Source organism: Cricetulus griseus, chromosome 6 (genome assembly GCF_003668045.3).
Source record: "Cricetulus griseus strain 17A/GY chromosome 6, alternate assembly CriGri-PICRH-1.0, whole genome shotgun sequence".
NCBI lineage: Eukaryota > Metazoa > Chordata > Mammalia > Rodentia > Cricetidae > Cricetulus > Cricetulus griseus.
This window is the reverse complement of record NC_048599.1, coordinates 139,813,662-139,956,311: the sequence shown is the minus strand read 5'-3', so window position 1 is coordinate 139,956,311 and position 142,650 is coordinate 139,813,662. Positions and strand designations below refer to the sequence as shown.

At 49.3% G+C, this 142,650-nt stretch overlaps 2 protein-coding genes across 4 annotated transcripts; both read right to left on the bottom strand.

The window, feature by feature from the left end:
* Positions 1–27,591: 27,591 nt before the first annotated feature.
* Positions 27,592–52,750, bottom strand: Olfm1 (olfactomedin 1). 3 transcript variants are annotated; one of them, XM_027423042.2, is made up of 6 exons: positions 52,286–52,750; positions 50,216–50,365; positions 45,761–45,916; positions 43,599–43,818; positions 35,768–35,874; positions 27,592–29,283 (listed from the first exon to the last, which is right to left on the bottom strand). In XM_027423042.2, exons 1-6 carry the CDS (start codon positions 52,601–52,603, stop codon positions 28,609–28,611), a joined length of 1,626 nt encoding a protein of 541 aa, XP_027278843.1. In that variant the 5' UTR covers positions 52,604–52,750; the 3' UTR covers positions 27,592–28,608. The 3 variants fall into 3 exon arrangements, with proteins under 3 accessions (XP_027278843.1, XP_027278845.1, XP_027278846.1); XM_027423044.2 differs by lacking the exon at positions 27,592–29,283 and adding an exon at positions 29,835–29,858 and having other exon boundaries at positions 52,286–52,747; XM_027423045.2 differs by lacking the exons at positions 27,592–29,283; positions 35,768–35,874; positions 43,599–43,818 and adding an exon at positions 43,997–44,327 and having other exon boundaries at positions 52,286–52,749.
* A 14,386-nt stretch (positions 52,751–67,136) lies between these two features.
* Positions 67,137–131,472, bottom strand: LOC118239113 (translation initiation factor IF-2-like). The gene is made up of 3 exons (XM_035447094.1): positions 130,648–131,472; positions 130,078–130,344; positions 67,137–67,469 (listed from the first exon to the last, which is right to left on the bottom strand). The coding sequence occupies exons 1-3, from the start codon at positions 131,047–131,049 to the stop codon at positions 67,137–67,139; spliced, it is 1,002 nt and encodes a 333-aa protein (XP_035302985.1). The 5' UTR covers positions 131,050–131,472.
* Between the last annotated feature and the right edge of the window lie 11,178 nt (positions 131,473–142,650).

Here is a 142,650-nt window from a genome sequence, read left to right as displayed (position 1 = left end):
AACCCCTGCCAGCCTCTGCCAGTTCCTGCTCATCCCTGTCTGCCCATGCCTGCCCCACATCAGAAGCCATGCCAGCAGGGCCTCGAGCAGTGAGCTGCAGTGGGAAGTGTTGCTTCGCATGATGGAACTCTTCCTGGTGACTCTCAGAACTGGTGTGTAGACCACGTCCACATGGAGGAAAGAAAGGGATGTGACCACGTTTGTGCAGGCACACCTCAGGTGGCCAACCGGGCAACACAAATATGCTTGGCCAGTTGTGAAGGGAAAGGATAGAGAGTCTCTGGGACCATCCTTGTGAGACTAGTCTAGCTTTACAGACGGGGTAGGGTACACTTGATCCAGGCCCATGTCTCTTGGGAGTCCAAATCTGACTTGTTTTCCTGCCCACTTAGGGCCAGGGGCTGAATTCAAGCCAGCCTGGAACCATATGGACCTGAGTTCCCATGCACAGGGCACCTCGGGGACCAGCATCAAATCTCCTGATGCCTGGTCACATGCTCACATGCAACCACCTGCTGTGCCTCCAGAGGTTCCTCCCACTAAATAGCCTCAGCTTTCTTGTCAGCTTGGAGATCACTGGATAAAGAGGTCACCACAGACCCAGACACCGAACCTCCCTCACAGAGCTCAGGGAGCTCCCACCATTATGTTTTGTGTTTGCTGAAACTCTTGAGATGGCACACATGTTCTACATACATTGAGTTTGAGAGCTGCATGTCCCCTCAGCAGATAGTTTCTGTTACCACAGACTCCTCCCTCTTTTTGTCATCTAGCTAATGTGGGACTTCTAGCTGGCTCTGTGTAAGCTAGCTAACTCATCTTAAAACTAGACCAAGGGGGCTGGAGAGATGGCTCAGAGGTTAAGAGCACTGACTACTCTTCCAGAGGTCCTGAGTTCAATTCCCAGCAACCACATGGGGTCTCACAACCATCCATTATGAGATCTGTTGTCCTCTTCGGATCTGCAGATATACATGGAAGCAGAATGTTGTATACATAATAAATAAAATCTTATAATAAAAACTAGACCAAGGGCTGGGGAGATGGCTCAGTTAGTAAAATGCTTGCTGTGCAAGTATGAGGACCTGAGTTTGATCCCCCAGAACCTATGGGAAAATCCGAGCATGATGGTAATGAAGGGCTGGTAATAGGGTCCCATGTCTTGCTGCTGAGCTGGATAGCTGCAAGATGCTCAGAATCCATGTATATAAACTGGTCTGCCATGGATTTTCTCCATGCATGAGGGAAAGGTGCCTGCTTTTCTGCAGAAGCTCTTGGCTTAAGAAGGAAAGCAAAAACAAAGGATAGGGCTAGGGAGGAAGGTGGCTATGGCTTCCCACCCACTGCCCTCCTGGAACCTCCACCACTGTATGCTGCTGGGAACCTCAGAAGGGCCTCAGCAGGAGATGGGTAAGACTGGTAGAGGTTCCTTGGTTTCTCTTTAGTTGTCTAAACACCACCTGCTTCTTCCAAGATCCACTCAGCTGTGACAGAGACAATATCTCCACACCCCATGCCAACATGGAAATCAGCTCTGCTCCCCATATGAAAAATCCCTGCTCATTCTGTGCAGATAATGAAGACAGGCAGCTTTTAGCTGGGCCAACCTACTCATTACCTCCGTAGCCATGGAACTCATCCCCCTACACACACATTGCTGATCCCTGTCAGCAGCTGTCCACCAAGCACTCAGGGGACAGACCATGTTTAGCCAGCATTGCCAGATTGATGTCCACATAAAGTCTCCTTCCTCTGTGGCCCTTCCCAGAAGTTCAGAGAACTTTTTAGCTTCCTTCTCTGCTGCCCCCCACCTCCCCAAGACTGTTTTGGCTCTCACACACAGGAAAGAGTGCCTGGATGAGAGAACCTGCACACACTTGCAGCTCTGCCTTGGCCCCACTGCGTGCATGGCTATGGTCTGGCTGTGTGGTCATGGACCCAGCTTCGCATGTATAGCCTGCGTGAAAGAGGAATCGACTTCTACTCATAGCGAGATGAATGAATCAGGTCGGCTCATCTTGCTGAGATGAGCCCTGGGATGCACACTGGAGTCAGCATAGAGGACCCAAGACTAAGGAGGCTTGGTCTGCGTGAAACACACGACTGAACAAAACAAGTGCAGAAAGGGCCTGCTTCTGTTCTCAGAGGCTCCAGAGGCCACCTGGTCTCAGGCCAGGCACGGTGTGACCTAGTGCTAGCTCCACTTCTCTGAAATTCCCTTGGTTCTGCCTTTGTCACCGAGCTAGCTGTGCTCAGCACTGCAGCATGGCAGCTGGAAAACACCCTTTGGCCTCATGTCCCTTCCTTCTCAGATAGGAAAAACAAGTATACCACCATATTACTTCCTACCCCAGACAATCTGTGGCTTTAAGGCTCACTGTGTTGACAGGGTCGGGTCATGCTGGCCCTTGTCTCTGCCTTTCTCTGTAGTCCTGGCTGTACAGTGGTAAGGGGGAACAGATTCAGCAGCCTCTGCTTATGAAGGCCTTGGCTCTCAACATCTCCTTCTGTTTTTCTTCATGGGAATGTAGGGCACAGGCTGTTCCCTCTGTGGTACCAACCAACCAACCAACCAAACAAACAAACAAACAAACAAACAGACCATTGTGTTTCTAAATACCAGAAGCATAGCTCTTGCCCCCTTCTTTGTCCATCAGAATCAGCAAGATGCTCAAACTAAGGTGGCCTCGTCCCTTCCCTCCATCCCCAGGTAAAGTTTGCTCATTTTTATCCACAGGAGGGCAAGTCCTTGCTGAAATGAGCCCTGTATGTCTTTCAGACTGGCACTGATCAATACATACATCCACTGGACCTACTACCATATGGGATGGGGGCACAGAGCATCCTGGTCCCTTGCTATACTCTGCTCAGTCTGTGGTGCCTGAAGGAGGCTTCGCATCCTTGGGCATTGTCTGCTGATCTCTGGGTGGCTTTATTTGTGTTGGAGAGTGGCAGAGAGAGGCCACTGGTTGGTCCAAGTCATGATCCCAAGAACCACATTCTTCTATTTGCCTGAGTGTTGTTAGCAGATACTTCCCTAGAGCCAGAAAAAAACGTTTCCACTGGTTGTGGGTGCTGCAGTGGAGGGGGGGGCACAGACTCCCCAGGACTTGTCATGATAGCCAGTGTGACTTCTGTGATACAATTAGCTAAAAAAAATCCTGCCCTACTGTCTCTCTGCTAATAAAGAGGCCCAGTCACCACCCATCACAGGACTAATAGAATTCTGCACTGATGCCCTGGGCTAGGGACTTGATTTTGTCCAATGATGGGAATTTGGGGGTTCTGTACCTACCACGGGTCACACAGCATTGAGCTCTTGTGAGGTGATATCCTTGTTACCCGTGATGATCACATCACTGTAGCTCTGTCCCCTTTATCAGCATCCTGTGCCAGTCTCAGTTTGAATGGCTGAAGTTCTAGGTTAGTTGGGACCCTGCTTCTTTCTGGTGATCATCTTTTCTCCAGGACTTAGCCCTCAACAGGCAGTTGCTCACACCAGATCCTGGCAGCAAGGGGATGGAGGGCAGAAGGAGCCCATTTTTACTCTGTACACAGCCCAGCAGAACCTTGTACCACAACCATGGCTACCTGGTGACAGTCAGAGACCCCACAATGTAGTCCTCCCTTCCCAGGCCCTGGCCACCTTACCCCACCCCCATTTCCAAGGCATCTAGGGACAGTGCCTTTATTTGAAGGATATTTCTTGGAACCCCAAAGGCTTCATGATAGAATGTAAGTTGCTGGTTGCTATCCTGCTGGTTTGCTTGGCTGCTATCAAAGGGGTGGGATATTTGCCCCACACCCCAACAGATGTTTTGGAGCCTCTAAGCAAAGCCATGTCAAGCCCAACCTGCCCAGCAACACATGGAGTTCCAGAAGCGCTGAGCTAGCCTCCTCCCTCCTTTGCATCACCAGCAGCCAGGGGTGTATTGTGACATTGCTAACACCCTACAGACAGCCACATGAAAACACTCATTAGCATGTTAGAGAGGTTTCATCTTGTCATGCTGTTAATCTGCTCTCTGTATCCCTACCCAGCAAGTGGGGACTGGCTCAGGGATGTGCTGCAGATTAGCCAGGGAACCAAGACTCAGGGGTCACCTCTTACCCTTGCTCACACGACAGGGGCCAGAGTTTGGTGGGTCTGTCTGTCCAGAGCCACAAGAGTGCTAAGGGGCCCTTTGGAAGATGCCCTGCTCAGCCACGAGTTGTCAGAAGGTACAGAGGCACAGGAGGAGAGAATATCACCAGACAGTCCTGCCACCAGCTCCAGCATGCATACTGTCCCAGAGATGTGTGAGATATGACATTTCCAGGTCACAGGCCATGCACTGAGAAGCAAGGACTCAGAAGCCATCCTACTCAGGGACTGGGTCACGGGGAAAGGCACAAAAATATTTAGCAGGAATGAGCAGGTCCATGTGTCTCCTGGCTGGGTCAGTGGGTTCTGGAGATTCTTGACTTTCCTACCCCAAGGTGTAGACCATCTACACTAAGTGTCTAGAGAGCCTCCCAGGAAAGGGATGAAGGGCTAACTCTGGAGGAGCGTCAAAAGTCCTCCGGGCTCAATTTTCTCTCTCCTTAGAATTGAACACAGATCCTTCTGCCTCTGTTTCCATCAGACTCTGCTGTGGGACCAACCAGCATGCCATATCCAACCATCAGCAATGGCCCAGTTCCCCAATGTCAGTCAGGGTTTAGGTCTTCCTGGAGGGGTGAGGGGAACAGGGCTATCCTTGGTATGAGATAGGTCATCCCCTGAAAGATGGGCAGATACATGGGAGGCCTGGGTTCTGTGTGTGCCCCCTAACTAAAGGGGGAGATAAAAGGAAGTCTGAGGTGGGAAGGGATGCCTGCTGGTCAGAGTCCACACCCTAAGAACTTTGCTGGCTGGGGATTGCTGATTTCTTAATTCTAGTTGTGTGACCAGGCAGGGGTCAAGGACCTGAACCCACACCTGGGATCCTTATCACAGGTTCCTTGCTGGCCAATCCCTCCCTCCTCATTTCCTCACAGTCCCCCACAGGTGTTGAGCCAGGCAGGAGCATCTGAAAGTCTGAAGCACTGGCTCAGTATCTGCCCTGCTCCCCTCACCCCAGACAAATGGGCTGCCTCCTGGCAGGAACAACAGATCTGTCTCCTGCTGAGCGCCACACACAAGCCCATTTTCATCCAGGTTCTGAGATCCATCTCCTCTATCTCCTAAATTTATAGATGGCTGATATGCCTGCCCTCCAGAGAAGATGCGTTAGAGACGATAAAGACGGCGCCATCTCCAGACAAATGCTGGCTTATGATTTAAAGCAGAAATGTGGGCATGTAGGCAGCTGTGCCTGGAGGCAGCAGAGCCACAGTGAAAGATGCTTTGGCCTATTGGACCCTCAGGCTCCCCAGTTCACTGCCTAGCTTCCTGGCTCCAGATGTTGGCCTCTTGTTACAGGTAGCTCAAGACACAAAGGGTAGCTTGTGAAAGACAATGAAAAGCTGGGCTGTCTGGGGAGGCTCTAGGCCCCTGGATTCTGTACCCACCTTACAGGAACCTCCGTGTCTCAGTTTCCCTCGATCATGACTAAGGAAGTTCCAGCTGCCCGGAACTTGACACAGTCCTTCGAAGGGCCTGGCATCCGAACGACCACTGCATTTTGGAGCTATCCTCTCTGGAAGGGAAGCACCCACCTCCTCCTTAGGATGCCCACAGAAAACACTGTTTCCAACAGAATCTGGGACTTACCCTCTCTTCTTCCTGTCCAGGCCACTCAGAACTATGGAACACACCAGAGTCTCTGGAGGTGCTCTCTCTCTCTCTGCTTACTTCCTTCTGTGAAGCTTTGGATTCATAGGACATTCTGTGGACCACCTTGATTACCCTACCCTGGCTCTCCGGAGGAGATCCACCATAGAGAGCAGGTACAGCAGCTCCTACTGACATGCCTTGAATAGAGATGATAGGGCATGAGCAGTGCCTCCTCTGCCCTGGACCACCTCATTTCTAGTCCGTCCCCTTTAGCCCTGGATCCCTCAGTCCTTTCCCAGAGATGATGTCTCTTCAGTGCTTCACTGAGTTAAGGGAAAGTTGTTCTGAGTACTGGGGAGGGTTCAGCTGAAGCCAGGATAGTGCAGTGTGACAGAATTTGAGGACAAAGGGTCTCCCTTTTTACTGTGGGACACACAGAAGTTGTTCTGTACAGCACTGAGGGGCAAGCCTACAAGCCATTTCCCTAAGAGGACTGAAGTGGCTTGTCTTTCCCTACTCAGAACTAACTGCTCACTGGCCTGCTTAAAATCCTCCCCAGGCTTGGTCAGAGAGAGCACATCACAGGGTGGCTCGTCAGCTTCTCCAAATCTGCATCCCATTCACATGATATGGAAGTATGTGCTCCTGTTGGTATGAGTTAGAGTGCAGGTACTTGCAGTGTGTGTACATGTGTAGGCCAGAAAATAACATCCAGTGTCTTCCTCAATCACTCTTCACCCTATTTTTTGAGAGTGAACCTAGAGCTTATTGATTTGGCTAGACTTCCTGATCAATAAACCCAGGGTGCTCCCATCTCTCTGTTCCTACCTGGGAACAGGGGTTACAGATATACACAGCTGTTGGGCGGAACCCTATGTCCTCTAGGAGGAAGGTCAGTCTAGAGATGGAGGAAGGGACCCTAAAGTCAGAACTCCCCCTTTAAAAAAATACCTGGGCTGGAAATGTGACTCAGTTGGTAGAGTGCTCACCTAGCACTCAGGAAGCCCTGGGCTCCATCCCAGCACCCTGTGTATTCTATGGCTGGAATGGGAAGGTCAAAGGACAACCAAGGGAGTTGAATTCATGTTGTCAGGCTTGGCAGCAAGCACCTGTACCCATTGAGCCATCTCACTAGCTGCTGTCATGGAGTTTGTAAAAAGTACTTTTACCTGCTAGTAGGTGGTGGCACAGCCTTTGATTCCAGCACTTGGGAGGCAGAGGCAGGTAGGATCTCTGTGAGTTTGTAAGCCAGCTTGGTTTACAAAGCATGCTCAAGGATAGTCAGGGCTGTTACACAGAGAAACCTTGTCTCAGAAAAAAAGTATTTTTACCTTACCACACAGTCGTCTTAAGTAACATGTAGTTGCTCTTTGGCTTATGAGCACATTTAGTAGGTGGACACACCACGCTTTCTGGATGGGCTACTATACACTATAGTCTTTGTAGATTCCCTGAACAGAGGGCTGCTGGGAGCTACTGTTGCCCAGCAGTGCAAGTGGGGATCACACTGCAAGGCACTGACCACAAGAAGAGTCAAATGCCAACTTGGGAGTGTGTTTTCTGAGTGTATATGGCTTTTTATACCATGATGTTGAGCTTATGTGACATGGAGGTCAGTACAGTTCCACAGTCAGTGTCAGACTCTCATGGCCATGTGTCCCATTCCTCCTTTCTGGTCCCCACACTGACACATTCCCACCTTCCATGTGTTGTAAACCTCAGGAGGCACTATGAGGAAATTTGCTTTGAACAGACAGTTGAAGTTTAAAGAGATCAAAGATGTAGATGAAAGGGTAAGTGGCTGTGTAGTCTCAGCTTTGGTCAGAAACCTTTAGCCCAGGCCCGAATCTCCTCTTTGCACCATTTTCCTTCTACCTATAGGATTTTCCTCAGCACACCTGCCATCATTCTTCCAATTACAAGTGTCTACTGAGTTTGGCGAGCTCCGTTCTTTACAGAAAATATGTCCTCTGCCGGGGCTCTCAGTTGCCAGCAGGGTCTTTCTCACGCTGCCGGGTTGGGAGCCGTCCTTCCATGCTCTTCCAGCTTGCCTATTTCTAGCTCAAAGTTGGACGTCCTCATTTTTGTTCTTGTGTGTGCCCCAGCAGCTTGCAGCTTTTACTGTGGGCTGGTAGCAGCATGTGCAAACTGTGTTTTGGTGTCATTTTCTCTGTTAATCCATCTGAGACCTTGGTGAGATTTAAAAACCTGTGGGATTAAAATTTTTATCTGATACAGAGATTTTTCAGCCATTTCTTCAAATAGTTTTTTTTCTTCATTCCCTTCGTCCCGAGACCCAAGGTCTGAGTGTTAGATGCTGGTGAATTAGCTCACAGACCTTGGTGCTGGCTTTCCTGGGCCTTCCTCTCGGTGCTGTGTTTTGAATGACGCCCCCCTCCCCCATCATTCAAAACACTGATACTGATCTTTGCTTCTGTCCCATGTGACCAGCCTTCTGTTGCTGTTTTTTTTTTTTTTTTTCCCGACAGATGCTGTGTTTCATATTTGGTCTTCTTTGCCTCTTACGAACTATTTTTTTTCCTCTTGCGGTGCTGGGAATTGAATCCAGGGCCTTGTGAATGCTAGACAATTGCTCTATCGCTGAGCTACATACCCATCACCTCTTCACCTTGCATTTTTCCTGTTCTATTCTTCTCAGATCTTGGAACACCTGGTTACATATTAACAGTCATGTCTCCTGTTTCTCAATCAAGTCACATGAGCTCACTGGACCTTTGAAGTCTTAATTAATTATTTTTTGCATTTACTTGTCTATTATGTTATGTGTGTGGGGTGTACATGTTCCACAGCATACAAGTGTGGTGGTCAAACAACAACTTTCAGAAGTCACTTCTCTCCTTGTACCATTTGGGTCCTGGGTATTGAACTCGGATTGCTAGAGTCTTTCTTGAAGCATTTAACAGTGGGTATAGGGTGAATGCATTCTTCACTCTAGGCCTGGGGTGCCACCTTTTGCCTGATGCCTGAACCATGGAAACCTCTATTGTTCTCCACTGTGGAAACTGGATACTGTGTAGCCCTTGATTTCTGGTGTTCTGCCCTTGTTCTGATGCTGTTTGTACCACATGTGCCCATGTGTGGACAGCCAAGCACTGGGGTACCTGCCAGTCTGGCCAGCACTTTGGAAAGTGTTCTTTATGTTCATTGTCTATCCTTACCATCCACCCATTCTCATTTATTCATAGATTGCCTCTGGGGATCTCTTCTGCTCCCCGACACTCACCACAGCACTAGCTGGAGTGCAGCTGATAGTGTCCTGTCCTGTCACACCCAGCGTGTAAGCCATGGAAATCAGAATTATCTCATCCAACCCCCACTCTAGATTAGTGGTTCTTGACCTGTGGTTATCAGATATCCTGTATATCAGCTATTTACTTTATGATTTGTAACAGTAGCAAAATTACAGCTATGAAGGAACAATGGAATAATTTTATGGTTGTGGTCACCACAACATGAGGAACACATTAAAGAGTCACAGCATTAGGAAGGTTGAGAACCATTGCTGTAGATTGACAGGGGCACTGAAGCCCAGCAAGGTGAAGCAATATACCTGAGGCCCCATCATGAATCTGCAGCAGACTCAGACTTGGTCCACACCTTCCTTCTTGGGAACTGCTCACTGACTGAGGTAGACTCTGAGCTGGCCCCTCTTCCTGGCTCTGCAGAATTCCCGAGGTTGGGCAGTTTGTGAACAGCAGAGATTTGTCCTCTGCCAGCTCCGAAGATTGGAGGACCATGGTTAAAGCAGCGGCTGGTCTGTGTCTTGGAGGGGGTGCTCTCTGCCTCCAGGATGGGTCTCACGGTCCATCCTTCTGGTGGGGTGAATGTTGCATCTTTACAGGGCAGAATGGGAAAGGTGGCAAGGGATGAGGCCAGCAAGTCCTTCGCAGTGGTTCATCCTGTCACAATGACAGAGACCTTGTGACACTTCCTAGACACACTTCCAAGTCAAGTACTACGTGACCTCAGGGGTGTCTCTACTAAGTAGGGGAACCGGCACAGACTGCCTGCATATCCTGCTGCTCAGGAATATGGCCCTTATCTCTGTGAGACTTAGGGCCATTTGTGGGCAGGGACGTCAGGCCTGTCCCTTAACCAAAGCTGGCTCTCATGGTTCCTGGGTTCCAGGGGCCATCTGCTGAGTTCTGTGGGATGGGAGACCAGCCTCTAAATCTTGGAGTTGGATCAAGCTTCCACATAAATCTTAAGTCCTGGATGTTGACCACATTGAATGCATCCCAGAATAGCTTCCTCACTCAAGGAGGCTAGTGACCTGGGATGCTTCTCCAAGAGCTTCACGAAGACCACCTTGTGGTTCTTACAGGAGTCAGGTAATGGTCTCTGTTCAAACAGAGGTCAGGCTTGGGGACCAAGGGCTGGTGTCCTGTGTTGAATGAACAGGGGACACATATGTCCAGGTCCTGAAGGTCTCCTCTCAGCTACTAATCGTTGTACTCTCCGAGTACCTGCCACTTCTGGAAAGAACTCAGGAAAGACCCATTGTTGCTGTGATGTCCTTGTTCCTCATGGTCATCTCAGGTCCTCTCTGATCAGAATCCTTCTGCCAGGTCTGTTCCCCTGGAGGAATGAGACCAGTTACTCTGCACACATCCATTTTGGGTCTGAGCCCACAAGGCAGAGTGGCCAACCTACTCACACCTTCACTGGACAACAGTGCCCCAAGGTGCTGGCCTCTGGCTCCCAGTAACCTGCTCTTCATCTCTAGGTGGCCTCTAAGCTGCATTCCAGACCCTCCAGCAAACTAATGCCCGTGCAAACCTCATTCCTAATTAATTCCTCTTTTCTGTTAAAAGACTTGAGTTGATTTCCTTTTGTTTCTGTTGCTTATTTTTTTAGTGCTCACATTTTTCCAAGGACTACTTGTTGAAAATGAACTGAAACTAGACCAATGTGCACAAGCTTCCACTGAGAGCACCCGGTGGGAATCCTGTCCTGCAAGCTCCTGTGTTCCCTCCAATCCCCAAGCCTCATGTCCTTATCCATGCAGTGGGAAGTGATGGTGGTGGCTCTCAGTGTTGCTAAGTTTGGGAGGCACTGGACATAGATTCTCTGTGAGAATGCACCTGGGCCAGTGAGATGGAACAGCGTCTGGTTGCCATGGCAATCCTGCCAGCATTCCCATCTTTTGCAGAAGTGGGTCACACACTTGCCTCTTCCACAGTTTTGAACTTCTGTAAAATAATGATGATGATATCCAAGTGCATGCTGGCCTGCTGCTGTGAACTCTTCCTCTTGGCCACTTTCTGAACAGTGTGTCGCCGTAATGAGCCACTGGTCAGAGGAAGGGGGGCCTGAGGAAGGACAGTTTGTCAACTCAGGGTGCCAATTTATCTCTGTATTCCAAAGTCAGCCACAATCTGTGATGAAAGATGAAATGGCTGCATACATAGTCACGGGAAGTCCTCCTATAAGCCTGACTTTTTGCCTCATTATGACATGTGATGAATAAGACCCACGGGCCTTGCCATGGTGAAACTCAGTCCAGGTCACCAATGTCTCCATGTATGCCTAGGGTCCAGACTAGTGAGGACACTGCTATTCACTCACAACCTAAGATGGAACAACGAAGCATTTATGAGGCTAGAGATGCAGAGATGCAGCAGTCTTCGTAAGAGAGGAAGGTGGGCCACTTTCTGGTCTTGGAGATGCCAGAAAACCAGAAGAGACACTGTAGTTTACTGAAGCCTGGTGTGGGGTGGAATGGGGAACACACATAGGACTTATCTCAGCCTCCAGTGCAGGGAAGCCCAGCTGGTTGGCTCAGGGTGGAATACCCGAGGAGGGAAGGACAGACGTGGCACAGAACCCCTGAGTTCTGGTAGGTCGGAAACTAGCATATAGACGCCATTTCCCAGCCTCCCTTGCAGTAATGGGTAGGCAGATAACTGGTATTGACCAGTGGGATAAACATGAATGTCATACTTGCCCTTGGGAACCACACCCAAAACCCAGCCAGTTGGGAGCCTATACCTCCTTTTTGTTCTATCCTGTGTTCTGCTGCTTAGAACTGGCATGTGATGGCTGGAGCTCCTGGCCACAGGATGATAGCATGGGTGCTGCAAGCTCTGAGCCTGGAAGCTGAGATTTCAGACCACACCTGGGCTGCACACAGCGCACTCTGCCATGGAAAGTCTCTGAGGATATGTTGCTGAGAGCTGAGGAGAGATGTTGGATGTCTGGAAAGGAGGCCTGAGTAAAGGCTTGGTGCTCAGGGCTGGGTATGGCAGGGATGGGGAGAAGAGCTGAGTGAGAGGGAAGCAGAGTGGTGGGCAGATAGGGGTGGCTTTGTCACCCATGTGCTCTGACTCCTCTCTCCGTTGAACTGTCCATCCTCAGGCCAGAGCCTCATGCTGGGCTTTGCTTCTGCCTGCTGTGTTCACACAAGTCCAAGGATGACCCTCCCAGAAAGGAGTGCAAAGCGTCCCGTCAAGAATGGTTTGATGGTTCACATCTGTAGCCTAGCCCACAGGAGACCCAGCATTCCAGCTAGCCTGACCCTGTCTGTGATGTGGGGTATTATGAGAGGTGGCCATCTTCCTGCCAGACCCCAGGTCCAGCTCATAGCTTCACATTAAAAATTAGTGTGTCCATGTAGGCCCTCGGAGGTGATGAGAAGAATCCTCAGCAAAGACCATACTGTGTGAGACTGGCTGTGGTGGGGCAGTATCTAGGCACAGAGTCTGGTACCTTGGCCCCCTCTTCTCAAGCTTCTGAATGAGATGCCTTATCCTCAGGAGTTGGGAGAGCCCAGGCCTGGCAAAGGAAGTGGTAAATAGAGAACCATGAGGAAGGGGAGAGATGAGGGAAGGGCATAGGAGTCAGGTCCCCTATATACTTGTGCTGAGAAGGATCTGGGAGGATTCATCCTCCTCTGAGACCCCAGGGGTCCTGTGCTGTCAGGAGGACAGAGGACCCTGCTTGGCATGTAAGCTGAGGAGAGAAGCCTGTGGCACCACCTTCAACTGTGTTTCTTATCTGAATGTGACCTATATGTCTCAGATTTGGGCTCCTTGGAGGCTGGGCTGGGTCTGGGCCACCCTTAAGTCCACCCTGTAAAGCTTGGTCCCAGAACAGTTATTATTAGGCAGTGTGTTCAAATTCAAATGCTATAGCCTGCTCAGATGGGGCTTAGACCTTAGTTTTCCTTGCCTGTCTGCCCAGATTCTTGAAATCACTTCATTCATTGGCAGGGCCACTTGGCAGCTTCCAGATTCTAAGGAAGGAGTCTGGAATGATTGCAGGAGCCCTGGAGAAGGAAGGCTATCAAACTGGGCCACAGATGGCAGGGCAAAGCACCTCTTGGGTTCTACCACTTTCTTGGTGGCTGCAGGGGTCCTCCTGGTCCTCTGCAATGTGAGCATTGCCCTGTGGTCCCTAGACTCTCCAACATATCTCTGTGGAGCAGGTTCTGTCCATGTGCTCCTCTGACTCACGGTCTCTGAGCCCTGGGAGCATCACAGAGTTTTTTTCCACTGCCACCTTCTGCAGAGGCCTCTCCCTCTTGGTAACTTAATTAGCTCTCTGTTTCCCAAACAGAGGAAGCGTGACTCAGCATTATTGCACCATCTATATTTGTCACTTGCCCACACCCCAGGTGTCTTGTAGCCCAATCCTTGGGGAAATTAGATCATGAGGTTAGGAAGGGTTTTGAAGGTGGCTATAGCCTTGTCCAGGCCACATCCAGGATGCTCATGTGGCTCTCCATTGGGCCTGGCACAGATAGCCTGAGGTTCCCCCTCACCTGTCCCTCCTCCTGCCTCCAAGGGGAACCTCCATCTACATAGTTGGTGGAAGTTTAAGAAACAACAACAAGAAAACAAGGTCACCAGCATCCTATCCATTTCCCTAGGGCATCAGGGCTGAGTGGTCCCATGGAGCTGAGTGTCAAGGGCAACTATCCTCTCCTCCCTGGAGCATTAGCAAAGAGCAGCTGAGCCCTGTGGTCCTACCCTACACCTCAGAAGGCCTGGATCTGAGCATTGGCTCCTGTACACTTCCCTCATCTCTTCCTTTCCTCTGTGGTTCTCTGTTTACCACTTCCTTTGCCAGGCCTGGGCTGTCCCCCACCCTTGAGGATGTGGTAGGCACACTGAGTGGTGCACAGGAGGGCCCTGGGAACCCTGCTCACACCCCAGCTGTGTCTTGCTGAGCCCCTGGATTCACAGGGAAGCAGAATGCAGCAGAAGAGCAAGTGGTTCCAGGGTGACCAGGCAGCAGGTTGTCAAAGAAATCCTTGGCAGTAAGTGCACATGCTCTCCCTTCATCTGGAGGGGAACGCGGCTCTGCTGAGACCAAGCTACTCTTCAGGAGGAGCCCAATGCAAGTGTCTGAGCTTCTGTGTGTGTGTGTGCCCGCGCACACACATGCATGTGTGTTGGGGGGATTCCTTGTCTATGAACACAGCCTACTTTTCTTCCTCTGCTTTGCTCTCCCAGGGTGGCATGGGGGTGGGGGTGCAGGTGCTGCACCTAGGCAGGGACCTCTCCTCTGCTGCAGGTGACAGGGCCCCTATAGCCCTGTGGTTCATGTGGGACACTTCATGCTGACTTTGAGTCAGAAGACATCCCGCCTCAGGGCCATCCTACCTCTCTCTAAATCCCTCCAACTTAAAGGTCAGCGAGGGTCCATTCTTTTCCCTCACTTCTTTCTCTACTTCTGTCCACCTGTCAGTCTAATCCTCTACTATTAGCACAACCATTTCACTGCAGGAGGTGGCCCAGACAACCCCTCGGTCATCACCGTTCCAAAGTTGTAAGTGAATCACACCAACCAGGGCCCCCTGACACAGAAGGCCCCCTGCTCGTAGCATGGTGCTGCTCTGACCTGGCCTCTCACTATGCTTCCTGCCTTATCCTTGAATTAATTTCCCCCACGCATGATGACACTGCAAACTTCACATGCAACCATCACAATGAGCCAGCTCTCAGATGTCCTCTTGGCTGGACATGTGAACTCTGAAGATCACAGGGACCGTGTGTGTCTCGCTGGTGCATCACCCCAGCCATACTCTGGCCAAAGAACAGCCAAGGGCCTTTGAATGTTGCTCACCTGGCTGAAGCTCTGGGGTGGTTTATTTCTGTGCACCTGCACCAGGAGGCTGGCATGCGGCACTATCATTGCCAGCCGTGATGCGTAATTATAGATGTAGAATAAATGACATGCTAACATGGACGATTGCCTGCTGCCTCTCCTGCTGGCATTAGCAACCAAATGACATGGCCAGGTGCTCCTAATGGGCTGCTGAGGCAGTGATGGAGGACATACTAGCCTGGGCCCCATAAGAGGTCAGGGCTGCTCAACCTTGCTTGCCTCTCACCAGATGCGGCACCCCGCCCTCCCTTCTGGTGGCTTCTGTGAGAAGGGCAGGCTTGATTCAGAGCTGAGGCAGCCCCTGGTCCTCTCTCTCGCACAGCAGCCTGTGGAGGTTCAGTAGCTGCCAACGACCCTCGATCTGCTTGGGGTCTCCCACCCCTAGCTGAAAGAGTGTTTGTTCCCTGGAAATCTGTGAGCTGGATGGAAGGCCACGTGGCAGCCAGCAGCAGGTGAGGATGTAGCCACCCCACTATGGCCCCCACACTGGCTCATGTTGTGAACTCTCTGGACAGACAGTAGGCGACTGCTGTTGCAGTGGTTGAAGGAGACAGACCAGTTTGTCCATTCATGAAGGGATTGAGAGAGGGCCTGCTGAAGATCTCATGCTTTGGACATACTATGTGAGCTCTGCTGGGCCAGGTATCACATACATTCACTACCTAGAAGCCCTGGAAACCATAAGAGAGACTCTCCATTTGGGTACTAGAGACTGTAGCTCAGAGAGGGTGGGTCACCTGCCTGTCTTGGAGGTTCAACAGCTCCCTATAAAAGCTCCAAGAGGTGAGTATTTTTGCTTTTTGTTTTTAAACCAAGGGTGGCAGGGGTGGGTCCTCATCATCTCCTGCTTCCAGGAAATCATGACTGTCAGCTTCCCTTGAGCTCAGGCTGGGGTCACATAATCTGCTGTGGTCAATGTGACAGGTGAGGAGTCACCCTTTACTAGGAAGATTCAGGAGGAACAGCCTGGCTCCCTGCATATCATATGGAGCAGAGTGGAGGTACCAAGAACAGAAGACCTGGATCATTAAGCTCTGACTTTTACTATCAAGAATCAGAAAAATGCAGCTTGCCAGTCCATTGGAGAGGGGGTGGGGGGTCTCTTTCTCAAACAGAAAGTGTTTCTCAGCACAGGTAGTCCCTGGGGATAGCAGAATCCAGAGGCTGGGGAGCTTTTTTGCAGCTAGAGGGAGCCCATGTCAGGCCCTGATGCCACCCTGGAGGTGAATGTGTCCCCCAAACCCATAGGGCTGGGGTGACATGGTACTGTCCTCTCTGTCCATTGCTTCTTAGGAAACCCCATCACTTCTCCTGGGCATCTTGTGTTTGTCCCCATTGCCTGGCAACCTGGGGACATTTAGGCAATTTCCCTCTCGAATTTGAAGTCAAACGTCTCCTATCCAGAAAGGGAGAAGGCGGCTTCTCTGAACTCATCGCTCTGATTTATAAAGTCAGCGATTCCACGAAGCTCACAGTGGCCAGTGTTTTATGTTGCCCTTTTATATGCACAATCCATTTTACGACTTGTTTAAGAAAGAGACAGGAAAATGCATGCCTTTCCTGTGTAGAAAATCGACAGGCCCAGCGTCTCCAATCAATAAAATCACATTCTGCTGACTTTGAGCAGGAAGCTGAAATGTCGTCGCAGGGGGCATGCTCCAGCTGTGGGCGTGGTCGACTGAGGTTTCTCCGAGTTGATGCCGATTTATTGGAAAAACAAAAAAGCAAACAAAAAACTGAACTGGCTCAGTGCACAGATGGTATAGGGTGGGCTCACACTCCTGGCGTGACGCTGGGAAAATGACCAACTCTGCCAGTGCCACTCCCCAGGGTGGGTTGCAGCCTCACAGGTCACTTAGTAATGAAACTTAATGGGCAGAGGCTGTGAGCCACTCAGAGTTACATACTATAGGGATTGCGGTTTGTAGGGTAGTGGGGGGACATCCAATCCTGTCCTTGTTGAAGCTTGCAAAATTTTTCAACATCCTACTGAAAGGCCTGACCTTTGAATACCAGCAGTGATGGGAAGCTCACTCCTGCTGCAATTCCACCCTTTGAGCTGGAAGATATCCCCCTGCCCTTCCTGTCCTTGGCGGATTCATGTCTCAAAGTTGAGCAACCAATGTACGATTGACCTCATTTGGAACTAGGGGTTGACACTGACACAGATCAAGAGGTAGACAGTACTCACTCCAGGAAGCTCTCCAAGCTCCTGCTGTCTGTCCAGGATGCTCTTGTCTCCAGCTCTCACAGGTTTCTGCAGTCTATACTTCTCTTAACTTCTGGTCACTCTATGTCCCAATGATAGTTTCGTGTGAGCACACTTGGAGGTGTCAGGTGTGCATGCATATGTGTGGAAATGTCAAATTCCTTCTTCACAAGGTCTGTTGCCTTGGGTATGTGGCTTTGGGCACACAGCATGGCATGGCCAGATTGAGTCCTGAGGGAGCTAGGGCGAATAGGTATATTGAAGATGCAGCTCTGATTTGGACTCTGAGGCACTGAGCTAATCCTAGCCATTCCAGCACAGTGGGAAAGAGGGTCCAGGCCTAGCTGGGTCTGCTTCTGCCTCTCCACCCTTCCTGGCAGATCATATATCTCAATAAGAGGAGTACCTGCAATCTACAACTTGGCCCTGGAACTGGGGTCACCACTGGCCATCAGTGATGTGATTTAGGCTTTGTCTCCCTGTTTCTGGCCAACTCAGTTCCTTCTGTACTTTACTTTCAGGACTATGGAACATAGGATTAGAGCTGCTGCATCCCCACCCAACACAGAGAGCCAACTGTCTGTGACTTGGCCTACAGCATTGAAGCCAACCAAGGGTCACGGCAGCTTTACCCCCTGAAATTGCTCCTGTCCCTGAACTCGTGTCCTTCTGTGTCCTGTTGTGGAGATCCTCAAGTCAGCACTGTCATCCTTCCCAGTGTCCTGTCCCTTCTTGCCCCCAGACCAGACCTCCCCATTTCCCTGGCTTTCTATGGCTCCTTCTCTCTCTGTGTTGTCAGACCCTCCTCACTGTAGAGCCCAGCTTCTCTGAGGTTGCTTCCCTCAATCTGCATCTCCTTCACTTGTCAGTGCTAAGATCCCACTATGGCCCCAAGCCTCTCAAGGGTCCACCGAGTCCGCCTCAGGCCCCTTTCTTGTCCTGCTTCAAAGTCTTTGGCTTTCTTTAGTTTTGGGGTTCTCTCTTGTGTGATCTTGGATATTCAGGTTGTTGTATTCATTCAGACCTCCAGCCTGTGTTTGGGCCACATTCTCATCTTAACCCTGCCCACCTCCCACTTTCTGCCTTCCTATTTATCTCCATGGCTTACCCTGGTCCCACTAGCTTAGTTCCAACTCTGGCCTCTCTGATGACTGCCTGCCCTTGGTGACCTGCTGCCCGAGAAGAGCCCAGTGCTCCTGGACATGTCCCCTTCTCCCTGCCCCTCGTCTGGGATTGAGCCTCATTCATGTTCCACCTGTGGCTTGGAGCACCCACCTCTGCGTGTACCGTCCCTCCATTCCTGCACAGGTATAGCATCCTTAGGCAGGCTGAGGCCACCTTTCCTCTCCATATATTTGTCTGTCTTTGATTCTTTCCCTTTCCTGATCACCATGTTCTTTGCCACTTCTTTGGACTCAGCCTCTGTACTATCCACTGTGTGAGTATTTTGGTGATCCCAGTTCTCCTGGAGCCTTGGGACCCCACAGGTTTTGGGGAGGCAGATAGCAGCAGCCTTGCTAGGAAAGCCCACAGAGCAGCGGTGTACAGTAATGCTGCATGGAGAACCCTGGCTTATGAGTATTGTTTTTGAAACAACCAGTTGCATCTAATCAAATAACGTTTCCTGTAACTCACAGCTAATTTGTTTTCAGGATCAACCTTACGAGCTTGCTCCAGTTGGGATCTGTTTGCTGTCTCTCGGTGTCTGCACACGTCTCCTCAGTTCCTCATTCCATTTTGCCTGCTCTGAATAATTCACACATACCAAATTGCTTCTAGCTCCTGCTGCTGAAGCCTGGCGAGAGAGCTGAGTGTGGTGGCTTGTGGCTGGGAGCTGGCTTTCTTCTGCCTTCTTTGACCAGGGATTTTGGGCCATTTGAAGCTAGAGCAAAAGGCAAGAGGCTTGGGGGTTGTGGCTAGGTTTCTGTGCTTTCTTTGCCTTGACCCCAATGATCTGCTCCCAAAGTCAGAGAGAGTGCATACAAGAAATCCATCGTCTGGTGGCATGTGCATGCCATCTTGGCTCCTCAGGAGGTTAAGGCCAGAGGATTTGCAGGTTTGAGGTCAGCCTGGGTGACACATGAGTTACCAGCCTGAACAACTTAGGGAGGCCCAGTCTCAAGCTAAATAGAAATAAGCTCGGGTTAAGATTTGCGGTACAGCATGCAGAGGCCACCCTAGCAGCTCCTAGTACATGTGGCAGACCTTCTAGGAGATGGCAAGAGCCAGAACCTCAATATCTTGTGCCATTACTCCTGGCTCCCCTTAAACTCAGCACACAAAGGGTGTGTCTTACAGCTCTAGAAATGTCTACTAAACTCTAATGAATAATGGAAGGTTTTGGAAACCAAGCATGAACTCCCACTGGATTTCAGTCTTCCCAGTGGGAAGCTGCATTCCTCTTCTACTTTTGTGGGACCCAGTGGCCATCCATCCTCCATTTGTCCACATAAAGTCTTCCTCTTTATCAGAGGTTTTACTTTTTGTGGTTTCAGTTTCTTGTGGTCAGCTTGGGTCCCACAATATTAAATGAATTATTGCAGAGCTAATCCATTCCTCAGTTTTCTATTAGTCATTCTGATATGAGTAGGGGAAATCTCACAGCATCCCAGTGTGTCCTGCTAAGTGTGAACAGTCCTGTGTCCAGGACACCCTGGGCACTCACAATCCCAGAGTGCCAATGTATGGTGGTGTTTGTATTCAGGTAGTGCTGAACTCACTTGGTTACAGCCCAAAAGCAAGCAGGTGGTGCCAGGCAGCCACCCAGAAAGGACAGGTGGGGAAATTCAGACCCAGTGGGACATGTGGGAAAAAACACAGTCCTCATGGGTGTCCATCTCACCTGAAGCTTCAATCCTCACTGTGGAGGAATGTGTACTCTATTAAAGGGTTGACTGTACTGAGCCCCTCCTTCAGGCCAGATATATAATGGGCCCTTGGGTGAGCTGAGGACCAGGAGGGAATTGCTGATTCCTGTGGGGTCAACATCAACATCTATAGGAGTGACAGACACATCCACCCACCAACAGGAGGCTGGGTGGGGAATTGACGGACTGTGAATTCTGCTCCTGGAGACTGGGCATTATCGTGAAGCCTGGAAGCGAGGGATCTGGTAGCTGGGTTTTTCCTTCCCATTCCTTGCCTTATGACTCCACAGTAGTGCCATTGCTTTGTCAGAGAGGCAGACTCATTAATACAGCATGTAAGTCTCTGTCCACAGGTAGACTTAGTTTACTAATATGAGGACATGGGGAAGGGCTATTGATGGGCAAGATGTTGATGGCCTGAGACTCATTCTAGTGCAGGGCATTGGAATTAGCAGAGAGGAAAGGGCCAGCAGCTGGCCAGGCCATCCTGTCCTAACCCTCTGCATTGGACATTAGAATCTGCCTGTGAGTTGGACCCCTGCCATCTCCACCCTGTTCCTGGAGACGCCACAAGGCATCCTGGGACAGCTCCTGAGTTATCGTTTGCCAAAGGTCTGGTCCAAGTACTCCTTAGGAGGGTCTCTGAGTGAATCCTTGCAAATCTCATTGAACAGATTGAAGCCCGGGGATTAGCAGGTCAGCTTGCTGCTGGGGGCTCTGTCTGGTTCCTGCATGCACCCAACACCCAAGCTGGTGCCCCTGAGCCACTTCCATACTGTGTTCCTTTTTGCTTCCTTCATGGAAAGTGGTTCTCTGAGACGCCTACAGTGGTGAGGGGCCGGGAGTGGGAGTGTGAGGAGGGGAGGATAAGGCCTCAGAATACCACCATTAGGCAACTGAGTTTGGGTTTAGAGGACTGATAAGGACCCGAAGAGGCTGCGGCCTAGGTCTCTCATTACATGGCAGTTTTATAGCTCGAAGCAGACTGGGAGTCAGACGCTGGCTTCATGGCCAAGACCTGGAGACCTGGACAGGAGGGGGGCAGGGAATGACCTGGAACTGCTTCTCTCTGTCTCCCCAGGGAAGTCGGGGACAGTGGATCTGGTGGTGGCCCCAGCCTCCCAGAGCTGGTGCAGATGGGCATCTTCCCAGAGGGAAGGGGCACCGAGGATGGATGTCTGCATAACAGCCCAGCTCCAGGAAAAGGAAGGTCAGGCTGAGCTGCGGTAGCCTTTAATTGAATCTCTCCTCTCTCGGTCCTTCCTCAGGTAGCTCCACTGGGTGACCTGATACAGCCGCTGTTTGTCTTCTTTATTATGGCTTTGCCACAGCCAATTTAACAGGGACAGTGCCAGACTGGGCGAGACAAACAGCCTGAAGCTGATAGCAGACCCACCCAGCTAATTACAGGGGTGGCCTCAGGGCAGAAGGAGGTGAGAGAGGGCACACCAGTGCCTGGGCTGCACTGGACTGTGCATGTAAGGGGTCTTGCTGGTCTGAATGGGCCTCAGATTTGCAGGTGTCCTGAGGGCTGCAAGCTAAGGCCTTTGGCAGGGCTGAGGGCAGGGGTCCTCCAGGAACCACACAAAATTCAGTCAGCAGAAATGAAGACAACCTGAACTCATGCCCAAGGTATCATTCCTGGTAACCTCATTTCTCAGGCCTTGGTGGGAAGAAAGAGATCAATAAGGAAGCTCATTCACTTCTCCAGTCTGCTGGGCTCTTCTGGTCCCTGTTGGCCTCACTCAGAGGAGGAAAACAGGCCTAGGGTGGGGCTGGGCAAGCACCCTTAGTCCTTCAGGACTCCCAGAGCCAGCCAATTAGAAGACAGTTGCTGTGTGACAATGCAGCTGGTGTCTCCTGCTTGAGCCCAAGGCTGGTGTCAGGGGACTTGGGTCCCTCTTTGAGTTTGCTCCAAACTATCTGTTCTAACTGGAACAGGCATTAACTGGTCTCTCTGGGCTTCTGGGTCTCTACCTGCAGAGTGGGGAAACAATGCCTCAGCAACAGAGCCAAGCACCTGCTTGTTAGGGGGAGGGCACCTTCCCCAGGCTGAAAAGTTACAGCTTCCCAGGACACTGCTCCTGCTGGCCATGGCAGGGTGACCATGAAGTATCTCCTAGGGGGATGAGCAAGCTCTCTGAGTAGTCTGCCATGATGCTTGGTGCTTCTGCCAGCCTGGTGGAGACACTGCAGCTCTGTGGCTGACCCTGCTAAAGAAGATGGCAACTGGCGGGGGTCTTGAGCTCCCTCAGGCCCCCTCCCATGAGGCCAATGTTGGTGTTCCAGGTGTTGGATGGTGTAGGGCCAGCAGGCTGGACAACACCTGGGCCAAGATTTGGGTGACTTTCCCCAGATAGGGTGTCACTTTCTCTAGCCATAGCCACACAGGATCAGGTTAGACAGGAAGTCCCTGAAGCCCTGAGCAAGTGGAGGATCTCAGAGGGATGCCATGGAAGGAGCTGTGCACCTGGAGGCAGGAGGGTATACTCTGCTGCTGGGAGAGTACCGGCCTGGAGGGATCAAGGTCAAGTTTAATGGCTCACTGGTTAAGATGGATGGGGCTGCACTGGCTTTGCATGACAGGGGGCAATGGGATAAAAAGGAGTGAAGAAAGGCCTCCCTCCCTGCTTGCCTGCCCCTCCCTGCCAAGACAGAGGAGATAGGTGATGCCCAACTCACTGCTCCATGTTCTTTGGCCAGGACCACAGTGACTCATAGACTCTGGGGGCTAGAGAACAAACCCGGATCCTTTTTGCATGAAGGCTCTGGCACGAGCGTTCTACTGCCTGCAGTGTGATGAGTAAGCAGCCGTGACTCACCTGCAGAGTGATCCCGTGTCTGGGGCCCAAAGGCTGGTTGGTGGCTGTCTCTGACACCTGCCAGCCTGGGTCTGGCTTCTGCTTTACTGCCTCGTGCTTCTTTTTCAAAGAGGAGGTGATGTAGCTACACAGTTGAAGGACCCCCCCCCCCCGAAAGGTCACATAGAAGAGAATTCTGCTTGTCTTTGAAGCCCTGTGAAGTCTCAGGATTTGGCACCAGGTTTAAGACAAAGATCTATCTCAGAGAGATCTGGTATCTCAAAATCACCAGGTTTTCCCAGACTCAACAAGATTAATGAAGGGAAAATTCCTGTTCATATTTGTAAATAAGGTAGCAGAATCAAGCTGCTCATGGTGGTACATGCCTTTAATCCCAGCACTCAGGAGTTAGAGGCAGATATATTTTTATAAGTTCAAGGCCAACCTAGTCTCCATACTGAGTTCTAGGACAGCCAGTACTATATAGAGAGACTCTGTCTCAAACAAACAAACAAACAAACAAACAAACAAACAAACAGAAAGATATCAGAATCATAGGGACCATGGCTAGGGCATCTTAAAGATGTCACGTCCAACTTGAATAAATGGACCCTTGAACCTCAGGATAAGGTTTCCAAGAACAGCATCAGACTGAGTAAGATTTCTGGTCCAGAAATAGACTGAAGAATGTAGATACATGAAGAAAATAACTCAAGGGAGAAAAGTTTACTGTGACTCATGCTTTTAGAGGGTTCAGCCCATGACTTGTTGGCTCCATTGCTTTTCAGTCTGGGTCAAGGCAGGGATGTCAGGGTTTCAGGGTATGACTAGGGAAAGCTACTCACCTTTTAGCAGCCAGGAAGGAGAGAGAAAGAGAGAGACAAAGACAGAGACAGAGAGAGGGAGAGAGAGACAGAGACACACAGAGAGAGCACAAAGACAAGATATGTCCTTTAAAGGCACATCACAGAGATTTTTCTTTCTCCATTGAGGTCCTGGCTCCCAGGCACCTGCTCAATATGGAGACCCCTGGAGAAATGAATACTTTCATGACCTAGTCCCCTCCTAATAGCACAACCAACTGGGGACCAGACCTTCAACATATGAGTCTTTGGGGGGGCACTTCATATTTAAGCAATAACAGGTCCAGTGGAGAAAATCCAGTCCGTTTATTAGTAATATAATAGTAACTGGAACAAATGGGCAGCCTTTGGATGATAAGGATGGTGCCCACTTCATTGTGGAATCCCTAAAGCACCGATGGTTTCAACAGCATAGAAGCATACCCCAGCGGATTCCTGGGTCCAGGCCTTATAACCATGGAGTAGGAAAAACAGGACATGCTATCTGTAACTCAGATGCTAAGAGTGTTAAAATAATGACTGATAATTCTGACTTCAGTAGACACACCTGCAAGCAGAGCTGGGAGGATGGGCTGCTAAGGTGATTCAAGAGCTGAATTCAGATCCTCCCGGCACCAACATGAAAGCCACGCAAGGTGGTATGTACCTGTCACCTCAGCACTGGGGACAGAGATAGGTTCTGGGGTTTGAAGCCCAGCCAAACTGAATTGGTGAGATCCTGTGTGGGGCTGGTGAGGCGGCTCAGATGGCTGCTAAGCCTGATGACATAAGTTTGATCCCATATAGTGGAAGGAAAGAATTGATTTCAGAAAGCTGTCTTGCTTCGCCCTGTATGCTAAGGCACCTGTGTGTGCATGCATACACACACACACACTCACAACACACACACACACACACACACACACACACACACACACACACACACTGAATAAAAATTCAAGTTAAAAAGTTGAAGAGTGACTTAGACACTTGGTCTTGGCCTCTGGCCTCACATGTGCACACAGGTGCATATCCATACACAAATATGTATACACATGGAACACATACATATAGTGTATATACACACACACAGGTAAATAGTTTCACATACTTAAAAAATCTTAAGAATAAGGACTGAGTGGGAACAAAACAAACAAGTATAAGACATGGAAGTTTGCAGTGAGCAGAACCTACTACCCGAGGGCCTATTTAATCCTCCCACTGCCCTAGAGGAGCGCCTAGTTTGTCCCCATCCATGGCAGGCACCAGCACCAAGCTTCCCAGGGCTCAAGCAGTTCAGGGCTTGAGCACAGATGGGGAGAAGAGTTTGGGCACATCAGACTTTTGTGACTTCTGCAGGAGCCAGACCTGGGGACTCAACAGGGTGTGAGGAGAGCCACAGGGTGCCTGAGGTAGGTGGCCAGATACAGGCTTGCCACAGACAGAAGCCCTGTGGAAACTGGGGAAAGAAACCCCATGCCTAGCTGTGAAGAGAACCCTGAGCTTCATGCTCTGATCTCTGAGCATCTCAAAGAACTGCACGATTTTGATTCTAGGCTAAACTTTTAATAAAGAAGATTCATCCACAGATGCTCTGCTATTGGCTGATATATCCAGTTATTGGAATCTGGGAGATTTAGTGGCAGGGGGTTGTTTTATTTGCTCTCTGGATGGAGCCATTTTTCTTACGTATTTAATCTCCTAGCAGAATATTTTCCCTAGCAAATACATTGAGACAGCAAATCCATGTGGCCCTGTCACATCCTTATTTTGTCTTCTAGTGACTCACAGAATGGGCATTTGTTCACTTACATTTTTTCCCACTGTGTCATTAAGGAGAAATTATACAGAAATCAGCCCACAGTTACCACCCGTAATCACAGAGCAGTAGTCTGATGGTGTGTGTACAAGGCTCCATCAAAACAGAGACGGGGCAGAGGCCTCACAGCTTGAATGATGGCTTTATTGAAACTTGGGTCTTTTAGATGAATAAGCAGCCACTCTGTCTCATGAGGGTGGGGTTCTGCATGCTGTCGCACCCGAGATAATTGTAAACATGAAAGTATGAAAAATGCCTCCCACCTCTGAAAGTTTTAATTGGAAGCTCCTCCCGTGGCTTCGTGGCTGTGAGAGCTGACTTGCTCAGGGAGCCTGGCAGTTAATGAGGCTGTAATTAAGGATTAGCTTTCCCCACACCACCCTCCTCTCCCTTCTTTCTCCTCCCTCCTCTCCCCTCCTTCTTCCCTGTTACCTCTTGGTGGATCCTGTGAACTCCCAGGAAGGCAGAAGAAAAAGCCTGAGAACTCTTCTTCTTCTTCTTCTTCTTCTTCTTCTTCTTCTTCTTCTTCTTCTTCTTCTTCTTCTTCTTCTTCTTCTTCTTCTTCTTCTTCTTCTTCTTCTTGGTTTGCATTTGGAGGCTTACCTATTTTGAATACTTGAACCACTTTTCCCAGATCCCAGAATATGTTGGATGAGATTAGTTACAGGAGAACTGAGAAGCTGTGGGAGGAAGATGCTCCAGTAGGTGGGGAGGAGGGGAGGCCTCTAAGGTGTGTGTGTTGGGGAGAGGGCTCTACATTCAGAAAGGGAAAGCAGATGGCCAGGGAGCATGCTAGGGCCCCATGTTTGGGGTCTGGTGAACACAGTGAGAGAGGGCCAAAGTAGGCCCTGTCTCTTACAGGAAACTGTATGTCCAACCTTCAGGTTGAGCTTGGTTACATTTGGCTGAGGATAGCTATGAATGTGGCCAAAACAAAATCATAAATTTACTTAAAACGTTAAGAGATAGTTTTGCATTTTTTTTTTGTAACTTGAACTTTGTAGATAAAATCGTGTCAGAATGTGAAAAGATGGGATACACAAGTAGGCCATCTGTATAAGCAGTCCACTTAATCACTGAGGAAGGAGCCTGGGTCCAGCTTATGGTCCCTGGAGTAGCAATGGCTAGGAAGACCATATCAGGCCTGGCTGATCAGTGCTCAGCACCCCTCTAGAGGCCTCCCAGATCCCTCTCCACCATCATCCCATTGCTCTAACTTCTGTCAAGGACCAGGTAATGAGTGCCTAGTAAGACCAAGCTGGACACAGTCCCCAAAATGTCCATAGCTACTTCCTTCCTAGTTGCTCACCATGGCAGTGATGCCAGCTTTCAGTGGGCACCAGGACCATTCTCTGTCCTTACGTATTCCCAGACTCTAAATTTCACAGCACAGCTGAACATCACAGTTTTCGGTGCCATCAATGCCTTGCTTGGGGACCAACCAGCTGCATGGACATGCATGGGAGTGTGGGAGACTAGTTTGCTCACTGATTGGTGAACACACACCCTGAACCATGTCATCACTGTCCACCCTTAGTGGGGTGACAGGTACCCAACTGTGGAGGCGAGGCGAGGTAAGAGGAGGTAGCCATCACATCCCAACCCACAACAGAACACAGACAGCAGCCACTGTGTCAAATCTAAGGCCAGTACAATACCATGTGCAGGGAGAGTTCCTCTCATGCCATCACTTCTCTGGCTCTCATTACATTCCAGGGCGTTCTAGAAAGGCTGTTGGCCTGGGGCTGTGATTTGTCCTGCAAGAACCTTAGGACTTTCTGAGACGCAGGGTTCTACCTGGGTGTCCTAGGACATTATCTGCATGTTGAGCTCTTTGGAATTGCTAAAATATGCACATCTAAGGGTCCCATGGAGGACTAGGCACCTTCTACCTAGACCTGTGGCAACCCTTGGTGAAAGGCTGGGCCGGAAGTGGGGTAGGTTTACCTTCCCTGACTTAGCATCATTGGGGTCTCAGCTGGTGACTACCAATGGCACTGGGGCTGTCTGAGGAGAGGAAAGTAGGTGAGGGGTGAGAGCCCCTGGACAGCTAAGGTGGGGGAAACTTCAAGCCTTGTCGGGCTTTGGGGAGTAGGAGGTTGGGGCCACCATCTAGAAGGCAGTTGTGCAGACCCTGCATGTCTATCATGTCTCTCTTGTCACAGACAATAAGCAAGCAAGGAAGTCTCCTAATATCTTTATTGTTTCTCAGATAGCTGAACAGTACAAAGTCGCCCTCTTTTACTTATTGTTTCTTAAAAAACGACCTTTTCACACATGGCTGCCCTTGGGGAGTTCCTTCCTGTTGGAAACTGAAGTTTCCCAAGATGCATCCTTTCCTTCCATGGTTACACAATTCAGATAACTTGACAAGAAGAGAATTCCACTGGGTTACTATCAACATGAACTTGACTATGTCTCCTATAAGAGCAAACACTGATTTTTTTTTTCTTTTTAGAAACAGAAACCATCCACTTATCAATCCAAACTACGGCATCGCATGACAACATTCATTGCATAAATTGAACACACGGAGTTACCACCTTGGGGGATAACAGACGGACACCTCACGACCTAGCTACAGGGTACGCAAGTTCAACAACGTGGGTATGGCAACTTCACTCTACGTACACCCACCATCGCTTTGGGAAAGTACTAGACACAGGTCCATGAGCTACCAGGAGTCTCAGCACAGTTAATCTAAGAGACAACAACACAGTCAAGAAAAAGGCAGCTGCGATACGTGTGGGCTAAAGCAGCCTACACCGAGCGCCGCGGGGACTGGGGGGCTCCAGGTTGGGGGAATGGCCATCACGTCATCGAGCTGATCACGACCTAAGGAAATGTCCATGCAATCCTAACAGTGGGTTGTTCTTGGGTGAGAGGGGCCAACAGTCATCGCCTTTGCTTCTTTGAGTTATTTGACCAGAGAGGGATGGGGGTGGGATGGGGACAGCCAGGGAGCCTCGGGCTGCAGTTCCATCCACAAACATGGCGGTTTCTTCGGCAATCTGTGGCCCACCTGCATGAGTAGGAGGTGGTGGGCCACAGAGGTGAGGTGACGCCATCCCTCGGCATCAGAATCACGCTGATTTCTCAAAATCAGGACTGTTAGTATTCTTGGAATCATTTTGGCAGCTGTTTCAATGGAAATGTCCTCTGGGCGAGGATTTGGACCCTGGGCTTCTGGGAAAGCAGGAGCTACAACTCATCAGAGCGGATGACGTGGAAGAGGGTGACATTGTAGAGGGTCTGATGGCCGTTGTTCCAGGCATACAGCGCGCGGTCCTTAGGGTTGTAGTCCAGCATGGAGATGTGGGAATATTTGTTCTGGAAGGGGATGTCAATGTACTCGTAGGTCGAGGCGTTGGTCTGGTAAGCATAGTGAACCTTGGTTCCCCCCGAGTAGCCGTTGGTGACATAGAGGGTCCCGCAGATGATGAAGGCCTCACCGGCGCTGCGCTTGGGGTAGCTGGTGTTCCATGTCTGCAGGATCTGCAGTGAGACAGGATCCAGCTTGCTGATGACAATGTTGCCGGCGTTCTGGTTTGTGGCATAGACAGCCCAGAGCCCATTCTCGTCCACCATGAGGTCGATGTCTGAGTGGCCACCCCAGGCGTAGTGGTACATGTTGTTGTAGCCAGCGTAGTCCAGGCTGCGTGTCTTCAGGATTGTCTCTGTCTTCAGGTCAAACCTGATGATAATGTGACTCTGGAATTTGTTGAAATAGATGGAGCCATTGTAGACTACCTGGCCCGTGCCAGACCAGGGGTGTGGGAGACGGTGCGAGGTAAAATTGTCTGTGTTCATGAAGTCCACCATGGACTTGTACTCACGGACAAAGCGGTTGTTGTGATAACCATCCATGTACCAAACCTGTGGGGAAAGCAGACCTCGTTAGTGTCCCACAGAGGGAGCGTGTGGGATCTGGAAGAGCCATCAAGACTGTAGAGTATCCTGTCCTACCTCCAAGAACACTGGACTCCTGCCTGGCCGCCACTCAGATCTATTTCCTGAACCCCTGGGAAGGGTAGGACAGTGGGATATAGGGACAGGCAGTCAGGCTCTCCAGAGTCTCTCTCACATACAGTCCATAGCCAGTCTATGCATTATACAGCGATGGTTGGTGTGGGAAACCCCACCAGGTCCCCAGATGGAGCCCTCTCTGGCACCATGTTCTAGGACAGTGGTCACATCTGTTTGCTCACTGTTGGATCCTGGCCAAAGGCTTGGGAGTGTCATCAAAGCAGGAGCTGAATACTGGAGTCAGCCGTGTAAAGGGTACAGCTGCTAAGTGGATGCTCACACACTGGGGAGTGTCTGTCTGCAAAGACAACTGGTTCTCAAGGTCACTGGGAAGGGCCATCTTCCAGTGTGACGATGGGATACTGAATGAATCCTCTTCACTCCACCAGGCTGTCACTGAAGTGCAGACTGAGTCATCATCTATGCTAGGGGAGAGGTGTGCAGGGAAAGGTAATTAACTGGGGCTTTGCTTTGCTATGGGGAGGCCGGTAGCTCATTGCCTAATCTGGGGAAAACACTTTTCAGACTAGAATGTGGGCCTCACAGCCGTGGAAAGCAACCAAGTAATAAACGGCTGAGGCCTAAGTTTAAAGGGTTACAAAGGAAGTGATTTCCGATGACTCTGCGTGCCAATTGACCTGAGAACCATCTATACTTGGAACAAAAACCTTTAGTCATTTTGAAGCAATTTTGTAGCAAATGAGAAGGGGGCGGGGCTGGGAGAGGAGACCTGGCAGCAGTATCTGCCTGGCATTAAGATAGCTGCTTTATCCACAGATAGCTGGGAAAGCTGAGCAAGGATTAGGGCTGCGGCAGCTCTCAGGCTTGGCATGACGTTTTTGAAAAAAAGAAAAGAAAAAGAAAATGTGTTCCTGAGACGTCCGTTCAGATGCTGGGAAGCAGATGTGCCTTTTTTGTTTTTAATGAGATTTAAAACAACAATAGCAACAACAGGGTCTTGTTTGTGGTTATTATTATCCCCAGTCTTTCTCAGACCATCCCTCAATGATATGGATCACAGATTAGAATGGAGGGGAGTATTGGAGGATCAGAACATGCACAGATAACCTCTAGGTCTCTGGGGAAAGCTGCCCACAGACTGTGCACTCACTGGGCTTCCTCCTGGGCCAGGGAGTTCTCCATCTCTTTGCAGCTTCTGCTTGAACCATCTTCTGCTAGGCCTCACTGTCCACCTCTGAAGAAAGACCTTCCTTAGCACTTTGGAGTGGACCCTCCATGGTGGGAAGCTAGTGATTGGTTTCTGTGATTTTTGGGTCTAGTGTGTAACAAGATGACACCAATTTCTAAGGATTTTCAAACGGTCTATTCTCTCATGCAATGGCAAATCAGACACAGAGCACAGCACTCTCTGACAACACAGATTAGGATGCATCAGGAGAGTGGGCTCCAGAGGCTGAATATTCAGTCACATGCTAGGGAGGCTGCTCGGGACATGGCACCATTCTGTGGAGGAGAGCTACATGACTCAAAGCCCAGAGAGCCTTGTGGGAAGGAACTCCATTTCCACAGGGGCTGCTCCTTCCCTCAGCACAGTGACCTTCCCATCTGAAATGCCCTTGTCTTTTGTCCCTTCCAAGGCCTGCTGGTTTAGACTAAATTCAGCCAACTTGGGCTGGTGCTGCTGTCCCTGGGAAGTGACCCTGGTGACAGTTGCTGGTTCTCATGTCCTCTGGAAGGATCAATGGTTCTTTCCAACTAGACTCAAGGATGACCAGCTGAGGTGGAGGGCAACATAGAAGGTGACAGGATGCCTACACAATTGCACGGCTTTATTTGGAGTGGCATCATGCACTATTAACCCTCATATGAGCCCATGTACCAGCATAGCTGCCTTGGAGGAGGACGGTCAGTTAGTAAACAGAGGGGACCAGCCAAAGAAAAGCCACCCCCACCTTCACTTTTCTGGCCTTGATTACTGTCTCTCAATAGCTGACCCTGAGAATTTTGACATAACTGACCAGAACACCTGCAAAAGAGAAACACACACTCCTTTTTCTAAGTAACTTCACAAGCCAGACTGTTAAAACAGCTCGTGAACCATGCCTCAAGTTCAATCCCACCGTGCCCTATGTGTGAGCAAGGATTCCTTTGATCCATGTTTTATCTCTCATCGCCCTCCTCCAGCTGCACAGTGGACCTCTAAAGTCTGCCCTTTGGGGAATGAACTCTGGGTAAGAAAGAGGAATATGTCTATATCATAACATCCAAACTTAGTTACAGATTCAGTAGTTTCAAAGTCCCCAAATCACATCTGTAGCTGCTGCCCAGGCATACTGGGGTGTCCTTCTAACATCTGTGCTTGATTCTGAATGCATCTTATCTTTCGGCTTCATCGATTGGCTTGCTAACTTTGCAACTGTCTCACTCACTCTGTCACTCTCCTGGGGTGGATGTCAATGGCTTGGGTGTCCTGTGTAGAGGTCTCCAAGACTTGCAGGGCTCCTTCAGCTGTCCTGCACATCACTGTTGCTAGTTTCTGCATTTTCAGACAAGAAATCTGAGGCTAGGGAGGTCTACTCAACTGTACTAAGTTCAGTTGCTTTTCAGTGAGAAGGGAGGCCAGGGTAGGGCTGTCAGGGCCTCTGTCCAGCATCTTACAATGCAGCCAAGGTGTTGGGTGTTGCTATTTAAGGGCCTTTCTCAGTAACGGGACTTTAGTTAGCTCTTCTCTCTGACTTGGCAAGCATTTGACAAATGTCCTCCTGAAACTGCTAACATCAAGGAATTCAGCCTTGGAAAAGATGTTCTAAAGGGAGCTGTTAGTGAAGGGGTGGAGAGAGCCTCAGTGGGAGGCTAGGAGGAAGTGGCAGGATGCCAGTGGCCCCAGGAATGTCCCACTAAGTACGCCCACTGAGAAAGGATTAGAAGGGATATCTAAGCTGCCAGCAGACAGTGCTGCAGGCACCAGCATATCTGCATAATCTAAAGCGTTCTGGATAATCCCACCCTCTGTTCTAAGGATCATCTGCTGGCTTTGGTGCTGTTTAGATGAAGAGAAAGGGTCTTGAAGCACAGAGCTAAGTGAGGGTTTGAGTAATACACCAGCCCCCTGAACATGAACTTCCTGGGGGTGGTAGGAGCATGGTGCAAGCCCCCTCTCTGACCTCTTGTGTAAGCTAGACTGGACTTCTGAGGTAGGGACCAGTAAGGGAGCAGAAAGAGGGGTGGGTGGGACATGGCTCTGTCAGGGTGTTCCAGTCCAAGGAGAATCCAGAATGGAATCTTTGGAACTCGGGGTGGGGGTGGGGATCTGGAGGTGTGGGAGGGTGGTAGGGACTTAAGTATTCTATGCACAAGATGGGAGATACAGCCGGCTCCAACCAAGTTTCCTGCTTCTAATGCTGGTGAAAGGGTGTGGCCTCTATTGGGGGCTGAGGGTCTGTAAATACACAGATGGCTCACTGCTGAGGGAGGCTTCTCAGCACTGCACCTGTGCATAGTCGGTGCTCGATAGACAGTGAGGAAGGCCCATGCAAAGGCACCCCAATCTAATTGTGTTCTGATAGCTTACACAGAAGCAATGGGGACAGAGCTGGCTCAGCACGGCCCCTCAGCACACACTAACAAGGGGCTCTGCTGCTTCCTGGGGCCTCCTCATGGGTCCCATGCCATTCTCCCCTCAGCGTCACCCATTCCTTTCACAGAATCCTCCACAGGGACCTGCTCTAAAGCCAACATCAATTTCTCTCTCTCTCTCTCTCTCTCTCTCTCTCTCTCTCTCTCTCTGTGTGTGTGTGTGTGTGTGTGTGTGTGTGTGTGTGTGTGTGTGTGGAGTTATTGGTCTACCGTGTGTGTGTGATCAAAAGTGAATGGGAGACTGGAAGAAAGCAAAACAAAACAAACACTGCTGGTGTTGATCAATGGTAGGGCGAGGCGACATGTCACTTAGCTGGCTGGATACATGGGCCACTGTGGGGAGCACGTGGTTCTGAATGGCTGGAGCTCAAAGTGCCCAGAGCAGCACCCAATACTGTGTGTCTGCTCCCAGCCAGCGTCCTGCCCCTTCCCTGCTGTCAACCCTCATGAAGGCCCCTCCCTCCTCCTTTTAGCCACGATGTCTGCTACCACAGTCTCCTCTCCTGGAAGGCAGTCATGAAGCAGAAAATAATTGTTACAAGCACCCATGGGTATCCTGAGAGCTTTGCGAATCTACATCCTTGCTATCTATGCCTTGCATCCTAGAGCCCAAGGCACACATATATGTAATGTCAGAAGGCTCCAGACTTGGGCTCCTCTCTTGAGCTTGACTAGCCTGTGTGGGGTTGATGGTTGTTTTCCTGCTCTGTGCTGTGGGGAGAGGTCCTTTGTGGGTGGCATCAGGAGTCTCAGTCCAGAATCTCACAGGTTCAGTGACACCAGGGACCAGTCTCTGAGGACCATAGACAGGACATGGCCACTTGCGTGAGTGGTATTAACATTTCCCCAGAAGCCTGGAAGGAGGCTCTGGTGCTGGATACTATATGGAGAGCATGGTATGTGGGGGTGGGGGTGAGGGTGGGACAGGTGTATCATCCTTTGCATCCAGAGCCGGTAACTAGACATGACATGGTTGGGACAGAGCCTAGCATGCTGAACTGGGCTTCCTAAGCACCTCCTGTCTTGGCCCTGTCTTTCTTCCCATAATGCCATTGTCATCCATGTCTGTAGTGAGGGGGTGTTCCTAACCAAACCTCATGCAGAGGTAGGCTTTACTGATGGGATGTGGGTACTTACACAAACTAAGTATCCTAGTTAGTGTTAACTGTCTACCTTAATTGTCAACTAGACCCAACCTAGAATCACCTGAATAAAGAGTCTCAGTTGAATAATTGTCTTTATTAGGTTGATCTGTGTGCATGCCTGGAAGGGACTGTCTTGATTGCCTTAACTGATAGGAGGGCTTTTCCCATTATGGGCAGCACTATCTCCTGTGAAAGTGGTCCTGAACTTGTTAGAAGGCTGGCTGAGCATAAGCCATCAATTAGCATCCTCCATGGGTCCTGATATAATGTCTTGGATATGCGTGAGTTCCTTAGTCAGAGGTAAGGCTTCGAGGACTAGCAAACAGGTCTACCTCCAGATTCTTGCTTGAGCTCCTGCCCTGACTTCCCCTAATGATGAATGTAACCTGAAAGTGGAACATAAAATCAACCCTAAGTTGCTTTTTGTCAAAGCGTTTTATCACAGCAACAGAGCACAAACTAGAATGTTGAGAAACTATGTTACCATCATGGTACAAAAAACAGTGTGAAAACAACCAATGCCCATATATCCCTGACCCTATAGTATCTTGGAGGCAGCCCAGCCAGTCCTCCAAAGCTGGCTGAGGCCTTAGATCACTTGTCTCTAAAGCTGACACATCTAGAGGGTTTTTGGCCACCCCAGATGCCTCTTGTTTCTAGTACTACACAGTCTTGCTCTTGAGAGATGTGAGTCTCTCTTGATCTGCCTGTCATGGAGAGGAGAACCGCGGTAACACTTCAGGATCTCAGATTTCAGGCTCCTTTCTCTGGGCCCAGGGAGGAGCTTCCAGCTCTCTGCTTCTATCCACCATCCTGCAAACCTCTGAAAAGAAGAGCCTTGGGGAGAAGAGCCTGGACCCCAGGAGGCTCATCCTGGCTGCAGTGATTAGCGCTGTTAGCATCAAAGGACCTGATTCACAGAAGCACAGCTTCCCTTCTAGCTCTTCCCTTAGAGCTTCCTGAAGACGCCAGAAGACTGTTCCTTACAGGCCTCCTCTATCAAGGGGGGCTCCCAGCCTCTGACTCCCAATACCCAGCTCCTAAAGGGGCCGAGACCAGTCCCCAGGAAGGAGAAGTAGGCAAAAATGGGTGGCTGGCTCATATTTCTTTTCTGAGGTTTGCCCAGGGGGGAAACACCCAGGAAAAAGGAACTCAGCCTCTTCTCAAAATCAAAAAGGAACACAGAGCCTTTATCATCCATGAAAGGAATGGCAAATGAGTACAAATCAGCTGTCATTAAAACAAGAAAGGCCTAATAGATTCTATCCCCGAAGCAGAGGCAGTGATGGGAATCGCCCGGAGTGGCCAGCACAGGAGAGGCCTGAGAACCTACTCAGCCCCTGGGCAGAGCCACTGTTGCTTCCATGACTGCCACCACCATCCTCAAATGGACAGCCTTCTCATCCCACTGTCTGTCTCTTGTGTTCATATAGGGGCCTCTACTTGCCTTCCTGGGAAGAAGCCCTTGGGGAATTCCCACTCTACCCAATCCATAGCTGCTGACACTCTGCTGGGAAGTAGACATGCTGGCACTAGGGTGAGGGACAAAGACCAGTCCTTTTAAGTCCTTTAAGAGCTCCAGGGACACTTACCCTGTTATCACCTTCTGGGGCCAGTGGGTCTGTCATCCAGGACCCGAACCTTGAGCCAGAGGTCTTGACAGTCACCGGGTCACTTATGCCTGTCAGCTTCCCGCAGGCTGGAACAGAGTGCACATAGGTTAGGACCAACAGGTGACTGAGAGTCTTTGATCCCTCCCCCAGTGGCACAGCTGGGCTTGGGGGGCTTCATTCTGTTTCCCTCCAGATCTGGAGCCCAGCCCATAATGTCACTTACACAAGCCCCACCAGAAGAGCCACCTTTTCCTCTAGAGAGAGCAATTGAGGCCAGCATGGGCAGGCCATAGCAAGGAATGCTTGCCCTCCTGGGCCTCATGATTCCTTGGGAGAAAAAGGCCAGGGCGGCCTCAATAACAATTGAGGGTTGGACACAGCAAGGCTCAATATTCTCTGGGAAATGGGGCATAAGAGCTCAGTCCTCTATAGCTGCTGCAATGTTGCACTTTGCCAGCATGGCAGGCAACAGGAGAGAATTTAGGCTCCATGGGAGACACTGGACCCAGGCAGGATTCACCTTTCAAAACAGAAAGACAATCCTAGCAGTCCATAACAGCACCCCATACTGTGGGAGCACAGAAAGACAATCCTAGCAGTCCATAACAACACCCCATACTGTGGGAGCACCTTCCCTGTGCATGTGTCTGTCCTCCCTTGTGCATGTGTCTGTCTTGGAACCAGGCCCCTGTTGGAGGCAGGTGGAGGCTTGCTGCTGTCCTGCTATGTGTGTGTATGGGAGTATCTGTGGGCGTTCCATGCTCTCAGGAGGAGCAGCCCCTGGCAGGAGGGCTGGGATTTGAGCATCATGCTCTGTGAGATCTTGAATGTGCCTCTGCAGTCTTCCCACCTCACAGATGGCCAGAGATGATCTCAGAGCCACAGTGTGGTCATTCAGGAGTGGCTAAGCATTCCTGCCTTAGCTGGCAGCTCTCTTACCAGCTCTCAACCTCCAAATTGAACCTGATGTGCAGGACTCCTCCTTTCCATCCCACTAGGTCAGGCTTGAGTGTGACCCCCCCCAAGTCTATAAGATATCCCCAAGGGCCACATTAGCATACATACACAGTGTCTGCAAAGTTCAGAGAAGATCCAGGTGCTTAGGCGAGATTGTAAGAGACTTAACCTGAGACCACAGAGAGGCAGAGATAATCCTACATTGAGCAGGGTGAGTCAAGCCCAGGGGAGGGTGCAGCTTGCCATGCTCTCACACTCAACAGCATCTCCCCAAGCCTGAAATGGGGTGAGCATGTCCATGGTGGCATTGTACAAGACTGACAAGATGAACTGTTTGGCCAGCAGAAAGGGGCCTTGGACAGAGGGAGGCTCAGCAGGATTGACTGCCCACTGCATGCAGAAGAAACACACTCCAGGCCTGGATTCCCACCAGTGCCCCAGCCCTGGAACTCCTGCCCAGACTGGAAGAGGAAGTGCCACACTGTGCCCACTCTCCTGTCCCCTCCCCAAGAGCACACCAATGCTTTTTTGAGGCTTGCGGCTCCATGGAGGTCTTGGGTGCAATGATCTGAGAAGCCCATTGCTGAACACATGCATGCCCATTTGATCTTTGCATACTGCACTGCTCTGCCCAAGCCCTGGGTCCAGAGGAGACACCAAGGAAAGTGAAAGGACAAAGAAGGACATTGAAGGCTGAGGTTGACCAGTGTTGGCAGGAGATGGAGGTGAGGATCCTGATGGGTTTGTAGAAAAATTTCCTTTTCATGAGTACCTGACCCAACTACACACATAAACACACACACACACATAAACACACACACACACACACACACACACACACACACACACACACACACACACACACATTCACACACACACTTGCACATCTGCATGCTTCTGAGTTCACTGTGGGTTGCCTGTACAGACCTGGCAGGGGAAGCCAGATGACCAAGTTGGATTCCACCCCTCACTACCACTTTTTCTTCCTTTGCTCCTGTTGACTTGGGGGTGGGTGTTGGGTTACCAGAAGACAGAGGCTCCCACCCCCCAATGGGTGGAAACAGAAAGAAGCCAACAGAAGTCAATAGCAAGTTGCAAGTCTTCTTCCCAGACCCCATTCTGCCATCCAGACTCAGCATCTACAGAGCCACTGGTTCCTGTAATTTCTCCTAGAAAGTCTCCCACTGATCCTGGAGACATGATCTATGAGCTGGCTGGAGGTTAAGGTCCAAAGGAATCAGCATGCACAGGTGTCATGGCTGGAGATCCATGTGGAAGACATCCTTCCCACCCAATGGCATGCTCTGCTTGAGGCCAACACATGACTCAACCACCCACTGAAGTTTTCTGAGATGTCAACTCACACTAGATCTGTCCCAAACAGAGGTCCCTTCCTGGTTGGATAGCTTCTCCTGAAGAAACCTGACATCACCTGAACGTGACAGTTTCTGGGAGATGCCCAGCCCAGCTTGGATGCCTAGCACTGGTCCTAGCCTTCCCTGCCTCCATGACCAGGTCTATTCTATTCCCACTCTAGAACAGCATCCCACTGAGCTTCTAGGGCTGGGCCCAGACACATGCCTAGACCCGAAAGATGTCATCATCCCATCCATCTCAGTGACCTCAGCTGAACCCCACATTTCCTGGGGTTGCCAACAAAAGCACCTAGAGCTTGGTGCTCCAGGTAAGAGGTCTTCTTCATTCACCCTGCTTCCCCATAAACAAATGAAGGACTTAGCTCTCTGAAGAGCCTCTTCAGTATATCGATTCACCAGCTGAGAAGTGCTGGGGTCAGTAGGGTGAGCCTCTGGGGAGTGAAGCCCACCCTTCATGCTACCATGTTTGCTTCAGTTACCACTAAGCAGGCACTGTATCACCAGTGCCATACCACTAAGCAGGCACTGTATCACCAGTGCCACTAGGAAGGCAAACTAGCATAGGTGCACAACTCAGGGCTTCCAGAAATATGCTTAGATTGTTCAGTCAGTCTTCCGTGAACTCGGAAGGGGAATGTGCAGAAAACAGGGCTTTGCTCTCAGCCAGGTTAGGGGCAGCTATGAACAAGCCTACCACACTCTTCCCAATGGTCCTTTTTTATTTTATTTTTTTCCTATCCCAGAAAGTGACAGGAGATCTATGTTTGAGTTCTACTAGAAGGCTGCCCAGCAGGTTCAGCCTTCCAGCCACACCCAGCCCTCCTCTGGTGTGTTTCCTTGGTGCATACACATAGTCACCAGGGCAGTCAACCTTTCAATGCTTCAAGGCTGGCTGAGGAGGGTAGGGAGGTTTGGCCACTGTGTCTCCTGCTCTTTAGGCTGCTGGGGCGGGCATAGCTCCCAGGGCCCATGGGGCTGGAGGCTGCCTGCCCTCCTTAAGTCAGGGAGTTATTTTTAGTCCTCTGTCCACACTAGTCTGCCAAGACCTCTCGAATTGACAGTATCTCAAAGTCCATGGCAGAGGCTTGATGGTATGTTGGCACACCCAGTTCTAGAAAGTGCCCCTCTCCAATCACACACTCAGGATATGTGGGGGTGGTAGAAAGCTCCAGGACCTCAGGAAGAGGCCTGCAGGAAGGATGATGCTCAATTGGGAGGGTACTGGAATGGAGATGCCAGGTCAAGCTGGAAGCTAGACAAGCCATGTGCCTTGTATACTTCTTGGGAGGATGCCAGGCTGAGAGCAGCCTGGAATATCTCAAAGCCCAAGTCAGGATGAGTATCTCTGGGAGGCAGCGCTGGGACAGTGGCATCAAATAAGCTTTGGCCCTGTCTCCATTCTCAGTGTTTAGCCCTGAAACTAGAGAAGAGCTATGTGGAAAGAAGTCTGCAGGCTGGGAACAAGGTCCAAGATGCAGATGAAAGAGCTCTAATGCAGACCCAGGTTTGGATCCAGAGTCCACAGCAAGCCTGTGGACATTATCCTAGAGTCATCCTTCCCCTCTTGCCCTGACCAGGAAAGGCCAGGCCTCTAGTGGACCACTTTTTAGAAGAAATGGAAGAGGCAGGCCCGGTCTAGTAGGTATTATCAGCTGCTGAACTCCTAAGCTCTGTTCCCTTAGGCTTCCACTGCTAAATCACTTTTAACTCTCTCATCTATAAGTGATCACACAGCTCTGTGAGCCACTAGTCCCACTGCCCTACTAGCAAAGCCCAGCCTCCACAGGGGGACTCTGGCATCTCAAGTGTTAAGGAGGTGTCTTTTGAAGAGTCCATAGAGCTCACAGCACAGCACATCATGGCAAGTCAGTGTACCCAACCAGGGCAGGAGCCTGCCCTTAGGATCCTACTAGTGTGGACACTGTGTGGACAGCTCACCTGGCTGGCAGGTAACTTGTAAGTGGGAAGCAGAAGATTTACTAAGACATGTCCTCAATAGAACAAACAAACAAACAAACAAACAAACAAACAAAAAACCCCACACTTTTCCCGTTGGTTGGCCCTAGCTATCTGGGGACTTCAAACTCACTTGCAGAAAGGAAACCAAAACCAAAACCAAAACCAACCAACCAACCAAACCTCCTCCAAGGAGCCCTTGGCATAAGTACCATGATGGTATGATAGGGATAACACTTCAGACAGCTAGTCCTCAAAGGCAATGGTGACCAAGGACACGTGCGGCGCCAGTACAATCTAAGTCTGAGAAGCAGCTGCATTGAGCAGCTTGTGCTGGGGCCCAGGTTCTAGCTTCACTCAGGCTGGCTGCTGGGATCTGACCTTGCAGCATCTTCTCTGGGGACACCAGGGTTCTGGGCAACACTGCCTGTCTCCTGCCAGGGGACAAGACTTGTTCCAGGGGATTGTACTTTCCAGAAAAGGACCAAGACATGCCTAAGCTCTATGCTGAGTCCAGAAGGAAGACATTTCAAATTCTAAGTCCTGGCTGGGACACTTGGAAAAGCATGGTACCCCATCAAGATGTTCCAGAAACAACCGTAACTCTGGTCCTTGAGCTGTGTTTTCTTCATGTGTGCAGGCCAGGAATTTAGGAGGGTTCTGATAAGAGACTTGGAGAGATGCAGGGAGCCCTTTCCTCCCCCACTCCCCCAGGAATGTAACCAAGCACCTGCAGAGGTAGCACACCAAGGAGCCTGGGGTGTGAGGGCTGAAGGGCTAACACTCAGCTACCGAGCTCCCACATGTGCAGAGTCCCACCCACTGGGCCAGCATGGCCATCCTGTCAGTGGGCTGCTGGGGAGGCTGGGGGAAGATGCCTCTCTGCAAGGCTGAATTTAGCAGCCACCAGGTATTTAGTCTTTAGGTTCCTGGGCTGAATTAAGGTCTGGGACAGATGCTAGACCTATCTATAGACCTATCAGTCAACCATCTGCCACCTATTTCTATCAGCTGCTTCTCTACTCATCCATCACCCAGTCATTGACCAATCCTCTACCTGTCTATCCATCTATCATCAGCTATGCCTCCCTCTGTCCCTCGATCCTTCCACTCATTCTCTCTCCCCACCCCCACTTGCCTGCCTACCCACCTGCTTACTGATCTATCATACTTCTACCTCCTCTGAGCGGGGCAGTGCAGAGCTGGTGAAATGAACAATATATGCAAATTCTCATAGTGACCCTAGGGCCCAAGAACCCTGTACCTTTCTTTGTGTTGCAAAGCAGGAGACACTGCAATGGAAGATGGCAGAAGCCCAGAAGAGGTACCTGCTGTTGATTGGCTTTCTACTTTAGTTATTTTATAATTTGGCACCCCAGGGCTGCCCAGACTGGGGTTCAGAACCCACTGTCCCAACCCCAGCTGATGTTTCACTTCAATTATATGCTTGCTGAAGCCCCTCTTAGGAAAGAATTACATGCTCAGTGCCACACAGGCACTATCTGGCCTCGTTTTTTCCTTCATTCCCATATCACATGTGTCTTAGCAGTCCAAGGGCAGCCACGTGAAAGCCCCAAGATCTTAGCCATAAGGTAAATTCATGCAGCTGCTAAAAATAGGCTAAGAACAGATGGGAAGTCTGGCTTGGCTGGGATAACCTGGAGAGCCGTGTGGGCTGCCCCCCTCTCCCATAGGTCCATTAGCTTGGCAGCCTTGGTCATGTCCCACCATGGTCTCCATCCAGATTCTCTTGGTTTCTCCTAGGTATGACACCCTGCCTGATTACCTAGCAGGGGAAACATTTGCAGGGAAATAAACTCAGCCTCTAGGCTCTTCAGAGACCAGGAAGATCTCTAAGTGCTTGGCTGGGAAGGCTGCGAGAGAGGCCATGATGGAAACCCAAGGGAAGACTGGAGGAGACCAATAGCCCATTCCTCAGCCCAGCACTCTAGGCACTTCCAGAATGCATGTGCAGGCAGTGGAGGAGGCTGTCATCCAGTCCCACTCATGGACTGATTAAAGCTACCAGTCCCTGCCACAATAGCCTGTGTTTTATGAGGCATAAAAGCAAGGAAATAAATGAGAGATGGTTTTCTGGTGGCCCTGTGAATGTCTCTTCAAAACAATTAGTTCCCAGTACCCACCATAGTTTCCTGGCTTGGCAGGCCTGGGAGCCAAAAACTTTACACTTTTGTTGGGGGCAAGCAAGGAGCAGTTGCTGGGATTCACCTGGAAACCAGGAGACTACCTGTCTAGTGAACACTCCCGTTCATCTGTCAACCAACACCTGGAATTTGCACCCATGTGTTGGTCTGTGAAGGTGTACATGTGCATGTATGAGCTCCAGATGCCAACTTCGGGTATTATTTCTCAGGAGTCATCCACCTAGACAGTGTCTCTCACCATCTTACTTCCCAAGGAAGACATGTTGGCTGGCCAGCAAGTCCTGCCTCCCCTCCCTTGTGCTAGGATTATTTTTACATGAGTTCTGAGTATTGAACTCAGGTCCTTATGCTTGCTCTGGATGCACTTAACCAATGGAACCATTTGTTTGGCCCACACTAAGGCTTTTGAAAGATATTTGTTATTTGGGATGTTTTAAAGTTGCAAGGCACAGATGAAAGAAGACAGAGGCCGAGCATCAGATGGAGCCCAAAGTCACCCTAACAAGTACATGGTATAAAAATCAATGATTTGGTCAGGCTCTGTAGAGGAATGCTGAAGCTGGGGTCAGGACATGAAACGTACCATTTAAAAATTGTCCCAAATATCCAACAAGTACAGTTTGGCCAAAGCCACTGACTGGGTAATCAGTCAGGCATGAGAACCCCATGACCCCTAACTTAGAACTGTCAGGGAACATGACTCTGAGAGAAAGCCACCTTGCTCATCAGTCCATTCCACCCAGGCCACTGAGGGCCCCTCAGTTATTCTGTCTAAAATCTGCTGCTACTTAGTTCTAACTAAACCTGATGCATTGTCTCAAGGTGTTTTATCAGCCCTCTTCTCAGCCTGGATGGAGATGTGTTTCCAGCCCCTTTAAAGTTATCCTAAAAACACATGCATGAACCACACACACACGCACGCACGCACGCACGCACGCACGCACGCACGCACGCACGCGCACACACACACACACACACACACACACACACACGCACGCATATTAAACACTCACACCTGTACACACACACACATGCACCATCTGACAGTATGTGGCATCTAATATCTCTCTTTTGTTATTTGGTTTTTTGTTTTTTGTTTTTTGTTTTTTTACAAATGTGGGATCCACTGGGGTCTAGAACTGGCTTTGGTGTGGGGCTTGCACATAGGTAATGCCCTGGGGTGGGTGTTGCCTGTACTCCTTGATCCTCTCTCTGGGTGGCCCTACCCAGAAGCCCTGATGCAGCCATCACCTGCTGAAGCCAGGCAGGCAGGGTGGCTTCTGCACCACTCCCTACACCTGCGTGTGTGGCAGAGTCGGGCCAGGCAGTGCCACACTGGCAGGGTGCTGGGCCTACCTAGTTTTTGCATGCATGCACGGAGCCTTTCTTCAAGATTGGACACTCTGCTCTGAAGTTCATCGTAGTCATAGGCGCCAATTTCCTCTTGCAGCTCGTTAAGCACTGACGTCAGATTCTGGACCTCCTCCTTAAACTGCAATACCAATTTGGCATCGGCCTTGTACTCTTCCAACACAGGAATCAAAGGCCTAAGTTCATCCATTTTCGCTTTTATCGCCTGCAAGGTTAAAATAAGCTGGTTCAGTGCGATGCATGCAAGAACTTGAAATACCCTGCCTTGGCCTGGCTTCTCCCTATGAGAGGGAAGGTGTACACACTCCCATTTTAGTAATCCATCAGTTATCTGGTCCCAGTGAGTCAAGATAGCGTATTAAACAGTCCTCAGAACACCAACAATTTGGGAAAGCTCTTTATTTGTCAGTCGAGAATGCAACATCTTAAGGTTACATGCTTTAGGTCACATACACAAAGTTTGTGGTTCTTTTTTTTTTTCTTTCTTTTTCAAAAAGTGCATTGACAAGGGTTCAAACTATTCATGGGATGCATCTAGAGTCGCATGCAAAAGGAGGATCCTGGTTGGATTCAAGGTTCCTTAGTGAAATGGTGCTAAGGATTGGAAAAGAATCGTAAAAATGCATGGTGCAAAAAGCTCTCTGGCTCTCTCATGGTTACATGGGGGACTGCTTCTTCAGTCACTGGCGCATTGAAAAAACTCTTAAGTTAGCCCTGCAAGCAAGAAAACGAAACACCGTTGAAAAGCTAGCTCACTAGCCTGCCTCAAACAGCCATTAAAAGACACATATTTGCATGGTCACTTAAGAAAAGTCACACTTTAACGGTAGTAAAACAAGTTACTCAAATGGCAAAGGGCCTCCCTCACGGTTTCTGCTGGAATCCCTTCATGCAGTGACTACAGTGTAAAAGTCAAGGGCTTGTTTTTGCTGTTCCAGAGTCTCAGAGTCCCCAACTTTGGAACTCAGAGGGTGCTCTGTGGATGACATGCTCCAAGGGGAGCTACCTCATGACGCTGAAGACATCTCTGTCTTCACAGTCTGCTGAGCACAGAAGGGCAGATGCTGGCCAGGAGAGAATCAAGTAAGGTCAAGAGTCTCTCTCTAAGGTTATGGCATGATGGCACATCAGAAAAAGGGGCACAGTGTTCCCCTGCCTGGGACAAGAATCACTGGTTTATTTTGCCTCAATGGGATTCGTCTATTATTTTATTTATATTATAGATTTGTAACTTCATTAGCTTTCCATTTTGCCTACCTAATGTACTGTTTTTAAAAGGAGAATTAGTTCCTGCTTTATATAGGGAGTGCCTCAAAGGATAACATTAGCATAAAAGGGAGGACAGACAAGGGCTCAGCGGTTTCCAGCCAAGCGGCTGTGTAATTTGACCTGTTCATTTACATCTGGGCCTGATTCCTAATTAACATGCATGAACACCTTAATTAAGGTGGCAGATAATTCCCAGCCTAGTCCTAGTGGAGAGTCATGTATATATATATACATACTTGTACATATGTATATATAATTTCAGGTCAAAGGAACTGAGGTTTTAATGACCAGGGTCATCTGGAGACGCAGAACACTTAACACAGCTGCATCTACAGTGTGCCTTGTCACGGCTAAATTAGGTCAGAAGTGAAAAACTGCCCTGAGTGATCTGGGTCCAGAAATGGCTCTAATCAATTAAGCTAATCCTTGGCTAATGTGATTTACCTGCAGCAGCTGTGGAATGCCAAGGGCCTCTAGCGATACCCTGCCCAGCTAATATGCCTCAGCCAGAGGAGCAGGGGACCTGGGACCCCTGTTCCCTACTGGCTGATGAGGGAAGGAGAGAGGGGCCAGTATGTGATGATCAAGCTCCAATCCCTTCAGTGGCCCGAGTGGGTGGTCTCTCTCCTTCCAGAGTAGCACATCTTTGCAAAGCAGAGAACAATCCTCAGTCACTACCTCTGCCAGGAAAGGGAAGCAGGGAGGGGAATAAAATCTGACTTGGAGCAGGAGGGAGGAGAGGGAGAGGAGGAGGAAGGGGGAAGAGGAGGGGTGAGGAGAAGTGGGCAATAGAGGAAAAGGAGGAGGAGGATATGGGGAGGGGGAGAGGAGGAAAAGAGGAAGGGGGGGGAGCAAAGCTCCGTGAGGGACACACATACCTTGAACTGCCTGGCCAGATGTTGCTTATGGCTCTCCTCCACCTGCTTGAACTTGGACTCCAGTCCTTTCATTTGGTTTTCCATCTTCTCCACGTATTGCAGGTCTCTCTGAGTCCTCCTGTCCAAGACTTCTATGGATTGAGACATGTTTTGCACCTGTCAAAAGGGTAACAGGTTCAAGGCAAGAGCTGCAGCAGATGCCAGGCAGTTTCATTTGTCTGCTCATCAGCCAGGCTGACCTTTCCCACAGCACCACCCTGGGAGGCAGAAGTGGCCCAAGCATGATTTACCAGTTAATCACCGGCATCAGATCGTTAGGACCAAGAACTCCCCAAACACAGCAGATCAGCTGGGCAAACATTCCCTCTACCCTCTTCCAGCAGAACTCTGACACTAGGGCACACAGATCAGGGCAGGAGCCTTGAGTTGCTCCAGGCACAGGGTTGGGGGCCATTTCTCTCTGTGTTTAAGGGTGGGGCCTGTTTCTATTCTGTTGGGGAATGACTGACATCGTTAGGTAAGTGCACACAGCAAGAGATGCACCCAGAATGATGCCAGGCCCGCCTAGGGTATAAATTCCTTTTCCCCTGAAGTCTCCTGGAGTGTCCTTGCTGACAGCGCTGGTGTAATAGTGTGGAATGAAGGGATAGGGAGCCGCTAGCTCTAGGCTCGCTGCCGAGCCTTTTCCCCACCTCACATGCCTCATCCATCACACCTCACAATATCATAGGCAGATGACTGCTCGGCAAACACGCACATTCAGAACGCAGAGTCAGGAATCAATCACCCAGCAAATGAAGAATCGCTGTTTTACATCCTTACGGGCATTGTTGAATGGAGTGTAGCCTCAAGATGGGACTCTATTATTCAGCACGATTCCAGAGAGTGCCAAAGAAAAACAGTTTTGGTGCGGCCACCTGCCAGCACCATTTCATTTTCAGGAAACTGGCTATGGCTTATGTGAGAATGTATGCTCACCAGGGGCAAGGGGGCCAGGGAGCCAAGGTGCGGAGGATGCTGCAGTGGGTTGGGTCATTTCTCAGAATCTAATCCAATTACTAGCAAGGAAGGTGCCTTCTGAATGACAGGCCTTCTTGCTGAATTTTTTTTTCTTTCTGAATTTAAAAAAGACTCCCTTCTAGGAACAAAGTCCTTGAGACAGAGGCTTGGCTTCACTGCTCAGTGGTCAGAGCAGTGATGGCAAGGTTCCCATCTCCCACCACAAACCCTTCAGACCAGTAAGTGGAGTAAAATGGGAAGAGTGACAAGATATGCCTTCTCACGGGCCAAAGGCCGATATCGCCCATCTCAGCACTTAAAACCATATGGGGTTTTAGGACGTAAAGCAACACACACATTCCCTTTCACATTTCAATTTATAGCACAGCTGTGCATGGGCTGGCTGTTCCTTTCTCTTAGACACTCTAAGGGGAATGGAGCTGCTCTTGCTGGATGGCCTCTCTCATCCCTTGCTGTCCCTCTGAATGGCTGCAGTGCTTCTTCTGGGAACAGATGTCAAGTTGGCTCTTGTTCATTCTTCAAAGCCCAGCCCAAATGCCACTGCCTCCAAGGAGGCTTCCGGGATGACCTCAGACAAAGGACAACGTGAACTACTTGGGAACAACCACCTTATTGGAAGGTGGGGTGGGGCCTCACCCGCAGCTGAACCTAGAATAGGGAACCTGTGCAGCCTTCCTGGCCCAGAGGAAGTACAACATGGACACCTCTGCTTAAAGCCTCTCTTCCCAGTCTCCTTGGAGATATGACACTGACAAGAACAGGGTTCAGCTGTCAACCAGTCAAATAGTGGGCGGGGCTTGGGGTGGGGAAGGCTCTGTCCAACACAAGCTTTCAGGAAGAGACCACACAGTGTAGGTGGGAGATTTTTGTCCTCCCTACCAAGGACCAATGCTTCTAAGGGATTTTAAAATATAAAGATTAGCCTTTACATTAAGAAAAAAAACTTAAGATGCCAAATAACTTGGTTGCTTTAAGATGAACCAATGTCTGACCCCACTTTCTGGCCAACCACTCAGCTAAGTCTTCCTTAACAAAACATGGGCGACATCCGTATTAACGCTCTAGAAATACCTACTTCCACACACCTCTTCTAGTTCCTAGAGTATCCCCAGAAGCCAACCAGCACACTCAAGGTCACAAGGTCATAGGATGCTCTTAGCCACTGTGGCAGCAGTTGCCATGAAGTGGAGGAGGGGACATGCTCAACAGCCACACACCTGTCTCCATCTGGGAATGACTAGTTGCTAGTGTTTACTGTCCATGGAGGCACTGGCCTGAGCCAGCTATGCTATTTATCTCATTTGATCTTCATAAAGCCCAGGGTGTGGCTGGGCAAACTGTTCTGAGTCCCACATACTAACATAACCCCATATGCCAGCTTGGGAGTTAACAAACTTGGTCCCATCACACAGCTGATATCAGACCCTGGAAGAACTGCCCAGGCATGCTGATACTCAGTCCTCAGCAAGGACTCAAGCTGGACAAAACCAGAGCCTCTAGGCCTAGGTCCCAGAACCTGACCTGCTGTGTTACCAAGTGGGTCTAACACAAAGTCAGATGGTAGCAATACAGAACCAGCTCCAGGGTACTCAGCTACCAGCAGCCTCGGGGACCCAGGGAATCCAGAGCCTCTTCTGCTGCCACTCAAGATGGCAGGTGCTGTCTGTGCCAGGCCTGGCCCCGCCCCACAGGCAGAGAAAAGGCAAAGTAGAAGAGAAAGGAGGCATGTTGACCAGGCCCAGCCCCAGAGCACAAAGGCGGAGCAGGCTTGTCTCAGAAATGCTGGCAGGCACAGTAAATGAAGGGCCTCTCTTCCAGCCAGTGCTCAGGCCCTCCCAAAATAGAGTCTACGTGGCGTGAAATGGGGCTTTAAATTTTTAAGCAGCAAAACTGTGGCCTGCATAGGCAGAGAGGAAAGCTGTGCGGCCTCATTCTCAGAGGCCTCTAGAGCTTTCTGGAACCATTTCCCAGCTCTGCCCTTCTCCCAGGGCCCCTTGACTTGGGCCTCAGGCCCCTCCATGCCCCGCCCCTTTGCTACAGTTCTGAATAATTAAAGGCTCAATTAGGCTCCTGTCTAGCTTGGTGTAAATAAATGTCCGTGGGATCTGTTAAATGTATTTTACTTGAACTCTTTTCGAATGATTTACTCTGGTGGCTAAAGGTGGCAAAACAGGCCAAGGAACCAACACACACTCTACCCCTTCTGGGTGAGTCAGCCCGACAGGCACCATGATGGAAATGAGGTCTGGCGTCTCTTCCAGATGGGGACTGGCAGTGACACGGGAGTCATCCCAAATCCCCTGGCTGCTCCCTGACTCAAAGAGCTCAGTCCAGAAAAGGGAACTGCTTTCCCCAAGGAAGTGGGAGTCCTGCAGTTATCTCAGCTCCAGCTGGGGAGGACAGATCCTGGCAGGGGTTAAGCCGGGCTCCAAAGCCATCCTGCCTTCCCCAGCTAGAGGGAAGCAAAGGTGATGTCTGTCCTCAGGGCCTGTGTTGAAGTTACAAAGGACCTCTCACTCCACAGATCTCATACAAAGTCCAATCAGTAGGGGAAAGTCCCAGCTTTTCTGTGTGTGTGTGTGTGTGTGTGTGTGTGTGTGTGTGAGAGAGAGAGAGAGAGAGAGAGAGAGAGAGAGAGAGAGAGAGAGAGAGATGATCCCACTGTCTCTGATTGTGAAGAGTTCACCCCATGGAGGCATTTTCTTGGGGGAGGGAGATGGGCAGGATGGAAAGGCCCCTCATCTTCCCTTCTCCTCATGGCAGCACTCAAGGGGCTGATAGTAGTGAGGTTAGCTGCAGAATCCTGGGTCTCTGGGAGCAGCCCATAGGTACTCTTGTTGAGAAAGAGAAGCCCAACAGCTGGTCCAATGATTCAGACTTGCTCCCTTTCTAACCAGCTATGTAGCCTGGGGAAAATCTGAGGAGTGACCAATGCCACCAGCTCTACTCTGGTCTTGTGACAATCAAATGGAGTAAGACTCAAATTGTATGCATGGATTGCACACTATTGTCCTTGTGTTAGAAGCATCCATGGTGGGAATGAATTGCCAGGTGTGACCATTCACCAGTGGAGCAGAGACATCCCTGGAAAAACCTGTGTGCCAGGCACCTCGAGTCTACTGTTTTCCTGGCAGCATTGTTGAGCCCTTTGGACCAGACCCTGAACAATGCTCAGAGGAGAAATGGCGCAGAACGAAGGAGCCATGCTTATCAAAAAGCTCTTTCATGGAGCACCCCCCCCAAGCCCACCAGGGCTACCTTGTTCTTTTCCATTTTCCTATCCATGCAGTCATCTGTCCACTCATTCATTCACAAATATTTAGAGTGGGGTCACACCAGGGATGGCCTGGGGTGAGCCCTGCAGACTGGCCAACCCTCAGGCTGGCACACAGCACTCTGCATGTGCAAGCTCACACACCCCCTACACAGACTCACCTTCTCCAGTAGCTGCCTCAGCTGTTTTGTGCGGGCATCTCGTGAACACATGGTCTGCTGGGGGGCAACCACCGTGCAGATACACCTGCCCTCACTGTCCTGGGCAGAGCTGTACACCTGCCAGCTCTCCTCGGGGTTGGTGGGCAACACCTGGAGAGGGGCAGGTGGGGAAGGGAATGGAGAGAGAACAAGAGAATGAGGGAGGCTTGTGCCTGGGTGCCAAGGACTGAAGTAGATCAGAGGGACACAATGTCTTAAAGTTCAAGTTCAGCCCTGGATGCTTAGAGTTTTGACATCTAATCAGATTAATGCTTGGGGAGGTGGGAAGGGCTGCAGGGGCCATATAAGAAGCCCAGTGGCTAACGGTTCAGGGGATCAGACACCCTCTTTCCCTAGTAGGTACAGTCAAGCCTTGATCTTCTGTTCCCTAACACTCGGAGACAAGTACCATTGTTAACAGTTCTCATCAGTGCCTAGAAACCCAGAGCAGCAATGGCCTAGAGCTGTGCTGTCTCCCTGAAAGCAGCCTGGCTAAGATGCTGGCCTTCCAACTCCATGCAGTTCCGACCCACCGAGCCATTTGGTGGATGTCAACAAACACGCTGTGGGTTTGCCCAAAGACCACCAAGGAACCAGAGCTGTGAGGAGCTAGGTTCACCTTGCAGGCACTCTATACCATCCATGACCCTGACCTTCAGAGACACAGCGGGGTAGTAGACACCAATGCTCCTGCACACACCCTCCTGCCCTCCTGCTACTGCAGCCTGCCCACTGTCTCCAAACCTTTCCCTGGCATCCTGCACTTCCCTGCTATTTTTAGATAGGGCTGGGGAGGAAGGTAGAGAAGCTATGGTAGTGATATACTTCAATTTCATTCATCCAACCTCAGCAATAGAAGTATGTCAAGTCCTTATCAGGGAAACTCATCTTGATTTTTTTGTTGGTTTGGTTTTTGGGAACTCACTATGTAGACCATGCTGGCTTCTAACTCACAGAGATTCACCTGCCTCTGCCTCTCGAGTGCTGGGATTAAAGGTTTCGACACCACACCCAGCACTAGGAAAACTCGAAAGGTAGACCCAACAAGAGACATAGGTATGTGTGTGTGGGGGTAGGGGGGGTGGGGGGGAGTGGTTCACACCACTGAGCCCTTGGGAGCAGAACTGGAGGAAAAAGGAGACCCGTCCTTCACCTCTCCTTTCCACTTAAGGTTAGGCCAGGGACCCTTACCAGTGGCCCCTCACTGAAGGGTGGTCTCAGCTCAGCCTGCTCCAGCCCCCATGGAAGTCAGCCCTGCCCAGACCCTCCACCCCGAAGGTAGCCATCACTCCCCTCTCCAGGCTGCTGATGGCATGGAGATGCGATTTCCATTTCAGAGGCCGGTAGAAAGGGGTGGGTGAAGGCACTTGCGGAGGTGGGGGCGGGGGGGGGAAGCGGGGTCCGGTCCCGCCCAGCTCCTCTCAACCTCCTCTGGAGTGGACCCTTAGATCTTCTAGTGGGGATGGGAAGAGAATAGTGCCCCGGGATTTGGGTGGGGGGCTCAGATGAGACCACCGAGCTCTTATCTTCTGCCTGGGTCCCCGCTCTGGGCCGGTCCAGTTCCCCTTTTACAAAGTAGGGCGAGCTGAGTCCCGGCTGGATCTAGCCCACAAAAGGCTTTAAGAAGCATCTCCACCCCTTACTTGCTGAGTGACCTTGGCTAAGTCCCCAAGTCCCTAGTTTCAGTTTCCTAAGCTTCGCAAGGAAAGACTTCCTAATATAGGTGAACAAGGACTCTAGACTTTTGAACCTCTCCCACCACCACCACCCCAGCAGGTGTTCTCAAGCCCCTCGAGGGGACCCGGCGCAGGAAGCATCGCCCCGAGACTCTAGAGTACGGGTGGCGGCCGCAACAACTGGAGGCGCTGCTTAGCTGCTGCGCAGAAGGTGGGCTCGTGACCCCGGCCCCTGCTTCCCTCCCTCTCCGGGTGACCCCATCCTGTGCGGCCCCGTTGGGCCAGCCCGGGGCTCCTACCCAAGAGGAGGCAGGAGGGAGGAGGGGCCGCGAGGGCGCAAGGTGGGCTCACTTACGCCGGTGCTGCGGTCCAGCGTCCCGCCGCTGGCGGCCGAGAGCCGGGTGGTGTTGAGGCCCACCAGCGAGGGCAGTGTCTGGGACATCCAGTTGGTGATCATGGCCATGGTGCTTAGCACGACCCCGATCTTCAGCAACGGTACCGACATCGCGCCTCGAGTGGCCTCCTGCGCCCGCGCCGCGCCGGCGCTGGCTCCCGCGCCCCAGGCAGTCTCAGGCGGCGGGCACCACGGCGGGCAGGGGCGCCCGGCCGCGTCCCCCGCCCCCTCCGCCCGCCGCCTCCCGCCCGTCTCCGCCACCCTGTGCGCCCTGGCCATCGCCGCGCCGCCCCGGCGCTGGGAGGTGACCAGGCGGCCCTGCCCGGCGCGCTCTGCCCTCCCGCGCTGCCCGCTGCTGCCGCGTCCCCGCGCGCTCCGCTGCCGAGAAGGGCCACCGGGTTCTGAGCACGGCGCGGGCTGTGCGCGGGGGCCGCGGCCGGGAGGCGGGGACACGGCCGGGCGGCGGCCGACGCAATCTGCCCAGGAAATGGGTGGATTTTTCCTCCGTGCTCCGGCTCCCCGCCGCCCCCTGGCTGCAGGCAGAGAGGTCTGCAAACTCATCCGCCAAAGAGTTAGGGTCACTCAGGAGGACAGACAAAATGCTGCCCCAAACCGTAACACCGCCCCCCACCCCAATCTCACGTGGCACCTATCTCCTCTCCTTCTTCCTGGTTCTTTTGGTCACACTCAGACCTGTCTTGCTGAGGCCCGGGTTCCGCTCAGGCCTGCTTGTGGCCGAGGGTCCCTGGGAGGATGGACCACACCACCCTTACTGCTGGGGTCCATCTTCCCAGGTGGATTTATTCCCACTTAGTTTGGGGCTTCTCCTGAGCCCCAGAGGAGACAAGAAGCTCGGGTGAGTGCCAGCGCAAGAGTAAGTAAAAAGGTGGCTATAAAGTGAGACACTCCCGAGAACCTTGGCAACTGTATCTGCAGGAAGAGACAGTTGGAATTTCTAGCGGGGACCACCCTGGGTTTCTGGGAGCAGGTTTAAATAGAGAAGGCGCTGGTGTGCCCTCTGTGCACAGTAGGGGTGCAGGTGAGTGCACTCACCTGACATCAGGAGTTTAGGAGGCGCTAGAGGAACCACACCCATGATCGCGGGCTATGGTGTGTGCATTGGGGGATAGGTCGTCTGGCATCTGGCGCGTGCTGTAGGCCTAGATGGGCAGAGGTCCCTCTCAGGGATCCAGCTCAGGGGCAGGGCAAGCTTCAGCAGCATCTGTGCTATGACCCGTTAAGTCTCAGTGCAACAGCACAGCCAGCAAAACACCTTAATAGCGCTTTTGACTTTGCAGCAGCCTTCTAAGCTGAGGAAAGTCAGGTCCTGTAAGCATTTCTCCAAGTTGTTCCAGCCCTGGGTAAAGAAAGACATCCTACCCACTAACTCTCACTGCGCTCATTCCCACCTGGTCAATTACAGACGCCCCGGAAGGGGGCATGAAAGAGATGTCACGACAAAAGGAGACTTCCTGATATCTGCTAAGAAGGATGTGGCACCTTCCTAGGACTTGTCTCTCTGTGTTCTGTCCCCATTTGCAGAGAAAACTTCAACGACAGCCAAAATGATCCTGGCCTGAGTGCTGGGTGTGAGGTCTGCTGGCTCAAGAGGTCAATTGGAGTTGTTTCTCTGGTTAATGCATGGCATTCCTTGCCTTGTCGAATGCCAGCAAATTACAACTGTTGGGAAAGGGCACCATCTCTCCGTGAAAGCTGGTACTGCAGGCTAGTCACACCCAGTGGTCTTGCTGGATTCAGCACGCACAGAGATGCAAGGGTTCTGCCCTACTTGACCTGCCTTGCATATTTCATACAGATTCAGGGCCACAGCCATGTCTGCCCAAGTCATACATATTTGCTCCCCACTACACAAAGGTAAGGAACACCTAATGCTTATCAACAACTTCAAATCCAACCAGTCCAGTCCACAAACGTCACCGCCATCTCAGAAGTCACAGACTTTTATTGAATACCCCACTTAGTGCAAGATACAAGGGGCAGCATGCCCCAAGTTCCTCATCAGATGCAACATGGAAGCCATGTTTTTCAGGCACACTCCATGGTCAAGCACCGTTAAAACTTTCTTTTTTTATATTGCTTTTTTTCTTCTTAATTTAAATTAGAAGCATTAAACCTTTCTTGCAGTCTGTCTGATGTCTCCGCTGGAGGGAGGCTTTACATACAGACATACAGACCTTGCATGAGATGGTGACCTAACTAATGAGCCTTTCTGTGGCTCAGCTCTCTCACCTGCAAAATGGGCTTAACAATAGTAGCTTTCCTCTGTGAGGTGTCATTAGGATAAAGGATCAGTACAAAAACAAACAGGCATGTTGTGGTGACAGTCATTGTCACTTTTTCAAATGACAAATTGGGCTCAGCCAGCAACCTGTGCTGGGCAGGCTGTGGAGCTGGGCTTTGAGCTGGGTGAGGTGTGAGGTCCCTGAGCCCTCTGACATTTCTCTGGAGCTGCTGTCAGTTAAATGCCACAGAGAAGTGAAAGTGACTCTCCATAAGTGGGGATCCCTTCTGGGTGGGGGATCTAGGGTAGGCACATAACCATAATGGTTTTGAACTGTTCCCAACTCTGCTTTAGGTGAGTTATGTTCCAGGGTGCACAATTGCTGCCCTGAATTGGAGGAGCTTAACTTAGCTGGGCTTTTTGAAAGGAAATGGAATCCAGGGCATTTGCAACAATGAAGTCTGGGTCTGTTCAAGTAGTCCCACAAATAAGTAGGAAACCTCTAGTACCACTGTCCAGGGACTGTCTCCCACTCTCACCAAGACATGTTATTGTGCTATGACGTGGAGATTTGACCCCCCAGCTCATATTTCTTGTGAGCCTATGCAGGAAATCATGGCCGAGGAGTACTAAATGTAGTTCATGCAACTCACATAGAACTTGCTTGGGAAGAACTGGCCATTGCATTCCCCAAATTCCTGGGAACTAAGCTGACAGCAGATGGCAAGGATTCACCCAGGTGGAAAGATATATTAACCCTATCCACTCCGATATTTTTCAAAACTGGTAGTTATCTCAGAATTTGTCTAAAATGAGAGAGAACTGAAGAAATACACATCTGATCACCTCATACAGGGTGCGATTGGAACAGAGGTGTAGAGTGAATACAGAACTAGTTGTCCAGCTCCAACCCACACCTGATCATCTCTCACCAGAACACTAGCCTCTCCATTTGCACCTGAGTCTCTCCATCTGCACCTGAGCCTCTCCACCTGCACCTGAGTCTCTCCATCTGTACCTGAGCCTCTCCACTTGCGCCTGAGTCTCTCCACCTGCACCTGAGTCTCTCCACCTTAACCTGAGTCTCTCCACCTGCACCTGAGTCTCTCCACCTGCACTTGAGTCTCTCCATCTGTACCTGAGTCTCTCCACCTGTACCTGAGTCTCTCCACCTGCACCTGAGTCTCTCCACCTGCACCTGAGTTTCTCCACCTGTACCTGAGTCTCTCCACCTGCACCTGAATCTCTCTACCTGCACCTGAGTCTCTCTACCTGTACCTGAGTCTCTCCACCTGCACCTGAGTCTCTCCACCTGTACCTGAGTCTCTCCACCTGCACCTGAATCTCTCTACCTGTACCTGAGTCTCTCCACCTGCACCTGAATCTCTCTACCTGTACCTGAGTCTCTCCACCTGCACCTGAGTCTCTCCACCTGTACCTGAGTCTCTCCACCTGTATCTGAGTCTCTCCATCTGTACCTGAGTCTCTCCACCTGCACCTGAGTCTCTCCACCTGCACCTAAGTCTCTCCATCTGCACCAGAGTCTCTCCATCTGCACCTGAGTCTCTCCACCTGCACCTAAGTCTCTCCACCTGCACCTGAGCCTCTCCACTTGTGCCTGAGTCTCTCCACTTGCACCTGAGTCTCTCCACCTGCACCTGAGTCTCTCCACCTGCACCTGAGTCTCTCCACCTGCACCTGAGCCTCTCCACTTGCGCCTGAGTCTCTCCACCTGCACCTGAGTCTCTCCACCTGCACCTGAGCCTCTCTATCTGTACTTGAGTCTCTCCACCTGCACCTGAGCCTCTCCACTTGTGCCTGAGTCTCTCCACCTGCACCTGAGTCTCTCCACCTGCACCTGAGTCTCTCCACCTGCACCTGAGTCTCTCCACCTGCACCTGAGCCTCTCCACTTGTGCCTGAGTCTCTCCACCTGCACCTGAGTCTCTCCACCTGCACCTGAGTCTCTCCACCTGCACCTGAGTCTCTCCACCTGCACCTGAGTCTCTCCACCTGCACCTGAGTCTCTCCATCTGTACCAGAGTCTCTCCACCTGCACCTGAGTCTCTCCACCTGTATCTGAGTCTCTCCACCTGCACCCGAGTCTCTCCACCTTCACCTGAGTCTCTCCACCTACACCTGAGCCTCTCCATCTTCACCAGAGTCTCTCCACCTGTACCTGAGCCTCTCCATCTGCACCAGAGCCTCGCCATCTGCACCAGAGTCTCTCCACCTGCACCTGAGTCTCTCCACCTGCACCTAAGTCTCTCCACTTGCACCTGAGCCTCTCCACTTGCACCTGAGTCTCTCCACCTGCACCTGAGTCTCTCCACCTGCACCTGAGCCTCTCAATCTGTACTTGAGTATCTCCACCTGCACCTGAGCCTCTCCGCCTGCACCTGAGTCTCTCCACCTGCACCTGAGCCTCTCTATCTGTACTTGAGTATCTCCACCTGCACCTGAGCCTCTCTGCCTGCACCTGAGTCTCTCCACCTGCACCTGAGCCTCTCTATCTGTACTTGAGTATCTCCACCTGCACATGAGTCTCTCCACCTGCACCTGAGCCTCTCCACTTGTGCCTGAGTCTCTCCACCTGCACCTGAGCCTCTCCACCTGCATCTGAGCCTCTCCATGTGCATCTGAGTCTCTCCACCTGCACCTGAGCCTCTCCACCTGCACCTGAGCCTCTCCACCTGCACCTGAGCCTCTCCACCTGCACCTGAGCCTCTCCACCTGTACCTGAGCCTCTCCACCTGTACCCAAGCCTCTTCATTTGCACCTGAGTATCTCCACCTGTACCTGAGCCCCTCCACCTGCACCTGAGCCTCTCTGCCTGTACCTGAGCCTCTCCATTTGTACCTGAGTCTCTCCATCTTTACCTGAGCCTCTCTCCACCTTCACCTGAGCCTCTTATCTGTACCTCAGTCTCTCTGACAGGTACCACCTTCACCTGAGCTGACTTGAAAATCTGAGGGGTTTAAGCTAATCCCTTGAAGCTAATAAAGTCCTGCTAAGTGTCTCTTTCCAGATTTGTCAGGAGGGTCTACTGTCCCTAAGGCATTTGTGAGGGACATCAGGAAGAGCTGGAGTAAGTACCATTTGATTTAGTGTGCTACAGAGCATTTCCAGAAGTGATCCTTGGATTGTTGAAGAACATGGACATTTACAATAAAGCATCCATGGTGCCAGCCAACAGCCCATGTTCCTAAAGAGAAACTCAAACCCAGTTTTCAGATGATTTCCCTTGAAGCAAGGGATTGCCCACTGAATAATCATCACATTGATAGAACAGGTGCTTCACCCAGACAGTCCTGGGGATTTGCCATACAGGATGTCCCTGGGTCTTCACGAAAGCACACAGGGGAGTGCTACCCTCAGATCCACTGTGCATGTGAGCTGCTTGACTTTGGAAGGTGATCAGATATGGCCCTCGTAGTGTGGTGAGACACCCCAGGGCAAAGCCCCAAGCATGGCAGTGCCCTTGCTCCTTGGATGTCTTGGCAACAGTTTCCCGAGTATACAGCTCTCAATCCTGATGACCCCTGGAAATCAATTGGATCTTTCTACAGCTCTTGTTCTTGAAGCTGGGAAGATTTCAGAAGGCCTGTGTTTATATCACCTGTGGTGATACTGCCAGGTCTCTATCCTCATGCCCTCCCTTACCAGCCTTGGCTTGGAATCTGCATAAACATACCAACAAACATGAAACAGGAAAACTGACCTCCCTCCATGGCCTGGGTTTCTCAGCTCTGAAAGTGAGGGCTGAGTCTACAAGTTGGGCCAGGACACTTGCCCAGACACATCCCTCCTGTCAGGGGCTAACACGTGGTAGGTAGGGGATGAGGGGTGCTAAGGAACTCCCCAGCAATGACAGGGCATGAGGGCTAGGAATGCACAGTACACTAGCAATACCTCACCACCAGAGAACTGAGGCCATAGGGCAGGAACCAGCTCAGGCATCAGGGCCAGCAGTGACCACCTAGAGGGAAGCAGGTCTCCAGTTCACTCCTTGATGCTCCCTAGCAAAGGACAGGTCCATAGGACAAAGACTGGAAGGCACACTGATGTATAACAATGTCCTTGTGGCCTATTTTCAAATAGTTTAAGAGAAACAGGAGATAGGAAGAGAAGAGGGGAAGAAAAAAATCTTGACAGGAAGGAGGAAGAGGGAAAGGGGGTGGGAGAGAGGGGGGAAAGAGAAAGAAGAGCAACAGAGACAAGGAGAGACTGAAATAGAGGGACCAAGATAGAGATTGAGGCAGACATTGAGAAACACAAAGAAATATAGAGATAGACAGACAGGGATAGAGATAGACATCGAGACACAGAGAAAGGAAGATAGAGATGAAGGCATATATACAGAGAGGGGTAGAAAGAGAGAGACAGACAGTGACAGAGAGACAAACAGAAGAGTTCCTACGTGGAACCACCTTCTTTCCCCCTTCCCTATCCTTTTTATCTTTCTCTGAGACAGACAGAACATTCTGGGAATAGGAAAATGATTGCTTTTAGCCCAGGACATTCTTCCAGCAGTCATAAAAGGCCCCATGGGCAGCCAGGTCGTAGATCCCTCCCAGAAGCCCATATGGGACCTCCAGGAGCATAGATGGGTGTAGTGTGTTCTCCACCTCCACGTCAGCCTGACTACCACCCACAGGCCCAGGGTATATGACCTGCCATTTTTGGGCACATCTAAGTAGCTTTGGGGACCATGGATTACTTGGTTGGCGCTCTTGCTCTCTGCCTATATCATGGGAAGGGAGGGTAAGAGGGGCTGTCCTTCCCTGCGGCCCTGGTGAGAAGGCAGAGCTGCCGGAGCCAGCCCAGCCATGGGAGGGAAATACACTGCAGCCACCAGGAGCCACTGTGTTTGGGGCTAGCAAAAGAGCTAATTCAAGGACCCGAGGTCTTCTGACATTTCGTCTCTCTTCTACTTTTCGACTCTGGCTCCAACCATTCAAGTCTCCCAGTGATCAAGTGCCACACCTTCCTAGTAGAAGACTTCATGACACTCAGCTGTCCCTAAGACAGTATCCTCCATTGAGGCTGAATCTTCTGTGTTTCTGGCTCATCGTGTCTGCACCTGCTCCCTGTTCATCTAGAGAGCTGACTGCACCCTCAGGCCTTAGCAGTGCCTCTGGCCCTCTCTAGCTTCTTTCATTATGTCTAGGGGAAGCCTCAGCCAAAGTGCCCTCAGCTGTCCAGCAGAACTGGGGCCAAACCCTGGGAGTGGCACCTCTCAGTGGACACATTCCCCGAGGGGCTGATCTGCAGTTTCTGGGAGCTAAAAACATTCCATTTATTCCTTCCCAGGAGAGAAAATTCTCCATAGCGGAGAACAGGCTGACTTCTCTGGCAACAGCCCCTGACCTAGATATGAATTAAACTATGCATGATTAGAGACATTGTGTTGACTAGGGGTGTCCAGCAACACCATGAATGTCATACCTGCTCAGCCTGTGGACTCTGATGCTGTCAGATTCTGTAGACCAGCTCTCCAAGCTGAACTTTCCCTGCATGGGGGTCTCTCACTGCAGAGCCTAGGCTGAGCTGTGTAGATTCTCAGCTATGGCTATCAAAGATTCTGTTATCTTTGGAAAAACTCCTGGCTGAGAGTCCCTAGTGTCACTGACAGGCACAGGGCAGTAATCAGGCCCTCTCCCTGACTGCCACACACATAGCCATATCAAGAGACTAGACTCAGGGACCAAACAGTCCCGAGTTAACAGAGCAGGGGCAGCCATGTGTTGGGTGGGCAGCAGGGTGTATGGACTCACATTCTAAAGGCAGACTTACTGGAAAAGCCTGTCCCCATTTCTTTGAGTTCTGCTATGCTCTCTAAATGTAACCAGTGCCCTCAGATGCACTGAGAAATGCACCTGTGTTCTCTCTTTGACCTCCAGACACCGGGCCTCACCGGCAGCCAGTGGAAAGTCCCTTCTCAGAGCCTGCAGAAGAGCCATTCTGTATACTAGGGGCAGCTCTGAGCAGGAGCACAATTCCTCTGGGGTGAGATGTGCGTCCACTCAGACAGATAGAATTGCTTTAGGTAAGTAAGGTCAGTACTAGTCAACCAATCAAAGACACCGAGGAGTCAACATCCTCCCATCTCTCCCTGGGACTCTTCGGTTCTCTCTGTCTCTCCCTCCCTTTTGCCTCCTCTCTCCCTCTCTCCCTTCCACCTTCACTCCTCCTCTCTCTTATACTCTGTTAACAAATATTTTGTTTTGTTTAGAGAAATCTTCCTCTATAGCCCATGCTAGCCTCAAACTCAAGGCAATTCTTCTGCCTCACCCTCCTGAATGCTGGGATTACAGGCATGAGCCACCACACCTGGCATTAGATTTTATTTTGAGATGGGGTCCTGGGTATCCTGACCTCAAACTCACTATGTAGCTGACACTGAGCTTTGGTTCCTTCAGCATCTACTCTGGGGATGACAGGTGTTCTCTGGCAAGCCCAGTTTTATGTGGTACTGTGGAGAGAACTCCGAAGGGCTTTCGTGAATTCTGGGCAAACACTCCACCAACTGTGCTATGTTTTGGGGTGTCAGGTTTTAAATGTCACCAAGCTGTACCCAAGGAGCATCCTGGTCAGATCTGGGATCAGAACAAACCAAACTTGTTCTGTGGAGCAAGCATAGCCATGTTGATATCTGTAAAGAAGCCACTCTTCCTAGCTGTCACATGAACGGTGATCATGAGCTTTAACCTGGGTGCAGAGAGTAGCAGATGGTCTAGGCAGAAAACCTATTGGTGAGAAGCCTCAAACAAGGGCGGGTCACGTGGAGACAGTGCTGTTGCCTTTGAGGAGGCCTAGGTCATTCCTGCATGGTACAAACCACACGGATCTTGCAAGTGATAGAGCCACACCCACACAGAGTTTGTGTGATCTAGAGATCTGGAAATAGGTGACATCTGTTCCACATGGCTAGGTTTTACTTGTGACTTCTGCAATCTCAAATCACCGAGCAAATGCTGGAATACCAAGGAGGTCCTGGACTCCTGTGCAACCCCTGGCATTGCTCATAGACTGATCTCAGGAGCCTCCGCCTGCATTATCAGATGTCCCTGAGTCTCTGCAGGTGAGGGGACCCACCTGAGGCCTGAGCCTTAGTGGGAGGACAAAAATCCTTACCATGGGGTTCAGACCCTATGATTGCCCCTTCCTCCCTTCCCTGCTTCCCTTTGAATGTTTAATGTCCAGGTCACCATTGTCCCACAGCTAGGTAGCCACCCAGAGCTCTGTACTACAGAGGTTGGTGTGACCTGAGGACACACCAAGTGCCTCCTCTTTCAAGTGTTTCATGACACAGAGCTGTTTATTTTTCTGTTTTAGCAGGCACCTGAATTTCAAGTGTCAGACAGAGCTTGGGCTGCATCTGGGGCCCCCACAAAGGTGACTACTCTTCCCTGAGCCTCAGTGCCCTCATTTTAAGAATGAGGGCAACCCAGGCCATAGGGACATTATGGCATGAAAAGCTAGTCCCCCTACATATGCCTGACAGGAGGATGTCACAGACAGCTGGCTGACCTCCCAGCACCCTGAGCCTCTGGGGAACTTCTCTATGTGTAACAATTGGAAAAAAAATAAAAGGGGGGAGAGGGAGGTCTTACTCTTCATCTCCTACCCTCCATTGGACTGGAGTGGTGAGCTAGGTCACCTGGAGGTGGGACTAGCTAACGGCTGCTGGTCTCTGCCAGCTTGCACAGAAACAGCACCCACACCCTCTCCCAAGGCAGGAAGCTGCCTCTTCTCAGGCTCATAGCTCTTGCCTGCCCCCCATCTAATTCAGTGTAGCTGGTAATTAGTTTTGTATTACCTTACACGGTGATGTTAATACTGATTACAGGGCCTGATAACTTTAGCAATAAATACTATCCAAGGCAGACAACCACTAGCTCTTGATTGGGGAAGGCTGAGGTGGGAATGAGAAGCAAATTGCTGTGTGTGTGAGGGATTTTAAGTACTCTGCAACTCTTGGTGTTCCTGAGCCTCCCTATCAGCAAGGTAGGCCCAGGTATCTGAGTGCTGTGTCTCAAGAGCTGAGCACTTGTGTTTAGAAGTGTCACCAGTCCCTGAGGCAGTGCCCAGTGACTAAGTTCTGTGTGTTCTGAAATAACAGCTGCAGAAAAAGAGCCCAGTCCTGCCTGACTTTCTGTCATCCTCATCACATATACAGTGTGACCAAGGTAGGTAGGGGGCTGGAGTGACGGGAGGGGCTGTGCAGATGCACAAGGTGTCCATGGCACCCTGACTCAGGCTAACTGGGATTCTGAAGTTAACATCACCTGCTCTGTCTCTACCTGTCCCATCCACAGAACTACCCAGGTGTAGCGAGGTGCCTGGTATGGGCCAAAGCTTATTATAGCTGCAAGCACCTACAGTGACCAACAGTCCATCAGAATCTAGGACCAAGTGCACAGTAGTCACTCACAGCAATAGTTGGCATGAGGAAAGTTCTATAAGCATGGACAGCTCTGGCCTCACTAGGGTGTCAGTGACACTGCACTGTTAGGGAAAGCCATGCTGGGCTGGGCGTGAGTGATGGCCAATGAGACACGGGGCCCCAGCACAGTTTCAGAGCATGGGGTACAGGAGGGAAGTTTTCTGAACCCTTTGCCAACAACGGCCTCTGCAGTCCCCTTTCATTCCTCATCCTCCTCCATATCTTCCTGCTGGGGGTCACTCAGAAACAACTCTAGCACCCTGCTGGGGTGACACTCTTCTTCCCGGCTTCGTCCATTCCAAGCTAGAACACTTGACAAGACAGTACTTGTGTTAAATGACATGGCAGAGCCTCATATCTTCCCCAGAAGTATTGCCCTAGATGACAATGGCAAGCACTTGGATTGGTATGTAACCATAAATCCATTTCTGAAGGGGTTAAATCCAACCAGTTGGTGGCCAAGAAGTGCTTGTTACAGAATAGGGCTACTGAGTGGAGCAGATGAAATGGGTCAGGGGGTTTGTGGGACAGAGAAGTCCATGAAATCATCCCATTTAATTGTCTTGTTCTAAAAAGATGAAAGGTCAGATTCAAAGTGGTTGAGACCTGACTCAGTGTCACCTGGTCAGTGCTTAGTGTGACTAGAGTAAGGAAAAAAAAAAAAAACACCCTGGTTCAAGGTCACTGCTGCAGAACTTCCCAGCCCTTCTTATTCAACTCCCACAGCCCACACTTCTACCTATGCAGAGGCTTGGGGTGGACTATGCATGGGCCTGGAGACAGGGGGCCCCAGTCATGCCTCCAACCCAGGACTGAAATAAACAACCCAGTACCCCCACTGGGAGGCTCAGGATGATGTCACTGACACTGCCCTCAAAGAGCATGAATGTCAGCCTTTTATTGAAAACCACAGAACAAAGCCACACCAAGCGCTTTGTATCTGAGGACAAAGTTCATGAGGACAGTTGCATGGAGCAAGCTGTCAATCAGTACTTGGCATTTGATTGAGTGGATCATCCTGAGCCAGCTGCTGGGAGAGCAGATGGCCCAGCACGTGCTCTACGCCCCACCTGCCTGCCTAGATCCCAAAGGCAGCCCTTATTATGAGCTGGGATGGCCCATCCATCTCTGACTGGTTCCCAGGCCCACCTGTACTAGTCCACACTCACCATCCTGGGATCTTGGGTCCTCACTGTTTGGAAGAGCTGAAAGCAATTGTGGCCATGGGGAGCACTTTCTCTGCCTTGGGGAGTGAAATATGAATACTTTCTGAGGCTCAAACGTGTTTGAGTAGTGTCTGCCACAGTAGCATTGAAAAAGCAGATTTCCAGGCATGGATATCCTAAGGGACCAACTGACTCAGTGAAGCCTATACTCATGTCTCAGGTTGTCACCACTGACTACAAGAACCACCTGTCCCCATCCCAACGGGGCTCCTAACGACAGAACCCGAGCAGAGGCATTCGAGCCTTTCTAGACTCAACACGGTTGGGTGGTTTCAGAGATCCTGGTTCATGAGACTTGGTGCTGAAATCCCATCAGGGATAACAGGTTTCCTAGGCAAGATTCTACAAAGGAGATTTCAGAGCCCGTCCAAGGAGGTCAGGGCTAGCAGGAGAGTTGAGGAAGGGAGTGCCTCTGGCTGTCCTCGGTGGAACCTCAGGGCTCAGCCTCTAAGAGAGAACCTTCTAGGCAAGCATAAAAACTTCATTGTCTTTAAAGCACGGGGAAGGCTTGGGGCTGCGGGAGCTGACCAGGGTCCTGAAGGCAGCCTCAGCAAGGAAGCCTCTTCTGGGGTCCAGAGACACCGGTATTGAATGTGCAGGGGGTCTGCTGAGGGCCCTTGCTGGAGAGCAGGCTCTGTTAGCACAGATGGACAACCACAACCATAGAGACAAAGCTTATAACTGAAGTTAAACTAAAAGTTTCTTCCGTAACAGTGGATGTTTGAAAAGACAGGTAGAGGATTTAGGGAGACAAAGCTTATAGTCAGGCAGTGGAGGCCCAGGGTGCCCCAAAGGAAAAAAAAGCCTATAAGGCCAGAGGGTCTATGGGGACAGGCACTTTCAAGACCACCCAGGACCAGCCATATCTATGCCAAGATACGTCAATAAGGCATTGCCTTTTGTAAGACTAGCCACTGAGAAGAAAGAAAGATCTGTGTGGCTCTCTCTCTCTCTCTCTCTCTCTCTCTCTCTCTCTCTCTCTCTGTGCATGTGTGTATGTGTGTGTGGTGTATGTGGTGTGTATGTGTGTGGGGTGTGTGTGTGTGTGGTGTGTGTGTGTGTGTGCATGTGTGTATGTGTGTGTGGTGTATGTGGTGTGTATGTGTGTGTGGTGTATGTGGTGTATGTGGTATGTGTGGTGTATGTGGTGTGTATGTGTGTGGTGTGTGTGTGTGTGTGTGTGTGTGTGGTGTGTGTGTGTGCATGTGTGTATGTGTGTGTGGTGTATGTGGTGTGTATGTGGTGTGTATGTGGTGTGTATGTGTGTGTGTGTGTGTGTGTGTGTGGTGTGTGTGTGTGTGTGCATGTGTGTATGTGTGTGTGGTGTATGTGGTGTGTATGTGGTGTGTATGTGTGTGTGTATGTGGTGTGTATGTGGTGTGTATGTGGTGTGTATGTGGTGTGTGTGTGTGTGTGTGTGTGTGTGTGGTGTATGTGTGTGTGGTGTATGTGGTGTGTATGTGTGTATGTGTGTGTGTGTGTGTGTGTGTGTGTGTGTGTGTGTGTGTGCATTTAGGTGTGTGTTCGTTCATCCATTCATACACTATGCTCAGCCAGCACCCTCCCTAGAGGGGCCAAAGAAACTCTTTTCCCAGAGTTCCACAAAGACCCTTTCTAGAGGTAACTGTTTGTCTGTCCAGGAAGCTCCAAGCAAAAGTCACAGTGGGAGAGAGGGACAACAAATCCCACTGTCAGGTCAAGTTTGAACTGTGTGTCCTAGACAGAGCCAACCAAGCCAGCAAGGACTTTCAGGTGAACAAGGGAAGCTTGTTCCAGAGTCTTCCTCCTGCTCTCTGCTCTCTCCTCTCTCCTTTGTTTTCTCTTTTATTCTGAGAGACGGATAGATAGTCCAGGCAGCAGGGACTGAGACCAAAAGGTGGGCTGCCATCCACATCCTGGACTTTTGACTGCCAACGACGGGGGTCTCAACTCAGATCAAGGCACAGTGGCACCTCACAAAGGGCATTTTAATGTCACTCCTGAGCAGCCCAAAAGCTGGCAGGCTCTTTCCTGTGAGGACGAACACCCTAGTAGCGAAACAGCCTCCCAGTTGGGAGCTCACAGCCTCCCAAGCTTGAAATTTTAAAATGGAGAATACCCTCCCAGACACACTCCGGTCGGTACATTGTTCTGGACAGATGAGCGCTGGGCATCTCCAGCCGTCCCATATGCACACAGCGCATCACTCATGCTTCTAGCCGCGTGTGGTCACAGCCCCCAAATCCTCCACAGTCAGCCAACAATGCACCCCAGCGCTTTGCAGCTGCCCTTCCAGGGCTTGATGGCACCATGCCCACCGTGTAAAGGGTAGCGTTGTTCCCAAAGGGACAGACGGGCCACCGAGGGGTGTGTGTTGGGAGGCAGGAGTTAAGCACCTCTGCTGGCAAGAATGCCTGGGAGCTTGGCTTGTCTCCTCTGTCTTCCCTACTAGATGATAAACCGAGGAAACAAAGCCCCCAGCTTGCCCTCTGAACTTCTCAGCAGGAGTGGGGAGGTGGTCTTGGGAAAGGGGTTGCTATGCCCCGCAGAGCCAGCGCTGCGGAAACCCAGTCTAGATCAGCCCGCACCCCTCCCTCAAGCCCTGGCCGGATGACACTCTGGTCCCCTCCTCAGCCCCAGCCCCGGGGACAGCTCCCCGACTTTGCCCGGCTCTCGGTGGCCCTGGCAGAGGAAAATGGCGTTGGTCACACGTACTTGGGTGAGTTCGGTGCCCATCACCAGGAGGACCAGGAGGCTGAGGAGCTTCCGGGCCGGTTGCATGTCTCGCGGCCGGTCCGACGTCCTAGCGTGCGAGGCCTGGGTGCTGGCGGCTGGCGGCTGCGGGGACGTGGACGCGCTCCCGGCTGGGGATGGGGCTGGGGCTCCGGCCGCGTCTAGGGCTCCGGCGGGCGCCTGCTCAGCAGCCGGGGCGGGCGGCGCGCGGGCAGTGCTGCGCCGAGCCTCCGCTCTGCATATTTATGGTCCCGGTTCCGGAGCGACTGCCTCTCGGGCAGGGCTGGGCTGGCGGGGCGGGGGCTGCGCCTGCTTCTCCCCGCGCGCCAGGCGGGTCCCCGCGAGCCCGGGCTCGGTGGAGAGGCGCGCCCTGCGGAGCTCGGCGGCGCGCCCGGGCTGCAGCGATGCCAAAAGTTTGCTCCGTGAGGGGCGCGGGCGGGGGCGGTGCCGAGGGACCGGCGCGCCTCGCTCGCACGGGGAAGGGAGGAGGGAGGGCGGCGGCCGGTGGGGAGGCAGGCTGGGACAGGATGTGACATCAAAAAGGCGGGGGAAATTGAACTGGGCCAGATAACTCCATCCAGGCGGCCTTAGGTCAAGGGGAGCTCTGGAGACCGGTATTGGGGACTCATTCAGGGACCACTGAGTGTTGAAAGGATGGTGAGGAGAGGTGTCCAGGATGGGTGAAATGGCATCCTCAGAGGCCAGGCCCATAAACTGCACAGGTCTCCTAGATGACCATTAAGGAGCAGGGTGGCAAGGATATTTTCAGAAGCAGTGGGGACTCAGGGGAGAGAGGCCTTTAAGTGTGAATAGGGAGAGGTACTGTGTTCCATACCTAGGTGGGGGCTGGGTTGGGGGTCTGATCTTGTGTTGGTGTGTGTGGCACCCACATATATGCTGTGTGTGTGTGTGGGGGGGTCTGTCCTTGCGTTGGCATTCTTTCTTTGCCCTAGACATCTTGCTAGAGACATATACCAGGAAAGAAGCACCCAAGAGGGTCCAGAAGAGAGTGGCTGGGGTTTCTAGACCCCTCTGGGCCCAACCTGTCCTTGTCCCTTCTCTTCAGCTAGGGTGGAAATGCCCTTTCCCCATATTCTTGTACCCAAAGCTGTAGACTCTAGGGAGCTTGTCTTAGGGCCAGGCTTGTCTTTCACTTAAATTGTACACTTTGAGGGAGGAGTTCCCAAGGGCCTTTGTTTGCTGAGAAGCTCAGGTTGCTGAAGGCTTTGGAAGCATCTCAGCTAGATTTGTTCCCATTGTTTTGTTTTCAGTCTTTGGAAAATAAACTCTATAAAGAAAATCCCCAGTAGCAAATAGCAGAGTGATGAGGGGATGTGGCTCCATGCTTTCACGTCACAGGCGAGGACACAGGGGTCTGATGTGGCACCTACCCAGGTAGTTCCAAGCAAGGTGGGTGTTAGTTTCTGTGTGGGCATCAGGATGGGCTTTGTCAGGGTCGCTCCAAGCCCCTGAGAGCAGACTCTAGCAGGGAGGCAGGCCTGATCTATGCTTTGGAACATGAGTAGGCTACAAGACGACCCCTTTTAGGTCCAGTGGCACAAGAATGGTGTCATTTGGTATTGGTCCTTCTGTGAGTTTTATCCCAATGGTAGCATCTGTCAAATGCAAAAGCCAGAAGACGGCATTGGTTCCCCTGGAGCTGGAGTTACAGGTGGTCATGATCCTCCTGATGTAGACCCTGGGAATAGAACTCTTCTGGAATAGTTCTTCTGGAAGAAGAATAGTCTTCTGGAAGAACAGCAAGCACTCTAAATGGGAAAATTGTGTAAAATGGGTGTTAGTGTTGATAAAACTGTTTTTTTTAAAAACTACTTACACAGTCTAGGTTTGTAGATCAATGACAGAGCATGCATAGATAGGGCCGTGGGTTCCATCCCCAGTAACACACACACACACACACACACACACACACACAGAGAGAGAGAGAGAGAGAGAGAGAGAGAGAGAGAGAGAGAGAGAGAGAGAACTTACACATAATTTTATTGCATGATTTAAAAAAATAATACAATGAGAATGCCATCAAGAAAGCCCACCTCCAGAACCACTGAGGTACTCCTTGGTTCTTGCATGTCCTTTCTTTCATGCATGTGAATAGAAGACAAACAAATGATTGGGAGGTTGTGCTCTTTACTGCCACACAGCCTAGGTTCTGATCCAGCTCTGCCTCTCAGGAGCTGCTGTGACCCTGGCTGGTCATCTCTGGGTGCCCCACCCATCCTTGCCCATGCGTGGGTGATCGGCTCCTCACTCTGTGTCCACCCAATGGAGCAAGGACACTAGGTAGAGTCAAACACCCAGCTCTGCCTGGCACCCAGGGATGGCTGGAAACATGGGGAGAGAGTGAGGTGGACCCTTGCATGTGCAACCTGGAAACCCTGAACCCCTCAGCACTGTAGTGGGAAATTTGCCTATCACTTGTACACACTCTCCTACATGTCTTATTCCTTAGTCAACGTTTTCAGCTTTATTTATTCTAATCTTTAAGAGTTGTTTGTATTATTGTTCATTATTTGTCTGTACAGATGAGTGGAGGACAGAAGAGGGTATAAGAGGTTGAGAGCCATCTGAAGTGGATGCTGGAAATCTAACTCCAGGCCTCTGTTTAAGAGTAGCAATGACTCATAACAGCTGAGTCTCTATAGTCCCCTATTCCAATTTTTGAAATTTTGTATTTTAATCGATGCACAATACTTGTATTTCCTCCCACATACTGCCAGTCAATCAACTCTAGATTGTTTTTAATACTCTGTGCAATATACAATATAAACAATATACTATATAAATGGTTGTTATAATGTATCATTTAGCCCATTTCTGTAACCTCCCATTCCTGGGGGTCATTTTCCATCTGTGGACTTGGGGACCTACAGACACAGAAGCCAACAGTATAACACTGTAACTGAATATAAAGCAAGGAGAGAATAAAGTAGAGCCAAAGCCTCTGGCTTTCCTTGAGTTCATCATTGCAGGGAAAGACATCTATGAAGATCAACACTGGATGGGAGCCTGTGTATCTCCACCCTGCATCCTCACTTGGACTCTGTCAGTCCTGTGTTGAAGGCTAGTAGCTGGCGAGCTCAGTTTCTCCTCCCTGTAGTCCTTAGTGCTCCATGCCTGGCCCTTCTGAACTTGCTCTGTCAAGGTTGAAGCCTATGCTGGTTGGCCCTACTTCTGTGTTAAGGTGGATGTAGTGGTCACCCTTCCTGTCCCACTGCCTATTGGCTTCTTTTGGACCCACCCTGTCTCAGGGTGGCCCAGTCCCCCAGGCTGCCACACCTCATGCAACTCTCCAGACAGGCTTTTCTGCCTAGGTTCACGGGCTCCCACTTAGGGCAGCCCCAACCTCTCCATGCCATCCTTGAATCTGAGCTGTCTCAGTCACGACTCAGTGGGTGCCCAGCCACCAGGGCTTCTAAGCACTGGGCTGGCTTGGTTCACCCCACTTCCTAGCTCCCTAACTACTTTACCCGCTGTCTTCCTGATGGACCCTCCAGCCTGCCTGGTGTGCCTCCTCAGGACACCGGCAAATCGATATGCTTTGTACTCCTTTAAGCTAGGCTTCCTGCTACCACTGAGCCTCATTATAATGTGACAGAGTGTTGCCAAGGTAACGGCACTAACTCCCTGTCCTCTCTTCAAATTTCCTAGCAAATGGGGCCTGAAACCCTCCCAGCTGTCCAGCTTCGATGGGGTTTGCCACCAGAACCAAGACCAGAGCCTTCAGATGGCCCAGCTTCCCATTATCACGGTGCAATTGCACTGGGTACCCCATGCAGTCTGCTATCCCCAGGTCTTTGCTCTGCCTCCTCTGGCAGCTTGTTAAGGTGGGTCTCATGAATGACATTTGTTTATTGGAAACATACTATTTGGCAGGTACTGTGCCTAAGGCAGGCTGGAGAAAGAGTCGATGGCAGATGGACTCATACCAAGGACAACAGACTTGGGCATTGTGACCAGCTGTTTCTATCTGGAAGTCATCAGGGAATGATGGGGTGTCTGTTTTCATCCTGTGTGTTGTGTGCTGTTTCTGCGGGATTGACAGCTATAGTCATGAAGACTCATCCCATAACCCAAATTATTTAGCCCCTCTTCTGGGCTGGTCATGAAGCAGTAACCTACATGCTCCTATTGAACCCTTGGCCTGAGGAAGGTCTGAGATGCTTCCATCCTCTGGATGACTCTTGCCCTACCCAGTACCATGGTACAGCAACTCCTGCCTAATCACTACTTGTCTTTTCCTCCTGGTCACACTGGCTGTATTAAGCCCAACTTCTTGTCCACCATTCCCTGCTCCCAGATAGCAGAGCAGGCACTATGAATTTTATTAACACTTTGATGTCCTGACCTCTCACTCAAGGGTCCCAGGTTCGATCCTCCTTCCCATTCAAGTTCACTCCTCCAACCCCCAACTCTGTGTTCTCGCTGCTGTGAGAAAAATTAACTGAGAGCCCTCTGGGGAGCCTAATGCCTCTCCCCATCTCCACTCTGTGACCACAGGCTAGGACTTCCTCCCCTTCATTCTGTAGGTAGATGAGCGCTGGCCCAGGAGATCAGCCTCTGGTCTCTGCCTGTTCCTTTCTGTCAGCACCAACACATAACTGTTGGCTCACCTTCAGCAAAGACCCACCCCCTTTCCTGCCAGCATCAGACATGCTCACCTCTTAGAACCCTGTGCAGAGCTGCGGGTCATTACTGAGACTGTTGCTGCTTCTCCCAGCCTCCTTGGTGACAGTCTTGTTCCTCAGGACCACTCCAGAGGAGTTTACCAGCAATGTCTACACTCTAGTAATGGCTCTATCGGCAGTATCTCCACAGTGGTCACCACCCCCTCCATGGAGCCATGACTGCCTCGACTGGGCATCGTTTCCCTCTCTACACCCCTAGGCCCTCTAGTCCTCCTAAGCTCTTTGTGGTCTCACCGAGCTGCCATCATTAAAGATTAAGATAACCCTGAGTTCAGGTCTCGGTGCTCCCTGCAGGGTGCTCCCTGCTCCTCTCAGTACTCACATCCTTTCATGGCTGCACACTCTCGCCCCTGAATTATAGCCCCACACCTAGCCTGCAGCCAACAGCTCTGCTGGACTGAATAACTCCCATATCTGCAGGCCCACTCCAACCAACTCAGCTCTGCCCTGCTGGGTACCATTCCCATCCACAGTGAGTTTGCTCTTCTGTTGCTGTAACTGAGCTTACAGGAGTTCAGCCTGGTTCTCAGAGCCCCAGGGTCTCTCAGTCCTCACAACCAGCCCAGCAGCAGATTCTACAGAACTGGGCTGCCCAACTACCAGTGTTCATAGCCAAAGTCACCTACTTTCTGGTCTTCATATTTTCTGATCTTTTTAAAATTATTTTTTTCTGTTTGTTTGTATTTTGTTTTGTTTTTGTTTTACCAGACAGGGTTTCTTTGTATAGCCCTGGCTGTCCTAGAATTCTCTCTGTAGACCAGGCTGGACTCCTTTTCAGAGATATGTTTGCCTCTGCCACCCAAGTTCTGGCAAGTTAAGGTGTGTCCACACACACACACACACACACACACACACACACACACACACACACACACACTTTATTTGATTTCCTCATTTTATACTTACCTTTGTCACTTGCTAGGAACCTTTGGTTTCAGACACTCAGTAACTTCCTTCACACCTCAGTTTAGATGTCGTTTTGTTGGGAAGCCCTCTATACAGGTTAGTTTTTTGTCAACATGACACAAACTTGCATCCTTGAGAAGGGGGAACCTCAATTGAGAAATGCCTCCATTATACTGGCCTGCAGGAGGTCTGTGTGGCTTTTTCTTGGTTAATGATTGATGTGGGAGGGCCCACTGTGCATTCCCAGTGGGCCTGGGTTGCATAAGAAAAAAACAAAACACACACACACACACACACACACACACACACACACACACACACACACACACCCAAAAAAAGTCGTGTCTCTTCATGGCCTCTGCTTCAGTTCCTACCTCTGGGTCCCTGCCTTGGTTTCCTGTAATGATGAACTGTGATCAGGATGTAAGTCAAATAAACAGTTTTTTTTTTCTCTAAGTTGCTTTTGGTAATGCTGTTTATCATAGCAATGGAAAATCAAACTAGGACACTCACCCTGACACCCAAGGCAAGAACATCTTGGCCACCCTTGGGTCCTCATCGTTTTCTGCTTAGCTCTCCTTACTGTCTAAGGTGAGACATATATATCCTCTACTCCAGCTGCTCAAGGCCGGGTGGCCAGGCCTGCATACTAGAGGGCAGTTAATGTTCTTGTAGCTGCCAGGGTTGGAAGACTTGCGCAATAAATATTTACTTATTTTTTCCCAGGCCTGAGGGCCAGAAGTCCAAGACCAAAGCATGGGTAGGGCTATACTCCCTCCAGAAGTATGTCCTTCCTGCCTCCTGCACTGCCTGGTGCCCTATGCTTGTGGTCGCATCACTACAGATTTCAATGTCAGCTAACACCCCCATCCTCTCCCTCTGCTGGGCCATTTAGATAGGCCTCTGCATGTCAAATGGCCTCTGCCTTCCCTTCTTGATCAGGTTGTTTCCATTTAGGGCCCATTTCCCACACAGAGGTCTGGCTGGGGTGGCTGTAAGGCTTGGTGGCTTTGAGGGGAAAGGGGAAAGCAAAAGTAGAGACACAGACACAGAGATATAGACAGAGACATAAGGAGAGACACTGGAGAAACAGAGAGAACCACAGATATAGACAGAGAGAGGTAAGACAGAGAGAGAGGCACAATGGGGGCAGGAAGGAGGTGTTAGGTGAAGATGGGTGGATATGGTGCCAGAGTTCATGGCCTGTGGATTCTGTTCTTGTGAGAATACAGACTTGGGTGGGGGGGGGCAAGTAGGAAGGAGGGGGTCTGTCTGGCTTTCATTTTGGGACTCTGCTTCTCAGTAGAGAGTAGGGAGTTTAAGTAGGGCCCCATGAGGGTAGGACAGCACCCTGGGAGCATCAAGTTGGTTAATATGAGGCATGACAATTCTTGGCGGCAGTAAAGCTATGGAAGGGTGTGAAGCATGTTGTTCTGATGAAATCCAGGGCTGGGGTGCTGGGCTTGAGATGGGACAAGGGAAGGAAGGGAAACCAGGCAGTTCACATGCGTCAAGGCTCTGGGTGGGCAATGGGAAGAGACAGCAAGAGAAACAGGGCAGGGAGGAGGTCAAAGTCATTTCTACATGCCAAGGCTTGAAAGTCAGAAAGGAGGCTCTGAGCAGGTTTGCCTGTGGGATGTTGGATAGGAAAGCTGCAACCCAGATGGGCTCATCACCCAATGGGCTCCTTTTGCAAGGATGTCCATCAAGACCAGGAAGCTCCATAGGACAGGCAATGTAGACAAGATGTGAGCCACTCATCCCCTGAGAAGAGACAGGAGGGGCACCTCAGACAGAGGGCCCCTCCAAATCCAGGGCCATGGGGCAGCCCAGACTAGAAGAAGTGGTTCAGGGAGCACTTAACACTGTCACTAGATGCACTCAATGGGCTCCCAGAGCTGGCTTCATGCCCAACAGGCTTGGCAGAGGGCTCAAGATCCCCACCCAGCAGTAGCTCAGAACCCCATTACTCAGTGAGAGGCCTCTTCCTCTCCACACCAAATCAGAACCTGACATTCCAATGTCACCTCTGGAGTAGGTGTTCACTTGGTGGCCCTGGTTCCTGTCTTGGAGCACAGACTCTCAGTAGAAAGCAGGCAGGTTCCGGGCAGTTCTCACGGTGGGTCTGCTGGGTAGCAGGTTCTTCTGGGTGAGGGCATCAGGAAGAGGATGAGGTGTGTGATAGCTTCACGGATCACAGCCTCAGGACTGTGCATGCCTTTGGCACATTCGTGGAACACGCATCCTTGCTTCTATATTTGAGCACCCCTACCTCCACCTTCTGAAGCTGTGGAAGCAGAAGCTCAGATGTGTGAAGTCTCTGCCTCAGGTTGTGGCAGAGCCTGGTTCTGCAGGCTTCCAGAGTGTAATTCTTTCCCTGCACCATGCTGCTTCGCTTTGATTTGGCCATTCCCCTACTAGGGCTGGACAGCTGGGGGCCGCTTCTGATCCCCACTCCTGCAGTTGTGAGCTATCAGGGTACAGGAACATCAGCTCTGAGCTAAGCCCGTGCTGTACCGTTCCCTTCCTCCCTCATTACCTGAGCTAGGCACTCATGCGGAAACTGAGGCAGACATGAGGGGACATGTGGGCTCAAGGTTACAGGACTGGGAAGTAGCAGAGGCTGCACTAACTCCAGGACCCACAGAATCCAGCCCAGACAGGCTCCCTCACCTACAGCTCCCTTGCTTCATGGGGGTCTAACCTCAAAGGTATAAAGGTATATCTGCAGATAGGGTGCTGCCATGAGCCTGGAACCTCATCTGCTGCCTTCCTGGGGCTTCAGGTTAAGAACAAAGGCTATTTGTTCACAGGCTATTAAATACACTAGTGATGGTCATTGGTGTAGAAAAAGGCAAAAGGATTTCTTTATTGCTTGTGGTCCATGTTCCATCAGAATTAATCATGGGGGAATGGAGAGAGAGAGGAGAGGTAGAGAGAGGGGAGTGTCAGAGACACAGGAAGCGGAGAGAGTGGAGAGACAGAGGAGAGAAAGTAAAGATGGGAAAGATGAGAGAGAGAGAGAGAGAGAGAGAGAGAGAGATATGAGGGAGAGAGGGAGGTAGTTAAAGAAAGAAGAGAGAGAGCAGAGGGGAGAAACAGAGGAAAGGAACGAAAGAGAGGATAAAAGAGAGATTAAGAAGGGAGACAGAGATAGAGGATGGGGTGGAGCAAGAGACAGGAAAGATAAACAGGGGAAAGAAGAGAGAGACAGGAAAGAGAGGGGGAAAAGGGAGAGAGAGAAAGAAGGGGAGAGAGGAGAGGAGAGGGAGAGAAGAGGGAGATTCCGTATCAAACCCGCTTCCAGGAGCAAGCTCACGGACGCCTTGGTGTGGCCAGTGGACAGGAACAAGCTGGCCGTTGGTTGACATTCACATTCATTTTCAGGTTTCTGAGCTTGAGAAGTGATGGCTATACCAAAGGGCCAATCAACGGGCCCCGCCCCTCCCTGTGGGCTTTGGCTCCCTGAGTGACCAATCAGAATGAGTACTGCATTTTCTTCCCTGTACCCTGATAGCTCACAACTGCAGGAGTGGGGATCAGAAGAAAATGTGCTCCGAGGGCACAGATTCCTGAGAAGTGAGGGCAGGTGTGATGGACAGCAAAGGTCTCTGCCTCCGTGGCTGTGTGGTGACATCACCCCCGGCTGTGGAAAGGGCTGCGGCAACATGCTGGGACCAGATTGGCTTTGCACAGAAGAAACCCCTGGCCCAGTCCTCCAGGTGAGGACTTGGGTGGTTATGCTGGATCTGGGACTATTTGTCTGTCATTGTCACTACCATTTCAGACTCCCTTCACCAAAGCCTTCCCAGATGCTCATCCTGGTCATGAGGGGAGAGAGCAAGAGGGGTGGTCAGTCTTCTGGGGTCCACCCTTGTTTCCATGCCTCAGGTTTTATCTTTCCAGCTAGATCTGCCTGCACCCCTTTGAGGGATGTCTGGGATTGTCAGGAGCATCCCACTGTTAACTGGAGTTTTAGGACTGGAGCCCAGGCTAGCAAGATAAACTCAGTCATTCATCCTCAACAGGCCAAGTAAAGAGACAAAGTAAAAAGCAAGAAGCAGAGGGGACTTTAATTCAACATGGCCACATTGGAAGACAGAGGTCAGGGGAGGTCCATTTCCAGGGTCCTTACACAGGTTCAGGTTTAAACAGAGGGTAAGAGGTATATGTAACTCAGCAGTTCTGGTAAGGTATGTACCCATCACTGACCCGTCATTATCTCAATTCCTGTCTCTCCTGCAAGGTTGTCTCAAATGTGATGACTATCTTTCTGGAGACAAGACCCCCCCACCCACCCCAACTCCACTGTAACTGGGTACCAAATTCAGCTTTTCCTTTTCAGCATGAGGTTTCTGGAGAAATTCTAATTCCTTGGGCCTGTTGTTTCCATAGTCTAGCAGCTGAATGCCATTTCTGACAGGGCAATCATACTGCAGGCATCAGCGACAGAAGGAGCAGAAGTATCCACACATGACTCCATCTCCCTGTCCAAGTGCCTCCTTCCTGGCTGAAACCAGAGTTTGTTTCCTATGTGAGTCATGTTTCCTAGCTGTTCTTCCTTCCTGTGGGGCTGTGGCCCCAGGACTATTGCATCTGTGGCACATCTGTGGCTTTAGTTGGGTCAGTTGGAGCCACCTTGGGCTGTAGCCTGGCTGGCCCAGCAGCTTCCTGTCCTCCTGCCTGGCTCATTCTTGTCCTGTGACAGTGTTTAATGTATTTTCTCTTTCTTTGTGCAGTATCCATTTATCTTTACTGGGGAGGGTGGGAGTAGGAGGGTAGGAAGGTGGAGGTTTAGTGGGCTCATCTTGTTACAGGGAGCCTATAGGATATAACCGCCCAGACATAGTTTATAGTCAATTGAAAGTCTTGGTTCCAGCCAGCTGGGACTACACTCAGGTGTTTGAGATCCCAAATGTATCCCCAAGCTTTTAGACCAAGAGGCTTTTAGAGACAAAAATCACACCCTGGTATTCACTCAGCAGTTGCAAGGGGAGGTTCACACAAGCAGGCAGTTTAACAGAAGCCAAGATACTCAGTTAGCTGGAGCATTTTGGCCTCACGTCCTAGAATAGAGTTGAGTAATTTCCCACAGATTCTCCATCAAGGAGATTAAATGCTAGTTAAACCTGAAATGGCCTCAGTAAGCATACAAGATGAAAGAACCTCTGCACTGTCTTGCCCTTTGTTTTAGGTGGCCATAATCTTAGTGATTTATAAAATTTCTTTACATATTTTAGGTTGACAAATCTTTCATCAAATATAGATTTTGAATATTCTTTCTACTCTGTTCTTTGCTTTGTTTCATTTTAATTAATTAATTTATTGCGTCTGTGTATGTCTGCATGTGCCCCAGTATTTGTGAAAGTCAGAGGGCAACTTTTGGGAGTCCCTTCTCTTTCTACCAGGTAGATTCCAGAGATCAAACTCAGGTTTCTTGCCTTGGTGGTAAGCACCTTTGCCCACTGAGCCATCTCACCATCCCAACTTTGCTTTCTTAGAGGTATTTCCAAAGTCCAAAGGTTTTAACTTTCCACCCAGTCCAATGTCTCATTTCTATTTTGAGAGTTGTGCTTTGTAACCAATATAGGGGAGATTTTTCTCCTGAGCTTTTGTGGTTCTGGTCTTTGCATATGAGGTAGGTAGGGGTTGATGCTGATAAATCAGTCTGCCTCCATCTTGGGCTTGGAAACCATCTTATAGTAAAATCAAAGGAGGTTCGTTCCTGTTTATGATTAAGTCTCTGTTTTTCAAGGGTTAAGCTATGCTCCTCCTGTAACCTTAGCTATAAACGATTCTGTACTGCCTGTCTCAGAAAACAGCACCCATGCCTTTGTTTCAGGAGGCTGTTATGACCAACTTGTTATGCTTATTTCCTGCTTCTGTCACCCACTTATTTGCCTGCCAAATCCCCCCTTTGGGAATCCCCTACTCCTGAGCTATAAAAACCTTGTCTTCCCGGAGTCCAAAGCTGATCTCTTGAGCCCCGCCTTAGGGGAGACAGCCTACTCACATGAATAAAGCTGGCTTTAATTTGGCCATGTTTGGGCCAGTGGCTTTTCTCCTAGAATCTGTGGGATTAACAATACCTACCTCCTCTCACATCCTCTCTCTCCTACTGGCTCAGGAACGTTTGTCTAAGTGGCCTTCCTCCTACTTTGAGACATTGCTGTGCCCCATGGAAAATCTGTTTGACACCACCTGTAGGAGTGCCACTGGACTCTGTTAGTAACCATAAGCTTTTTGCAAAGGTCTGTGTTTTTTAAAAAATTCTTTGTATGTGCTTATTTCTGTGTGCATGCATGGGTGTGGGTCCATGTACCACTGTGCAGGTATATAGGTCACAGGGACAATCTTTGTTGGCCCCACCTTCCACCTTATTGAGGCAAGGTCTTTGTTTACTGCTGCCTCCAAATTTCCAAGGAGTCTCCCATCTTCACCTCTCATCACACAATAGGGCACTGGAATCATAGGCCTTTGCTACTGCATCCAGGTTTACATGGGGCCTGGGGACTCAGGTCTTGGAGCTTGTGTGGCAAGTGCTTCATTCACTAAGTCAATCCCCAGCCTCTTTATTAGTGTTATTATTATTGAGACAGGTTATCCCCTTAGCAAGGCTGGAACTTCCTAAATAGTCCAGGCTATCTGTGAGCTTACAGCAATCCTCTCGCCCCAGCCTCCCAAGTTGGGATGATGGGTATATACAGAAAGGTTTGGGATGAAGATGTTCCAAGACACCGAGACAGGTCACTGGAGAGAAAGGAGTTTACTAGAAGATTTCTCAGTATCACGGACAGACAGACACAGGGGCAACAACATGGTGGGGGCTCCAAGGAGAGTCAGGCCCCAGCACTGGGGACAGACACAGTGTTGGGGGCTCTGAGGAGAGGAAACAGAGCCCACAGGGCAGAAGTAGAGTCTCTTCTTCTACCTCTCTGAGGATGGGGAGGTTCCCTGGCTTGCAGCCAGGCTCTCTGATTCCCAGGCAGGAGGCAGGGACCGGGTGAGGAGTGGGAGGCAGGGATACCAAAAACCTGATTGGTCTAAACTCACTTCCCAGGTGAGAGAACCTGGCATTGGAAGTCTGTGAGCTGGGGACTCACTGAGGCTGTCTCAGTAGGGTGCCTGTGGGTGTGTGAAAGAACGGGTGCATTGTTGCCTGAGTAACTGGATTCTGACATTATGTTCTTACCTGTACCACCACACCCTACTCCCCTATCTTTTATTGTTTTACTGTATGCCAATGGTGAGTCTTGATGCACAGTGGTTTAAGTACTAAGCCACCCCTAGAAGGGCTGTTGGGGTTTCACAAACTCACACTGACTTCTCCCCTATGGGGAAGCAGCCTGTCCAGGATGCTGTGGTCCCAGGACACATGGGCTCCTTGTCTCCTTCTTTCAGCAATGCCCATGGTTGTCTGGAGCACGAATCACCTGCTTTGTTAAACTAATCCTTCTGTGGTCTTGGTTGGTAGTCTCACAGGAGGTTTTAAAACCTCCTTCCCTAACTGCTAATAGATGCAGCTGGGCCTTGTATAGTGAGCCTTTGCAGACTTCACTTGGTTCTGGCAGGGGCTTCCTATATGGGCTTCTTGGCAGTTTTTACACAAGCACTTCCTCACTTATTAATAAAGGCTGGCTGATAACTCTGTAGATCTGTATGTGTTTTTGTTTTTCTTGGTGTCCTTTTGCAACCACTAAATCATCCAATAGATACCAAGGGGAAGCAGTGAGAGCAGGGGCCTTTGATCTCCTGAGAAGAGCCTGTAATATGCACTAGCCTCAGTCAGCACAGCTCTCCCCACCCTTCCTGCCTCCTCTTGGCTCTGTGAGTGTTGTATTGGGCTTATTCTATTATATTTAATCATGCCAAATGGTGCTTTGTACCTGTTGAAATGATTGTATGGCCTCCCTCCTTTCTGCAGTTAATATGGTGAATTAATTGGTCAATTTTCAAATGTCAAAACCACCTGAACTCTGGTATAAACCCCACCTAGCCAAAGCAAATTATCTTTTTATATGTTGCTGCATCTCATGAGTCACAGACATTTTGTTGAGGACATTTTTTAGTGTGTTCATGACAGAGAACAGTAAGGGAGGTTTTGAAGTTCTTCTAATGAATTTTTCCATCTGGTATAGAGGTTCTGCCAACAACATCAACAAGTAGTGAAGTTTCCTTCCTCCTCTATTTTCTGCAAGAGTTTGTGTAAATTTGTGTTCATTTTTCCTGGGGCACTTGAATTCACCAGTGAGACCAGCTGGGTCTGAGATTTTTCTTGTTGGGGATACTTTTTTTTTTAAACATTTTTTCCATTTATTTTACAGATCGATTTGAGTCTCCCCTCCCTCCTCTCCTCCTGCTCCCCCAACTCCCGTATACCTCCTCCCCATCCACTCCTCCCCCTCTCCATTCAGAAAGGGGCAGGCCTCCCATGGGTTTGAACAAAGCATGGCATATCAAGTTGAGAAAGGATTGAGCTCCTCCCCCTGTATCAAGGCTGGACACCCAGCTTATTTGATTTAGTGGAAGAGTTGTTTTAAAAGTAGCTATACCAGGGCTGGGGAGATGGCTTAGCAGTTGAGCCCTTCTGGTCTTGTAGAGGACCCAGGTATGGTTCCTAGTACTTAAGTCAGATGACTCATGCCCACCTGTAACCCCAGGTCCAGGGGATCTAACACCCCTACTGCAGAGGGCACTGTGTGAACATGCACACATTCATGCAGACGCACGCATGCGCGCGCACACACACACACACACACACACACACACACACACATTTTAATGGAGATAGTCCTTTCTCTTCTGGTAGCACACTTTTTGGCAAGCTGTATTTTTTTAAAGGAATTTGTCCTTTTATCATAGTTGTCAATTTGGATGGCATAGAGCTGTTTGTCATATTATCTTCTTAAGAGCTTGGCATCTTGTCACTCATGTTCTTGTTACCCTCTGGGTGCATGTAAGATGTGAAACAACTCTTCTTGGTTTGTGCTTTTTGGTTCTTTTGGTTCACCTAGCTGTTTTCAGTTGTTCCATCTTTTCAAACTTGGCTTCATCCTCTCTCCAGGATGAAGATCTCCATCCTCTATCCGTTTCTCCTCTTGCTATTGGTTTTCTGTTTGACTCCTTTTTGCTTTCCTTTCTTTTTCTGGATCAAGTTTGCCTCTTTGAGTTCTCAAGGTAGAACTAGAACTGGAGTTACAGATGGGTGTGAGCTTGTGGGTGCAAGAGCAGCCAGACCGCCTGACTGCTGATCCATCTTTCCAGCCTAGAGCTTGCTGCCCTTGCAGAGGACCTGAGTTCAGTTCTAAGCCCCCACACCAGGCAGTTCACAGGCACCTGTAACTCTAGCTCTGGAGGATCTGATACCCTCGTTTGTCTTTTAAAGGCACTTCACTTGGGTGTAAATACTGACCCACAGACATACTTGCATATAAATAATTAAAATGAATATTTTTAAAGTGCATCTCTACTAGACAGTACACAGGTATGACCTGTTTTTCAAAAGTCCATTCTGGTGAACTCTTGCTTCTCACTGGAGTCTGTACTCAGTTGACATTTGAGTCTATCCTCTCTCCCATCCCCCACCCTGCCTTCCCTCCAGCTCTCTATTTCTTCTTCCTCCTTCCTTTTTTTTGACAAGATCTCACTATGACAAGATCTCACCAGGCTGCATTTGAACTTGCTATCCTCCTGCCTCAGTCTCTCCAGCACTGGGATCTTATGTGTGCCATCATGCTGAGCTTATTTTTATTTCAGATGAGATAATTTACACTGTGGGTGGTGATTTGAGTAGGAATGACCCCCATAGACTCGTGTGTGTGTGTGTGTGTGTGTGTGTGTGTGTGTGTGTGTGTATGCTTGGCCCATAGGGAGTGACACTGTTAGGAGTGGCTTTGTTGGAGTAGGTGTGGCCTTTTTGGAGGAGATGTGTCACGGTGGAGGCAGACTTTGAGGTCTCCTATGCTCAAGCTACCCCCAGTGTGACTCATAGTCTCTTTCTGCTGCCTGTGGATCAAGACGTAGAACTCTCAGCATCATGTCTGCCTGCATGTTGCCATGTCCCACCATGATGATAATGAACCAAATGTCTGAAACTGTAAGCCAGCCCAATTAAATGTTTTCCTTTATAAGAGTTGCCATGGTCATGATGTCTCTTCACAGCAAGAGAAATCCTAACTAAGACACTGAGGTTCTCTTTTTGTCTTTTTTTCTCTGCTTCCATCAATAAGATCAATGGAGGGAAAGGCAGACAAGGGTGTGAACAATTCCATTGCAGTACAGGCTTTTATAAAAATATTTTTTGTTTAGGACATAACAAATATATATATATATATATATATATATGTATATATATATATTTTTTTTTCGTGTGCATTGGTGTTTTGCCTGCGGAACTGGAGTAACAGACAGCTGTGAGCTGCCATGTGGGTGCTTGGAATTGAACCTGTATCCTTTGGAAGAACAGCCAGTGCTTTTAACTGCTGATCCATCTCTCCAGCCCCCAGTATAGGCTTTTTTAATTTGGGAGAAAAGGCTGTAATGGGTAAATCCCTGGTGTGAGAATTAGAGCCACTGTCTGTTTGGATGTTGGGGTTTCTATGGAGGTTCCTGGGAAGATTAAAACATCTTCTTTTTTCAGTCTAAACTTGGACATTGCTAAAGCATCAAGGAATGTGAGTTATAGAATGGCAGGTGATGGAGAAACATCTCTAGTGTCCAACCTTTACAGAGCAGGAAAGGCAAGGATCAGGGGAAAGATGTTACTTTAGTCTTGGGAATGCACATTGCTATAGTTTGGGGAATTGTTACCATCTAACCAAAACAGAGAATACACACACACACACACACACACACACACACACACACACACACACACACCACACAGCTCTTTGACTATGGTGTGTCTAGGTACGGCTTGGGTCCAATTCATGGGTCCCTGAGCATCACCTTTCATGAAATTTGGTGACTTTGGCAGCATTACTTCATTTTTCCTCCCTTCTTAGACCCACTGTTTCTTTAAAAAAAAACCCTCAAATACTATGTATAAGATTTTAAAAAACATTCCTGGGTCTTTGAGGTACTGTGAATTTCCTCTTTCCTGCACACTGGGTGATTTTGAAGTTTCTAACAGCAAGAATACCCATTCTTTCCTCTGCCAGGTGACTGTTTTCATTCAGTTCAATTTTCTTTTCTCCTTTGGACTGGCAAATTGGTTCAGCAAGTAAGGGTGCTTGCTGCCAAGCATGACAACTTGAGTCTGATCCCCAGAACCCACGGGATAGAAGGTGATAACTGACCCTTGGAGGTTGTTCTCTACCTCCATACTTGGGACTCTCTCTCTCTCTCTCTCTCTCTCTCTCTCTCTCTCTCTCTGTCTCCATAAGTAAATGTAGTAATTTTTAAAATTTCCCCTTGCAATATGTTTTCCTCTTTCTATCCAATATGAGAACATTTTTCTTTTCCGCACACATCACCATTAAAAATAGCAGTCTTTGTCTAGTAATCCCAACATTTGCTCATCTCAGAGCTGATTCATCTTAGCGCCTCTTCTTCATAGTGACTCACGTGGTCTTGATGCTTTAAATGTCAGATAATTTCATAGGCCATTATTGTTATGTTCGGAGATTTTGGATTCTGTTATATTGCCCCACCCTGATCTTTTGTTTTAATAACCAATTTACTTGCTTAGATGAAAGTTGGAGAGAAAGGTGTGTGTGTGGGGTGGGGGGGGGGACCAGTTCCCATAACCACATAGGTTGGGAGTCACAGGGTTGACAAGCTACTGAACATGGATATCGAATCCAGTTCAAGGCCAAAGCCTGGAAAGCCAGAGGAACCAAGGTGTGATTCCAAGGGCTGGAGTCATTTTTTTTCCTCTGCCAGTTCCTTCCTTTGGTAGACTTGTCTTCCCACCACACTGGGGAGGGTCCTCAGCTTAACTTGGTCCGTCCACACAAATATTAACCACAACTGGAAACACCCTCAGAGACACACCTAGTTATACTGCTTGGCTGATTATCTTAGGTACCCATCACTGGGTGGAACTGTGATTGCTAATCTTCACTGTCAACTTCATGGACCTAAAGTCACCTAAGAGGTGGAGGCACACCAGTGCTGTGCTTGAGGGTATTTCTGCAGGTAATTGACAGTGAGGAAAAGACCTCTGAATGTGGGTAGTGCCATGCTATGGGCTGGGAGCCCACACAGAAAAGAGTGGGGGAAAGAGGAAACCAGCCAGCTGTAGCATTTCCTTTCTCCGCTTTCTGGCCATCATGAAGGGACCTGCTCCATCCCCCACATTCCCTTTCTGCCATGACAGCCTAAGTCCCCAGAAACTGAGCCAAAATGTATCTTCCCTCTTTAGGTTACATTGGCCAAGTGTTTTGTCACTGTTACCAAAGAAACTAAGACACAAAGTGACACAAACTGACCATCACAATGGGAGCTTGGATCTCAGCTCTAACTTCTTTTTGCTTTCTTCACACTCTGCAGTCACACTCCACAGAGCAGTGGAAATCCAGACAGCCATTCTGAACAGGCAGCTGGCCAGTTTTCCTCTCTACTTTCTTTCCTCCTGGACCCACACTCACCTGTGTGTCCCATGTGCCCTCCAGATGGAGGCACGGGGGTTCCCTGCCTGTGACCACACAGCTCTCTGAACCAGCCATAGGAACTTGACATGATTTGAGCCCCACACATCCCCAGACTCCCTATTTTCTTTTCTTTTTTCCCAACACATTGTTTTTATTGCTTGTTTGGGAATTTCACAGCATGCGTCCTGATCACACTCACTCCCCAGTCCTCCCAGGTCTGCAACCCCAGCCTTGTGACCTCCCTTCCAAAAAGAAGAGGAAGAGAAGAAGAAGAAGAAGAAGAAGAAGAAGAAGAAGAAGAAGAAGAAGAAGAAGAAGAAGAAGAAGAAGAAGAAGAAGAAGAAGGGGATGATGATGATGATGATGATGATGATGATGATGATGATGATAATAAGAGTCCAGTTTGTGCTGCCCACATGCTCACTGGAGCATGGCCTAACTCCCAGCCTTTTAAAGAAAACTGAGTCCTTCTCCCACCCCCTCCAAAAGCCATCAGTTGTGGAGAGCTACACTTCAGCATCCTTATCACAATTTTAAGAGTTCTCTGTCTAGGTTGTTACTCTTTTAGGGGGTGGGTGGGGTGGGAGTAGGGGTTATCACAGAAGGCTTCTATGTCCCTTTTTATCATCTGCTTCAGGTGGCATCACAGAGCACAGACATTCTCGTGACCTTCTGTGATATCACAGGCCATGGACATCAACAGCCCCACCTGCAGCAGGACCAATGGCCCCAACATGGCCCTCTGCGGCAGCACAGACCATAGACATCAACATGGCTTCAGGTGGCAGCATAGACCACGGACATTAACATGGCTTTTGGTGATAATATGGGCCACAGACATCAACACAGCCCTGGCTGCAGTAGGACCATGGACCCAGATATGGCCCTAGCGGCAAAATGGACCATGGACATCAACATGGCCTCAGGCCAGCCTCCCCATTTTCATTCCGGGGTCTGCCTCTTTGTAGAACGCCAGGGCATTCTGGTCAACAGTTTTTCATTCATCTACCAGCATTGATTTTTACGGGGAGGCTGATTTGTTGGGAGTTATTTGTATGTACTGGAAGAGGACAAGGAGAGGCTCCCTGGAAGTCATTTCTATGTTCCAGATACGTGCAGGAGTGCAAGCAGAGTGGGTTTATCTCCTAGTGCAGCCAGATGCAGCCCTTCATGTTTAGCAGGCCAACCTTTGATGTGCCTTTCTCTTCGAGCACTTCATTGTGGACCCCAAAAACAGACATTGTGACTTTGAATATTCTGTTTGAAACTCCTTACAGTTTATAAGTTCATGAAGGTAGGTTCTTTGTGTCCACAAAGCCACAGGTCACAGTGGTACCAATGTGACAAGTGTTTGGGTCATCGAAGCCTTGGGTAGTATCTTCCTTCCTTCCTTCCTTCCTTATTTCCTTCCTTCCTTCCTTCCTTCCTTCCTTCCTTCCTTCCTTCCTCCTTCCCCCCTCCCTGCCCTCACCACCAACTTCTGGTGCTTTCAGGTGTTCAGAACTGAAATCGGGCTTCAGCTTTTTGACCAGTTTCCCTGGGGCCTCTCCAGCTTATCCCTTTTGTCAAAGTCAATGGTACATTCCTTAGGTCTTAGTTCCAGCAGCCCTATTCCTCTCCTGCACTGATCGTGGGGAGCAGATCACCCTAAACTTAAACCACAGTCAGCGCTGACCTTGCTCATAGGACTACCGTAGTGACTGGGGTCTGAGGAGAGCGTGAACAAGGTGCTTTGATGGCCTGAGGAGGCCAGACAGCTGTGCTGGACTCATCTGGGGTCACAGTCTCTACATACCCAGCTTCTGATGTCTCTCTCAGCAGGGCCCACAGCCAGAGCTGCTGGATGCAACCTCAGTGTGTGGTGCTCCATGCAGCTGATTGCTTGGCTGCTGCCAGCACAGCTGTGGGGCACTGAGGGAAGTTGTCCATGACAACAAGGTAGAAAGAAACAGGTGGCCTTTTATGATCTGGTCTTAGAAGTTATGTCCCATTGTTCCTTGGTACTGTGTGAGCTGAGATGGCAGAGACGGCCCAGCATCTAAGAGAGGGGACACAGGACCCTCCACATGGTAGAGGCAGCATGAATGATGGGATAGACAAGGCGGGCACACCGGAGAAGCTCATCTGTTACAGAAGCCATGTAGTTGTGGATTAACATTAACTAAGCAACCAACTCCCTCCTTGCCCATTTTCTAGATCTCAGAGAAGATAATATGAATTATTCTTAAGTACTTGGTTTATTTGCAAGGCTGAGCCAGGTCCTATTCAATCTTCCTGCTTTTTTTCCCCTCATAATAACCCCTATCATGATAGAAAGTACGTATGTACACAGTGCCAGTGGCATGCTGGCCTTGGGAAAGTTCTTTGAAGATACTGGCTCACTTGGTCTGGTGACTTAACCTGTTATACCCAAAGAGGACAAAATATATGTGTGGAGATGTGAAGTTTGAAATTCCCAACTCAGTGGAAACTTTCCTCACCTGCCTGGAGATCATTTGCTCACTGCTGTGGCATAGCTCACATGTCAGATGCTGTTTTCTTCTCAGTATCCTGGGTGCCTGGTCCCCTGGGCTGATAGCTACAAGTACTGGAGACTTACTGGAACAGGCCAAGGGGGTTTAGCTGGGTAGGGGGAAGAGCTGTCATGAAGTCAGGTCCATCGTGTGTGTGTGTGTGTGTGTGTGTGTGTGTGTGTGTGTGTGTGTGTGTGTGTGTGTACATGCTCTTGTATTTGTGTGTATCTGTGACATGATCATGTACTTGTGTGTGTACATGCTCCTGTATTTGTGTGTATATGCTCCTGTGTTTGTGTGTGCATGCTTCTGTATTTGTTTGTGTACATGCTTCTGTATTTGTGTGTCTACATGCTCCTGTGTTTGTGTATGTATGTGTGTATGTGTGTGTGTATGCACAGTGTGTGGAGGCCAGAGGTTGACAATTGTCTTCCTCAATTGCTGTCCACCTTATTTTTTGACACAGGGTTTCTCACTGAATCTGGAGCTCACTGATTCAGCTAGATTGTCTGGACAGTGAACTCTGGGGATCTGCCTACCTCCAAGTCTACCCCTATTCCACCATGGTTCTGAATTATAGGCATCTATTTTCACTCAACTTTTCACATGGGTACTGAGACACTGGACCCAGTTCCTTATGCTTGCATGGCAAACACTGACTGAGCCATCCCCTGCAGCATCCCTGTCCCAGACTTTATCCCAAGGTAAGACTATGAAGCATGCAGAGCAAGGGTCAGTGCAGCAGCAAAGCCTGCTTTGGGACATTGGCTGAGGACATCAGCATAGCTCTCTCCAGCTCTGACATGTGTTGCAAATCAAAGTGAGTGAGAAGCGAGGAGCTGGGAGAAGCCAGGGTCCTAACTGGCTCTTTCTGAGTCCCGGGTAAGTGAAGACGCCCTCCAGCCTTGCATTGTGTATCATTTCTGACTGGCTCAGTGTGTGCCCAGTGACTTGCCTGCTCCCACATCTGGAACAGGTGCCAGCTGCTGCTTGTGAAACAAATGCAAATCAGTAGACAAGAGCCTCAATGATGTGCAGGCATCCTTAGAAGCTGCAGGTGGTAACTGTTGAGGGTCATGGGCTTGGGAGTGTTTTGTCCTTGTCATTCAGTGTAGCCCTGAGACCAAGACTGAGAAAGGGTTCCAGCTGCTCTCTTCTGAATCACCGAAGTCTTCCTGGTTCTTGCCTGACACTCCCTCCTCCTGGATGAGTCTGCCTGTCATGCTTATGCATTGCTTCATGTTCTCTTCTGAGGTTCACTTCACCCACCCATGTCCAGTGGTCAGGCTGACCGATAGAAGAACCATCTCTCTTTCAGGGATGGAGGCTCTCTCAACTTTGGCTTCAAAAGTAGTCTTGCTGGATGAAGGGTGCCTGGTGGGGTCCAGGAAAAGGTCTTCACAGCCACTGCACCCTAAGGCGCTCTTGGTTTCTGACCACAGAGATTTCTCATCCTTGCTAGGGAGCCAGAAATAGGAGCGGGTGGTGATTGTGGGCAGCATAGGGTGAGCAATGACTGAGACAAATCAAAGCACCCATGGTTACTTTTATCCAGCCCATCTGCTTCTGTGGAGGGTGAGGGAATGAGGGAGACTGTGAATGGTGTCAGCACTCGCTCCAGGAATCCGCCCAGGCCCTAGCTGAGCCAGGCTCTGGTGCAGATGGCAAGCACTGCCTCCTCCCCGTGTTGTGTTGGCCAAACTTGATTGCAGATGAGAACCCCCAGGATCGGTTTTCCAAGTCATTGGTATCCCCACCCAGGGAGCAGTGGCTGGCTTGCATTGTGTCCTGTGTGTGTGAGAGAGAGAGAGAGAGAGAGAGAGAGAGAGAGAGAGAGAGAGAGAGAGAGAGAGATTTTTAGCTCAATGTTCTCTCAGCAGGGGTAGTTGCTTCCTCCCATTCCCTGTAGCAAGATGTAGCATTGCTCTGTAGACCCCCTTTTCTCTGTGCCTAGTCAGGGTGCCCCGGGAACTTGCAGACTCAGGATCAGTAATGTCATACCCCTTCCTTACCCTAAGCACCCCCCCCACCCCACAGTAGCCTGGATTCTCCAAATATCGGATGAAAATAGTCCTTTAATTATCCATCCAGGCAAATTTAGGAGTGTGAAGAGAGGGGGCGAAATGAAAACATTCTACACTCAGTCAAGTTGACATTGATTTCTCAGAGCTGGCCGTGAGAGTCGTGCTGCGAGGATGTAGGATGTATTCTTTGCAGAGAAAATAAAGGCAGCTCGGCCGTTCAAGCTGGCGAGTGGGCAGCTGCGTTCACAAGCACCCTCCCTTACAAATTCGGGCACACAGCAGGTGTCTGTGTTTCCCTGCTGCATGTGAGCCCTTCCGCTATACATGCCACCCAAGTAGCCCTACATGGGCTTAGGATGCCAGGATCACGGTGGAATCATTTCTCTGAGCTGTCTGTGATGCCCCAGGTCTAGCTGACTTCCACCTACCTTCAAGGTTTGCTCACCCCGTTCCCTCTGTCCCATCGACATCAGCTCTAGGCCCAGTCAGCTCAGTGCTCACCCCAGAGCTCCAGGTATTCACTTCTAGCTGGATGATTTCATCAGCCCAGGGGACAGAGGATGCAAAGAGATTTGAGAGAGAAGGGCCAGAGACTGTATCCTGCCATAGCAGGCATGATCCATTGTCTTAGGGTTTCTATTGCTGTGAAGAGATACCATGACCACGGCAACTCTTATAAAGGAAAATATTTAATTGGGGTTCAGAGGTTTAGTCTATTATCATCCTGATGGCATGCAGGCAGACATGGCGCTGGAGAAGGAGCTGAGAGTCATACCTCTTGATCTGTAGGCAACAGAAAGTAAAGTGAACCAGGTAGAGCTTGAACATAGGAGACTTTAAAAGCTCACACTTTCTTCATCAAGGCAACACCTCCTAATAGTGCCACTCCCTATGAGTTTATGGGGGCCAATTATATTCAATTATATCCCTCAGAAGATGTCTACCAGGCATCAGTCTGCCAGGTAGAGAGCACTTAGGAACTTATTTCACTTCCATCCACGCTTCTGCAGCTTAACTAGCCTTCTAGGTATGCCCTGTGTGTTACCCACTCCATCAGTGGGCCAGTTTTCCTCTTCCCCATCCTTAGATCTATCAGGTGGCAACGTATTCAGGATGTGAGCAGCCCATCTCTCCTCACTTGTTTTGAATCTGTCCATCTTCCCGTAACTGACAAGGTCTTTCTGGAGGGCACACAACTTCAAAAAAAATTACTTATTGTTTGTGTGTGATGTTTGTGTATGGGTGGCATGTACATGGATATCAGTGGACAACTTGTGGAGTTAGTTCACATCTACACATGGGTTCTGCAGATGGGACTCAGATCATCAGTACCCTTTCCTGCTGTGAATACACACAGAACAGAGTTCCAACAGCAAATGAAAGAGTTTATATTGCACACTCTCCCACCTCCTCCAGTTTTTCATGTCACTCTCTCCCACCACTGTTCCAGTTCCTAAAACTGGAGGAGATCATGGATGGATGGACAGATGGATAGATGGTTGATGGATGAATGGATGGGCAGGTGGATGGTGGGTGATTGGATGGGTGAATAAATTAATAGATGAATGGATTGGTGGATGGATGAGTGCATGTATGGGTAGACAAGAAGGTAAATGAATGGATATATGAATGGATTCATTGAAGAACAGGTAGATGAATGGATTAATGAATAAATAGACATGCATGTATGCATGTATGTATGTATGCATGTGTGAATACATACAGAGATGAATAGATAATGTGCTGGCTAATTTTATGCCAACTTGACACAACTAGGCTAATTATGGAAGAAGAAACCTCAACTGAGAAAATGCCCCCACCAGTGGACAAGCCTATGGGGCATTTTTTTTGACTGGTGGTCAATGTGTGAGGGCCCAGCTCACTGTGGGTGGTCCCATCTCTGGGTTGCTAGTCCTTGGTGCTATAAGACAGCAGGCTGAGCAAGCTAGGAGGAGCAAGCTAGAAAGGAGCACTCCCCTATGGTTTCTGCTTCAGTTCCTACCTCTAGGTCACTGCCTTGAGTCCCTGCCCTGACTTCTCTCATCAATGGAGTATAACCTGGGAGTTGTAAGCTGAAATAAACCCTTTTCTCCCCAGGTTGTGTTTGGTAACGGTGTTTATTTACCATAGCAACGGAACCTTAATTAAGATGGATGGTACTGATAAGTATGTATCTTTACACACACTCATATACAGCACACGTGGATATGTACATGTTTACACATATATATGTGCTTATATTTGAGAAAACATGTACATTGCATGCACACGTATGCACACCTTCACAGTGTTCATATGTATGTGCATATAAACATATAAACACCACGCGCATTTGTTTTGCAGACACAAACATGATACACATCACACACTCTATTCCCTCCATTTCTGTTTGCTTCTTTGCCATTTCTGATGAAATTTTTCACTCTTTAACCACTGCTGTCGTTCCACTGCATGTTAGCTGATTTGCTACCGAGGATCCTAGAAGCTGTTTCTAGTATCTTAACAAAGGGAAGTGCTGCGGCGCATAGCCTGGATTTTGTGCACAGATGCATGTGCGGGATGAAAAATGCCTGGCCTCGAGTTACAAGCATCTTTATCCTGGTAGGCATCCCTGAATCAGCTTCTAAAGAGTCAAGTCTGCATTTCCTCAACAATTTCACCAGCTGTTTTAACCACTATGAAGTATTGCAAATTGATACTTCTAATGTAATTAGTGGGCTTCTCTCTGGCATTTAAAAGCCATTTTTTTCCTCTCTCAGTTCTTTGTCCAGGTACTTTGGCTACTTTTTTCCTGTGTAGTCACCCACCCAAGAATTGTCCTAGGTAACTGAGTATGGATGGGTATGGCATCCCGATCTTACTGGGGACATTGAATAGGGAAAGTGTAAAACTCCCACTCCAGCTGGAGTAAGGATTTTGACTATAGCTAACTTCCTCTCCTGGAGGTCAGCTCCAACTCTAAACAGCTCCTTGGGTTGCCCTCACCCTGGGTATTCCTGATCCAGATAGATGTTCAGCACACACTCATAAAGATTCAGGCTGCAGACTCTATGGGGTGACCCACAGCTAGTGCACAGGTTGGGTCAGCAGCCTTTGCACACTTCTGTCCCTCAGCGATGCTCAGAGGAGGGGTAAAATAGGGTCCAGGCTCACAGGCTGCTTGCTCTGCATTCCTTGTTCATGATATGGGCTTCTTCCCAGAATCTCCTGTTGAAAAAAATGGGAAAACACGCTAGCAAAAAGCTCTGTTAGCCCCCCACCTCTGTCCTTAATTTGTGCTGCAGGACTTGCCCTGCCTCTTGCCCCTTTCTGTACCATGATCCATTGGGCCACTTCCCCCACATCTGAGTGGGACGTGCCTGGGAAACAGCTGAGCTGTTCCTGCAACTCTTCCTTCCACCCATGAGCCAGGCCAACTGCACCTGTGTGCTCCTACCAAGGATGGTGAAAGCGATGGACAGAAAAGTTGTGGGTTAGGTGGAGCCCAACGTTGATGCAGTACAGGGCCCTCAGCTTGTAGTGATGCTCCTAGTGCCAAGTGATAGGTGCTGAATGGTGTTCACACCCAGAACCACTAACTGTCTGGGAGGTACCAAGTGGTACCAACCACTCTTGGTTATCAGCTAGCCTCTTCTTCCAGTCCTCCTGCTCCTCCTATCTGCCCCGTTAGGCTGCTTCCTCTGCCTGCTGGCCCTTACTCCTAATAAAGCACTCGCTCCACAGACCACTGGACCACCATCGAGAAGCAAGCCCAATTCTCCCTTTGAATCAGCAATGAAAACCCTCAACTGCTGGTTCTCCAACTTTCTAGACCCCACTCATCTGTGTTCTTTTATGCTAAAACAAATCCCAAGAGCCATCTGATATGTCGTTACCACAACGTATCACAGCAGGCTCCCCCTGCCCTAGATCATGGGAACCTATGGTGCCAGTGGAATTGGAAGATTCCTGCTGGCCTCACAATGGCTTAGGCGAGGTAGCTTTGGAATACCACATAGCCTTTCTGAGTGATATCGTACCCAGTTTACCAATAAGCAGAGACAAGCCATTTTACAGGGTCTTTGAGCGTTATGTTGTTGTGTTATGTGTCAGCGGGCGTTGTTATGTTCAAATTGTATGAGGGCTGCAAACACACATAGTAGGACAAAGTGATTCTGTATAAAGATGATAATATAAAAAACAAAACGAGACAGACTCAAGCACAGAATGAGATAAATTAAAATTCAGTAGTCTTCTGTTTGCTCTGGTGCTAACACTAAGGTATGATGTATTTTCTCATAAAGTCTCTCTCTCTCTCTCTCTCTCTCTCTCTCTCTCTCTCTCTCCCTCTCCCTCTCCCTCTCTCTCTCTCCCTTTCTCTCTCTCTCTCTCTCTCTCTCTCTCTCTCTCTCTCTCTCTCTGTGTGTGTGTGTGTGTGTGTGTGTGTGTGTGTCCTGGGGATTGGTGGGATCAGCATCAGTGGATGCCCTTAGCAGGCAAGATCATGGTCCCCGCTAATTCCTTCCTCAGGAAGGACCCAGGGTACTTTGGAGACACAGCTAGCCTGATTTGGGGTCAAGTGATAGGCCTACCACTGGAGTGTCCCACCGAACCTCTGTACTGCTCTGTCTCCTTACACAGCATGTGTCTCACCCAAGCCACACAAAAGAAAAGAAGAAAACCAGATTGGATGCAATGCCAGCTGCCCCCAGGTTTCTGTTAAGCAGTGCTCTGTGGGCTACCTTGGGGGTCTTGTCTGAGAAGGGCACAGAGCCTTTGGTTTCAGAAGGTGCCCTGGAGACAGCTGCTAATGGCAGGTGCCATGGCAGCCTCTGGGGTCCAGGAAGTGGCCATGAGACTGTGGACTGAAGGCAAGAGTCATAGGGTTCAGCCATTGCCCCTCTCCTATCTAGTCTCACCGGACGAGGACTTACATATGGGTTAGGAAGAGACCTATAGGGTATCTCTGTGGCTTTAAGATGCAGCTGGATCTTTTGGACGGGAATTTGTATAAATAATTAATGTTGATTTCTTCTATTTTATGTAACAAAAATATTTTTTTGGTTTGTCCTCTCTTCCTGACTTTGTAGGTACATGCCAAAGAATTCTAAATGCATGCCTGCTTGTATTTCCCTTTTGATGTTCTTCTATCAGATTTATTGTGGAATTCTTCACTGGAAGTGAAAGAGATTAACCTCTGCTTTCCTGTTTTTTCTTTTTTGTTATTTCATTTTGCTTGTGGCACTGAGATGAAGCCTGGAGCCTTGTCCATGCTAAGCAAGTGCTGTATCCCTGAGCTACATTCCCCAGCCATGAGTTTTCTGAGGCAGTCTGGCCTTGAACTCGTGACCCTCATGCCTCCAGCACCCAAGTATCTATCACCTGGGATTACAGGTGTGGTTGGCTTTTCCTCTATGAAAAAATTGTAAGACACCAGACCTTCCTTGTTCTGTGCCCCACATCAAACAGGTGCCAGGTAAGATGTGGAGAAAAGGTGGGGTAGGTGGGGACCCTAAGAAAGTTCCCTGCAGAAATCCCGAAAGTTTGAGTGCAGGCACACTCACTGCCTTGTTTGGCTTGGACTTTCAATGGAAAGCCAACAGGGGGGAGAAAAATGATTCTTTGGGTGGCCACAGTCATCCTTTCCCAGCAGGGAGTGGCAGGCAGTCCAGGGCTAAGGACTCAGAAGCAGAGAGGATGATAGGCCCGCTTGGGGGGGTGGGTGTTTAAAAAAAGACAGAGGTCTGAGTTTAAGAGGTGACTGAGTCCTTACACACAGTCATGCTCAGGATAGAGACTGCCGCTGTCTTATGACAAGGGTTCTCCCCAGCTCCTTTCTGCTCCTCCTGTGGTCCCACATCACAGAGGCTTCTTCTGGTGCAGGGCCAGCTAATTTGTCTCCAGGCTCTGCCCTCAGAAATGTGGTAAAAACCGCACCCCCTCAAAGGCCAGGTGAGTAAGGACCGAGTGGCAGGAACAATTTGGGTATGGTATCCACAGACTGCAAAATAGATGTAGGTAAATGGAGGGAAATACAGGCTTGTGGCCCAAGGGGTCTAAGATGTTAAGAGAGTAGTGAGGATTTTTAATTTTTTCACGCCTTTATTTGTGTGTGTGTGTGTGTGTGTGTGTGTGTGTGTGTGTGTGTGTATGTGTGTGGTACCCATGCCACAGTGCATATGTGGAGGTCAGAAGACAATTTTTCGGATTCAGTTACCTCCTTCACTATCTGGGCTCAGGTCGTCAAGCTTGGTGGAAGGTGTCTCTACCCACTGGTCTGTGCATCTGGCTCAATATTATTTTTTAAATGAAACATTTTTGGAAAAAAACTGCAGCTTAAAGGTGCTCCTGATTGTAAACAAAGAGATGATGTGGGTGTAAAAATTACAAGGGTAACAGTTGGGTCTGCACAATGTCCTCAAACACATTCGCTCATAGCAAGCTGAAGAAAATCATGTCAGTTACTGGGTCAGGTGTGAGGGTGTCATTCCAGAAATGGGTGAGGACAAGGGAGGAGGCAAGCATTGTGTTGTCTTCCCCAGAGACCATACTACTATGAGAAGGTGCTTCTTGGTCCTCTAGCTGAGGAATATCCAGGAGAAGGGTGGCCCCATCACTCCACGCAAGCAAGCCAAGCTTCCCATGGTTGTCCATCCATGAGGAGGAAGGGAATAGAGTTTGTAATGACTAAACCAGCATGAAAGCACTTCAAACCCATTCAGACTTACAGACACAACGATGTTGCTGCAGGAAACGCCACTCTGCATGCAGAGCTCTTGAAAAAAAAGCATGCACATTTCTCACCAAGCTTCAGGTGTATGGATACTATAGGAACCCCAGGAACCAGAGGCATGTTACATGGTAGCACAGGCTCTGTCTGCCTGCTTTGTATAATCTGTAGATTCTTCTCCATGGATGTGATCCATCACAAAGCAGCAGGATAAGACAGGTTGACCCAGCTGCCCAGGGCCACTGTAGCCAGTGACAGAGTGTGAGCAGATGTAACAGCAAGAATCCATTTCTAGGCTTTTCCCAATAGCTCCTCTACCTATCACTGTGGGCAAAGTTCCAATATGTAAGACACGGGTCTGGTGGGGCAACACTGACAATCCATACCACTGTGTATTGACGGAACCCCTCAAAACCTGTCTCTGAGATATAGCATTTCATACAAACACACATACATCGGGTAGGACACACACCACCGATGGCATCAGGAGAGTGATGTCTATTCTGTTGATGGTGAATATATTATGCAATGGCTTCTAAGCCTTGCCATAGAAACACCCAGCAACATATCTCAGCAGCCAGAGGACTCGTTCTCCTGTGATCCTGAGTGTAGGGAGGCAGGATGCTGTGAGCCAAGCTCAACAGCTGAGGGTGGACAGTGGCAGCTTCTGGGACCCAGGTGCAGGGTTGCCTCATCAAACTTGTTTCTTGTATGTTTAGAAACTTCACATTGTAGCTTTCCTCGCTGAGTTTAAAGGTGAGTAAATATTGACCTTGGACAAAAGGATGGATCACTTTTGCATCTTTTGCTGAGCACTGTCCTGGCCTCTCCCATCTATGTGCCTGAAAGGGACCCACATTGCTCTGAACCTCTGGGAACTGGCCCTTCCTGGAGGTGGTGGCCCATCCCACACCAGCACCACTTAAAGGGTCTTTCTTGTCACCAGCAGCACTGGCCCAGGTGGCTTAAGCCCAGATCCCCAATGGCTGACCCTCCATGACCTTGAATGATGACATCATTATGAGCTTTCCTTCTTTATCAGCTCAAGACTGGTGGCTGGGAGTCTCCAATGGCTGCGCTGGGTTAAGGCTGGTGAAGGGGGACAGACCCATTAAGATCAGCCACACATGTAGTAGAGACCACGCAGAATGTCTATGTGTATATACACACATGCGGCTCTTCCTCCCACCCTCATCTCGGCTTCCTCCTGGGCTGGCTGATCACAGGCTGGTGCCGTCTGCATGAAATAGCACAGGGCAGGGTGGATTCTAGAGGGCTTATGCTAATGGCCTATGGTCAGCTTTTAGGTGACAATGTTACCATCCTGAGAACGGGCCCTGCTCTGAAGTCACCAGGCTCTTCCTCCACTGACGTCTAGAGGTTATGCTTCAGCATCTGGCTCCACCTAAAGAGCCGGAGATTTTCTCTCGCAGGGAGCTCAGCCCTGCTTCGTCCCAGAGCTCATGTTGGGACCCATGACATAATGTAAAGTGACAAAGACATGATGAAGAGTGTAGTGTGAGGCTGTAGCTAAAAGCCAGGGCTGCTGGTGACCACCTGGCTTTCTTGGGAAGAGTATGGTAACTAGATTATGAGGCGTGAAGGAAGAGTGTGTTTGTTCCGTAGGGAAGGAGCAGGGAGTTCAGGAATACTGTGTGTATACATACACACATGTGTATGTGAGCACATGTTTACAATGCACCTGAGCATGTATGTGTGTGCATATGAATGAATAAATGGATGTATTCATCATTGTACATGGGTGTGCAAGTGTGTATGTGTGTGTGTGTGTGTGTGTGTGTGAGCAGATGTCTGCATTTATCACTGTGTGTGTACCTATGTTCACATGAGGACATGACTGTGCACATCTGGAGAAAAGGATGCAGGATGCTCTTCCCTTCTTCCCACCCTGTAGTCTTTGCCTCTGGATGGAGCTGACAGTACAGCATTTGTGTCCATGATGGGAATCATCTTTGGACTCATTTGGTCCTTCTTGGGCTATCCTTTTCTGAGGAGGTCAGTTGGCCAGGCTCCATAGTAATGTGGAATACACACAATGAGTATGAGTGCAGAGGAGGTTCCCTGGAACCCCTTCCCCAGAAACTCATGCAGAGTGTGTGCAGGCTGAGCAGTGTGCTTTCTGAAAGTTGTGCGCGCGCGCGCGCGCACACACACACACACACACACACACACACACACATTCCACATGGGGATGGAAATAGCTTTGGTATATTGTGTATATGTATATATTGTGTATATTTGGTGTATGGTATATAACTTTGGGTAGAGCCCATTCTAGGAACACACAGCAGCCCAGCTTCCACCTGCCTCCGGTCTTGAAAATAAACTTGTCTGAGCAGATCTCAGAGGGAGGACAATGTGATTAATTCTAGGCAGCCTGTGGCTGCTTAATGCCAAGCCAGCGAAGGCACATGCAAATCAAGGTGGGCTGATGCACGGTCAGCAAGAGCTGCCTTCCACATTCCTTCCTGTTACTCTTTTCTCTCCGTCCTTCATGCTGAGAAGTCAGCCAGTCCTCCGGGGGAACACTGAGGGCCACCCGCCTCTGCCCTTGGCCTCTGGCTTTAGCATCCCCATCACAACCTTGCTTGGTTGCTCTGGATCAGAGAGGAATGTGCTAACCTTTCCTGCCAGATGGAGCCTCTGCTCTCTCTGTATCTCTTTCTCAGGGCTCTGTTCCCAGGAACTGTCCTTCCAGATCCCAGCCGCTGGCTATCCCATTCCTTTGACATGAGTATAGTTCATAGGTGACTGCTAGAACATTCCAAGATAGCCTCTAGACAGACCTGCACACATATTATCCATTCATTAATTTATCCATTCCCAGATAAACTTATCTGATAAGACCTGACTGAGACATGAAATGTCCCTTTTGGCCAGAAGCTGAATCTTGGCAAGCTTGAGAGAACCGGCCTAGGGCACACCAGACACTTGCTAGCTATGTGACATATACCCATCCCTTCATCCTTGCATGGGACTGGTTGCAAAATGAGAAGTTATTATCTTCTTATTTTAGTAAGAAAAGACAAAGAGAAATAGTGTGTGAAGTGCTGGCCTAAGCATTAGGCTTGCTCTTACCAACCAAAAGCAGAAAGCCAATGTTGCAAGGAGGCAAAAAGTTGGTGTCCCCCACACAGCTGGTGGGATGTGAACTGGCACAGCCACTGTGGAAAGCAGCACGGATGGGCCTCAAAATTTAAAGAGAGAGTAGAGCTATGATCTGGTAGTTGCTTGCTTGGGCACTTGGCCAAAAGAATTGAAAGCGAGGCCACGAAGAGATTTGCACACCCGTGGCCACAGCATTATTCATAATAGCTAAACCATGGAAACAACACTTAATGTCAGTTGTCCAGTGACGGGAAAAATAGAGTGCAGTCTTCTACACAGTGGGATATTTCTCAGCCTTAAGAGTGGAGGACATTCTGATACAGGCTGGATCTTGGATGAAACTGGCAGACATTATAGAAATGAAACAGCTGCCGCGGCATAGGCATTATGTAACAACACTTACAGGAGGCACCTAGAGTCACCAGATGTAGAGATGGGGAGTAAAAGACTAGGTGTCAGGGGCTGGGGAGTCAGTGTTTCATGGGAAAGAGCTTTAGGAAGCTGAGAAGCCTGGAGGTGGAGAGCAAGGACAGCTGTACAACTGTGAATGTGCTTAACACCATGGGATCACACAAGTGAATGTTAAAATTGCTAACATAGAGTCTTAAGGGCAGCTGCCTGGGAAGAGGAGGTCTTTAGGATCCTCTTAAAGTGAGTGTGGGTGAGCCCAGGCGCTCATGGGAGTAGCTGTAGGATACAGGGCTGGAAGAGTCCAGGGGGATGATATTGGGGATCATCTGACCTCCATCCTCTGTCCTTTCTGTGTAAACAACAATGATTCCCAACAGCATGCCACTGAGGGAGTGTTGTCATGAGAAAAGAGGTTAAACAGGTCAGCAGGTGTGAGGAGAACCGGGGGACCCGTGTTCCTGGTCATAGGGAAAACACCTTGCATTGTTCTCCAAAAGCATGTGGAAAAGAAAATTCCTGCTTGTCACCAAGTAAAGATGTTGATGTGTTAGTCACTCAGTTCCCAGATGGTGGCATGTGTTGCTCTTACACACCTTGTTAGTTCATTCAGCACCCCCTCATCCACACCATGGCTTATGCCACACTTGGTACTTTGGGGCTCATAGACTCCTGGGTGGGAGGGTTAAGGAGGAACAGTGTGAACAGTGGGTGGGTCAGCTTGGGCACTATTCACCAGACCAAGCCTGGCACAGGGCTTCCCCGGGCTGGTAGGAAGGGGCATCACTCCCTACCAGCATAGGCCCAATGATCCTGAGACCTCTGTTCTCTGAAAAAGGGTTGTGGCTTTACTTGCTGATTCCTGATCAACATAGCAAGAGCCCCCTGTTGGAGGGACAGACTCTTCTCCCAGGCACTTACAGACCCAGCTGCCCATCTGCAGTGGCGCACTGGCAAGGCTGTTTATTCCATGTCTCCACCACTGAGTTCCTGCTCTGGCTTCAGCAAACACCTTCAGCTAGTGCCCGAGCCCTGCTGCCTGCCCCCCAGCACCGAGGCGTTTTATTTTGTTTGGTTTGGTTTGGCTTTTGAGTATTTCATGGCTTTATATTGTTAAGCTCCAAGATCCAGCCCCAAGTGCATTTGTAGTTTGCAGCTATGGCTGCTTCTCAGCCTCTTGTCCACAGTGAGGAGATACGTTAATGCTAACCTATGTCTACAAATGCCCTGGGACACTTACTCTTGTGACCTCTGGGTCTGTGTTAAGGTGTTGCCTGCACACACTTCTGTCTCTAAGACTGCTGCATCTCTGTGGTTATACACAGGTTCCAAGCTCAGGGAACCCATAGGAAACCCACCAGTGTCCCTGCAGTTGGGGGTGCATGGGATTCTGGATCCCTCCTTTTATGCTCCCCAGAGAAACAGAGACAGTAGGGTGTGTGTGTGAGTGTGTGTGTGAGTGTGTCTGTATGAATGAGTGTGTGAGTGAGTGTGAGTGTGTGTGTATGAATGAGTGTGTGAATGTGTGTGTGAGTGAGTTGTGTGAATGTGTGTGAGTGTGTGAATATGTGTGAATTCATGTGTGTGTGTGTGTGTGTGTATGTGTATGTGTGTGTGTGTGTGTGTACATATGTGCTGTGTATATAAAAGTTCCCCAGTTACAATTGTTGAATTTACAGTGCTCAACTTTACTGATAATGCAGAAGCCACACACAACACTGGAGGCCACACTTTGAATTCTGACTCTGTCTCTTCCATGTCTAGTGGGATGCTGGCAATGGCAGTGAGCACAGCTTGCCATCAGCCCCACGTCCTTGAGGGAAGAATCTCTGACTTCTCAGCACCGTGCACAGCTGAGCAAGGATTCTGGGTAAGGACAACGACTATATTTTTGACGGGTATCACCATTTGGCACGCACTGGGTGTCAAGGAAAACCCTAGGGAATGCTGTCAGCAAGCTGGAGAGCCAGTGCAGCCCAGTCTACAAGTACAGCCTGCAGTTGTCGTGACACAAGTCCAACCAGGGTTGCATGTGGCTGGAAGCCAAAGTTGGTGCTGGCTCAAGAGAGACCTGCTCTCCTTGGTCTTCTTTTTTCTTTCTGAGTCCTTGGTAGGTCAGAAGAGACTTAGTCCTGCTGGGAAGGATGACTTGCTTTCCTCAGTCACTGAACCACATGATGCTTTATCCCCGAAACACCTCTCAGATATGCCCAGACGTCCTGTCACCCCACTGTTGATTGACTAGGGCAAGCAGCTTCACTCTGTTTTCTCCAGGTCACCCAGCAACAATTTGAAGGAAAGCTACAGGTGCCCACATGCACTCTCCACTACAATGAACTTTCCTGTGCTTTTTAGGACTGCCAAGAAGGGGGACACATATTGGGTCCTGCATTGGTATCATGTGAATGAAAGAGAGATAGCCCAGGAATCCCGGGGAAGAATATCCTTCCCATCATTTAAACTAAAGTGCAAAGCTGGTGACTGGGAAGCAAGGCTGGCCTGCAGTGTTCATAGTTTGCCACAAAGCATGTATTTACATTCAAGAAGGTGGCCACCCGCCTGCCCACTCTTAAGTGAGGGGTGTGGCAAACAGATGGAACTAAGGCCCCAAGTTGACAGCTCCTTCTGAAACATGGTTGTGAGTCTCAGGTCATGACTGGCAGAACGACTGGGGAGTCAGTGGCAACAGGAGAGAGGGAGATGACTGGGCTCTCTGGGTTGAAGAAGCCATTTCCACAAGCCCCATGTGGGACAGCGCAAGTCCTGGTCCCCAGAGGATAATCAGAGATGTTTAGACACAGCTCACCTGATTAGGGAAGTAATATGTAACCATGATGGAAAGGGTAGAAGACAGATATGACATAACAAAATCAGAGGGGCTGAGGAGGTGGCTCAGGGGTTAAGAGCATTAACTGCTCAAGCATGAGGACCTGAGTTTGGATGCCCAGCACCCATGTCAAAAGCCCGGAGTGCTTGTTGCATGCCTGTGCTCCCTAGAGCTGTGGGGTATGGGAGCAGGCAGATCAATGGGCTTTGATATCAGCCTAGCTCCAGGTTCAGTGAGAGACTGCCTCATGAGAATAAGGCAGGGAGTGATAAAGCAGAACCGTCCCCCAACATGCACACATACACAAACACAGACACACACAGACATATGCACAGGCACACGCACAGAGAGAGAGAGAGAGAGAGAGAGAGAGAGAGAGAGAGAGAGAGAGAGAGAGAGAGAGAAGAGCAGTGATCTTATCAGAATGGTCCATGGCATCTGCCAGATATAGAGGTTGCCCACTGTGCTGGGCAGCATCCCATTGAGCCAACATGCCTATTTCCTTTGATCCTCCCAGGAACTTCGTGGGTTCCTTAACCCTCTGAACCCCACTTTGCAGCAGAGTCAGACTGAGGTGAACTGGCCTATCCTGATTGTATCAGTCAGCTGGGCAGGAGGGTGGAGGCAAGCTCACAGCTTGGGCCTATGGCCGTGTGCCTTTCTCTGCTGCCTCCGGGTCTCTGCCTTTAGTGAATCAGTGATGGGCCTCTTCTCTGCAGGACTGGTAGTTCTAAAACCTGAGGGGCCACTGCCCTTCACTTAAGGCATCTGTTTGATTCTGACATCACAGCCTATCATCCCGTATCTAGCCTGGACACTTGGATGACAGTGCAGGCATACGGCCATTAGCATAGGCAGGTATGCTTAGCTGACCTTTGAGCCTCGTAGAGGCAGAATAAATGGGTGGGAGGCTGAGCATCTGCTGTTCTGATTCTGGATTCCTCTGCTTTCAGTTTCCCAGAATCTGAAAGCAGAGAGCTGTTTTCTGAGATGCTTTTAGCTTTGACCAGGTGACCACCCCAACAGAACTGGGGATTCCAGGCACTGTATCACTATGACCGATGCCCTCACCTCATCCTGTGAACTGCACCCTCTTCATGCATCACTCTGGAGTCTGGTTGCAGTTTACAGAAAGGAGAGGAGGACTAGGCAGTGGAGGGGAGGAGGCCCAGAGAGGCCAAAGGAGGCTGGATGTGGATCCCATAAATGGCAGAAATTGGATCTGTATCCCTGATTAGATGGAGATCTGGATGGCCCAAAAACCAGGGGCAGGGGCTGGGTTAGCTGGCTTTGATGGCAAAATACTTGTCTTGCAAGCACAAAGACCTCAGTTTAATCCCAAGAAGACATGAAAAAGAGGTGGGGAGGGAGACTTCCTTGTAATCCCAAGACAGGGATGACAGAGACAAGAGAATGCCTGGGCTTTGCCGGATAGCCTGACTAGCTTAATTGGTGAGTTCCAGGACAAAGAGAAATCCTGCCTCAAAGAGACAAGGTGGGCCGTGTCCAAGGAATGACATTGCTGAGGCTGTCCTCTGGCCTCCATGTGTGCCACAACCTCTCTGACTCCGAGTTTGTACACTTCTTCCTTGCTGTATGAGCTCGAACACTGCCTGTCTGGGATGAAATGAGATGAAAGATGCAATAGGGCTGCCGTAAGCCATAAAACATCACACAAAAGCGAGTTAATATTACCGTTGCTATAATTATTGTTATTCCGAGTGCACGAATATGACGGATGGCTGGCCATGAGAGTCCAGCCCGCCAAGAAAATCTCTATATTTCAGAGAGAAAAGGCTTTGAAATCTGAGGATAAAAGAAGCTTACCGCCCCAGGCATTGGGTTATCGTAGTGAGCGAGTGAACTGGGACAAGGTCTGACCTACACAGACCTTGTCGTCTGCATCCCTGTATCTCCCTCTGCGCCCAGGATTCAGGGCTTAAGTGATGAACATGCAGGAGCTGACTGAAAAGAGGCTTTTTGCAGGTTCCGGCCCAGCAGGCAGCAGTAAGTCACCATCCCCCAGCAGACCCAGCTCAGGAGAGGGATGTGAATTAGGCAGAATTCAGTGCCCTTCCAAGCCCAGACCTGGCTCATCAGCGTGTTAGCCGAGGTCGGCTTGAAGGCCTGACTGTCTTGTCCCCATGGCTGATGATGGCTTGAGGCAAGGTCAAAAGGGCCTGCAGGGCTGTAACAACAGCCTGGCCAGTGTGCATGGCCAAGATAGAGTTAGTCTGGGATCTTAGGCAGCTCTGCTCTACTGGCTGCACCGACAGCCCAAGCATACTGCCTGGTATGTAGTAGCCTCACAGTTAACACACACACATGAGAAGAAGGCAGTGGGGGCCTCACGAAGACACCATAATAAATTCATTTGTCCCATAGTAACTATTAATAAATGTCACCCCCTCTTCAAGGATCCAAGGGTGAGGGAGCCTATGATTTGTGAGTGTTCAGTCACTCACAGTTCTCAACCCCAAAGGCATGGTCCTGGCTCTTCCTGTCCTGTCCCTCTATCTGTGTTCACAGGCGGATGCTGATCTGATCAGTCTCCAAGGGATGTGGAGAGCATCACCAATGGTAAAAGGATAAGTACAGTCATACTGGCCCTGAGCACATGCAAGAGCAGACAGACAGACACAAGGCCAGCCTCTGTGATCCACGAGGAACCCACACATTCCCTCTGATCCCTGGTCCTCACTGAAGTCATCTGACCCAAGGACTGTTGGAAAACAGGGCATTCAGATACAGAGCATGGGGTGGAGGCACTCTTGGCATGGGCCCACAAAGAGCCGGTCCGGTCAGGGGACAGCTCCCTCACACCCACTGATACCAGGCTGTTTTAGGTGTGTTTCCAGAGCCAGCCTCCTAACTCAGGATCAGTGATCACAGCTTCTTTATGTCCCAGATACCAACAGAAGGCAGGCTAAGCTAAGGTTTCTGTTCCAAAAAAGGGATGGGACCTGCATGGGGAGGGGCAGGAAGAACAGGAGCCTAAAACCTAATGAACCAAGCAGTGTACACAAGGGACCATTGGGTCCCTGCAGAATTTGCTACTCAGTTTTCCCAGCCTCCTGGTAGGTTTACCATGGGACTGTCAACCAAACTGTCCAGATTGGGACTTGACACAGCACAGGTGCCTTTTTGGACAGCACTGGAGGGCTGGAGGAAGACAGGTAGATCTGCACTCCTCCTAGGACTCATGGAGTCTCCTGCCCTCTCTTAGTCCATAAACATACCGAGCTCACATATGTTGAGACCCTTCCTTCACATGGCTTCCTCAATGTCTCTAATGTTATTGTCCCTTCCGACCACATTCTGAGGAGCGGCTACCATGAGGAGGCTAGCAGACCTGGGAAGACCCAGGATGGTGGTATCACAGGTACCAAAGGTACACTACTCTACAGCCATTTTTCTGTTTAATTGATGTGAAATGGATTTGGCGGGAAGGGCCATCCCAGGTAATAAATGGATTTAATAACACCTCCCGTGGGTGGGAGTTTTCCAGGCCTCCATGCATCTGTTATCTGATTAGTTTTTCACAAAGGGGTGGCTGTAGCTGTTGTCCCAGTGATGGATGAAGACAATGACACGTGGGTGGCTAACACTGAGGGGGATGAGGATGTGTTTTCTAACCTGCCAGTGACACACTCTGCCAGGACCCAGGAAGCTGTCTGGCAGGCTGCTTTCTTCCCTAGGTACTGCTTCCCTCATCCCACACTACACCCTGTTAGCTGCTCACACTGAGTTGCACCGTGAAGAGATCAATCCACAGTCCGTATGGCTAAGGTTTCTTTATTCAGATAACACCAGCCAAGCGCAAGCCAAAGCGTGCCAGGGGCAGCAAGGCAGCCAAGCCAGAGAGAAGGGAGAAGGGAGAAGAGAGTCTCCACGTGTGAGCGGTCCCTTAAGAACCATTCCGAGTCACCTTAGACTTCCCCTCACCACACCCTCACAGGGCGTATCCGGCACACCTGTCTGGGCTACTAGGAGGTGGGGCTACAGTGTCTCCCTACAGCACTACTTAAGTGAGACCAGGCATGCATTATCCTGACCACCTGTAGAGTGCGTGGCACTAGCTCTCTAGTTAATAGGGTCAGCAGTTACCTTTATCCTATCTTCCCTCTCCCAGTGGTGGTGGTGGTGGGGGGGGGCTCAAGACCTGAACAGCAACTCTCCTGGGGACATCTCTCCAATATCCTTGGTAAACCAGAGGCAAGGGCAATGGCTAGTGGAGTCATCATCCTAGATTGAAGGTGCTGCCTCCCTTAACCCTCCCCCACCTTCTCAAGCTCCCCCTTTCTCATCTGTCTTCTCAACCAGGCACCATGCACATGGGCCAAGACAACGCCACCGAGTTCTGATCTCTAGTCAGCTTACTCCTGGGTAAGCAGGCAGGCTACCTGACCACACCACCTCCCTGGTCTATTTATGGAGAAACATGAACTTTACTTGTCTAGTGCAACAGAAGGACACTAATGGACTTTTGACAGGCCGGGGCTGATGGGGTCACACCACCCAGAGGCTGTGAGTAACCCTCAGCCATTGGCTGGAAAGCACAACTCAGGAAGAGGTCACTTTAGAATGTCATTTCCAGTCCCCTCCCCCACAGCCAGTTTAGAAAGATGGAGAAAATTAAAGGGACATGAGGAGAGAAGGAAGGGAGCCTCTCATCCTGGAGCCTGGCTAAAGTCTTTACCAGCTGAATGTCAAGTCTCCCAGCACAGTTGACACTTGCTGTGACATTGCCTGTGCAGACAGTACTCTCTGTAGAGAGTACTAAAGGTAAGCTTAAGTCCTGAGTGCCCATGCCTGTACAGTGTGGCCTGACTCCTTTCCCAGATGTAGATGTGAAATCTACTGGGTGTAGGGGAAGCTGTAGCCACGTCTACTTAGGGGCTACAGGTGCCAGTCCCTAAGTAGGCGTGGCTACAGCTTCCCCTACAACTGGGACTCTTACAAGCAAGAGTGGGAACTCCATTCATGGTAGGAGATGGTCCTACTCGCCCTGTGCAGCCCTTTGCCCGTGGTTGTTCCTTATCAGATTGGACTCCTAGCCAAGGCATTAGAGGAACAATCTTCCCAACTCATTTACCAAAACAGAGCAAAAAAGACAGTATCTTAGCAACCCTTTGAACAAAGGATCCAGAAGTCCTAAGATCATACCGATGGCTCCTGGCTGAGCCACTTCAGCATGGCGACTCTCAAGCAGCTCACACCCACACTTGTATGTATAGCTTCTCTTGCCCAAGCACCTCTCTTTCTGTAAACCTCTGTGCTAAAATCTGTATGACATCTCTTCCTCAGAAACTTCAATGCTGCTTTGTATTGACCTATCCTAGAATTCCTTTTTGAAGTAGAGTTAACAACCTGGCTTTTTTTTTTTTTATCTGAGTAGAGGTCTCTGAGAACTCCTCAGGCTGCTGTGTCCCTAGCTCCTGTTCCCACTGACACACACAGGGTGGCTTGACCCCCACACCCTTTCAATCTTAGCCTGAGATCATGTTGAGTTCACACTTCTCTTCTGATAGTCCATTTCCCTCCTAAACTTGGTGAGCACATATACATGAGAGCAGAAACTCAGTGGGTCCCAGGGATGGAACTCAGGTCAAGTTATCAGATTTGACAGCAAATGTCTTTACCTACTGAGCTATCTAACCAAATCTCAGATGTGTTTTAGTAACTCATTTTCATCTTCCCTTCTCTCCATGGAGGTCATGTAGAGCTCCCTAAAGTCCTTAAACTTCTTTAATCAATAAAGATATTGTATTCAGTAGGGACTGTGAATCCCCTGGACCTGTGGTCCTGACCCAGTTCCTACAAGCAGCTTCACTTCCTAGTGTGCTGTCTGAAGGCATCTTTGCCTAAATCCTGGGTTGCTGAGCTTGGGAACTCTGGAGCATCTGTGATAGGAGCTATGGCAGCCTCCAGATGTTGGAGCAATACCACATGGGGCTGGGAAGAGGAGGCAAGAACAGGATATACACCTGGTAGCAGGTGCATCCTCTAGTGGACCTGAGGGCCAACCTGGTATCTTAGCTCCTTTTGTTCTTTAAGTTCTTCCAGGAGAAAAATCGCAGTGTCCTGCCCTCAGGCTCCACCCCTACCAGGTGTGTAGTACATAAGAGCTGAAATGAGCCAAGGTGGGCTGCCACACCTTCACTGGGACCTCCACCAAGACCTGAGCTATAGGACTACATTGGTGTGATCCCATTTTCCTAACTGCCTGAAAGGCTTTAGCTAGAGGGTCCAGTTTGAGTGACCCTCTCCTGTGGAGATGCAGACATGGGTGAGGCTTGCAACTTCTCTGAGCCCTGGTGTTTGCACTGCTCCACACGGTAATAGGAAATTTCAGTAGGGCATGGCACCTACCACTCCCTGGGACAGAACAACACCAGTGGATGGTAGCCACTACTTGCTATGTGATTTCATGTGCACTGTGCTGTCTGGTCTTCTGGCTGCCATGCTGTTGCCACTAGCCCACCATGTGAGAAGAGGTGCCAGCTTCTGGTGCTGGTAGAGTAGGAAGAGCATGCATCAGCAACATTAATGCCTGTAATTGGCATTCTGTAGAATAGGCTTCTGTGTAAAACTTCTTCCCAAGAACCCATGTAAAAACTGGGTGTGACTGGGAACAATTGTAACCCCAGAACTGGAACTGAAACAGGGAGGGGTGGGGCTCAGACTTTTTAGTCAGCCAGTCTAGCCAAACTTGGGGATCTTCACAGCCTGTGAAAGACACTCACTCAAGAGAATAAAATGAAGAGTGGCCGAGCTGGGCATCTGACACCTTCGTCTGAACTTTGCACACATAAATACACATATGTGTGCACATACCATCTTAACACACACACACACACACACACACACACACACACACACACACTGATCTGAAATACAACTTCTTTAACTTGAGGTGCTGATGGCATGCACACCCAGGTGGGAACGTTTCGTGCCTGGGTATTTCTCCACCTGCCTGAAAATGCAGATTTATCAAGACATACTTGCATGTCATCTGATTGCCCATTAAAGCATGCACTTCAGTGGCTTTTAGTTCATTAATGGATAAGTGCAGCTGCCTCTGTAGGCAATCCTAGAACATCTTCTTCACCTCACAGGCAATCGGTCCCCATTATTGCTGCACCCTCCCCACCTCTGCAGGCTCAGGGTCTCTGCAGACCTCCACTCTGCAGACACTCAGCAGGGATGGAATCACAATGCATGACCCCTGTGTCTGTTGTGGTGTCTGTTAGCACTTTCCTTCTTAGAGAAGAATAGTGTTTTACCCCTGTCTGCTACGTTTGTTTTGTTGTCTATCCATGGGGAAATTTCGTGTGTGTGTGTGTGTGTGTGTGTGTGTGTGTGTGTGTGTGTGTGTGTGTGTGTGTGTACATGAACATGTGCGCCAGAGGACAGCCTCGGGTGTAATCCTCATGAAGGCCACCACCTCCTTAGAGACAGTCTCTCACTGAACCTGGAGTTCAATAGGCTAATTGGACAGCAAGTCCTAAAGATCCCCCTGTGCTCTGTCTCTGCAGTGTTGGGTGACCAGTGTTTGTCTCCATGCTCTGCTTTTTACAGAGATCCTGGGTATTTAAACTAAGACACTCCCTTGCACAGCAAAGCACTTTACCAACTGAAGTTTCACCCAGTCCCTTGTTACCACAATTTATTTTTTACATTTCAATCCTAGTTCCCCCTCCCTCCTCTCCTCCCATTCCCCCACCCCCCTCCACCTCCCATCTGCTCCTCAGAGAGGGTAAGGCCTCCCCTAGGAAGTCTACTATGTCTGTCCCATCATCTCATTGAGACAGGACCAAGGCGCCTCTCCACCCCCCCCACCCCTGTGTCTAGGCTGGGGAAGGTATGTCTCCATATAGAATGAGCTCCACTAAGACAGATTTGTGCATTAGTGTTAGAATTGGACCCACTGCCAGTGCCCTCATATATTGTTCCAGTCACACCATTGTCACCTACCTATATTAAGGGAGTCTAGTTCTATCTTGTGCAGGTTCCCCATTTGTCAGACCTGAGTCAGTGATCTCTCACTAGCTTGGGTCAGCTGATTCTGTGGGTTTCCCCATCATGGTCTTGACTCCTTTGTTCATATTATCTCTCCTCCCTCACTTTGATTGTACTCCAGGAGCTTGGTCCATTGGTAGTTGTGTATTTCTGCATCTGCTTCCATCTGTTTCTGGAAGAGGGTTCTAGCTTCTCTGGGGTTGTGGATTGTAGGCTGAGTATCTTTTGCTTTATGTCTGGTATATATGTGAGTACATACTATATTTGTCATCTGGTTTTGGGTTACCTTGTTCAGGATTTTTTTCTAGTTCTGTCCATTTGCTTGCAAATTTTAGGATGTCATTTTTTCTTATGGCTGAGTAGTACTCCATTGTGTAAATATACCACATTTTCTTTATCCATCCTTCAGTTGAGGGGCATCTAGTTTGTTTCCAAGTTCTGGCTATTACAAATAATGTTGCTATGAACATAGTTGAGCAAATGACCTTGTGGTGTGAATGTGCCTCTTTTGGGTATATGCCCAACAGTGGTATTGCAGGGTCTTGAGGTAGGTTGATCCCTAATTTTCTGAGAAATCACCATATGATTTTCACAGCACCTACACAAGTTTGCACTCCCACCAGCAATGGAGGAGTGTTCCCCTTTCTCCACATCCTCTCTAGCACAAGCTGTCATTGGTGTTTTTGATCTTAGCCATTCTGATCAGTGTAAGATGGAATCTAAGAGTGGTTTTGATTTGCATTTCCCTGATGACTAAGGATGCTTCCTTAAGTGTCTTTCCATCATTTGAGATTGTTCTGTTGTGAATTCTCTGTTAGATCTGTACCCCATTTTAAATTGGATTATTTGGTAGTTTGATGTCTAGTTTCTTGAGTTCTTTGCATATTTTGGAGATCAGCCCTCTGTCAGATATGGGGTTGGTCTTTTCCCATTCTGTAGGGAGCCTTCTTGTCTTGTTGACCATGTTCTTTGCTTTACAGAAACTTCTCAGTTTCAGGAGGACCCATTTATTAATTGTTGCTCTCAGTGTCTGTGCTACTGGTGTTTTATTTAGGAATTGGTCTCCTGTGCCTATGCGTTCAAATGTATTTCCCTCTTTCTCTTCTGTAAGGTTCAGTGTGGATGGATTTATATTGACCCATTTGGATAGATATGGATCTATTTGCATTCTTCTGCATGTTGACAGCCACTTTTTCCAGCACCATTTGTTAAATATGTTTTCTTTCTTTCATTTTATATTTTTAGCTTCTTTGTCCAAAATTAGGTGTTCATAGGTGTGTGGGTTGATGTCAGGGTCTTCAATTTGATTCCATCTGTCTGTTTTTATGTCAATACCAAGCTGTTTTCATCACTATAGCTATGTAGTAGAGCTTGAAGTCAGGGATGGTGATGCCCCCAGATGAGCCTTTATTGTGTAGGATTGTTTTGGCCATCCTGGGTTTTTTGTTTTTCCATATGAAGTTGAGAATTGTTCTTTCAAGGTCTGGAAGAATTGTGCTGGGATTTTGATGGGAATTGCACTCAATCTGTAGATTGCTTTTGGTATGATTGCCATTTTTACTATGTTGATCCTACCTATCCAAGAGCATGGGAGATCGTTGCATTTTCTGATATCTTCTTTAATTTCTTTCCTTAAAGACTTGAAGTTCTTGTCATACAGGTCTTTAACCTGTTTGGTTAGAGTTACTCTAAGATATTTTATGCTATTTGTGGCTATTGTAAAGGGTATTGTTTCTCTGATTTCCTTCTCGGCCCATTTGTCGTCTATTAGAGGGCTACTGATTTTTTTTTTTTTTGAGTTAATCTTGTATCCTGCTACATTACTGAAGGTGTTTATCAGTTACAGGAGTTCTCTGGTAGAATATTTTTGGGTTACTTATGTAAACTATCATATCATCAGCAATAGCAAAAGTTTGACTTCTTCTTTTCCAATTTGTATCCCTTTGATCTCCTTTTGTTGTCTTAATGCTATAGCTACAACTTCGAGTACTATGTTGAATAGATATGGAGAGAGTGGACAGCCTTCAGATTTCAGTGGGATTGTTTTGAGTTTCTCTTCATTTAGTTTGATGTTGGCTGTTGGATTACTGTATTTTGCCTTTATTATATATAGGTATGTTCCTTCTATCCATATTTTCTCCAAGACCTTTATCATGAAGGGGTGTGAATTTTATCAAAAGCTTTTTCAGCATCTAGTGAGATAATAATGTATTTTTTCCTTTCAGTTTGTTTATATGGTGGATTGCATTGAGGGATCTTATTATGTTGAACCATCCCTGCATCTCTGGCATGAATCCTACTTGGTCATGATGGTTGATATTTCTGATGTGTTCTTGAATTTGGTTTGTCAATATTTTATTGAGTATTTTTACATCTGTGTTCATGAGGGAAATTGGTCTGTAATTCTCTTTCTTAGTTGTGTCTTTGTGTGGTTTGAATATCAGGGTAACTGTAGCCTCATAAAAAGAGTTTGGCAATGTTCCTTCTGTTTCTATTGTGTGTAATAATTTGAGGAGTATTGGTATTAGATGTTTTTTGAACATCTAGTAGAATTCTGCACTGAATCCATCTGAGCCTGAACCTTTTTTGGTTGGGCAACTATTGACAACTGTTTTTATTTCCTTAGGGGTTATATGTATATTTAAATTGTTTGTCTGTTCTTGATTTTAATTTTGGTATGTGGTGCTTATCTAGAAAATTGTTCATCTCCTTAAAGTTTTCCAATTTTGTGGAGTACAGATTTTTGAAGTATGACCTGATGATTCTCTGGATTTTCTCTCAGTGTCTGTTGTTATGTCCCCTTTTCCTTTCTGATTTTGTTAATTTGCATCTCTCTCTCTCTCTCTCTCTCTCTCTCTCTCTCTCTCTCTCTCTCTGTATTTTGGCTAGTTTGGATAAAGGTTTGTCTATTTTGTTGAGTTTCTCAAAGAACCAACTCTTTGTCTCATTGATTATTTGCATTGTTTTCTTTGTTTCTATTTTATTGATTTCAGCCCTCAATGTGACTATTTCTTGCTGTCTACTACTTCTGGGTGAGTTTGCTTCTTTTTGTTCTAGCACTTTTTAATTCTGTTAATTTAAATGTGTGGGATTTTCCCAGCTTCTTTACGTAGGCATTTAGTGCTAAGAACTTTCCTCTCAACACTGTTTTCATTGTGTCCCATAAGTTTGGGTATGTTGTGAGGTCCTTTTCATTAGATTTTAGGAAGTCTTCTATTTCTTTCTTTATTTCTTCCTTGACCCAGTGGTGGTTCAGTTACTTGATCATTGTTTAATTTCCATGTGTTTGTGGGCTTTCTGAAATTAATGTTGCTTTTGAATTCTAACTTTAAGCTGTGGTGATCTGATAGGGTACAGGGATTTATTTCAATTTTTTTTATCTGTTGAGGTTTGTTTTATTACTGAGTATGTATGTGATCTATTTTTGAGAAGGTTCCATGAAATGATGAAAAGAAAGTATATTCTTTTGTGTTTGGGTGGAATGTTTTATAGATGTCTGTTAAGTCCATTTGAGTCATAACCTCTGTTAGTTCTATTATTTCTGTTAAGTTTCTGTCTGGCAGACCTGTCCAGTGCTAAGAGTGGGGTGTTGAAGTCTCCCACTAATGGTGTGTGGTGCTTGATTTGTGATTTAAGTTTAGTAATATTTCTTTTACAAATGCAGGAGTCCTACTTCCATCAGAAGGGAGATGTCTCAAGGATACATAGAGGAAGGGAGGTCTTTAAAAGGGGGGAAATTGTAGAAAAAAACACCAAGTTTTACCACCAAAACACAGGATATCAAATGAGTTTGGAAAACAAGGGGTCAGGAGCACCAGGCACCCCAGAAAATACCCGGGCTGGGAAGAATAGAGTCACAGCTACTGGTTTTTGTGGTGAGGATGTAACAGTGAATGCTAAAAATACAATTTATTTATTTACTTATTACTTTAAAAAAAAACAAATGCAGGAGCCCTTGTGTTTGGGGCATAGCTGTTCAGAATTGAGATTTTCTCTTTATGGATTTTCCTGTGATGAATATGAAGTGCCCTTCTGTATCTTTTTTGATTGATTTTAGTTTGAAGTTTATTTTGTTAGATATTAGGATAGCTACACCAGCTTTTTTTTTTTAAGTTCATTTGATTGGCAAACTTTTTTCCAACCCTTTAATCTGAGGTAATGTCTGTGAGTTTGAGGTGTGTTTCTAGTTACTGTTATTTTTGTTTTTGTTGTTAGTGATGGTATAGTGTGTTCAATTCCCTTCTTTGGGATTTGCTGCTGTAAGCTCATTTATTTTCTTCTATGATTTTGTTGAATATATTTTCTGTACCTTTGAGTTGGACTTCTTCTCCTACTTCTATTCCTATTATTTTTAGATTCAGTCTTTTCATGGTGTCCCAGATTTCCTGCATGTTTTGTGTTAAGGATTTTTTGGATTTAAAATTTTCTTTGATGGATGAAACTATTTTTTCCAAATTATCTTCAGTGCCTGAAATTCTCTCTTCCATCTCTTGTATTCTGTTGTTTGTGCTTGCATTTGTGGTTCCTGATCATTTACCTAGGTTTTCCATTTCCAGGATTCCCTTGGTTTGTGTTTTCTTTATTCCCTCTATTTCAGATTTCATGTCTTGAATTGTTTCCTTCACTTGTTTGATTGCTTTTCCTTGGTTTTCTTTAAGGGATTTGTCGATATTCTCCAATTTTTTGTTTGTCTTTTCCTCCATTTCTTTAAGGGAAATTTTCATTTCTTCTTTAAGGGCCTCAATCATCCTCATAAAGTTACGTTTTGGGCTGTTTTCCTCTACTTCCTCTGTGTTGGGATGTTCAGGTCCTGCTGTTGTAGCACCGCTAGCTTCTGGTGGTGCCGTATTGCTCTTTATATTGTTGAGTGTGTTCTTACCTTGTTGTCTACGCATCTCTTCCTCTAATGGGTATAGGTGGAGCTTGTGGTTCAGGGTTCTCTTTCTCCAATTGGTATAGTTGGGGGCTGTGGCTCCGTCGATCACTCGTTTAGGCACAAGTAGAGCAGAGCTTCCTGTGAATGCTTCTCCTGGCGGAAGTGGGAGCAAGGCTCAGGTGGTCACTCCTTGAGGTGCAGGTGGGGCTACAGCTCTAGCGGATGTCCTTCTTGTTGGAGGTGTAGGTGGAGCTGACGGTCCAGTGGTCAATGTAGTAGTGGGGATCTCCAACCGAGAAATGGCAGTGGATGCTGGCTGGGACAGAGATGCTCTTTCCCAGAGGAACTTTTTGCAATAGTTTCTGGAAGCTACTGCTGGAAACCAGAGCTGCTGCTGTTGTTCTACCCGGTGATCACACCTTGCTCCTGGGCCTGAGGCTGGGGCCTCCCTTTGCACTGCTCCTGGGTCTGGTAGAATATCATTTTAAGGTGTGTGACTTTTGCTTAACTCTGTAAAGCTGTGATTCTTTGTCTGTCTAAAAGACCTGATGGTCCTAATAAAGAGCTGAATGGACAATAGCAAGGCAGGAGCAAGGATAGGTGGGGCTGGCAGGCAGAGAGAATAAATAGAAGGAGAAATAAGGAAGAAGAATGGAACAATGAGAGAATAAGGAGAGGAGGATATCAGGGGCCAGCCACCCAGCCACCCAGCCACCCAGCCACCCAGCCACCCAGCCACCCAGCCACCCAGCCACCCAGCCACCCAGCACCCAGCCACCCAGCCACCCAGCCACCAGCCACCCAGCCACCCAGCACCCAGCCACCCAGCCCACCCAGCCACCCAGCTCCCCAGCCACCCAGCCACCCAGCCACCCAGCCACCCAGCCACCCAGCCACCCAGCCAGCCATGGAGTAAGAAGGAAAGTAAGATATACAGAAGTAAAAAAGATAAAAGCCCAGAGGAAGAAGGTAGATGGCCTAATTTAAGAGCAAGCAATAAGCCAAGCTAAGGCCAGAAATTCATAAGTAATAATAAGACTCTGTATGTGACTTATTTAGGAGCTGGGTGCCCTTCAAAGAGCCAAAAGAGTAAAACATCGCACTATAGTCCCTCCCTTCATTTATTTGTCTATTTATTTATTTTTAGGCAGGTTCTGGCAGTGTTACCCAAGGCTCTTCTTGACCTCATGGTCTCCCTGTCTCAGCCTTTTGAGTGCGGGGACTGCAAGTGTGCATCACCCACCGTGTTCGGCTCACCCAGTTCCTCTGAGCACCCTTCTCCATTATGACTTGTTCGGCCCTGCTTCTCTGCCCTTGAACTGCCAAGGAGAAAATCCCTGCTAACCTAATTCATGAAGAAGCCATCACTTCCTCATCCCCCCTCCCATCTTGGAGATCTATAGCTCTTGCCAGCTCTTGGCAGGAGTTCCCCAGTCCTGGGCATCTAACCATATTCTTTTTAGCAATCCCTCACCTCTGAGCACCTCCCTGCTCAGTTGGTGAAACTCCAGCTGTCTCTGTCACATTCAGATTGAGGTCAGCTCTGTACTCAAGCCTTCTGTCCGCCGCAGCAGTTCCAGCAAAATCTGTCTTGCTGGGCTGGGGAGATGGCTCAGTCGGTGGAGCATGTGCCTTGCAAGCAAGAGGACCTGAGAACACACGTAAAAAGCCGGGTGCAGTAGCACATACATATAATCTGATTGGATGATAGCAACCTGGGAGGCAGAGAAAGGCTCATTGGCAATCCAGGCTTCCCTATTTGGAGATGTTCAAGGCACCCGAGAAATGATGTCAGTTTTAGGCTGTCTTCTGTTCTTTGCACACACCCATTCAGCGCCCCCCCCCCATATACCACCTATCTTGCTGTTCTAGCAGGAACACTTGCAATTGGGTTCCTGGGGCTTTCTCCCTCTGGCTCATAGGAGTCCTGTTGCTGTGCACATACACGCAGGGGTTTCTATGCGGACTTGTAGTTTTGTCAAGTACTAGGAATGGAGCTGCTAAGGTTTGAGTTTAGTTGGTGTCTTGTGTGGGGGTTGGCAGCCTTGGGCCCAGTCGTGTGGCAGTTCATGCAGGCTGGACTCGCTCAAGACTGGAAGAAATTCTGCAGAGAAGCAGACACAGCGGCATCAGGCCCCTTGGCTTCCAGCACACAAACCCTATGCCATCTGTGCAGTCACCATGTCCCTAGTTGCACCCACAGGTGGGAGAGGAAGTGGCACTCAGAATGTCCCTAGGGCCTCACACACAAGGCTGGCAAGCTGGTGTGACATACATTATGCTGACAAAGGGTCACATGCTATTTGAGTTCACTGAGAAGTTGGCTCTAGGAGTGGGGTTGTCCCTTTTAACTCTGTGACAGAGAGGGGAAAACAACAAAACGGGCCACGAGCAAATACACTGTATTATTGAGAACAGCTAAACAGCAAACCATTCCAATAGAGGTTACTACTGTCCACTCCACAATATCAAAGAGCCTCCAATGGGCAGGAGAAGCTGCAAGTTTGGGCATGGAAGAGAAAGGCCAATGGGAAACTCCTACTGATGCCTCAACTGCCCATCAGTTCTGCCAGTTGGTAATATCACTTCTCTGTTGTTTCTATTCTTTTATGTGGGAAGCGTCGCCTGAAGGGACCCTTGGCCTTGCCCTGGTCTCTATCAGGAACTCCAGCTGGCTGCCTCAGTGAGATTTCTTCAGCTTGTTTTTGCTGGATGTTTTCAGCACCCAATGTGATGTTTTACTGTCTGTCTGTCTGGACAGTTCAGCCCCCAGATGAGCTAAACCTGAGAGTGGAGGTGGAGTTTTCATTTGATAAGAAGATTCTAGGGCCCATCTGAACACAGAAGGCATTAGTCCCTTGGCCCCTGATCTTTCTTTCACAGGGCCTCAGCCTGAGCCCATCCATACAGCCTGGCTCTGCCCTGGGGGCCTGTGCCTGAGGTGAGGGCAGGATGCAGAAAAGATGGGGAAAAATGCATCCCCCTGAAGCAGGGGCCAATCTCACAGTCACAGCTTGCTTCTTGCAAAGACTCATTTTTCAGCCCTGCCATTCTTCACTTTCAAGGGGCCTCTGATTCAAAATGAGGAATTGATTTAGTGCCAGTGATGGGGGCCATCTCAACTGTGGTTGGCCTTGACTTTAATTAAAGTGACACTGAAGGGCGTGTGGTGACTGAATTATAGGGAAGGGATGTTTCCTATAGCCTTAATTAGAAAAGGACAGACAGAATAGCTGCTGCCATTATCCAGATGTCCCCACCTTCAGTGTCCCCACACTGTTCCCAGGCCAGGCTTGATGTTGAGGAGCAGATTCTCCCCCTTATCTCCCCTCCAGGGGACCTAGGTTCAACACTGAGCCATTGCCAGCTACAGGGCACCCATAGTTGGAATTGTGTGGAGACAGTGGACAGCAGTGATGTTCCAGGTGACAGTCCCACCTTGGCAATGTCTGTTAACAACAGGGCAGTCAGTGTATGAGAGAGCTAGTAGGCTCTGCAAACTCCTCTGCAGAGTAATTGAAGTCTCAAAGTGCATTGAAACACAGTTCTGTAAATTCACACGCCCCCTTGGATGAAGAAAGCTAGAGGAAAACGATGTCCCTTACCCTCCCTGGGGTGAGGGGCTGTGGACAAGCTAGAGAGGTGGGCAGGTCGTCTGCTCCCAAAGCTGTGGGCACCAGCTCTGCCTAGGATTCATGGCTACCGCCAAAGGTTTTTCATGCTCTATGGCCATTTGTGCACCCCGGGACTGGCAGCTCCTGTTCTGTTTGTATCAAGTGTGGGCTGTGTGCTGTCTCAGTGGTTTCTCTCGGCCTTGGTATATCTTCAGCAGTGACAGGAGACAGGGATAGCTGTCATTCTCGCCCCATGAATGGTAAAAGCAAAGCTCCATGTGACCAGGGGCTTCAGACTCCCCCACAGAGTGGGTGCTGGGTGGGGTTCCTCTGCTCTTGTGGGTGGGATCAGTAGCCCAGCCAGAGTGCCTAGTGTCATTCTGGACTTCTCCTTCCCATCCTAACTGAGCATGCTTCTTGTGCAGCTGCCCAATGTGTGCTCTAGAGAAACATTGTAAAGCTCCTTCCAGGTCACACTCATCACCCTTAACTCTAAAAGTACAGGGCACAGCGTCCTAGTCCTTCCGCTGGGGGCAGATGCCACCCCTGGTCCAATCAGTAAAGCCAGAGGAACCTGCGATGTGAGTGACTGTCCCATCCAGGTCCAGACCTAGGTTGGACAGATTCTGTTGGGGTGGTGGTGGGGGCAATGAAGGACAAGGTTGTTCATGGCATTCTTGCATACTCTCATCCAGGGCTTTCTTGTATGTGTCTGTACATATGTGTATATGTACACATATGTGTGTGTGTGTGTGTGTGTGTGTGTGTGTGGTAGGTACAGGCGCATATATGTATGCATCTATGGAGGTCAGAGGTCAATGTCAGGTGCCTTACTCAATCCCACTCTGCCTTGATTTAGTTTTTATTATTTACTCACTTATTTACTTTTGGAGACAGGGTCTCTCATTGACCCTGGAGCTCACTGATTTGGTTAGGCTCGCTGGCAAAGGCCCCAGGGATCTAAGACACAGTCCTGGGATTACATGCAGGTACACACTGATACATCCAGCTTTTGTGGGTGCTGGGGTCCAAACTGAGTTCTCCCTGCTTGTTTATGGATGAAACCACCTTCCTAGCACCCTGAGGGCTGGGGGTGGCTCTTATCTGACCTTTTCTGCTTTGGAGAAGAAGGTCTCAGAAAGGCTAAGACATTAAGTTCCTTGGGAGAACAGCACTGTCAGCTAAGGGTTGTATCAGGGTGGGTAACAGGCCACTGGGCCAACACCATGAAATTCTGATGTTTTGGGGGAGTTAGTGGGGAATAGGCAGTCAGGGAAGAGGTTAGAGGGAAATAGGTAACATTCCCACACAGCAGCTGGATTATGAGAAGAGGCAACACCCCACCTCACAGTGGGGGCCACTACTTACCTTGTTATCGTCCCCATCCAAGGAGAGGAGGTAATGGGGGAGGAGGAGTAGAGGGCCCAAGGGCCCCATAAAAAAGCAGCTCAGAGACCACTATCTGTCTATCAGCCCTGGGGATGCCACCTTCCCCAGCAGGGTGCTTTCTGGTCCTTAGTTTCTATGTCAATAAGCGTCTGATCTCACCTCTTCTGGGTATTTATATTCTTTATCCTCTGTTTGCCTCTGGGAAGAACCTAGACTCCTTGGCAGTCATCCCGAGGTCCTAACTTTAGCCATCAGTTTGGATTATACATACAAACTGCAGAGGAGCTTCAGCCTTGGCTCCTGGACCTGCTCCAAATGCAAGATCTTCTGGGGGCCTGATATAAGGAGCCATACTAAGCAAATATTTAATGCATATCGAATGATGACCAGAAGGGAAGGTGCAGACACCCCCATCTCAGCTGAGGAACAGGAGCTGGTTTCTTTTTCAGTGTAGCAATCAGTTGTGATAGTGGTAAGACTTGAAGATACGAACTTCACTACCACCAAAACTCCTAAACCCACTTCCTTCCCCTGCCACAGTCATATACTCGGGGTGGGGGCTTGGGCAGGAGACAGGAGAATAGGATTTATCTGGGCCTTGACTGTGAGGAATGGCTGGGCTGCCTTTGTTGTGGGTCTTTGGCCAGGTAGGGAGGGCTTCACAGGTCACTAACTGCTCAGCTGTGCTGCTCTAGTCAGGCCCAGGTGGGCTGTTCATTCCTGCCTGCCAACTATTGAGACTTCCTGGGTCTGCTCTTCCAGACTCTGTTCCAGTGTTCCATCCGTTGTATGTAGCTCTAAGACAGTCTTGGAGAACTAAAGATCTGTCACCCCATGTTCCTGCCTGTGTTGGAGCTGCATTCACTTTAACAATATATACCACATAACACACATCAGACATACAAATTAAAAACAAAACATTGAGGGGAGCACAGTTGCTTCTAGGAGAGCAGTGAGAGACTGAAGAGGTTCAGGGTACGTGCCTGGGCATGACCTACAAAGTTCCCCATCGGGGCAGCCGTCACATTGTATCTCCACAATTCTGGAGGCAGAGGTCCATCATGCAGTTTATCAGGCTTGGCTCCAAGCTGTGACCCAAGCTGCACCCCACTCTGGTGGCTGCTGCTGGCTTCATAGGGGGCGTTACTCCAATCTCTGCCTCCGCTGTCACAAGACCCCTTTCCCCGTCTCTGTCTCCATCTTCTCATCAGCACACTAGCCAACCGGGCTGGGGGCCACCCTGCCCCAGGACGGCCCCATCCTAACTGTTGATGCTTGTAAAGACCCCATTTCTAAAGAAGGTCACCCTCACAGGTGCTTGGGGTTGGGACTTCAACACCCTTTGGGGATGATGGGGCCAATACCTAACACACAAAGCAGGGTGTCAGCCCCTCTTAAGGCCCAGACTTGCTGAGTGCCTCCCAGCTCTGGGTCAAATGTAATTCACAGTTTCTCTTTTCCTCTTTTGGCAGCTGCTTCTTCTGCCACCCTTAGCCTTTTTCTTGTTCACCTTTGGGCTGCAGCAGAGAGAGAGGCCAGGGTGTGCTGTGCCGCTGGGTCTTGCATCTGTGGCTTCAGCCTCTAGTATGCATCCACCCCTCCACCCACCCACCGATACCTGCCCTTGTCACACACACACCATCTGGGTGTGGCCAGCCACCCCTGTAGGACTGTCTCCACTTAACTCTAGGAGTCTTTTGTTTGAGGGAGGATATTTTCAGCAAAGCAAAAAATATCTGGGTGAGAAGAAAATTTTAGCATCCCAAAGAAAACTAATAATTGCCCATGGCATCTGTTACTGAGTCTATTTTTATAAGGTTCTCTGGTTTGGGGTCCTACCTCGACTGTGGGTGATGGGAAGTGATGTGGGTCTGCACCTGCAGAACTGAGGCCCTGGTGACATTCCAGGTCTCATTTCCTTTATTCAGGGCAAGCTGATCTCCAATGTCAAGTTCACTTCTCATTTCTTACAACTCAGCAGAGAAAGACCATTAAGTCCCGGAAACTATGCAGAGAGTAGGACTGGACACTTGCTGGGAGCGACAGCTGCCTTCAGCTTAAGTGCTAGGGACAACTGAGCAGAAAACACTGGCAGCCAGAGGAGAGGGGACCCAAACCATCCCTGCTTGAAATGAGGGTCACCCCTGCTCCTGGCTTTTACAATTCACAGCCAAGGGGAGGTGGGGGCTTTCCTGGGAAGGGGGTTGGAGCATGTGCCATCTGTGTTTCATTCAGGGAGTAAGGGTAGAGTGCCACATGAGGGTCTGGCCCTGGGTCAGTGCCTGCTGGGCCTCTAAGGTCCGTACCCTGCCTTCCCTGTGGAATCCGCAGGATAAGCTTTGAAACTGACCCATGTCTGGAGCACACCCCAGCTCCAAGGGTGGCTAGAGCCAAGCTTTCTCCAGCTCCCCGGGTGATCTTAGCATAGTTGGGCAAGGGCAAGGTTCTCACTTTGTGAGTCTGTCCCTGGAGGTTGCTGTGCCAGGATCGCACAGAAGCTCCTATCTACCCTGCCTGGTAGGGCAGAAGTAGAGTGTCCCCTCTACTCCCACTCCTCAAGTCATACCAGGGCCACTGACATTCTTGCCCTCTTCCTGGTCTAGCTCCCACTGGCTGCTCTGTGCACTGTGCTCTTGGCTCCTCTATTTTCAGGATGTATTTAGAAGCCTCTTTTCTGGATGACCCCCAACTCGCTAGAGCTGAGCTGTGTGAAGCTTTCCCGAATTGTCCCAGGGTCCAGAGTAGAGCAAGTATTCTCAGTACGGCTGGCACGAAGGGGCAGAATACCCAGGAACATTTACCAGATGGGGACAATCAGGCAAAGGCAAGAGGCTTATAAGTCCAGGGGCTGTGGGCATCATTTGTTCTTCAGCACTAGCTCTGGTGTGGTGTGACCAGCTGGGAAGGTGGTGGGAGGGGTTGGTTCTTGTCTTTGTTCTTGTACAGGAGTTTGGAGGGCCCTCAAACTGTGGCTACATTCCTGACCAGTCTCCCTTCCTTTCAACCCCACCCCTTTGCAGTCTGCTGTAAGAGCTGGCTGCCTTCCATACCCATCGGTAAGGCCAGTTACTTACTATAACTTTCACAAGTAGTTTCCTGAATAGGCAAACCCCCACAAACATATGCGGATGCACAAATATTCATATGGGCCATGAGTACTAGGCTTTGCAGTTGGTTTCTTGGCCCTTTAAGAGCAGAGCCAGGACTGTCACCAAGGAGCTGTGAGCTGTCATCAGAAGCCTTTGACAAAGGTCCCTCTTCTACAGAAGGAGGCCTGGGGGTTTCTAAGGGCTTGCAGGATTTACTGAGACAAGGAAAGGGGCCTTGATATAGGGCTGATTAGCAGTGGTTCCCAGGGTCCTGCAAATGCTTGCACCGAACTCTGGTGTTTGGGTCACCCTATCAGCTTTCAAGACCCAGAAGCCCCACACAGGCCACTGAGTAAAAGCCTTCTTGCATGGTATTCAGAGTGTCTCAGAGCTCCCTGTGGTGTCTGTGGAGAGAGAAGAGGCCTTTCCCTCTTCCTTCTGCAGTTCAGGGTTTGTGGGGGTGTTTCCCAGATTCAGCAAGCAAAATTTCAGGAAAACTAATTAAAGCTGAATTTTGGATAAACAATTTTTTATCATGAACACATCTTATACATTATTTAATGCACATTTATACTAAAAATCACATTCTCTGAGCTCAAACTAAGAATGCTGGGTTTTACTCAATACCATTTGTCTCAGGCATCCCACATCTATCCATCCATCCATCCATCCATCCATCCATCCATCCATCCATCCATCTGCCCACCCATCCATTCATACTGACATACATTCTTCCACCCATCTTTCTCCCTACCCATTCATTCCTCTATTTACCCATCCATCTGTCCATCCACACATGTATCCACCACCTACACATCCATCTATCTATCCAACCAACCACTCATCCATCCACTCACTCATCTATCTATTCACCTATCTATCTACATATCTTCCCATCCACCTATTCACCCACTTACATATCCATTTGCTCACCCATTCATCTATCCAGCTATTCATCCACCCACCCACTCATCCATCTACTCACCTATCTAGCCATCTATCTATCCTCCTATCCTTCTATACACCCACCAACATATCTACTCCTACCCATCCATCTGCCCGCCCACCCATCCATCCATCCATCCATCCATCCATCCACCCACTCATCCATCCATCCATCCATCCATCCACCCACTCATCCATCCATCCATCCATCCATCCATCCATCCACCCACTCATCCATTTAGCCATCTACTATCTGTTTGCCACATGCTTATTCTTCTACCCATCCAGCCATACATATACAGACAAAAACATCCGTTCTCTCGTGTATCTAACCATGCAGCCAGTCAGAGAGCAAACATCTACCTACAACCAGGTAGGCTCTAGGTCTTGCATAATTTGTGGCAAGACAGGAATAAACAAGCTGGGGTGTTGGTGCAGGAAGCCTTTGGGGCAGCAGAATCCAACCAACAACTATCCTGAACAAGTGGGGTAACCTCAATGAGTATGAAGCTTATACAGAGGGTTCAACCTAGTAGAGTGGGGTCATCCTTAAAACAATACAAGTGTCTTAGTCAGGGTTTCGATTGCTGTGCTAAAACACCATGACCAAATAGCAAATTGTAGAGGAAAGGGTTTATTTGGCTTACACTTCCATATCACTATTCAGTATTGGAGGAAGTCAGGACAGGCATTCAAACAGGGCGGGGACCTGGAGATAGTAGCTGATGCAGAAGCCATGGAGGGATGCTGGTTTGCTTCCCATGATGTGCTCAAGATTGCTTTCTTACAGAACCCAGGACCACCAGCCCACGGCTGGAACCACCTACAGTAGTCTGACCCTCCTTCATCAATGATTAATTGAGAAAATGCCTTACAGGCTTGCCTGCAGCCCATTCTTATGGAAGCATTTTCTTAATCGAGCTTCCCTCCTCTTAGATGATTCTAGCTTGTGTCAAGTTGACATAAAGCTAACCAGCACACCAAGGCTGTGTACTAAATCCAGAGAAGTGCTAAGGTGAAAGGCAAGATGGAAAAATGTCCCTGCAGTAGGAATCACAGATGCATGAAAAGTGCAGACTCCTGCTTTGGCATCAAGTTCCGTCCTCCATGCACGTCAAGGCTGCATTTGCACCAGACACCGAGTCGGGCCCAGGTTCTCCCACCTCAGCATTGCTGACAGTTTTGGGGCTGGGAGATTCTCTGTTTAGCGCACATCTGGCTTCTGCCTCACGGATACCAACAGAAGCCGAGATAACCAGAAATCTCTAGATGTTGTCCCATGCCTGCTGCTTGGTTTGGAGATGTCTCTCTCAGCTGAGAGCCCTCATATTGGAGACTTCAAGGTTACTGATTAAAATAAGTGCAGCTCTTCTGAGAGGTTTTGGGAGGCTTTTAGGAACTTAGAGATACTGAAGTGAGTGGGAACACAATTTAAAAAAGCTATGTGTTCCAACATACTCCTGATTTTAACAGGATTACGACATTGAAATTTTACTAGGCCACAAGCCAGTGTTTTCAAAATATGTAACTATTCCACAAAGCATTAACAATGCGAATAGATCACTACTCTTAAATATATATCAATAATGTATATATATATATCTATACATATACATGTGTATGTACAGTCAATAGCATATTGAATTTTTTCACTCTGTTTATCTAGCATAATTTGCAGTTGGTCCATATTTGATTAAATACCATCATCTTTTATGTAGGAGTTACATAAGTAAATAGAAAAATCATTTACAGTCTGATGCTCCATAAAAAATTAATCTCAGGTCTGTCTCGCAGATCACACTGGGACTTGGGTGTGTGGTTAATTGGATATGGGGCATGTGGAGGTGGCATCTGAGGCAAGCTGAGAGCTTCATTTCTTCATTACTTGGAAGCTTCAAATATTTTCTACAAATTCGTGGAGTAAGAACTAGAGTCGGTGGTTATTCCATCAAATACATCTTCCAGAAGTTTCTAGGTAGCAAATTATTTGCCACATCTCTGGTTAGGACTCTTCCCATGGGAAATTAGCTTCTTTGGTTTGACATGGCTGATATTTGGCAGCAGGTGCTAGGCACGGATAATGGATCAACCCAGGGGCTCCTGTCTATACTCAGTCTCAATCCTGGGCAGAGGGCAAGGGACCAGTTCTCCAACCCATAGGACCTTCCACTCTGATGGCCTAGCTGTGCACCCCTAATATGTGGGACCTCCTCCTCTGGAATGATACATCCCAATCCTGCCCACAGTTGGTGCCCAGAGTCATGTGATAGTGGGACCAAGCCAAGGGTTGGAGGGCATGGTGAAGACTTGAAAGAATGGGTTGCCTCTCTGGGACAGAAATCAGAGTAGGAGAATACCACCTGCCTCCAGACCCATGTTCTGAGCTATTGGAGTTTGGGGCAGTTGCCCTTCTCCTCCACTGAAATGTCATTAAACTGTTGTGAGGATGTGACCCACTGGGTGACCCCCACAACAGAGATGATTTGTTCTGTGATGGTTTTAGAAGCCAGAAGTCTGAATGGAGGTGCAACAGGGCTGGCTCCCTCCCGAGGCTGCAAGGGAAGGTCCCTCCTATCTCTGCAGCCCCCAGGGCACCACATGCTCCTAAAATGTAGCTGCATTAGGCCAACCTCAACCTTTCTTTTCTATCCATGTCTCTCCCCTCTGGGTCTCCTATCAGGACACCTGCTGTTGGATTTAGGTAATCCATTTGATTTCATCTTTTAACCATAACGACCTTGTTTTCCAAATAAGGCCATGCTCAAGAGTTTCAAGGGACAGACACTTCACATGGACCCCAACTCTGCACTGAATATTCCATCTGATGCAGGGGGCACTGTCAGCCCCCAAACCCCAGTTTTTTCCTTGATAGCCCTCCCCCATCTCCTTATTATACTCCTTCCCTGATGCAAATCCTTCAGGCTCTGGTGGCCACTCCTCCTTTGGTTCTGAGAAGACCTAGCACCGCCTGTTGGTGCTCAGCACATAGCTCCTTGCTGTTCCCTCCACTTGGACACTGATGACCAAACCTATCCGGAGGGATCATCTCCAAGAATGTGCAACGGTCTGTTGTTGATGGTCTCCAAGGCCATGTTCTGTTCTCCCTCCATCTCTTAGGTGCGTCTTTAGCCTCCTCTGTGTCTGCTCAGAAGCTGTGATGAATGTCTTCAGGCAGGACCACCATGTCCTGTGAGGGACATTGTTTGTGCCTTCCTTTCCTATATGTTGGTGTTAGAAACTCCACTCACACCCACAAAGGTGGCCACACACAGGAGGTGAGAACAGGGGACACCCTCCACTCTGAGAAGAGAAGAGCCCCAACCAGGAAGACTCAATTTCACCCTTGAAGGAACGGAAGACAGCTCCAACATTGGTGATATTCACTTCAACTCTAACCAGTTAGGAACAAGGTACCCCGCAGACACACAGTAGTAAATTCAAGAGACTTAAAAGAAATCTGGGCAATTTTATTTTTCTTCCTACAGAACTGGTGTCAGCCCAAACAAAAGGCAAAATGTCTGACACACCAACTGAGCACAAATCAGTTATCTCTATATCCCAATGAATGCATGCTGGATTATAATTTTCCTGGGGTGGAGGATGGTCTTAAAGACTGTCTGATATAGTCCCCACCTGTGGTGATTTGAATGAAAATGGCCCCCATGGGCTAACAGGGTGTGGCACTACTGGGAGATATGGCTTTATTGCAGGAAGTATGTCACTGTGGGTGGGCTTTGGAGTTTCAGAAGCCCAAACCAGGTCAAGCAATGTTCTCTTTTCACAACAATAAATCCCTAAGACAGAAGTTGCTACCAGGGACTGGGGTATTGCTGTGATAGACCTGATCGTGTTTTTGGGTCTGAATACTCTAATCCAGGCTTAATGGGCCATACTAACAGGAGCATGGGAGACAGTGGTGTTGAGGGTGATTTGAACTGGGCACCTGGTCAAGAGGTTTCAGAGAAGAATTTTAGTAAGTGGATTAGAGACTGCTCTTGTGATGTTTTAGAGAAGAATGTAGTTGTTTTCTGCCCTTTATTCCAACTAGCATCAGGCTTTTCCTTAATCTGTTTCCCCTTCCTGGTGTCCCTTTTCTATACAAACTGCATTTTGTGTTTTTTCCTTGCTCAGATTGCTAGTTGGAATAAAGGCAATGGTGACCTAAGAGTAAGACCCAATCCAGCTAAGCTTCCAACTCTTGAAAAGGAATTAAAAAAAAGTTTATGACTGGGCATGATGGTGAAAGACCCTCGGACCAAGGAGTCTCCACAAATCGGACGATCCCCCCAAAAACACTCAATGTCCAGTCCAGCTGATGCAAAAACAAGAGGTAAGTTTATTATGGGACGTTTGCGAAAATGGGCCTCTCAGTCCGACAGACAAAGGAAAGCCTTGTTCCTTTAAAGCAGGCTTCTTTTATAGGAGAAAAACCATAGGCTTTTAGGGGTTTGGGTATGTGACCAGAGTCACAGATCCTTTGGAGATCTCTTATCTTTGGGGCTGGATGGTCTCCTGACTCAGTGGGATAGTCTGTTCTTATCTTCATGATCCTAGGGCAGGGTGGCCCTCTAGGAATTCTTGGTATTTAGTTAGGTTGTCTTGTGGCCTTGTAAGGGAGTTATTTCTGCCAGCTAAGAAATTCCAGGGGCTCGGGTCATTGTAACCTTGGTTAGGTTTCTAAGTCAGGTCTCCCTGTTCTTAGGGTGAGAGGTTTGTTTTTCTTCTAAGTTATTTCTTTGTTAATTCTAAAGTCCTTCATTCCCCCCCCCTTTTTTTTTAGGTAACCCATTCTTGGGTTATTAGTGGGCAATTTTATATAGCATTTCGACCAGGTAAATGGGCGGCGTCTGTCTCATACTACTTCCTGCTGACTTTGGGGCGTCGTTAGGGGTCTAAAAAATGAAATGTTAGTCAAAAGAAAAGGGGATTCAGGCAGTGGAGAAGCAGCTGGTTGTCAAACTGTTGAAGAGTCAGGAGTGTCCGCAGCAGCACGACTGGTTTATAGTCTGAGCCTGTCTGGGCCTCACAGTCCTTAGGAGCAGGCTGTAGTCAGCAGCTGATACTTAGATGCGTTCTTGAGTCCTAAAAAAAAAAACTTACAGATTCAGATTAGAAGAAACATCAGGGACCTCAGCGCTTGGCACAGCGTGGTACTGTTGAGTTAGGACGAGGGCTTGAGTGATGGATAACCTTTCACGTATAAACTGTAGGAGCCTGCCAAGTTAGCTGCTGGGGGGCATGTGGGGCTCCTTTAACTAGGGCTGAGAAATGGAAAAGCATCGAGCATAGTGAAATAATCAAACATCGCGTAAAAGTCTTATCTTGAGTGGGTTTTGAGTTCCCTGTAGCTTCCATTTTGGGGTCTCGTTCGTCACCCAATTCTCGATGGTGTTGGCCTTCTTGGCATGTGAGGCATGGACCCATGCTTCAATCCCGTCCACCTTTAGTGCCGTGGGGGTGGTCAGAAGCACGGTGTAGGGGCCCTTCCAGCAAGGCTCAAGAGTCTTAGACTGGTGGCGTCTGATGTATACGGAGTCCCCAATCTGGAATGGGTGAGGTACAGCAGGGTTTCCGGCCTGGTACACTGCAGCCAATGGTTTCCAGATCTGGTTTTGAATAATCTGGAGTGCGCATAGTCGGGCCTGGAGGGATGGGGAGTCAACGGAATGGTTAGGATCAGCAGGGAGCACATCTATAATGGGTGGGGGTCCTCCGAACAAAATCTCAAAAGGTGTGAGCCCATGCACCGAGGCGGTATTTCGAACCCTAAATAGGGCCATGGGCAGGAGCTGTACCCAGTCTTTAGCTCCAGTCTCTAAGGCTAATTTGGTCAGGGTCTCTTTAATTGTTCGGTTTACCCATTCTACCTGACCTGAACTTTGGGGGCGATATGCACAATGTAATTTCCAATTGATCCCCAATGTTTTGGCCACCAGCTGACTTACCTGGGAGACAAAGGCAGGTCCGTTATCGGACCCTATTACCTTAGGCAGTCCGAACCTCGGGAAGATCTCTTCAAGAATCTTCTTGACCACCACCTGGGCGGTCTCATGCTTAGTAGGAAAAGCCTCAGTCCATCCTGAAAAGGTGTCTATAAAAACCAGGAGGTACCTGTTCCCAAAGCTACCGGGTCTGCTTTCGGTGAAATCAACTTCCCAGTTGGTCCCTGGCCGTTCTCCTCTAACCCTGGTTCCCTCAGGCAACTTGAGCCGTCCTGTATTCACCTTTGCACAGGGGCACAGGTGCTGGTGATCTGTTGGATGAGAGCATTGAGGTTGTGGATATAGTAGGTTTGTTCTTCCCGTCGTAGAAGGGTTTTTAGCTTTTTGTGCCCGAGGTGGGTCCATCGATGTAGTTGTGACAAAAGTTCCTTAGCGGCCCCCTGGGGCAACAGAATTTTTCCTTGGTAGCTCCAGACGTTTGCCTCCTGATCATAGTTGGCCCCCAGACTCTGAACTGTTTCTAAGTCGCTGTCCGTGTATTCGAATCCTTGACATGAGGTTGGATCAGAGGTCTTTAGGGAGAGGACTTGTGGCCCCAAGGCTGCTTTTCTGGCCTCTTCATCGGCCATTCGGTTCCCTCTAGCCACTGGGTCATTTCCCTTCTGGTGTCCGGGGCAGTCAGTGTATAATGCTCAATCTTCGTGGCAGAGAAAGAGCCTGCAAGAGCTCTAGGATCTCAGTCTTATTTTTAATGTCTTTTCCTGCTGAAGTCAAAAGTCCCCGTCTCCGATAAATTTCTCCATGTACATGGGCTGTAGCGAAGGCATAGCGGCTGTCTGTGTAGATATTGACTCTATGGCCTTCAGGAGTGCTTGGGTCAGGGCAATCAGCTGTGCTCTCTGGGCTGAGGTTCCTGGCGGCAAGGCACTGGCCCACATTGTAGTCTGCCCATCCACCACCGCCGCCCCTGCCTTTCGTATACTGTCTTGCAGAAAACTGGTCCCGTCCATGAACCAGGTGTGCTCGGCTCCTGGTAGTGGTTGATCCATCAAGGCTTCTCGGGCTCCGCAGGTCTCGGCCAGGATCAGGCGGCAGTCATGGGGCAGAGCAGTTTCTGCATCCGCATCCGGAAGGAGGGTGGCCGGGTTTAAAGATGTTGCTGCCCCGAATCGCAGTCTGTCTGGGTTGAGGAGCAGAGCCTGGTAATGTGTCATTCGTACATTCAAAAGCCATCGATTGGGGGGTTGTCGGACCACTGCCTCAATTGCATGGGGGGCTATCACCGTGAGTAGCTGACCCAGAGTCAATCTGTCTGCATCCTTGGTCAGAACCGCCACAGCAGCTATCATCTGGAGGCAGGGGGGCCAGCCCATGGCCACATTGTCCAATTTCTTAGAGAAGTATGCTACAGGTCTCTTCCAGGGTCCGAGCTGTTGTGTTAAGACCCCTTTTGCCATCCCAGCCTTTTCGTCCACATAAAGGGTGAAAGGTTTGTTTATGTTGGGGAGGCTTAGTGCAGGGGCAGACAGTAAGGCCTTTTTGATGCCATCAAAGGCCTTCTGATGCTCCTCTGTCCATGTAAAAGGGGTGCTAGCCTTAGTCAGAGGATACAGTGGGGCTGCCAGCTCCGCGAAACCCGGGATCCAGAGACGGCAGAACCCTGCGCTGCCCAGGAATTCCCAAACTTCCCGGGAGCTCTTGGGTGGTGGAATCAGGGCTACAGCTTGCTTACGGCTTTCTGTTAGCCATCTCTGGCCACCCTGGAGCCGGTATCCTAAGTAGGTGACCTGTTCCCTGCAAAGTTGGGCTTTCTTTGCTGAAGCTCTGTACCCCAGTTCCCCAAGCTTTTGCAGTAAAGCCCGGGTACCTTGGAGGTACCTGTGGAGGATTCCACTGCCAGCAGGAGGTCATCTACGTATTGAAGCAGGATCAGGTTAGGGTTATGGATCTGGAAGTCTGCTAGGTCTTGGTGTAGGGCCTCATCGAAGAAGGTTGGTGAGTTCTTGAACCCCTGGGGGAGCCGTGTCCAAGTGAGCTGGCCAGAAAACCCAGTCTCTGGGTCCTTCCATTCAGACGCGAACATGGGCTGGCTCTGGGGACTCAGTCTGAGGCAAAAGAATGCATCCTTAAGATCTAGCACCGTGTACCAGATGTGGCTCGGAGGCAACATGCCCAGCAAGTTATAAGGATTGGGCACCGTCCGATGGATGTCCTCAGTTCTCCAGTTGACCTCCCGAAGGTCTTGAACGGGCCTGTACTCTCCCGTACCTGGTTTCTTTATGGGGAGAAGGGGGGTATTCCAAGGGCTGTGACAGGGCCTAAGGATGCCTTGTTGTAATAGTCTATTAATGTGTGGCCTGATTCCTTCCTGGGCCTCTTGGCTCAAAGGATATTGTTTAATGGCCACTGGAGTGGCTGAGGGCTTGAGGTTGATAATTAAAGGAGGCTGTTTTTTAGCCAACCCCATGCCTGCTGTTTCTGCCCAGGCTTGGGGATATTTTTCTAACCAGCTAGACTCCATGGTTGGCGAGAGGGGTAAGGGATCCTCTAGAAGTCTATATTCATCCTCGAGCCTTAAGATCAATACTTGGAGGGGTTGTCCCCCCTCTCCTGTGATGGTGGCCCTCTTCTGATGGAAGTGAATGTGGGCTCCCACTTTAGAGAGGAGGTCTCTCCCTAATAAGGAGTAAGGACATTCGGGCACCAGCAAGAAGGAGTCATGTGTCCAGTGCTCAGGTGGACCTTACGTTCAGTTGTCCATCGGTGTAGCTTTCCTCCGGTGGCACCCTGGACCCAGGCAGTCCAGGTGCTCAGGGGTCTCTGGGTCTGAGTCAGGACTGAGTGCTGAGCTCCCGTGTCTACCAAGAAAGTTACGGGTTGCCCCCTGACGTTAAGAGTTACCCGGGGCTCAGGGGGAGGCACCTGGCCCTGACTGTCCTAATCTCCCTTTTCCAGAGAGAGAATGGGGGTGGGCTTCCGCCTTGGATTCTTTGGGCAATGTTTGACCCAATATCCTTTTTCCTTGCAATAAGCACACTGGTCTCTCTCCACTCTTTTCTCCTTTTGTCTCCCAGGTTCCCTGTCTGACCTGGCCTATGTTCTGATCTCTGAACTACAGTGGCCAAAATTTCAGCCAGCTCTTGGTTTCGCTTTTTGTCTCTTACATTTTCCCTGTCCTCCTGCAACTTTCGTAATCTTTCTTCCTTTTCTTCGGGAGTCTCTCTCTTATTGAAAATCTTTTCTGCTTCCTTTACTAAGTCTCGAAGGGTGTACCCCTGTAGCCCCTCAAGGCGCTGTAGTTTTGTACAAACTATGTATGTATGTCGGGCGCCGATTGTCCAATGAATGACATGATTATATCGGCTTCCCTATCCTGAGCCTGGGGGTCAAAGGGGGTATACATCCTGTAGGCCTCCATCAAACGCTCTAGAAACCCTGCGGGGGTTTCTTCCAAGCCCTGAACTACTGCACGTACCTTGGCCAAATTTGTGGGGCGCCTTCCTGCCCCCTTGAGACCTGCCAACAGAGTCTGGCGATAAAGACAGTGACGCTCCCTACCGGCTGCTGTGTTGATGTCCCAGTCTATCGGTCTGGTCAAGGGAAAGACTTCATCTGTTTCATTTGGGAGCTGGGTGGGTCTGCCATCTGGCCCCTGGACGTTCTTCCGGGCCTCTAGGAGTACCTGTTGTCTCTCCTCGGTTGTGAGGAGAGTCTGTAGGAGCTGTTGACAGTCATCCCAGGTGGACTGGTGGGTGATGAGGATAGATTCAATAAGACCTGTCAAGGCCTGAGGGTCCTGTGAAAAGGGGGGGGGGTTATGTGCCTTCCAATTATAAAGGTCCGCAGAGGAGAAAGGCCAGTATTGGTAATGCCCCTCCCCCATCGACCGGAGGGGAAAGGCCTGGGAGATTCCAGAGCTGTCAGGCCCCTCCAGTGTTCTGTCTCTTTGCGATCCAAGTCGGGTGGATGGTGGCGACGGGTCCCCAGGGTCTCCAGTAGTAGAGCTCGGTGGTGGGGGGCTCTGGTCAGGTGCTGGGAGCTGGGATGCTGCCTGCTCAGCATTAGGGTAAGGAGGAGGGGAGTCCAGGAGGAGGAGCTCCTCCTGTGTATCGGGCAAGACGGTAGGGGCTTTGGGCCTAGGGTTGGGAGATCGGGGCTCTGCCAAGGGAAGCAGGGAAGAAGTCAAAGGGGGTGCAGAAGGAGTAGGGATAAGTGGAACAGGCGAAGCCAGAGGTGTTGGGCGGGGGCCCGAAAGACAGGGTGGGAGGAAGGGCCTGACCCAGGGAGGAGGATCACGGCTCAGGCTCTCCCAGGTGACAATATAGGGTACCTGGGCAGGGTAGCCCCAAGGTCCTGGCTGGAAAACAAGAGTTTTGACCTGTAAGATAGTAGTGAGGTCAAAGGTACCGTCTCTCGGCCAGCCTGTATTGAGAGCATGCCATTCTGAGAAACAGAGAGTCCGCCACTTTTTCTTCCGGATCTCTACTGATTTGTTGCGTGCTCGGTTCAAAACATCCTGCCAGTGACCTAAAGTCAAACTTAAGGGGTAGTTAGTTGCTGACCCATGGGGAGAAGCAGAGATTGACACAAATGACAAGCACAACAGAACAAAATACGATAGACAGGACAAACCGAGGTAGACAGGTGGCGCCAAACCAGTACAAAGCGGGAGGGAAGCAAAGTCCGGGTCGGCCGCCTCCCCGGAGATGTGAGACTTCGTCTCTTCTCCCTCCTCCAAATGGCCCTCAGACTTTCGTCTGGGCTGAACCAAAACTCCTCGGAATACCTCTGTACAAGACACAAAGACACAGAGACACAGAGACACATACACACAAATACATAGACTGTCTTACCTCCAACTGGCTGTGAAATTGAGTCTGGGGGGTGTCCTGATCTCGGTGGGACCTCCAAATGAAAGACCCTCGGACAGAGGAGTCTCCACAAATCGGACGATCCCCCCAAAAACACTCAATGTCCAGTCCAGCTGATGCAAAAAACAAGAGGTAAGTTTATTATGGGACGTTTGCGAAAATGGGCCTCCCAGTCAGACAGACAAAGGAAAGCCTTGTTCCTCTAAAGCAGGCTTCTTTTATAGGAGAAAAAACATAGGCTTTTAGGGGTTTGGGTATGTGACCAGAGTCACAGATCCTTTGGAGATCTCTTATCTTTGGGGCTGGATGGTCTCCTGACTCAGTGGGATAGTCTGTTCTTATCTTCATGACCCTAGGGCAGGGTGGCCCTCTAGGAATTCTTGGTATTTAGTTAGGTTGTCTTGTGGCCTTGTAAGGGAGTTATTTCTGCCAGCTAGGAAATTCCAGGGACTCAGCCATTGTGACCTTGGTTAGGTTTCTAAGTCAGGTCTCCCTGTTCTTAGGGTGAGAGGTTTGTTTTTCTTCTAAGTTATTTCTTTGTTAATTCTAAAGTCCTTCAAAGTCCTTTAATTCCCACAGTCTAGGGGCAGAAGCAGGTGGATCTCTGATTTAGTTCAACGACAGCCAATCTTAGACACTGAAGGAAACCATTGAAAACAAAAAGTTGGTGAAAATGTATCCAAACAAGGGGGCCATGTTCTAGCCCCAGAAAGCAGCAGAATTTGGCAACTTTGGCCTCATGGTTCTGGTTTAGAGTCAAGGATAGAAGAAAAGGGTTATAGAATCTCCCTCTGCAAGTAAGGAAAGCCACTGAGACTAGGCCAAGAGAGGCCATTGTGTGAAGCCATGAAGGTGAAGCCTGGATCAGTTTGGAGATTCCAAGATGTTGGAGATGCCAGAGTCATGGGATACCTGCCAAGGAGCGCTGCTAAAAGAGTGTAGAACCATCCTAAGAGAAAGAAGTGTGTTGCAGTCAACAAAGCTGAAAAGAGTTGGATATTTGAGGGGTTCTTTGACACTTTGACATAAGCTGTAGAGATGCAGAATTTAGAGTTTACCCAGCTGGTTTTCAATCTTGTTTTGGTTCAGTATTTCCTCATTATGCTGCCTTTCCTCCTTTTGGAATGGTAACGTATATACTGTGGCATTACATGTTGGAAGTGTGTGATCTTTCTTTTATTTTTATTTTATAGAGGATTATAGTTAAGAGATTGCCGTGAGTCTCGGAAGAGACTTTGAATTTAAAAAATGCCTTCTTGGCCTCACCATGCAGGGGGAGCAGAAAGGATATGTGATAGGTAGGGTTTTAGTTGGGGGGAATGGTAGGGGAGGACTGGAGGGAGAGGAGAACCACGATTGTCATGTAAAACAATCTTGTTTCTAATTCAAATAAAAAAAATCTACAAAAAAGCCTTCTTTTCTCTTTCTTTCTTTCTTTCTTTCTTTCTTTCTTTCTTTCTTTCTTTTTTTGGTTTTTTACACAGGGTTTCTCTGTGTAGCTTTGGAGCCTATCCTGGCACTTGCTCTGGAGACTAGGCTGGCCTCAAACTCACAGAGATCCACCTGACTCTGCTGGGGTTAAAGGTGTGTGCCACCAATGCCCGGCGAAAGCCTTCTTTTCAAAAAATAATTTAGTTATTTTTATTTCATGTGCATTTTATGTTTTGCCTGCACGTGTGTCTGTGTCAAGGTGTTGGATCCCCTGAAACTGGAGTTACATGCAATTATAAGCTGCCATGTCGGTGCTGGGAATTGAACCTAGGTCCTCTGGAAGAGCAACCAGTGCTCTTAATCACTGCACCATCTCTCCAGCCCCAAACTTAGGACTTTTAAACAGAGTTGAGACTGATAGACTATGGGGACTTTTGAAGTTAGACTGAAAATTTTTTGTATTATGATATGGCTACAAGCCTGTGGGTGCCAGGGAGTAGAATGTGGTAGTTTGAATAAAAATGGCCACCACAGGCTCATGGAGATGAACACAAAGCACCTAGTTATCAATGTTAGGGAAGACAGGGGCCTAGTAAATGTGAGTCTATCCAAGGCATCTCCACCACTCCTGCCTGGTCCCTAGCTCCTTCTAGTAAGAACTGTTCTGGTGTCTGGTCTTGGGCTCAGCATGAATCATTTTCTTCCTGAAACCTAGCTCTGGTTATGTCATCCTCCATTTTTAAAATTTTTCCTTTTTTAATTTAAATTAGAAACAAGCTTCATTTACATGTCAATCCCAGTTTCCTCTCCCTCCCATCCTCCCCTGCCCCCCATCAACCCCCATCCTATCCCCTTTCTGCTCTCTAGGGAGGGTGAGGCCTTTCATGGGGGAATCTTCAAAGTCTGTCCGATCATTTGGAGCAGGGCCTAGGCCCTCCCCCATGTGTTTCTAGGCTGAGAGAGTATCTCTCTATGTGGAATGGATTCCCAAAGTCCATTCATGTACTAGGGATAAATAATATCCACTACCAGAGGCCCCATAGATTAACCAGACCTCCAAACTGACATCCTTGTTCAGGGGGTCTGGAACAGTCCTATGCTGGTTTCCCAGTAATCAGTCTGGGTCCATGAGCTCCCCCTTGTTCAGGTCAGCTGTTTCTGTGGGTCCCTCAAGCCTGGTCTTGACCCCTTTGCTCATCACTCCTCCCTCTTTGCAACTGGATTCCAGAGTTCAATTAGTGTTTAGATGTGGGTGTCTGCTTCTGCTTCCATCAGCTATTGGATGAAGGCTCTAGGAAGGCATATAAGGTAGTCATCAATCTCATTATCAGAGAAGGACTTTTAAGGTAGCCTCTCTACTATTGCTTAGATTGTTAGTTGGTGTCATCCTTGTAGATCTCTGGACATTTCCCTAGTGCAAGATTACTCTTTAAACCTATAATGGCTCCCTCTCTTATGGTATCTCTTTTCTTGCTCTCTGTTCTTCCCTGACTGATCTTCCTGCTCTGTCTTGTGCTCCTCACTCCTCTTCTCCCCTTCTCTTTCTTCTAACTCCCTCTCCCCTCACCCCATTCTACCAATTAGCTCAGGAGATCTTGTCCCTTTCCTCTTCTCCAGGGGACCATGTATGTCTCTCTTAGGGTCCTCCTTGTTTCCTAGCTTCTCTGGCTGTGTGGATTATAGCTACTACTCTTTTGCTCTAGGTCTAAAATCCATCTATGAGTGAGTACATACCTTTTTTGTCTTTTTGTGACTGGGTTACCTCACTCAGGATGGTTTCTTCTAGTTCCATCCATCTGCCTGCGAATTTCAAGATTCCATTGTTTTTTTCTGCTGAGTAGTACTCCACTGTGTAAATGTGCCACATTTTCTCCATCCATTCTTCAGTTGAGGGGCATCTAGGTTGCTTCCAGGTTCTGGCTATTACAAATGATGCTGCTATGAACATAGTTGAACAGATGTCCTTGTTGTATGAATGTGCATCTTTTGGATATATGCCTAGGAGTGGAATTGCTGGATCTTGTGATAGACTCATTCCCATTTTCCTGAGGAACTGCCACACTGATTTCCAAAGTGGCTGTACGAGTTTGTACTCCCACCACCAGTGGAGGAGTGTTTCCCTTTCTCCATTTTAAAAATCTGATCATGGGATGTGACTCAGTTGGTAGAATGCTTACCTGGCATGCATGAAGCCCTGGCTTCAATCCCTAGCACTGAACAAACCAGGTGTGGTGACATGCACCTGCAATCCTCCTGTTTGGGAGGTAGAGGATGAGAAGTTCAAGGTCATCCTCAACCAGCCAGACCTCCATGAGACTGTCTCAAAGTAAAGCAAAACAATTTTCTCATAATGAGAAGTCATTACAAACGATTTGCTAACAACATGGGAGAAATACACTTTGTAAAAGCTTAGTGAGCTTAGGAACATTCCCCTTCTTAAGTACCTGTAAGGGAATTCTGTGAGGCCCAAGCCAGAGTTTAAGGAGAGGGTGTTTGTGGCACCCATTGTAACATGTCACCACAAATGTTATAATTTCAAATGCCATAAATGTATTCTCTTTGCGTCATCAGCATGAGAGGTCTAAAATCAGTAGTCGTTGGGCTACTTTCTGGAGCATGCTCCAGTGAGAGCCTCTGTTCCTGTCCCTGCCTCGGCTTCCAGATGCTTCTGTCTTTCCCTCCATCTTCAAAGCTTACCATCTAAGCTTGGCAGCCATCAGTGAATCATGCACCAATTCTGACCTCTGCCTCCCTCATATAAAGACCCCTGTGGTGACACTGAATAATAGAGGCAAATCTGCCAACCCTGAACCTTTAATTATATATCTATAATGTCCTTCCCTTTTAAGGGTACTCACAGTGTTGGGATCCACAGGTCATGGGCATGGTCATCTAAGTCAGCCCTACATGGTGGTTTTTCTTCAATTTTCCCCATAATGAATTCATACTATTTTATATACCATAAAGCTTATGCTGCAAAATAGAATACATGGGGTTTGTGCATTCTGATTAGGTCTTAAAGCTCCTCAGCCATGTGTCCAGGTCATTTATCATCTGGCCCAGGGATCCCTCCCAGCTCTCTCTTCCTCTCAAGCTGAGGAGTTGCTGCCCTGCTTCTCAGCCTTCCTCACCCTGGATCTCTCTTGATCTACTCTCAGTGTGCAGTCCATCTGCTGGCCAATCAGCCCACCTCCTTATTATGCTGCCTCTTTGTCCCATGCAGCAGGCATGGGACTGCACTTGGCCTCCATGTCCAGTGAGCTCACACCAACCCAGTTCCCTGTGTAGGCTGTTGGGGAATTTTGAAGCAGGGTTCATCCCAGTGCCCTCCGATGGCTGCAGCTGCACCCAGGAGGGCCATGTCCTCAGACGACCCACTCACACTTGTACTCGCTGCCCATCTGTCCTCTAACGACCGTCTCTCTAAGGTGTCCCAGACTGGCTTCCTGGCCCAGTCCTCACTTTCTACTAAAAGTGTAAAGCTCTCTACTCCGGCCCCTTCCCAACCCCTCTGGCTATTTCATTCCAGCCTGAGTCTTCTACTGCCTTGGGAACCATTTCTTCAGTCATCTGTCACTGTTCTAAAATCCCTACTCCTGTATACTTCCCTCATCCCCAAATGCATCCTTAACAGGGCCCAGCTCCTAACAGGAACTCAGTAATCTTAATATGGGACTGTCACAACTCTTTGGGATCAATAATAACAGAGACCCAAGAATATGAAGTATTGAATGCTGATGGGGAGGGGTCCTAAGAATGGCTCTGTCTTGGACAAAGCTACCAGGAGTTGGGACCCTCAGAACCATATCTTCCTGTGAAGGTGAACAAGCCCCACTGAGTTTAGGAGCCTGGTAGGGAGAGGCCTTGGGCAGTTTATTTGCTCCAGAGTGAGGAATGGCCAGAACGTGCTAAACCCAACGGAACGCCTCCGAGCCAGCAGTGAATCATCTTAATTAGCACTGTGAGTAGGTTCAAGTGGATTCTGCAAATGTTAGCATCTCTAATTATTCTGTCCCCAAAGTTACTGCAATGAGGTTATAACCGTATACGGCAAAGCCCCATGGGAACTTCTAGGGGGAGGGAGGAGGCTATCCATAGCAAAGTGCCCACACCATGCCAAATCAATGAGGTTTGAGGAAGAGGTGCCACACTGAGGAGTGAGTGGACCTTGCTCTGACAAAATCTGGTCCTCGATTCAGGACCACACTTTCCTAGGCTTTGAGACAGTTGCCATACTGAGAAGAACAGCCTTGGACACACAGCTTTGCCAACACAGATCTACCAGGGTCTGTGGAGAGGTTGCTCCATGGCAACCATGGGCCAGAACATTTGGTCACCACACTTGTGAATTTGGGGGTGGGTCTTTGTTGGGCCAACTGTCCACGCTGTACCCAAGCTCTGAAGATAAGACAGCCTGTGGCAACCTCCCAGTTTTGGACATTGTGTAGCCTAGACCTCGGTGTGTGACTCGGTCCTGCTTAGCTTAAACAGGCTCTGTTTCTCCTGTTTCTGGGTGGCTGGGAACCTTTAGAAACCCAGTATGCAGAAGATGAGCCACCTGTCTGCTGCTGCAGTCAGAACTGAGACACACCAGGGCTGCCCCTGAGGACCAGCCCTGTCTTCAACCATAGTTTTATCTCCAACTATGTGCTGGTTAGCAACGACTCAGGTCTGGTCTAACCCAGGGCTCTTATTTTGTCCAGCACTCACATTCTTCTCAGTCTAGTGCTGTCTCAGACATTCAATCCTGCTTTACAGTCTTGGAGTTTGTTTATATTTATATTCTTCCCATCAGCCTCCTTCTTAGGACTCTGTCCCCCTGGGGCTAAGGAAACATCAGCAAACAAGTTAGTCCACAGAGACTCTTGAGGGTAGAGACCATGTTTTGACAACGAACCACAGCATTCTCTTGAGGTCAATGAGCATTTGCAAACGGAGGGAAGGAGAGATGGAAAGAGCATGGGTGCTTCTTTCAGACCCCATGGCATTCACTATAGCAGACAGCAACCTCATCTCTGTGCCTCTTTTGATACCAAACACCTCTGTCCCCAAGCCACGTTCCTAGCTTCTTGACAAATCTCTGTTAAGAGTTTTGAAGTTGACTGGTGTAGCCTCCAAAGGTGTCCCTGCTGTCCAATAGATAAGTGGCATGTCTTGGGACCACTTTTCCTGAGTGTCAAAAGAAGGTGGTGCTTCACAGGATGGTTGCAAGGGGTAAGGAGTTGGGCAACACCTTCAGGACTTTGTCCAGGGACATCCAGGAGGCACCATGGTCACGGGGACAGAGCCTCCTCCTTCACTCTCTGTTTCCTTTTCCTCTCTGCCAGCTCCTGTGAAGAGTAAAGGGCTAGACTGTCTCACTTTCACAGGGATCCAACCAGAGCACCAGTTTCCCTGGCTGGGACCCACATACCAAAATGGTTATGTGAGGCCCCTTCCGGGCATAGATCACTACCAAAAGGCCTTCAGCTTTCCTGAGCTGCCTCAACTTGGGGTGTTATGGGAACACAAATCCAAGAAATTAGAAAGGATCATTGGGTAGGTTTGAGCCAAGAAGATGCTAACCTACCTTTGGGAAGGGAGAGATGAGACATAGGAAGATTATTGTATATTACTTAAAAGACTTTCCCCAAGCCAGACTAGGAGGACTTTAACAGACATGGAAGCTTAACTCAAGGTGGGGAATAATGTTGTTCCATGTTTG

What these genes read in the sequence shown, in the direction of transcription:
- LOC118239113 (XM_035447094.1), bottom strand. Translation starts at nt 131,049, where the DNA reads ATGGACCCACCTCGGGCACAAAAAGCTAAAAACCCTTCTACGACGGGA. An exon ending in GACCTGCCTTTGTCTCCCAG is followed by an intron (nt 130,345 to 130,647) that starts GTAAGTCAGCTG and finishes CCATCCCTCCAG; the next exon opens with GCCCGACTATGCGCACTCCA. An exon ending in CCAACACCATCGAGAATTGG is followed by an intron (nt 67,470 to 130,077) that starts GTGACGAACGAG and finishes ATCCTGTCCCAG; the next exon opens with CCTGCCTCCCCACCGGCCGC.
- Olfm1 (XM_027423042.2), bottom strand. Translation starts at nt 52,603, where the DNA reads ATGGCCAGGGCGCACAGGGTGGCGGAGACGGGCGGGAGGCGGCGGGCG. An exon ending in TGCATGCATGCAAAAACTAG is followed by an intron (nt 35,875 to 43,598) that starts GTAGGCCCAGCA and finishes ACTCTGTTCCAG; the next exon opens with CCTGCGGGAAGCTGACAGGC. An exon ending in CCCCAGAAGGTGATAACAGG is followed by an intron (nt 29,284 to 35,767) that starts GTAAGTGTCCCT and finishes CTTTCCCCACAG; the next exon opens with GTTTGGTACATGGATGGTTA.